At 32.6% G+C, this 123,646-nt stretch overlaps 14 protein-coding genes, 1 non-coding gene and 1 pseudogene across 26 annotated transcripts; 10 read left to right on the forward strand and 6 right to left on the reverse strand.

Moving 5' to 3' along the window:
• Positions 1-4,695: 4,695 nt before the first annotated feature.
• LOC111289815 (arabinogalactan protein 41-like) lies at positions 4,696-5,649 on the reverse strand. Its single transcript, XM_022881146.2, has 2 exons — positions 5,211-5,649; positions 4,696-5,111 (listed from the first exon to the last, which is right to left on the reverse strand). The coding sequence occupies exons 1-2, from the start codon at positions 5,329-5,331 to the stop codon at positions 5,014-5,016; spliced, it is 219 nt and encodes a 72-aa protein (XP_022736881.2). The 5' UTR covers positions 5,332-5,649; the 3' UTR covers positions 4,696-5,013.
• Positions 5,650-9,899: 4,250 nt separating this feature from the next.
• LOC111290952 (uncharacterized) lies at positions 9,900-10,469 on the reverse strand. Its single transcript, XM_089768774.1, has one exon. It carries the CDS (start codon positions 10,455-10,457, stop codon positions 10,140-10,142), a length of 318 nt encoding a protein of 105 aa, XP_089624900.1. The 5' UTR covers positions 10,458-10,469; the 3' UTR covers positions 9,900-10,139.
• A 5,395-nt stretch (positions 10,470-15,864) lies between these two features.
• Positions 15,865-19,129, forward strand: LOC111290715 (uncharacterized). Its single transcript, XM_022882150.2, has 4 exons — positions 15,865-16,149; positions 16,279-16,352; positions 16,456-18,589; positions 18,713-19,129. Exons 3-4 carry the CDS (start codon positions 16,573-16,575, stop codon positions 18,856-18,858), a joined length of 2,163 nt encoding a protein of 720 aa, XP_022737885.2. The 5' UTR covers positions 15,865-16,149; positions 16,279-16,352; positions 16,456-16,572; the 3' UTR covers positions 18,859-19,129.
• Positions 19,130-19,424: 295 nt separating this feature from the next.
• On the reverse strand, positions 19,425-26,628 carry LOC111290714 (protein SPA1-RELATED 2-like). 4 transcript variants are annotated; one of them, XM_089767815.1, is made up of 9 exons: positions 26,428-26,628; positions 24,275-25,780; positions 23,999-24,156; positions 22,564-23,386; positions 21,493-21,639; positions 20,601-20,918; positions 20,432-20,491; positions 20,085-20,283; positions 19,425-19,976 (listed from the first exon to the last, which is right to left on the reverse strand). In XM_089767815.1, the coding sequence occupies exons 2-8, from the start codon at positions 25,736-25,738 to the stop codon at positions 20,092-20,094; spliced, it is 3,162 nt and encodes a 1,053-aa protein (XP_089623941.1). In that variant the 5' UTR covers positions 25,739-25,780; positions 26,428-26,628; the 3' UTR covers positions 19,425-19,976; positions 20,085-20,091. The 4 variants fall into 4 exon arrangements, with proteins under 4 accessions (XP_089623941.1, XP_089623940.1, XP_022737884.1 ...); XM_089767814.1 differs by having other exon boundaries at positions 24,275-25,795; XM_022882149.2 differs by having other exon boundaries at positions 19,425-20,283.
• A 15,646-nt stretch (positions 26,629-42,274) lies between these two features.
• LOC111291337 (uncharacterized) lies at positions 42,275-45,633 on the reverse strand. Its single transcript, XM_022883013.2, has 3 exons — positions 44,830-45,633; positions 42,978-43,654; positions 42,275-42,572 (listed from the first exon to the last, which is right to left on the reverse strand). Exons 1-2 carry the CDS (start codon positions 45,536-45,538, stop codon positions 43,077-43,079), a joined length of 1,287 nt encoding a protein of 428 aa, XP_022738748.2. The 5' UTR covers positions 45,539-45,633; the 3' UTR covers positions 42,275-42,572; positions 42,978-43,076.
• Positions 45,634-47,692: 2,059 nt separating this feature from the next.
• Positions 47,693-52,104, forward strand: LOC111290380 (uncharacterized). Of its 2 annotated transcripts, XM_022881664.2 has the most exons (7): positions 47,693-48,956; positions 49,027-49,092; positions 49,859-50,003; positions 50,091-50,309; positions 50,718-50,937; positions 51,035-51,233; positions 51,732-52,104. In XM_022881664.2, exons 1-7 carry the CDS (start codon positions 47,803-47,805, stop codon positions 51,844-51,846), a joined length of 2,118 nt encoding a protein of 705 aa, XP_022737399.1. In that variant the 5' UTR covers positions 47,693-47,802; the 3' UTR covers positions 51,847-52,104. The 2 variants fall into 2 exon arrangements, with proteins under 2 accessions (XP_022737399.1, XP_022737400.1); XM_022881665.2 differs by lacking the exon at positions 50,091-50,309.
• Positions 52,105-52,445: 341 nt separating this feature from the next.
• Positions 52,446-52,528, forward strand: TRNAL-UAA (transfer RNA leucine (anticodon UAA)). The gene has a single exon. It is a non-coding gene; the product is annotated as a tRNA-Leu (tRNA).
• Positions 52,529-56,803: 4,275 nt separating this feature from the next.
• LOC111290095 (uncharacterized) lies at positions 56,804-59,000 on the forward strand (annotated as a pseudogene).
• Positions 59,001-59,911: 911 nt separating this feature from the next.
• On the forward strand, positions 59,912-66,079 carry LOC111291496 (uncharacterized). Of its 2 annotated transcripts, none has more exons than XM_089767816.1 (4): positions 59,912-60,043; positions 60,658-60,715; positions 62,360-62,531; positions 62,698-66,079. In XM_089767816.1, the coding sequence occupies exons 3-4, from the start codon at positions 62,438-62,440 to the stop codon at positions 65,877-65,879; spliced, it is 3,276 nt and encodes a 1,091-aa protein (XP_089623942.1). In that variant the 5' UTR covers positions 59,912-60,043; positions 60,658-60,715; positions 62,360-62,437; the 3' UTR covers positions 65,880-66,079. The 2 variants fall into 2 exon arrangements, with proteins under 2 accessions (XP_089623942.1, XP_022739062.1); XM_022883327.2 differs by having other exon boundaries at positions 60,020-60,125.
• A 256-nt stretch (positions 66,080-66,335) lies between these two features.
• Positions 66,336-70,504, reverse strand: LOC111291497 (mitochondrial adenine nucleotide transporter ADNT1-like). Of its 3 annotated transcripts, none has more exons than XM_022883329.2 (8): positions 70,015-70,504; positions 68,744-68,792; positions 68,344-68,507; positions 68,132-68,169; positions 67,575-67,687; positions 67,354-67,467; positions 66,834-67,178; positions 66,336-66,711 (listed from the first exon to the last, which is right to left on the reverse strand). In XM_022883329.2, the coding sequence occupies exons 1-8, from the start codon at positions 70,170-70,172 to the stop codon at positions 66,628-66,630; spliced, it is 1,065 nt and encodes a 354-aa protein (XP_022739064.1). In that variant the 5' UTR covers positions 70,173-70,504; the 3' UTR covers positions 66,336-66,627. The 3 variants fall into 3 exon arrangements, with proteins under 3 accessions (XP_022739064.1, XP_089623943.1, XP_089623944.1); XM_089767817.1 differs by lacking the exon at positions 70,015-70,504 and adding an exon at positions 69,036-69,854; XM_089767818.1 differs by lacking the exon at positions 70,015-70,504 and adding an exon at positions 69,418-69,435.
• Positions 70,505-74,512: 4,008 nt separating this feature from the next.
• On the reverse strand, positions 74,513-77,887 carry LOC149516003 (uncharacterized). Its single transcript, XM_089768705.1, has 7 exons — positions 77,801-77,887; positions 77,615-77,686; positions 75,398-75,583; positions 75,278-75,350; positions 75,153-75,191; positions 74,972-75,067; positions 74,513-74,712 (listed from the first exon to the last, which is right to left on the reverse strand). Exons 1-7 carry the CDS (start codon positions 77,885-77,887, stop codon positions 74,513-74,515), a joined length of 753 nt encoding a protein of 250 aa, XP_089624831.1.
• A 6,416-nt stretch (positions 77,888-84,303) lies between these two features.
• LOC111291201 (uncharacterized) lies at positions 84,304-88,950 on the forward strand. 5 transcript variants are annotated; one of them, XM_022882831.2, is made up of 5 exons: positions 84,304-85,168; positions 85,371-87,624; positions 87,967-88,027; positions 88,118-88,341; positions 88,712-88,950. In XM_022882831.2, exons 1-5 carry the CDS (start codon positions 85,054-85,056, stop codon positions 88,758-88,760), a joined length of 2,703 nt encoding a protein of 900 aa, XP_022738566.1. In that variant the 5' UTR covers positions 84,304-85,053; the 3' UTR covers positions 88,761-88,950. The 5 variants fall into 5 exon arrangements, 1 of the variants encoding a protein (XP_022738566.1); XR_016346235.1 differs by having other exon boundaries at positions 84,361-85,168; positions 87,859-88,027; XR_016346237.1 differs by lacking the exon at positions 88,712-88,950 and having other exon boundaries at positions 84,361-85,168; positions 87,937-88,027; positions 88,118-88,205.
• A 3,211-nt stretch (positions 88,951-92,161) lies between these two features.
• Positions 92,162-94,207, forward strand: LOC111290884 (high mobility group B protein 6-like). Its single transcript, XM_089767819.1, has 5 exons — positions 92,162-92,676; positions 92,761-92,892; positions 92,985-93,428; positions 93,510-93,860; positions 93,956-94,207. The coding sequence occupies exons 1-5, from the start codon at positions 92,224-92,226 to the stop codon at positions 94,082-94,084; spliced, it is 1,509 nt and encodes a 502-aa protein (XP_089623945.1). The 5' UTR covers positions 92,162-92,223; the 3' UTR covers positions 94,085-94,207.
• A 371-nt stretch (positions 94,208-94,578) lies between these two features.
• On the forward strand, positions 94,579-98,475 carry LOC111290885 (putative GABA transporter 2). The gene is made up of 7 exons (XM_022882390.2): positions 94,579-94,809; positions 94,912-95,142; positions 95,628-95,725; positions 96,285-96,471; positions 97,168-97,298; positions 97,444-97,680; positions 97,822-98,475. The coding sequence occupies exons 1-7, from the start codon at positions 94,725-94,727 to the stop codon at positions 98,209-98,211; spliced, it is 1,359 nt and encodes a 452-aa protein (XP_022738125.1). The 5' UTR covers positions 94,579-94,724; the 3' UTR covers positions 98,212-98,475.
• Positions 98,476-100,964: 2,489 nt separating this feature from the next.
• On the forward strand, positions 100,965-103,488 carry LOC111290949 (putative GABA transporter 2). The gene is made up of 8 exons (XM_089768707.1): positions 100,965-100,992; positions 101,333-101,430; positions 101,479-101,561; positions 101,674-101,731; positions 101,844-102,030; positions 102,606-102,799; positions 102,986-103,222; positions 103,396-103,488. Exons 1-8 carry the CDS (start codon positions 100,965-100,967, stop codon positions 103,486-103,488), a joined length of 978 nt encoding a protein of 325 aa, XP_089624833.1.
• Positions 103,489-106,794: 3,306 nt separating this feature from the next.
• Positions 106,795-107,802, forward strand: LOC111290096 (uncharacterized). The gene has a single exon (XM_089768775.1). The coding sequence runs from the start codon at positions 107,013-107,015 to the stop codon at positions 107,577-107,579; it is 567 nt and encodes a 188-aa protein (XP_089624901.1). The 5' UTR covers positions 106,795-107,012; the 3' UTR covers positions 107,580-107,802.
• Positions 107,803-123,646: the final 15,844 nt, after the last annotated feature.

Here is a 123,646-nt window from a genome sequence, read left to right on the forward strand (position 1 = left end):
TTAAGTGTTGCAAATTTGGAGTAGAATGGGGTCAAACCACCAACAAATTCCATGCTTCCACTTGCAGATATCTGATACGTCTTTTTTCTAATCTTATCCTTTTTTTTTCCAAAACATCTCAATGAAAGGGAAGAAAAAGAAAACCCAGAATTTCTGTCTTTTCTACTTTTCCCAAAAAAAAAAAAAAAGAGAAAGGGTTATATTTTGACTAGTTTTGCGTTTGGAGGAAGCATTGCTCTTGGAAGGAATAAGACGCCTAGAGCGGGCAGCAACACAAAAGAAAAAGGTGTTTGTTTGTATTTGTGCAGGTGGCACGAAATTCCAAAACTTTGCAGATTCATTAAAAAAAAAAAAAGCTGAAAAGAAAACAAACCAGAAGATCTTCTTGTTAGTCTCCAGCTTCCTACTTTGAAATTCAATCATGGCCGTATATGTAATGTCAGGTTAACGGTCTTCCATCTCCCCGTTTAGTGCAAGTCGTGCAACTGCGCTCCCCTCCCCTGCAACACCACCTGGTCCATGGTCCCCACCCTTTGTTCCAGCTCAGCCATGAGTATTTTAATTGTTTTTTCCTCCCAGGCTGATCCCCCTGTGGTCCCACTTGTTTTTCCCGTCTCATCCGCCCGATTTGGACCCTCCATTTTGGAAAACTGTGGCTCATTGGGACATCCACATAAGCATGCTGGCCCATCATTTAGTGGGCTTCTTCATGTTTCTGTGACCCCCTTCAAAGAAATTTAACCCAGAAACTTAGAAATTAAAATTTGTTTTTATAAAATATTTTTAATTTGTTATAACAATTCAAAAAGTCTGGATTTCTGTAATCCAGATGAATGTGACAATTATTACCGGAGCAGGATTGGACATTGACGAAAATTGCGTAAAAAAGTACAAACATTTGAAAAGAAAAATTAAAAATAAAAAGAGTGAAAAGAGAGCGGTGGAGGGGGACAAAGAGGTTTGAGTTGGGGATGTTTGAAGGGTGAGGTGGTCACATGAAATATGTATGATCTTTGCATCTTAGATTCCGGTGATTCTTTTTTCTCCATCCTCAACTAGGCGACAAAGCAAAAATGCTGAGAGGCCCCATAGAGCAGCAACTTGCAAGTGCAAGTGGAAAAAAAAATAAAAAAAAAAAAAGGAAAATGAGGGTAGGGCCATACAATCACCTCCTACTCATGTGATGCGTGTGGAAAAGCAGGCAGGTAGGGCCGTAGTAGGGTTGCTAAGGGAGGTCTCTTTCACCTACCGACACAACAGTGAATGACACGACATGCACAGAGACTCCAGGGTATACGCAACAGCTCCTAAAGAAAATAATCGTCTGTTAAATTTTATAAGCAACTTCTACGAAATATTAACAAATGATACATTAATATTTATAAATTATTTGAATTTAATTTAAATAAAATTTAAATTTGATTTGATTATTATCGAGTCGAATTTAAATTCGAGTAACTCGATTTATCAATTGAATCGAATTTAAATATTTTTATATTTGATTCGAGTAATTCGTGAGTCTAATTAAATTTTTATATTTTAAATTTTTTTATTATTTTAATTAGTAAAATATTTCAAATTCGAGTTCGAACTCGAGCACAAATAATTAAATTTTTATCAAATATAAAAATCGAATTTATTTTAACATATTAATCAAACTTAATTGAGTAAGTTTGAATAGCTCAATTTCGATCACGAATCGAACTCAAACTAAAAAAATAAAATTTGATCGAGTTTGAATCGAATATCGAACCTCAAATTAAAAATCAAACTCAAATTTTTAATTTTTTATTATATCAATTTGACTGGATTCGATTACACTAACATGCAACACACGCTCCCATTCTCGACGTCCGTTTGGTTTGCATTTCTTCGATATCTAGTATCTTTTCCATAAAATAATGGCGGTCCCCTTTTTCCAACACCCGCATTCGGCACTCCCCTAGCTTCTTAACTCTTTAATTAAATCGAAAGAAACAAATTAAATTTCTCTTTTCTTTTGGGTATTTATAATTGTTCAAAACAAGTGAGTTAATTGATCCATCACTGACTGTTTCGGCTAGAGAATCAGCTTTTCTCTCGGTGGTTTGGTCTTTTGGACATTCAAACGGTGGCCCAGGGCTAAGTGGAGTGTCTGTTTTGTAACCCAATTCAATCCTTGGAGCAGGGGCCCGCTAGGCTTAACTGGACAATTGTTATTCAATTGGGAGATTCTCCTTTTATCAGTCCATTCAATTTCCAGTCTCACTGTCTCACTTCAACAAGTCCACATGGTTATTGAATATTGATATGGAGGCCCATTTTTTACAACTGGAAATATGCAAGGGCCAAAATGCTTAACACAATCACCAATTAGATAACAAAACTTATATGTTTTCAGTCCGGCCCAAAAGCAATTGATATAGGCTAACAGAAAAGGGTGCACATTGATTTGACACTGCCTACCGGAAAACAGCGGGCGCAGAAACTATTAACAAATCCATTCCTTTCCTGTTTCTGTGTTCAACCAAACAGTCCTCGTCAAGCCTTGTCTTGGGTCTATCCTGGAATCTAAAACCCTAATACCAGAACCCAAGAGAAAACCAGAAAGAAACCATGGCGGAGGCACGTGCTCAGCCCGTGTGTGCGCAAGAAGCTCTGTATTTACTAAATTGTGTTACGCAATCTCCCTTTGATAAAGAAAAATGCATCCGTCTCTTGCATTCTCTCAGAGAGTGTGTCCTCAATAAGGTACTATTTCTAATTCTTAGACTTTTTCTTCTATAAATTCCATTTATGATAGTGATTGCCTTTGTTGAATTAAATTTCATTTTACCGATGACTGATGGAACTTTTAATTTTATTAATTATAAATTAATAGTTTGATGAACCCGTATTGGTCAATTTTGTGTTGGTTATAATATCCAAATCCCTAATGCAGTATCCCTAATTGCTTCAATTAAAGTCACTGGCTTTTGACATGTGAAACTGGGTTTCATGGTTGCTATGGCATTCAGCTCTTTTGAACAAAAACCTTTGTATGAATTATGATATTTGGAGGTTGCTTTATTCAGCTATTATTAGAATTGGGTGCTTTAGCAGAATAGCCTCTGGTTATGCAGAAACAATTTTGACTTTGTGATGAAGAATGATGATGATTCTTTCTTTTTGGATAAATCTAAGATCTGAGACATTGTGCCCTGTGAAAGTTAATAGCTATCGTTATAAAATGCCTCTCTCGCTATTAACCTGGTGAATCTCTTCCCCATGAAATTATGAGGAAATGCATTAACTTTTCCCATTTTTCTGGTTTCTTCATTTTGGATCTATTCAAACACATCTTTGCACACATACTTGTCTTTATGGAATCTGTTCTGTGCACATGCGTATATTTAACTGCTGCTTTCCTGCGCAAAGCATTTAATTTGTATGTTCTAACCTTTTTCTTTGCAGAAAGTCAAGAAATTTTCACTAGATAACCAAGACCATCGACCTCAGGATACAAGTTCAGTTAGCAACAAAAAATGATGAAATTTTTTGTTGGGAGAATTTCTCATCAGAAGTCCTTACTGTATTTGAACATGTAATGTTGGGAAACATAGTTCTTTTTTGGATCAGTTCTTATGACAACAGATGTTCAGTCTAAAATGTCTTCCATTGTGAACTAAAATTCATACAGAATGTTGAAGTTGGCATTGTTGTTGCACTTTGTTTGATGCTGGTTGAAAACTTCTTTAGAAAAGTTAAGAGTGGTTTGTCTTTTCTGATGTTTGATTGCTCAGGCACAAAAGCTGTTTCATTTTACCAGATGCAGTTGGGATAGAGGCTGCGACAGTCCAACATTTTCTAGTTTAGAGTCTAAACGTCAAATATATTGTGTTCTTTATGATAATATTGTTAAATCGTGATCTAGTTTGGTGCTGCCATGTGCTGGATCGTTCTACCTCATACTAGAACCCCTGGATCTTTCTACCTGGTATTAGAACCTTGTAAGATTAAGTATAACAGAAGAACAGACTCGTCTTTTGGATATGGAGCAAGGAAGAAGTATATGAGTTTGAACGTGATTTTAGTTGAATTTAATTGCTCTTTGAAATTGTTTTTCTGCTGTCCTTGGGAACCATTTCTCTTAGAAGAGCTCTCCTGTCTCTGGTTATTCTTCTAATTTCCTCGGACTTTGGCTTGATGGTCCGCCTGGAGGATTTAAAATGGTTTTTTTGGCTAATACCGAACCCTTTCTGATGTAATAACCAAAAATTCTTGTAGGGTCAGGGAGCACGTTTTGCAGCTTAGAACTATAGAATTTTCTAGGCCTGGAGGGCTTTAATTTATGAAGATTTTTAATAATAAATTCGTCCTTGTAAGTTATACCTAGCCCTCTAGATCGGTTGAGAAATCTACAAATACCTAATTCTTCAATTCTTCATACAAAACTCATTACTACTACTTTTCTCAGTTGTATAATTGTATAAGTTGGATTGCTTCTTATAATTCATTAGCATCCTTGGTGTATCCTATCTTTGCCGTTCAAGCCATCATGTATTGATATATCCTTAAGAACTACTCAAAATTAAGAAAGCGCAAAGCATTTAACACTTGAAATTGCTAATAGCATGGTAGATGCCTTTTGTATTTCGCATTTTTTTGCGGAGGCAAGAACCCATATCGTCAAAGTAAAAGGATCATCATGTTGGTCATAGAACCTATAACAGCATGCATTATTATAGTTTTCCAGAGAAAGAGGGAAAAATTGAGGCAAAAATGTAAGATTTATAGGCAAAAGGGATAGTAAAGCAAATGACAATGAGAATCCCACCAAACATAAAAATGATATTATCAACATCCAGGGGAAAAAAAAAAACCCATCAATAATTCCTCTAAAGTCACATCATCCCTTCCCCCTGAAATACCAAATCTAACAAATTCCATCTTTTTTTTTTCTCTCACTCTCAAGTCTTAAGTCTTAACTTTAATCCAAAAAGAAAATCCCACCCTCATCATCCCAAGTTCCCAACCCCATTTCTATTTGCAAGCTCAAAAGCTGAAGCAGAAATCAGCAGCGTGAATGAGGTATGTGAGCACCAGCGCCACCAGCATCAATACGTATGCAATCCCTTGGTCAATCGACGTCCCTGTTCCCCCATCAAAAAGTTAAAAGTTTATATATCAAATCAAATGGCATTTGATCAAAGAAGTCAGATCTAAAGAAAAAAAATAGAGAGAGAACTAACCGTCGCTTGTTGGGGCAGGGGCGGGAGCAGAGGACTGGCCCTGAACAGCAGCAGGCAAGGTAATCATAGCAAAAACAAGAGCAGCGAAAACAGCTATAAAAGAAACCCTGGAAACTGCCATTCTATCTTTCCAAAACAGAAAAATGTTCGATCTCTCCCTGCGGCGTCTCTCAAATTTAGCTTTTTTTTTTTCCGAAGAGACTCCTACAATGGCTCAGAAGAGCCTTGCAGAGAGAGAAAGAGATTGAAAAAAATATTTTTTCCTTTGTTGTTGTTGAAGCAGAACTTCTGGAAGTAACAAAAAAACCAGCGATTGTGTTTTTTATGGATGATGTGACGACGAAAGGCGAGGAGGGGTTGGACATGTTTTTATGTGGAGCGGCTGATGCGGGAAGACAAAACCGGTGGAAACGGTAATTTGGAAGGAAAAATAGGAAGAGAATTTGTGGTATGGAAACGAACCGAATGTTTCGGAGGTTCGGCTCTAGGCTGTACTTTGCTATGGGGTACTGAGTCATCCATGTGATATTTTGGATTCCTTTTCCCGCCCCTGCCTCTGCTCAGGGAATAATGATTCCATTGGGATTTGGTTCAATTTTATTTTAAAAACAATGTATAACATTATAAAATTTTTAAATTTAAATTTATTTTTTAAAATTTATTTGATATGAATTAAATTTTAATAATTTGAATTATCAATTTTTAAAATTTAAATTTTTATTGTTAATATTATATTAATATAATTATTTAAATATTTAAATACTTTTGTATATAAAATAATTTTTTATTTTATAAAAATTTAAAATATACATAAAAACTAATAAAATATATAAAGTCAATAAATAAATTTTAAATTATAATAATATGTAAATATAATATTTAAATTTTAAAAAATTTTAATATAATATTTGACTTATGAATTTATTAGTTAATATCTTATTTTATAAGATTATTTATTCGTTATATATTATTTTTTTAAATTAATTACGTTAAAAATAAATATAATAATAATTAATAAATTTATAATTTAAATATTATACTAAAAATTTTATTATAATTTAAAGATTATTCATAATATTAATTAAAATAAATAATTTAATTTTTTATTATTAATTTTTGAACCAAAATCTAATAAAATTTTAATATATATTTAATATTTAAATTTAATTTAAATCAAATAAAAAAAATTATCCTAACCAAATTGAATATTATGATTTGAAATAAATTTTTTATTTTTTTTCCTCTGCCTCTGTCCATTCTGTTTCTGATTGTTTTTTTCTTTGGTTACAGACCGGAACATTAGCTGGCTTTATCTGCTTCGGTTCTGATTTGCCCGTGAGTTGTGTCCCTTTTCTTTCAGTTTTTTTTTTTTTTTTTTTACTATGGTCCTTGTGGGAAGAAAAGATTTTTTTTTTCTCATTTCCCGATTAAAACGGGTGTTCAATTTTATTTACTTAGGCTCTATTTAGATAATTGAATGAAATTAAAAACAGTAATAAAATTATTATAATAATAATTAATAAATTTTTTTATTATAATTATGATTAAAAAAAATTTTAATAAAAAATTTATATTAAATAAATTTTATTTAAATTTAATTAATATTATATTAAATTCAATCACATTACATTGAAAATACAGTTAAATTCGAACGGACACTTACTCTACCTCCCTCTCTCTCTCTCTCTCTCACTTATAAAAAAAAAATAAATTCTGAAACTTGCAATAATTTGATGGTATTCATGTTCCAGACTGTCAATAAGAAGCCTACGACATCCGCCAAAACCCTATTGGTCGATGTAACATCGAGGCCATATTCTCCCAAAATCAATCCCTGCACCCAAAAAACAAGAGAGGCAAAATTTTTTAAAAATCGGATTCCTTTATAATTGAATTATTAAGAAAGAAATTGGCATGAACACGCAACGTCTAATCTAACTCAAACTTATTTTATTATATAAATTTAAATATTTATATCATATAAAATATTAAAATTTATATATTTATATTATATTTTATATAAAAATTATATATTATAATTTATATTAATATAAAAATATAAAATATTTTTTTTGGTTAAATCATATAATAATTATTAAAATTTTAAATTATATTATATTCATATTTATTTTTAATATTATATTATTATATTTTAAATTATCAAATTTTTTGTTAAGTGGATTTAAATTTCTTCTTCATCAAATTAATCATTTTTAATTCAAGTGATGTTCATAATTTTACATCATTTTCTACTTATATATAATATCCTTTTTATTTTAAACTATTAATATATTAATTGGAGATTCACAAATGTATTATTATCGTTATTATAAGTTAACATTCATGCATTATAAATATATATATTTATATTTATCTGTGCTTTAGAATCTGTTGTTAACGCCAGCAAATGCCAACAATGAACAAACATTGTGTACCTTAAAAAATGTAGAATTTCTGGTAGAACAATCGCACAGCATGCAAATGGCAACAATCATTCTCTTCTCCTTTATCATTATGCACTTGAATCTTCCACAGGAAAATATTAAGACAAATGTTATTCCCTTTTCTCTTCTCATTTTTATGAACAATGTTAGGAGTATTTTTCGTTTAAAGGGTAAATTGATCATTTTTCTTATTAGAGACTCTTAGTAAATGATTAAGAATATTTTAAATTTTTAAGTTGATATAACATGTATAGTGTCACGTTAATTTGATTACATCATTATTTTATTATATAAATTACTCATTTTTCGTTTATAAATAAAATCATCTAAATATTATCTATAGATCTTTTTTTTTTTTTTTTTTTTTCACTTTCCTTTGAATTTCTTATAGTTATAGTTGACCTCTAACTTAAGTATTGAAGTGCAAAAAAAAAAAAAAAATTTTTTTGCCTTTATCTTTAATCGTTCTTTTTCACTTTTATGATTTTAGGGTTTTAACCTTAGTTTGGAGTTGACACCCAAAAAACAACTTTCTCATTTAGTAACAAGCAAGGAATACAAGCATCATATGTACATACTTTTTATTGTTAGGAAAGAAAACCAATGCAAATAATAATAATAATAATAAAAAAAGACCGAATTTATTGATTACATGCCGTAAGTTATTTAAAATGGGGTTCGACCACAAGTGATTTCTCATTAGCGATATCCAAAAAGAAAACTGCACATTTTATGTCCTAAACTGCGGGTTGGAGCAGCCTATCTGTCCTAGATCTTTTTCTACCAGTTTGTAATAAACTTTCTTCCCTCGGTCCTCAACTATGCTGTGCCATATCAGTCTTTCACCATACTTGCTAAAAAGTTTAACTCAAACTTAATGAATTTGAAAGATATCCAGATAGCAGAGCTAGATTTTCAATGCAAGTTGTTGTCTTCATCAGGTTTTGAAGGGATATTTTCATTTCTGTCATGATGAACATTTCTTTGTTACCAAAGGGTCAAAGCTAATTAATTTAACTATGTGACTGTAAAATGTGTTTCATTTTGGCAATTCAATTTCTTATGCAAAGAGGATAGAGATTGATGGTTTGCTGATAAAATTGCCTTGGCAGATAAGGATCCCAGCTGGGAAGTATTTGGATCAATCCTTTTTATGAGAATTGAACCATCATTCCATAAGTCTGTCTCAACAATTAATAAAACCTAACTGCAAGAGAAGCTGCAATAATGCATTCATTTCAACCATCGGAGCTTGACATATGGCAGCAATGAAATCAATGGCAACTTGAGCGATTGTTACTTTACAAGCGGATTCAATCTTCCTTATCCATTTGGGAGTAGTTGTTACTTGTTAGCCTAGAGATTTCACACTAGATATAATTTCACGACATCCAAGCACTTTGAATTGATTGGTCAGTAAATACTCGACCAATTGCTGCTGGTTTTCAGCTATCATAATCCCAAACTAGATACTTGATGTTATAACTGGTCGCTTCAAAACCACATGTTTTTCGGACATTGGACCCATCCAACAGGTAGGATGTTAAAAAAAAAAATGCATCATCATGAAGCTTTATCAAACTTGCAAGACATATACAAGTACTAGTTTATATCAGGCTCCAAAAAAAAAGGATTTTTACAGTGTTTGGACTGGACAGTATAAACTTTAGTAGCCCTACTACGAATATGTAATCTACAAACAGAAAGCAATCTACTATGAAAGTTTTTACAGCATCATCAACAATAAGAAGTGAAAATTTCCAAACATTTTCCCTATATATATGTAGCATAATGTCCCTGCCGTGTATAAAAGGTAACATGTAACTGTCATATTTAATGGCAAACCTAACAGCCAGAAAACTGCACATATTACTCCTTAGTCCTTGTATCGATGATGGCTCTGTTATACTTCCTTGTTCGTCTTCAAGACTTCAACTTAATCTTCTTTACAATAACAAGTCTCTACAGTTTTGTGATGAAATCTCAAGTTTTCAACTGCTTCAATCATGTTAGTCGAATAGCAAAGGGTCCCACTTGTCATGTTTCTATTATTTTGCTGGAGATGTTGGTATTAGCTGACCTGCATTAGTTAAGACAATCGTTTGTCCAGTTTCATTATTTTTCTTAATTGCAGTCTAAGTAAACATGTTCAGTAGGTTCTTTTGCATTGATGGGCATTTGTCATAGAGCAAAGCAAGCTACATGATCATTTTGATCAGTGGTCTAGTTATACGTTGTCAAAGCCTTTGGCAATTAAAAGAAAATTCTCATAAACCAGTAAAAACTGAACAATATCTTGCATTACATTAAAGTGGTAAATAATGATAATCAAAATTACATAAGTAATGCATATGCAACAGTGATAGCGACTCAAAGGCACTTAAAGATTACAAAATATGCTAGTTTTTTAGGATAGACGAATAATCTAAGTAGGCATGATAATATTCATACTGAACCAAAAGTGCAGGTAGAGATCTTGGAGCTTCTAGTCATTCTGGGAAGGCCAGAGGAAGGCTCCCATTGCAAACTTTCTCTTTTGGTTCACGTCTCCAACGATGGGCAGCCCATACTCATTAAGCAGGCAGTCCAGCTGCCACTCAGGCATGTTCTCATAGTCACTCTTCTTGTATCTTGGATAGTGAAGTGGCATCCGAAAAATATAACAGCACTTATTATAATTCCTCTTTGCTTGGTGATGGTTCCCATTAGGTCTTAGCCCAGCCATAGCATAAGAGTCGTCGGGGCAGCGTGTTCCACTCATCTTCTTCACCTTTTGTACAACTACTGATATGTTGAAGCACATAGAAATGATGTCAAAGTTAGCCTTTTATAGGCAACCAGAGGATCAAGATGTGGAGGGAGTGCTAGAACACGCAGATGTCTAGTGCATTAATATCCTGACTGTGAAATATTTGAAATTCATGGATGGCATTTTGTCTTTACCAGGTTTATGGTGTGGGGATACTAAAGAGCAAGAGTCACCATTCAAAGTTTTTACGTGTAATGAAAGCAATCTATATCATAGTGCAAAATATAAATGCATAAGATTTTTCATATGGATAGAATTGATTTCAGAGTTTCTTGTTAGATTATGGACCTAAAATCCTAAACTTCTGTATCTTTCCAACTGAACAATTAATGCTCAAATTTGGCTTTACTTAAGAAGAGTGAAAGAAATGAACAAAAGAGAGTCATGTCATTCAATCAGCTGTTTGCAAGAACTGAACAAAACAGATGATTCCAGAGAATTGCCATAATTATTTTAAGTTCTAATTTATAATTAAAATATGTGAATTAATTCTATATTCCTTAGTCCTTACAACCTGAAGAAGGTTTGAGAAATTGTTTGGTGATCTGAAGAATGTTCCTGGTCAGATAATCAGCGCAAAAATGCTTGAACCTCGCAGAAATTACTATGTGTAGAGCCTGAGCTCGCTCTACCTGTTGATTCAGACATAAATAAAATTTCAAATCTTGACATATCATTGTTTTTTAGCCAAAATAAAACAAAATAAACAGTAGACCCCTATTCAAGGAATCTAACTTCCTAGTTGATGTTCATTTGGAAGTTAGGGCTCTAAGTATTTGTGAAAGCCCTTGTACATTTTTAAATTTCCTAGATAAGCTTCTATATTTTTATTATATCTAATTGAATCCTTAAAATATTATTTTTTCTAATTTAAGTCCTTGAATTACTATTTTTATTTGATTAAACCCTTATTTGTCTAACGAATTTTAGTAATTTTCATGTAACATAGGGACTTAATTAAACAAAAAATAATTCTTTAAGGGCCCAATTAAGTACAATAAAAAAAAAGAAATTATTTGAAAATTTTAAATAAAAGTGTAAGAGCCTTTTTAATAATTTAGCAAAAAGAAGAATTGAAGAAAAAAGAAGAGTCAAGAAACATTAGCTCATTAATATGTAGGGTATGATCCAAAGAAAAAACAATTGTAAAGTTGAATCAATTACTTGACAAAATCAAAAGGAATTCAATTTGTTCATAGTTTTATTTGAAACTTCGATAGGTGATCATCATTTGTTGTTTTCTTCTAAAATGAACTTGCGTTGTCAAATCAGGTTTTTTTTGCCAATGAGAAAAACTAACACGTTTTATATTTGGCAGTCAAAACTCCATACATATTTCCTTCCATCATTCTTTCTTACCAAACTGAAAATGTGAGTTCACTGAATTTGGACAATAGAAGTATATGAGATGTGTTTCTATTCAAATGATTTGGGCCGCGTTCGGCCCTTTGTTATACTTTTTTTTTTGGAAGCATATTCAATTTTTCATTTTTTTTGCCCTATTTTGTTCTTTGTTTCATCTGAGAATCTTCAAAGTTTAGAGGGCTAAAGCCCTGCTAGCCTTAGTGTCACGGTCCACGGAAAATACCAGGCCCGGGGTTGTTGTCGAGACAGAAAGAGGTTCTAAGGCAAGCTTTCCCCATGGACAAAAGGATCTCAAATTTGTGGGACTATGCAGAGAAGCATGCAGAACTCAACAAGACAACTTGGATGAATATATTATATGAATTAAATCTCTAATTATTTGCAGGATTTGAATGCAAATCCGTCTCTGTTAGTCTCTGAGAGAAATCAGGAATCTGTTCTTGCTTCAATTTTAAAGGCAACTTCATTTAGTCTCACTGGAGATGCTTTCGTGGTTAAATGAATATTTGGAGGGGCAAAATACATGTGTAGAGACATCATGCAGATGACAATGTATACCCAAGGAAAGTTGCAGTGGAAAGGTAAAATATATGGGATATTCAATTTTATTACTTCTAACTGCATCGAATCTTACCTGCACCGTTGGCTTGAAATTGAATAGGTATACTGAGGGAACCATTTATGGTCAGTAGCATTGCCATTGATGTGGAATAAACCTTAAGAAAAAAGAATAAAAGGCAATGGGAGACTGACAAATTAACCACAGGTGGATGCTTAAAGATCAAACAGAACCTCACAATGATAACAGCACATTATTGATGCATTTTCAAGTCATAAGCAACACAAGACGTTGGCAACCATTAAAGCAAGTCTAAAAGAGAAACACATTACCTTCATAATGTTGTCAGCATATATATAATTTCATCAGCCATAAAACCAGTAAGCCAGTTGATGCAAGATTCAAAACCCCAACCAGCAGCAAGTTGTAAAAGTATATATTATCCATGGAAAAGGCCTTGCCACCAATGGCCCTTCTCATATCCTCTCCAGAAGTCATCCGGGAGTAGTCAAAAACCATTCAACCAGAAAAAAAAAAAAGAAAAAAAGAAAACACCTAATAATAACTGATGTGTTTGACAATTTGCAGCTATTCAGGTACAATGCACCATATAGTACAGCAAAGATATGTATACATCTAATACATAAATATGGTACCAATTTCACAAAGGAAAAAAAAAGAATTTGTCTAACAACATATAAACAATTCTTCATGTCCTCTTCTAGTAGCCTTAATGCGAGTAAAAGCTATCAGTATTCCTCTTCATCAGGTATACACACCTGCGCTAATGCTGATATACAAGCAAAAGAATCCCCAAAATTTACCCTTGGATATAGGCATTAAATGTATAGTTGTATACAATTAGAAAACCTGAACATTATTATAGTTAAGATTACTTTAGGACAAACATCCTATATTTGGTCAAAGTATTAAATCAATATGACCATTTACTCCTTCCTTGGTGTGTTCGGTGGGTTCTTGAACAAGGGACTAGGAAGTAAGCAGGGCAAGTTTCAGGAAGCCTCATTAGGGTTAAACATGGTTGTCTAGAATCTTAGGTTACATCATAGTTAATTACCAAGATTTAAATCAAATCTTTTTTTTTCCAATTTCTCCTTCTCCAGCATTAATGTAATTCCCAGCATGGATACGACCCTTACCTTTCGAAATATATAGAATCCATTTTTAGCTGATGTAAAATTTGAACCAACACTAAACACCAATTTGACACAAATTTTCTCCATATTCCCTCTTCTATTTTGAGCAATATATTCACAATTTCCTTCGCCAAATTTGACATGGGCCGCTGATTTTGCTCTCTTTAAAGATAACAAAAATGGGTTATCGATGCAGGGTTCCTTTCAGAAATTAGATTTGGATAACCCAATTCAGCAATCAATCAACACAAGCATGTAAAAAAAGAGTAAAAAACATGACCCACAATGGTACAAATAAATGGCTTGGAATGGGAGAGGGTAATAATGACGGTTGAAAGAGAATTAACAACGCATTGGGTAATTATCATATTTGCTGTCAGATCAAGCAACCATTTGACAGGCAGATTTTCAAAGAAAAGGAAACGGAAATCGAAAGAAGCAAAGAAAAGAGATCGATGGGTTTTTAATATTCTACAGAGTTTGGGAATCTGAGCTGAGAAGTGGTGCGAAGTGCAGCAACGAAGTAGTATTCCATCTCTTTGGCTCTTTGTTTGGAGTTAATCCCCTGTTGCTTTCACTGCTCTCACGTTGTCTCATTCAACTGCGATTAAATCAAAGTATTATTCAAACATTGAAAGTCAATAAAGTCATTAACACTCAAACATTAATGTTAATAAAAATTGGAATGCTTCAAACTTTAATAAGTATAAATATATATATATATATTCAATTTCCTCAATTTGAATTTTATTTACAATATTAGTTTTTTTTTTTTTATACTTGGAATCCAAGGAGCAAAAAACAAAGAAATTATTTTATAAAATTGTTTTCAATAAATTATTGAGGGTCGTTTTCAATAATTTTTTTTTAAGCAACCGTTGAAAATGATAAACAGAACAATTTTTAAAATCATTTACATGCTTGTTTATATATATAATTATACACCCATTATTAGTGAAATGTTTAAAAGATATTTTAAAAATTAAAATTTAATTTAAAAAAAGTAGTTTTTTAATGGGTAATTATAATTTAAAGTAAAAAAGGATATGTTTATTCTTACTTTTATATTTTTATAATTATTTCATTTGATTTTTGGTAATTACTTTTAATTGACACAAAAAGGCTTTATAATTATATAGATATATGACGAAAAAGGTTTTGCTAACAAATGTCTTAAGATAATTTTAAAGTTAGTTAATTCCTAAGTTTAATACTATGCGTGTAAATTTTTTTTAAATTTATAATTTTTAAATATTAATTTTAATATCATATCAATTGATAAAATGATTAATCGATATAAAGTCATTGTGTTTTTAAAATTTATCTAAACTCAAATTTTTTTAAAAAATCATTATTAGATAATTTTCCTTTATTTATTACCATTAATTCTTAATTTTGATGGTTACTAATAATCTTAATAAATCGTGGCACGGTTGGAATTAGCGCCTTAACACGTGGCGCCAAAATAATAAGACATGCCGAGCGCCGCCTCTATACCTGTAAATTGCCACGTGGCAGTTCTTCTTTTACCACTTGAAGTCTTAAACCGCCAACAACTAAGGTAAGTTGCTTACATATGGTTTGTGCAAATTTTTAATAATAATAATAAAAAAATATTATACAATAAACAATTTGCAAATGGAATTATACAAATTTAGTCAAATATCTTTTCTTTTTGTTATTGGAATTTTCTTGTTTATGTTTTATAGCAAGAAAGGAGATGAAATTACATAATTAAAATAAATATTATATATATAAAAATAATAATAAATCAGGTTAATATATGTTAAAATCAGCAAAATAATAAAAAATTAATTGTATTTCTCTTTCAAGTTGTCTTTCCTCATAGGTTGTCTACCGAGCTTTAAATAACTCCAATTATAAATCAAATTTATTATTTTTTTTATAAAAAAATTATAAGTATTGATATTTCAATTATAATTTATCAAATGTTTTTTTTTAATAATAATTATATAAATTAATTAAAATAAATTTCAAAATCAAAATTGATTATTAATCCAAACCAGACCCATCCTTAATTAGAGGATTAGTTGGTTTGCTTTCTTTTTTTTGCTTTTGATTTGATTCGTTTGAATATGGTCAAAGTGACGTTGGAAAAAAGATAGATAGTGGAAGTCCTTGCCAAACGGCGTCGTACTAATATGTTTTTTGGGGAAACCCAGCAGCCAGGCCGTTGCAAACAATTAACAGTTTTTTTTTTTTTGGAAAAAAAATAGAAAAAAAAAAAGAAAAGAAAGCATAATGAAAGACGAAAATCGCGGGAACACGTTTATATAAAGACTCCAAAGAAATCGGGGACGTGTTCAAAGTTTATAGAGAAAAGAAAAGGAAAAAGAAAAGAAACCTTAAACCTGTTTCAATTAAAGTTGTTGTTTTTTTTTTTTTCCCTGTTCTGTTCTTCAATCTGCAGTTACTATTTTTCGGAGAGATTTCCGTTTCCTGCTTTGATTGTTTCCGTTTTAACCTGAAATTTTCTTTTCTAGAATTCCCAGGGAATCAAAGCTTAAAATAAAAAAGGGAATATAGGTCAATCAGGGTTCTTCCTTTCAGGTGCTGTTTGACGGATGCTTTGATTCTTGAAATGGTAAGCTTTCTTTTCATTTTTCCTTCATTTTTGTTGGCACATCATTTTCATTGTGAATTTGTTTTGTTTTCTTCTTTCTTTCTTTATGTTCTATTCTATGGAATAAAGATGGAATATTTCCTTGATCAGATCAAACTTTTAGGATCGTAACGATTGTCAACCTTTTGGGATTGGCGTTGGAAGGACAGACTTAACACTGAGAGGTCTGTATAAGGCTAAAACATTTCTTTTCGGTTTCCAATATATGATTGATTGACGATCTTACAACCATATCCAACTATTTTCTTTATAAAATGATATGTGCAGGCCTGGAGTTTTGGGGCTGTTGAATCTGGTGTTTTGTCTCCAGGATTTGACAGCACCCTTGTGATTTTTGCGGGGTATCCATTATTGTGTGTTTGAACTTTGAATTCCTGACCTTAAATGGAGCAATTCAGGCAGATTGGCGAGGTTCTGGGAAGTTTGACAGCCCTCATGGTTTTACAAGATGATATTCAAATCAATCGACGCCAGTGCTGTTTGTTGTTTGATATATTCAGCTTGGCTTTCAATACAATAGCCGAGGAGATCAGGATGAACCTGAAATTAGAAGAAAAGAACACAAAGTGGAATGCCCTTGAGTCTCCCTTGAGAGAGCTTCAAAGGATCTTCAAAGAAGGAGAACTATATGTCAAACAATGTATGGACAAGAAAGACTGGTGGGTAAAGGCAATCAACCTCCACCAGAACAAGGATTGCGTTGATAATCACATTCACAATTTGCTTAGCCACTTCCCCGGTATCATTGAGGCCATTGAGACTGCTGGAGAGATAGCAGGGCTTGACCAGGATGAGATGCAAAGAAGGAGAGTGGCACTTGCAAGGAAGTATGACAAGGAATGGAATGACCCAAAACTTTTTCAGTTTAGATTCGGAAAGCAGTATTTGATCCCTCGAGATATTTGTACCCGTTTTCAGAGTGCTTGGAGAGAAGATAGATGGAATCTTGTTGAAGCTCTCAGGGAGAAGAAGAGTTCAGAATCTGCTACCAAGAATCAGCAGCGGCTAGCCGGCTTGCTGATCAAGAAAATTATTGGAGCAGAGGCTTATAATGATAAGCTTTTCCCGAGTTCAATTTTGTATGGAGGGGATTACCTGGTAAGGCGACGATTAGGGGGACAGTATAAGGAAATACAATGGTTGGGAGATAACTTTGTTTTGAGACACTTCTTTGGGGAGGTTGAACCAGCATGTTCTGAAATCTCTACCCTACTTTCACTTTCTCATCCGAATATATTGCAATACCTTTGCGGGTTTCATGATGAGGAAAAGAAAGAGGTCATGCTTGTTCTGGAGTTGATGAACAAGGATCTCAGTTCTTATATGAAGGAGAATTGTGGCTCGAGAAGGAGGATCTTGTTCTCTTTTCCTGTTGTGGTTGATCTTATGTTTCAAATTGCGAGAGGAATGGAATATCTCCACTCACAGAAGATCTATCATGGAGAGTTAAACCCTAGTAATATCTTTATGAAAGCTAGGAACAGCTCAGAAGGTTATTTCCATTTAAAAATATCAGGTTATGGTTTATCCACTGTCAAAACTCGTTCATCTACAAACTCATCACCAAAGCCGATTGATCCCTCCCCATGTATTTGGTATGCTCCGGAAGTTTTGCTAGAGCAAGAGCAGCCAGGCAATTATACCACCACTTTTAAGTACACGGAGAAAGCAGATGTCTACAGCTTTGGGATGCTTTGCTTTGAGCTCCTGACAGGGAAAGTTCCTTTCGAAGATGGACATCTTCAAGGAGAGAAGGTGAGTAGAAATATTAGAGCAGGCGAGAGGCCTCTGTTTCCATACACAGCACCTAAATATCTTGTCAGCTTAACCAAAAGATGCTGGCATACTGATCCAAATCAGCGTCCAAGTTTCTCATCCATTTGTAGGATTTTACGGTACATCAAGAAGTTCCTTGTGATGAATGCTGACCATGATCAGCCTGAACTGCAGTTTCCAGTTGCAGATTATTGTGAAATAGAGGCATGGTTCCTCAAGTTCACAGCAAATGGGGCTTTCAGTCCATTATCAGTGGCACAAATCCCATTTCAAATGTTTGCTTATAGACTGGCTGAGAAAGACAGAACTATTTTGAACACCAAGGATAAGAATGGAGAGTTAGCCATTGAAGCAGCCTCAATTTGCAGGGATGAGAATAATTCTACAGTGGAGGATCCGTTGACAGCAGCAAGTGACACAAAGTCTGTTGCTTCTGATGTAAAATCGGTTTGTTCAGATATCAAGTCAGTTTGTTCAGATATGAGGTCAATCTACTCTGAGATTCCAGAAAAGAGATCAATCAATTTCGATACACCCCAAAGGAGATCAATTTGCACCAAGATTCCAGAGAAGAAAATTTTACTGACCAAGAAAAACACCAATGTGAAGGCCAAAAAATGTTCAGGTCAAATTCATCTCTAACCTCCTAAGACAAGTAGTTTCTACTTTCATTTCCTACAGTATAAATTATTAGCACACTGCTATGAGTAGGGACCCCGAATTTAAAGCATTTATTCAATGATTGCAGGGACATCAAATGGACAATCTGCACCACCACCAACCTTGAATCGTGGTCACAGTGTAAGGATAAACCGAGAAAGTCGCTTACCATTAATTACAAGTTCCTTGAGCAAAGGCCGGCAAAGAGCAGCAGGAGGTCATACCTCTGATTAGCACCCATTAATCACCATAATGAACAGGGTTGCTGGTATTCCATCAAACATTTTGCCCAAGGTGTGAATCTCCATGATACAAATAGAGACTGAATTTTTTTCATCATAATCTTGAAGTTTTGGTACGATAGTAGGAACAGTGTACTATATTATTTTTCTGCTGCACGTTTCTTATTCTTGTGTTTTTAGCCTTCTAGGATGTAAGTTTTCCCGTTTGGATAGCTGTATTTGGTCATCAATCTTGTTCTATAAAAGTATTTCCTTTTTCTAAATTTACTCTTTATCTTTATTGTTCTTCAGTTTTGAGGATGGAAGTCTTCTGTCCAGCTGTCGGGTTTTTTTTCAATCCATGAGGCACAATATACTGATCTCTTGTTCAAAACATTTGGCTGGTTTCTACTTGAGACTTTGCAATTAGCTCGTAAATATTCCATGAAAATTAGTCCATTAAGAGTTTCTGCCTGAAACATTTCTGATCTTCTGAAGAAGAAGCAAAGTTCATGTAATTGTTGTGAACTCAGGAAAACAAATAAAAACCTGGCAACCAAATAAGAGAAGAGAAACGCGTTTGATCTTAAAGCCAAAACTATCATATACGTCAAAATTTGTAGATTTACAGAGGTAAAACCTTGGTTTACATGGAATGATAGAATGCTTAGTTACAACCCAATAAAGAATTCCCTAGAATCGAGTAAATTATCAAAGTATACCTCTAAGCTATATCAATAAAAAAAACCCCTGTAAAACTAGTCCTTTATTGGAAAGGCTTAAAAGGACTGCACATTTGTTTCATGGAGCAATAGCAGAAGACACATCCTAATAACACAGTCTTGCTCCATGAACCGCGGCCGACAGCCTCTTATAGAAAAGTTATCTCTAGCTCAAATTTTCTTTCCCATATTTACAATTTGATTCTCTCTATCTCGGGACACCCCGGAGGCATCAGGATATTCCAGATTCTTAAACCTATACGAGTTTCATTGGAATCTAGTTCTGGCTAATTTGATAATCTGGAACCCTAACTCCACTTTGGCTGACTTTACTCTGCAAAGTATATTCCATGCATCAAAGCCCTTCCTCTGAGCGGAATCAGCGTCCTACCATGAATGACATATTTGCCTGAAACCAAGATGGCTTCACTGCTTAAGAATAAGACTTCACAAGAAACCTTGGCAACCTTAAGGTTCTAAAAATAATGCCAGCTATTGATGGTTCTCGGCAATTAACCTTCTCCTTAAACCATCTGCAACACTTTAATACATCCGCTAGAGTTTGCAGCAACAACCATGTCTGATTTCCCTCTCCAGCAAACACTTGATACAAACAGCCCGTTGTCATCATCAATCTCTTTCCCAGAAATCGGATCAACAGATCCAAATTTATGTGAAGTTATTGGCATGGGCAGAGATCTATAGTAAGCATAAACCTACAGCACAACATCTCAATAAGTTAATGCTTGGCAGCCAAAGAAACAGATAATACATTTGCTAACTGAGTGATTTTAGATCCCCCTCCCCCCACCCCTTTTTCTCCTGCCTCAAGAAAAAGGAAGAAAACCAAGCTTAAGTTAATACCTCATTCGTTTCTGAACCACAAGCTATATAACCATCAGCAATGGATAATCCCACAAAATTCTGGAGAGGCAGGTGAGAAATTAAACCAAACAGCAATGAAAACAAAGGGTTTGTCAGAGTCAAGACATAATAAGAACAAAAATCTGTTTTCCAGCAGAGAAATGCCAACCTTCTCATTAGTATGTCCACGAAAGGTTAAGCTGCAAGCATTAGAGGACAGGCCACCACTACTAGTCTTATTGAGGTCCCAAAGTTTTAATGTGTTGTCAGTGGAAGCAGTAACTAAAGTTTCTGAGTCCAGGAATTTCACATAGCTCACAGCTTTATCATGACCACCAAGAACACACCATGGGGCTCTGGCATTCCGAAGATCATAGCAATATGTTTTGTAATCCGCAGATCCAAATGCCAGTAAATGAGTGGAATGAGTAGAAAACTGAACACAGCAGACATTTGCAATGTTCCTAATGGTGCCTAAGCAGCTTTTCTACACGCAGAAAGGAGGGGAACAAAGGTTAATCCATAAGCTTAGGCAAATCAGAGTAGTGCTAGACACCTTGAATGGTAGAAGATCTTCATTACATTTATCCAAAAACAGTTACTATTCATTCCCACCTGCACAACATGCCAAAATACGCACAAGGACAGTTTCTTGGAATCTTTATAGCTCCTCTCAAAATTAAAGTTTACACTGCTCAACTTTTATGGAATTTGTAAACAAACATGAATGATCCAGAAGAATCCTTTCTATTAAGTTCTTTGTCTGATGCGATGAGGTAAAACAAGGGTTTATCCTTGGTCAATAAGAGCAGTGAATTGCAGACACTATTGTACAAGTTATTTCTTTGATAAGTGGAATATAACAGTCAAAGTATGTACAAAGGGTCTAAGTGTTTTTTGCACCAGTAGGCTTAACTTAGCCTTCGTTTGGGATCCAACTTCTGCATTTATACTCTGTTTCCTCTACCAAATTGATTCATTTATAGAGAAAAAAAGAAATGTTCATAAGGTGCCTACTATCTTGTGCCATGAGATCCATAAGAGATTGAAGGATAACATACCTCATTAATGTTCCATAGTTTCACAGAACAATCATCACTGCCACTAGCTAATTTTGTTGGATATACCTCAGAAAAGTCAACAGACCAAGCTCTCTTTTCATGCTCGATGTAATGAGAGATAGCTTGACCGGTGCTTGCATCCCATAACTGGATCCAATCCAAGCAAATAATATCAATGAGCGATGGAGGAAATTGAACAACTATTTAAAGTAATTTTAACAGCATAAAGCTTATGATATATAAGAAATGACTGATCTGTGTGCAAAGCACATTAAAAAGAATCACAGTTATTCCAGGAACAAAGAGCTTGGCATTTGAAATTATAGCGCTATAAAGGACCAATATACCATAAGTTATCTTCACAACATTACTTCAACAAATAAGACTTGTAGATCAGAATATTAATACACTATCACTATCCAAGTATGGCATTGGGGTGAACAAGGGAACCTCCAAAACCACAGTGGATACAAAACCTTTTGAACATGGTTATAGATTGTAAATCCATTCTCTGTAAAGTCAATGATTCAAAATTATGTCTAATGATGCTTTGGATTTAACTTACTATCAAAAATTAAATAAGTAAAGACGATAGCAGCAGTCAAGCTATTCTGAAGTACTGTAGTTAGAAACAGTACTACGCCACTTCATTAGATTCTAAATCCAGAATAGTTTCATCAGTGAAGTGCTAGATTACTGGGTTTTGTCCAACTATTCAGGAATATACCAAAAACCATCTATAGGCTATGATCAGCATAAGAGGAAGCAACTAGTTTCAGAATTGCTAAGAGGAAAGAGAAAAGAAGACTCAAATTTATTAGAAGTTCAACCAACTTTCAACTGAAAGAGAAGAGATTCGATGGACTTGTCATAAGAACTAATGACCAGGATAAAGTTTTGAGGTGAGAAAAGGTGAGAGACAACCAGCTCCTGTCCAGTTGGAATCTAGTAGAAATGCCCTGCAATACACCAGAGATACAACAAAGTTGCCACATGCATTCACCTCATCAACATTCATAGAAAAGTGTTCTTTAAACAATAAAATCTCCCTAGAGTGCACGAAATACAAACCTTAACCAGACCGTCATAGTCAGTTGATGCCAGATAGTTCTTGATATAGTTATTCCAGCAAACACAGCTAAGCTTTGATTTGTTCGACATCTCAATGACTGGATAATGAATATCAACAGAGTCATTAAAGAGTGCATTAAACTCAAATATCTTTATTTTCTTAGAGACGCCGGCAGAAGCAAAATAATCCTCATCACGATCAAAACTCAAAGAACAGATTACATTTGCAGAGTTGTTGAACTCCCCACTTCTCATTATTCCACGAACTTCAAACTTGCTATATTGAGCATACTTACAAAAATCATCAAAGAAGGCTCCAACGCTATCAGTAGGGTTTGGTATTTCTTCATCATTTTGTGCCAAATGCCAGTTCTTACAATTTTTTAATAAATCCTTATCTGGCCGTGTCATAGAATCAGTTTCGCGAAACTGGACTCTCGATCTCGCAGAGAAATAAGCAAATTCAAGCTGATTGATATTTCTCGTTAATCTCATTTCGTTGGCACTGGAAAATGGGTATAAACCAGAATGCGTCTCTGAAATTGAAGGTTCTTTACCAAGGTACCTACATTCCCTCACATTAATGAAAGGATAAGTTAGAGGTTTTCTCAAAGAGTGTCTTCTCTCAACCTCTTCAATGTCAGTTTCTAAGCATGTAATATCTTCCACTAATTTCGACGCATGCTTCTGCTTTTGCTCTTTCAATAAACTAAGGAAATGAAATAATAGCTCTGATTCAGTATCATCTTGGTTAATGGATGATGATAATTCTTCTTCAAATACTTCCTGGAATCCATTAATTACTTCAGAATGTAGGATATCCCTGGTATCCATCAACAATCATAAACTTAGAATCCTCAATTGAATTATTAATGGACATCAGGGTCAGGACATTTACATATCCATGCACAAAGGTAGCAAGTTTGTACTAACATAAGCATTATTAATGCTCAAAATTTAGCCATCAGTCAAAAAAGCATGGGAAAAAAATGAAGATACCTGGCACTTAGAATTAATAAATTCATCAAAATAAAGCAGAAAATGATTTATCATCAACATATCCTTACCATTACGTAAGAAGGTTCAATTCCCAGCAGATCTCCAAAATGGGCCTTACATGGTGCATTTTAACTGCTTCCAATTTTTGTTTTTATAGTTTGAGTGTTAATTTTCTATTTTTCCTTTCCAACAACAATAGAAGGAACGTAATTCTCCAATTAGATCATCATCTGACCTACTGATGCTTTTTGCTCTATATTCCAAGATATCTTATAGATATTTCTTTACAAGATAAATAATTATCATAGTCCAATTTACACATTTAAAATTCTAGCCCACACATTAGCGTTGGTTACTTTTTCAAATTCTCCATATACAACATCAGTAAAATGATTCTAGAGCTTGACATTTAGCATTTGTGAACAATTTGTACTACCTGGTTGTTGGACGTAAAGAAGGTGCTGGATGAAGTAGCCGAAGACAAAATCCAGCTTCCTTGAGATTTTCTAACAGAAAAGTAGGAGGAAAAATCCTATGACATAGATCTAACATTGCTGCAGCATGTGCTCTTTCAGATTCAAAACGACAAAGCAACTGAAAGAAACAATCAACTGCTTCTCAGAATAAACACCATTTATTCACTCTCTTCCATGCAGACCAAAAATAGATATGAAAACAAATCTAAGATATTCAGCAAAATGGATTTTAGTACCTCAAAAAGCAGCACACCCAAACTGTAAATATTTGATAAAATTGTGCAAACACCTGCATTAAGTTCCTCTGGACTTGCATACCACTTGGCTTCCAACTGCTCATTCACAGAGATTGACTGCTGTTGAGCTAAATTAGATGCATGAAGGCTCCCAGAGTTGCTAAATTCTGTATTTGGACAATCTTCACTGGATTCATTGTAAGAAAATTGGGTATTATTTATGGTTTCAATTTTGAGGCCAGCTCTAGAATGAAACACAGGCCACTGAGTCATGTTTGCGTTCTCATTGAACTTCTGCTTTTTGGCACAATGACCAACTGAGGAAACCATCCCCCGCTCCATTGGCCTTCTCCGAATCAGAAAGTTCTCTGAAGGGGGGAAATCTTTATCCAGGACAGTATCTAGAAGACCTTTATGGACACCAGAACCAATATATTTAACCTGATTAGCTTGCAACAACTTGAAGCGAGATGGGCGCAAATCATGCAAAACAACTCCCTGAGAGTGAAAATAACCAACCAGATCCACAATTTGTCTGAATATATACAAGCGCTCAGCTTTGTTTGCCTTGTGACACTGAGCTTTCAGCCATTCTCTCAAGTTCATCCCACCATGATCACACTCACCGGTCCTTGGCCCTACGATCCCATTGGAAGAATTCATACCAGTTCTATCACCCAAGATTAGTGACGTATTAGAAGCCACTACAGGGCTTCCAGCAGCCTTCAATGGAGGATTAGGAGCCACCATAGTTCCCCCAGTAGATTTTGTGTTATTCAGATGTCTAAGCTCAACTCTAGTGGCATCATGAGATGGACCTCTACATATAATCCCCTTACCTTTCAATGTAGTTTTAACAAAAAATTCAGAAAATCCTGATTTTGATAGAATCTTTGTCTTGATACCTCCATGCAATAGCTGACTGCCGGAAACCTCATTAATGTCACCTCTCATCAATTGTTCTGCAACTTCATTCCGCCCATCACTCAAAGGTTTGTGACCAAGAAATTCAGCATACCCTACATCCTGTGACAGACTTGGCATTGCCTGACTGTTGTCCCTGTTGCCAAAAGAACCCCCACTTCCTGATCCACCAACCAACTGATAAAACTGTTGCCAATGATTCTGCCTCAACTGCATTCTTTCTCTATTATTTGATGTACCAACCATGGGTAAGTTAGAACCATTGTAATTTCTCACAGTTAACTCTTCAACCATGTCATTTGCATCATCAATAGTGCGAGGGCTGGTACACCCCTGTTCAAACACATTCTTACCTTCCAACACCTCTCCAAGGACATGGAATGAGCTCTCAAGAGCATTAACCTCACCCGGTATAACCATTTCTTGGGACTCCAACATGTTGCAGCTGTCAGGTTTCACTAAATACTCAACCTCTTTGCCCTGAAGGTGAGCCCCCTCAGCTGCATCTATTGGAGCTACTTCATCACCTAGTCCTTCCATAATATAGATGCAAACTTCATTCGGTGATATGTTCTTCTTTCGCTGCATATTGAATTCCTAGTCAGAAACCATTATAACCATGTTTTTAACTGTTATCATCAATCTGACAAATTAGAGGGCGATGCCAATTACATATTCTTATGGTTTAAAAATGTCCAAATGAGCTCATAAAAGATAAGAATTTCCTCAATTTTCTTGAAGTGAAGCATTCAACATGGGCCAGTGAGCAATACGAAATACACATATTAGAAATTAACTGGTCATTTCTTAAAATTGTGAACCCAAATGTCTAAGCGCTGATAAACACGCAAGAGCGTAAGTGAATAATCAAATTCGTGAAATTCTGAAACCTAAGGCAACAGAAACCGCCCATAACTTCCAATAAAGCAAAGCTACCACCTCCAAATTTCTTCTAATTTTCAGACTAAATTCCCAATTTCTAATAAACCTAATAACGCTTCGTTTAGTAGCTATAAAAAATGCAGAAAATGAAATTAAAACTTCAAAGCTCCAAAAACCGCCAGCCAAAGCAAATTACCTAAGGAACATTTTATCACTTGTTATCTTTTTCTCCTCCATTTTCTCGGCAATCAAACAGAAAACAAACCGAAATGCAAAAAGTCCATAATAATAATAATAATAATAAGAAGAAGAAGAAGAAGAAGAAGAAGAAGAAGAAGAAAACATACCACACCAATTCTTGGAACCGAAAACTCGGACAACTTGAGCCGTCCAAGTGCAAGTTCACAATCCGTGAAGTAGAAAATAAGAAAGCGTAAAACTGGAAATCTAAAAATAATAATCGTGAAAACCCTAGAACCCTTGAAGAAATGAATGAAGAAAAAATTAATTGAAAAAACGGTGGTGGATGGATAAAGTTTTTTATTCCTGAGAAGGAAAAGAAGAAATATCTTGAGTTAAAGAAGCAAAATTTTTAAGTTACATTTTTTTTATTTTATTAATTGATACAGATAATTCTGCTAAAATAGTGCCGTCTTTTAGGAGTTTTTACAACAATGCCATTTTCAATATGTATCCCCGCCCAGCGGACAGTTCCGCCGTTCCCTGTTCGGTTGCCTCAAGCCGCACCGTCACTGTTTTACTGTCAAGTAAATTTGATCATTCATATAATTGCATCTTATAATAAAAATGATGTATTATAATTTATACTAATATAAAAATATAAAATATAATTTTTTAATATAATTTATACTAATATAAAAATATAAAATATAATTTTTTATCTTATTAAATATATTTATAATTTTTGTAAAATTTTTAAATTATATTATTTTTATATTTTTTATTTATATTATTATATTATAGTTTAAATTATTAAATTTTTTGCTGTTTACTCTGCACTGCTCTGCCGTATATAACTTTATAAAATATAAGAAATTCAGGTCATATCAAACTAATTAATAACACTGATCTGATTATATCCAAATAAATACATAGTTGTAAAGTTAATTATCATTATATTATTATAATACTACTCTTTCCGTCGGTGTTAATCCTCCGTTAACTTTCATGGATTTAAAAAAATATATTTTGACTTTAATTTCATAATATTAAATTCAATATTTTCATAAATTTGAAGTTTCACAATTTTTAATAATAAAAAGTAAAAAATATTAAAATATATTTTAAAAAATATATTTTGTATTAAAAAATATTTTCAAGATATAAAAATGTGGACAAATAAAATGAAACGGAAAAAATACATCTTTGTGATAATATTAACCACGTTTGTCAGTTTCCTGTATGAAATGTTTTGACCATTAAGTTATTCGATTTTAGCAAATAAACATTAAAAAAAAGTATAAATATTTTTAAAAGTTGATTTGTACACAAACTTAACTGTAATAAATAATTGGTTTCCTAGGAAGAAAAGAGACGTTTTAGTGGTGGTGTTGGCACCGAATCAAGAGGGTAGAACTGATTATTTTAGATAAGATATAATAATATAATATAATAATTATATAAAAATTTATATATTTTTTTAAATATATATTTTATATTTATTTGTATTAATATAAATTTTAATATAACATAATTAATATTTTATGTGTAGATATATTTATATATGTATAAGATATGAAAAATATGTTTAGATATAATATATCATATAGATATATGTTTAATACGTGATACGATATGTTAAATATATTTAGTTATGAATATAAATTTATTATATTTAACATATTTAATATTTTTTTTATATTTATTTTAATTTAATATAAATATATAAAAATTATTTTAATTTTTAATTTTTAATTATAATATTTAATTAACTATTCCATACTATATAAATGTTAGTTTAAATATTTAATTATAATAATCATTTAATAAATTTTATAAAAATATTTTTATATTAATAATACAAATATAATATAAATATTAGTATTATTCTTATACATCATTATTTTATTTTTTTAATCTTTAATAATTTATTATTTTAAATTTGATACTAAAAATTAATATCATTATATAATATGTTAAATTTTATATATATTAAATGCGTATCAAATTTTTTTATTTTTTTAATATGTATGTATTTATTTGTAGTATTAATATGCTAAATTTATTAAATTATAAATGATAAATAATTTATAATAATTTATTATTTTAATTATATTTTTATAGGTATCAATATATATTTATATTATTTATATTTATTTATATCATATTTAAATAAATTAAATATACATATATTAATCATATCATATTATACATAATATATATAATAATCATATCATAATCATACTTAAAATTTAATCATATTTTATAATTTATATTATATTTATATTTTAATAATTCGTACCGTTATAGATGCCAAACTTTTTACGAATTATCATGTTTATAAGAGGGCATCGGGTGGAGATGGGCACTCCACGTGGGACCAACTTGGAGTGCCGCAACTTGGAGTGCCGCAAGGAGGGTAAAAGAGCAGGTTACCATTATCGGATCACGTGGCCAGACATGGGACCCGAGTTTCTATCAAATTTGTTCAACCTCAGGCTCCACTCAAGCCGCGTCATGCGCATAATCCATCCCTCCATGAAATTCATCACGGAAGGCTGGAAGCCACATCAAGCTAATTTGAGAATTCATGGTCATTTCGATCTCACTATAATAAATTCATAATGGAACGCTTTTGAACTTCAATGCATCGAGTAAAAGACGATAAAGGATTTTGAAAGAACCTTCCCTTATCAACCTTATTCTGATTGACTAGGTGGGCAATTCTGAGAAGACTTGCATTTAAATCATAACTGCAGTATTTGAAAAGATAACTAACAGATATCAGGTAGACTGACATCAACATTTCAACACCATCCTTACCGTTAAATTTCTCTCCTGCTACAACCACTACTTCCATAATTCATGCCCCTTTCATTTCTTCTCTTTTCAGGGTTTCAACTTTCAACGGATGAGTTACACATCAAAGGTATCTTTCATCCTCGACCCCTCATGAAATATTTATTCCATCCTAAGGTATTAGTAATAACTAATAATTAAAAGCTGAGACAGCATCCTCAACTAGAAAGTGCCACTGCCCCAGCAACCCCCAAACTCAATGCGCACAAATACAATAGATGTTGAAGCAATATCACAACTGTTCCATCGTATATACATGCTAAAGCAAGAAGATTGATGAACAAATAATTTTCAACGTTTGCATGCTGCTGTATTTATTAAGCATCTTAAAGACTTGCAAGATTCAAGCATCATTTCAATACCGTCATCCACCCTATTTCCTTTTCTTGGGTCATAAGATGGGATTAACTGTAGATATTAAATTTTATCTAAATCTATCATTTTCAATTTTTGGTTTAATAATAATAATAATATTGATTTAATTAATATAAAAAAATAAAAATAAAAGCTTTACTAATAAAAAACAAGGAAAAAATCAGGATGGCAGTGGTGCCTTACATGCCACCACTGCCACCCACCCTGTCACCACCTTCCCCAATCCCTTCGGAGCTCTTACACCTCACTTGTCCCAACTGCTCGAAACCATCAACCTTACCCTGTCATCACACCCATACCTCACCAGAGGTATGCTCCATTGGCTACCACCATTTTCAACCCTATAAAGCCCTTAACGTTTCCCCTTTCAGCCTCTCTTGGACTCTTAGAACACGCCAGAAACCCAACTCTTCATCCCTTAAAAGCCAATCCCATTAGACTCACCCACCAGTATCGATCCCTCTTTACCCGCACAAACCCCCAAAACAAAAAAACAAAAGCAAAGACAAACAGTCCTCTCTGTAGGGAAGAACCTCAGCACCGAAGCTCCCTACAAGAATAAAAAATCATATCAGTCTTCGATTTACAAAAAAAAAGAAAAGAAAAAAAGAGAAGAAACAGAAATTTTCAAACCCCGATCTACATTGATCGGGGCAGTTTCTAGCGAAATTAAGATTGGATCGAAGCTTAGGAGAATACAAGAAGTTTTTTTTAGACCTTTTTTTGACTTTTCGATAGCCGATGATCGACGACCAGAGACAATAGCCAAAGCGACGGACGGTCACCGTGCAACAACTTAGAGAGAAGGGCTCTGAAGAAAGGAAAACTAGAGAGAGAGAGAGGAGAGAAAAATGAAGCAAAATTTTTTTTTGTTTGCTTTTATAAAAGACTAAAATTCAAAACGATGTCGTTTAGAGGAACGCCCAAAACGATGCCGTTTTAGCCAAGGAGATCTGCGCGTCAACCCGGACCCGACTCGCCAACTTGGCTTTTCATTTAGCTATGAACCGATTTGACCAGACAGGATCGAACCACTCCCTAGATCAGACCGAATCGCTTCTCAGTTGGCTCAACCAAACTGCGCGCCAAACCAAACCCTTTTGCGGTCAAACTGAACCGCTGTTGATCGAACCGTTGACCGGCCCGGTTTAGGTAAAAAAAATTTTTTTTGAATTTTTTATTTTTTATATATTATTTTTTTTGTTATTTTGAGTAATTTTTTTAATTTTTATGCATGATAAATTTTTAAATTTATTAGAATAATTATTTGATTATTTTTATTAATAATAAAAATGAAAACAAGTAAGATAACTGATAAAAAATATTAAAAATGCTTAAAATAATAATAATAATAATCTAAAAAATTATAATAAAAATAATTTTTCTTATTTTCTTTGCCTAGATATTGGAGGGAATAAAATATATTCCTAAAAATAATTTCTCCTAGATGTTAATAAATTATTGTTAATAAATTTTCATAAATATATATATAAGAAAATTTTAATTAATTTTTAAAAATCACTAAAATCGAATTTGCTCTGAAAATTCACTTAAATGTTGGGAATTTTTAGAGATGTTCGTTTTTTCTTAACAAAATGAAACTTTAAACGCTAATTCTTAAATTTCAAAACCCTAAAATCTCCTAACCTTTAAATCCAAACCCCAAAACCCAAAATCCCTAAAATCCAAACCATTAAATCAAAACCCCGAACCTCAAATTTTAAAACCAAAACCCTAAAATCTTCAAACTCTAAAATCAAAATCCTAAACTTTCCATACCCGAAAATCCAAGCCTTAAAACCCTCTAAACCTTAAAACCAAACCCTAAAACCCTCAAAACTCAACCCAAAATCCTAAAATCCGAATATTCAAAATCTTGAAACCCTAACCTTTAAAACTTTTACTCAAGCCCTTACTTAAAACATTTTGAAAATCCTAAAGACACCTGTGAAAATCTCATGTGAAGTAATTTATTCTTGAATGTCGCCTAGATGATGGGGTATTTAAGAAACTCTATTTCATTAAATTTTTCACACGAGTTCTTAATTCACATTAATAATAAGATTAATAAATAAAAAAGTTAATAATAAATTAGATTCTTAAATATAAACAGTGGCACCTAAGCTCTGCCTAGATGTTGGAGAGTCAAGGCGGTCTCATTATACTTAAAAACTCAACTTTTAAATTACAGTTCTTTTTACGTGACATTCATTAACATACATACGTTAGCATGTTATCATTATTCTTTCTTTTATTTTTATTTACTATTTGATGATAAAATATTTTATAATAAAAAAAGAATAATAGATTTTAAAAAAATTTTGTGATATTATAAAATAAAATAAAAAAATAACATTCCGAAGGAAATAATTCTTGATACTTTGCCTAGATATTGGAAAGTCACTAACAATTATCTTCTACAAATACTGTTATTTCATTTTAAGGATTATCGTGTTAAATCTTAAATGAAAAGAGTTATTTTAAATTCTGCCTAGATGTTGAAAAATTTTAAAATAATTCTTTAACTTTAAGATTTTCTCAATATTCCTAAATAAAAAGCTTTAGCAAAATTTTATGTTTCCAAATGAAGGGAATTAATGTTAAATTTCAAATTGAAACCATTTTTATCTAACACTGAAAATAATGCATAATTAAATGGTACCTATTTATGGGCATTATGGGGGTGCTAATAATTCTCCACATGTAACCGACTCCTGAACCCAACCTGATTTTTTGTAGATCAAAATTTATCTTTTTAATAAACTTTAAACTTGCTTTTATAGTTTTATTAAAAAGATAAACTTTTAGGTGACCAATTACACCCTAACAAAGATTGGTGACGACTCTCTCATTTATTTTGATTTTAAAACTCCTTTACGTCTGATGGTCTCAAAACCGTTATGACAGCTTGACGACTCTACTGGAGACTTTAATTCGAGAGTCAAGCCAAAACTTTTAATTATGCGTTATTAAGAATTGTTGGATTTAATTGATTTTATTTGACATTTCATTTAATCTCCTTTATTTTGATTTTTCAAAAATATATATGTTAACGAATAAGATAAATTGTATGTTAGTCGTGATTTTATTTGTATGTTTATGGTATTTCGATTAATACATTATTTTGCACACACTTTGTATATTCATGCATGAGCTCTAGACCCGAGTTCTATCCTTTTTAGGAGGAAGTGAAGTAGCTACGCTATCGTGAGGTGATAACCTCCGCATTTGCTAGCGAAACACTTTCACTTAGATTGAACCCATTTCGTTAGTAGCCTGTAATGGGTGAGAATCGAGGAGCCTTACTAGTCTATAATGGACGATGAAGTGAGGAATAGTCTGGGAACCTTTAGACACGTAAATCTTAACCCGACATACAGTAAACCGTAAGGTCCAACCTTAAGAAAGAGCATACGGAGGTTAAGTGTATGAGCTTATTTTCATTGTCTTAATAAAGTGATGAATGCAATGCATTTCACTTATACCATGTTCTCTATTTTTCATTTTTTTCTTTCATTACCATTCTCTTTGCCCTTGCCAAGATCAATATATATTTCTTTGTGATTATACCAATTTTTAGGTTTTTTAATATTGAACATTATGGATGACCAAGGCAATAACACCAGTTTTGATTTTGAAATTTTGATTCACATTAGCGAGCTTGATAACAATGTTGATTCAGAAGACTATGATTTACCTCATGATCTGTTAAAATGGATAAAATAAGAGGAGAAAATTATAAAACCCCACCAGGAATCAACTGACCCGTTAAATTTGATAGATGGTGAGAATAAGAAAGAAGTTAGGATCGACACTTCATTATCATCGATCCAGAAGCAAAAGCTGGTGAGTCTGCTGTAAGAGTACGTAGATGTATTTGCATGGTCATACTAGGATATGTTCGGACTTAGCGTAGAGGTGGTTGAGCATAGGTTACCTTTAAAACTATAATGCCGATCAGTATAGCAGAAGTTGAGACGCATGAAGCCAAAAATATTACTGAAGATAAAAGAAGAAGTAAAAAAATAATTCGACGTTGGTTTTTTAGAAGTAGCAAAGTACCTTGAATGGGTAGCCAATATAGTATCAGTTTTCAAGAAAGATGAAAAAGTTAGAATGTGTGGACTATTAAGATTTAAATAGGGCTAACCCAAAAGATAATTTTTTATTACCATATATTGATACCTTTATGGATAACACTGCTAAGCATTCTATTTTTTTATTCATGTATGGGTTCTCCGACTATAATCAGATCAAAATGGCTCATAAAGATATGGAAAAAACTATATTTGTGACAATATAGGGCACGTTTTGTTATAAAGTTATGCACTTTTTGCTAAAAAATGCTGATGTCATATATCAATGGATGATGATCACTCTCTTTCATGACATGATGCACAAGGAGATAGAAGTATATGTTGATGATATGATAGCTAAATTTTAATAAAGTGAAGATCATGTTGTTAATCTCAGAAAGCTTTTTAAAAGATTACAGAGATACCAACTCAAGCTGAATCTAGCCAAATGCACATTTGCTATTAAATCTAAAAAATTGTTAGGGTTTATAGTTAGTGAAAGAGGTCTAGAAGTAGACCTTGATAAAATTTGAGCCATTCGAGAGTTGTCAGTACCACGTATACAAATGAAGGTAAGAGGTTTTTTGGGGTGATTGAATTATATTTCTCGCTTCATATTTTAACTTACCTCAAAATACGATCCAATTTTTAAGTTATTTCATAAAAATAATCCTGGTGAATGGGATGAAGAATGTCAAAATACATTTCAAAAGATTAAAGAGTATTTGATAAACCCACCAGTGTTAGTACCACCAATTGAAGAAAGATCGTTAATTTTATATCTAATGATTCAAGAAAAATCAATGGGATATGTATTGGGGCAAAGAGATGAAACTGGTAAGAAAAAACATGCTATATACTATTTGAGTAAAAAGTTTACGGAATATGAGGCCTAATACCCCCAAATAGAAAAAAATATGTTGTGCCCTGGCTTGAACTACTCGTAGACTCAGGCAATATATGCTCTACCAAATGACGTGGCTAATATCAAAATTGGATCCCTTTAAGTACATTTTTAAAATATCATCTTTATCAGGCAAACTAGCGAAATGACAGGTCATGCTCTCAGAATATGATATTATGTGTGTGACACAAAAATCCATAAAAATGAATGCAATTATTGATTTTTTTGTCGATCGAACTACAAAAGATTATGAACCTATAAAGTTTGGGTTTCCATATGAAGATTTAATGACAATCTTGCAGGATGAAGATGAAGAACTTGTAAGAGAAGTATGGAAAATGTTTTTTGACGGGGCATCCAATATAATGGAGCATGGTATTGGGCCAGTGCTAATATCCCCAGAACAGAATTACTAACCCTGTACCGTAATGTTAGATTTCAACTGCACAAACAATCTTGCTGAATATGAAACATATGTCATGGGGCTACAAATGACTATTGAAAAGAAGATTGAAATGCTAGAAGTATATAGGGATTCAACCTTGATAATTTATCAACTAAAAGGTGAATGAGAGACCAAGAACCTGAAACTAGTGTTATATCAAAAGCACATAACTAGTTTGATGAAACATTTTAAAAAGATCCAATTTTAGCATGTTCTTTGAGAAAAAAATTAGATTGCTAACTTCTTGGCTACTTTGGCAGTAATGTTCAATTTAAATAATAGTACAAAAATTCAATCCATTAGAGTACAAATGAAAATTTTACAGCTTACTATTTAAATGTGAAAAAAGAGGTAGATCGACAACCGTGGTACTATGACATTGTACAATATATCAAGTGTCAAAACTACCCAAAACAGGCTTCAAAAAATGATAAGAGGATCATTTAAAGATTAGCAGTAGGTTTTGTGCTTGATGAAAAAATCTTGTATAAAAAAAGTCGAGATCAGATTTTGCTAAGGTACGTTAATGCTGCAGAAGTAAGAAGGATACTTGAAAAAGTATACGAAAAAATTTATGGAACACATGCTAACAGGCATATGATGGCCAAATAGATTATGAGAGCTGGTTACTACTGGTCTACAATGGAAAATGATTGCATCAATTATGCTAGAAAGTACCACAAATATCAAATTTATGCAGATAAAATTCATTCTCTTCTAGTCTCGCTACATGTCTTGGCACCACCATGGCTTTTTTCCATGTGAAGAATGGATGTGATCGGATTCATAACCCTAAAAGCTTCAAATGGGCATCGATTTATTTTTTTGATAATCGATTACTTTATAAAATGGATAGAAGCAGCTTCGTATGCTAGTAGTATTATGCGATCAGTTGTGTGTAAATTTATAAAAAGAGAGATAATATATCGGTATAGGCTCTTGAAAAGGATCATCTCAGATAATGCTAGCAATTTAAACAATAAAATGATGAAAAAATTATGTGCACAGTTCAAGATTAAGCATCATCATTCAACACCATATCGCCCAAAAATGAATGATACAGTGGAAACTGCGAATAAAAATATCAAGAGAATATTGAGAAAAATGACTGACACATAAGGGTTGGCATGAAAAGTTATATTTTGCTTTGCTTGCCTATAGAAGATCAATTCGAACCTCCACAGGGGCCACCTCGTTTTCACTAATGTATGAGATGAAAGCTGTATTTACCGATTAAAGTGAAAATTTCTTCTTTGAAGGTGTTGATGAAGATAAAATTGGATGAGGCAGAATTGGCTCAGGATTTTTTCAAGCAATTGAATCTTATTGAAGAGAAAAGGCTCTTAGCACTCAATTATAGACAAATGTATCAAAAAAAAATCATGCGAGCACATGACAAAAAGATACGACCCCGATACTTTTGCGAGGGCGAATTGGTTTTGAAAAGGATTTTACCATATCAGCATAACAATAGAGAAAAATGGACGCCCAATTGAGAAAGTCCATATGTGGTAAAAAAGGCTTTTTCTGGTAGAGCTCTGATCTTTGTAGAAATAGACGGAGATGAATCATTGAATCCTGTAAATTCGGACACAGTCAAGAAATATTTTACTTAAAAAAATAAAAAAAATAAAAAAATAACAACAAAAATACAAAAAAAAAAGAAATGATTCAGATTGAAAACTAGAAAATGGCGGTTTGAATCAAAGGGGGTCATTTGAGCTGAAAACCTGAAAAGACGATTTAAATGAAGGTGAAGCTCAGAGAAAGTCTTTCAAAAAATGAAAGAGTGACACCAAATGGATAAATTATCGTCAGAATTAAAAGAGATAACTTTTAAGAGGCAAGTTCTCATTAGTCACAGATGTAGGGGCAATGATTGGTCATATGAAATCACAGGTGAAAAATCGTAAATGTAATGAGTTTTTGAAAAAGACCTGGTCTGAGTAGGTCGAGGTCATCCAAAATTTCATTATTTAGAGAATTTCTATTTGATTATTGAAATATTCTTGAGTAAACTGTTCTTTATGTCTCAAAAGGATTGTCTTTCTAAACCCGATATACCCCATTAATGATCGTGTTTCACACCCAACTTTGAACTTGAAATCATTGCATTTGTCATTTAAAATTAAGAGAATGATTAATAAAGTTCATAATAGACCAATGCATCACTCAAAAAGAAAATGTAATATAAGGATGACAAAAATAGTAATATAAGGGTAGAAAGAATGAAATGAAACTGATTGATCACTGAAAACAAAAGAGAGGAGATAAAAAAAGGAATAAAAAAAAGATTTTAGAGTGACTAAAAGTCAAGTGGGTCTATCATAAGACAGAGATTTTTGATCGAGAATCGAAAGATTTAGAAAGATGAGACTACTGGAAACAGCTTTTAAAGCTTGAAAGAATTGAACAAAAAAGTTAAATTAACTTGGATGAAAATGCATGATATAATACGTTGATTGCATCTTTGTCTTTTCATTCATCATAATCATTGCATATATCACAAACCTATTGATAAGTTGCATAAAAAAATTTTTTATAAGACATAAAAAAAAATCATCATTTTTCTTTTCAAAATAAAAATGATGGCCTAAAAGATGATGTGATATCTGTGGCATGATTCTTAAAATTGAACCTGTCAATCTATAGAGTGCTCAATCCTTTATTTTTCAACTCACAGCTCAGTCTTAGTTATATTTATTCTCTCGATTCATGGTTCAATCTCGGTTATTTCTATTAGTTACCCGACTTACGGTTTAATCTCAGTCACTTTTATTTTTCTAACTTGCGGTTCAGTTCCAGTCGTCATTAATCTTTGACTCGTGGTTTAATCCCGATCATTCCTATGTTCACAACTTGAGGTTTAATCTTAGTCACTTTTATTTTTTTTGACTTGCAGTTCAATCCCAATTATTGTTAATCTCTAACTTATGGTTTAAACCCAATCATTCCTATAGTTTCTTGACTTACAATTAATCCCAGTCACTTTTATTTTTTTAACTTGCGATTCAGTCCTAGTCGTCGTTAATCTTTGACTCGTGGTTCAATCCCGATCATTTCTGTTAGTTACCTGACTTACGGTTTAATCCCAGTCATTTTTATTTTTCTAACTTGCGGTTCAATCCCAGTCATCGTTAATCTTTGACTCGTGATTTAATCTCGATCATTCCTATGTTCCCGACTTTACAATTTAATCCTAGTCACTTTTATTTTTTTCTGACTTGCTGTTCAATCCAATCATTGTTAATCTCTGACTCATGGTTTAAACCTAGTCATTCCTATAACTTTTCGACTTACGGTTTAATCCCAGTCACTTTTATTTTTCTGACTTGCGGTTCATTCCTAGTCATCGTTAATCTTTGACTCGTGGTTTAATCCTGGTCATTTCTGTTAGTTACCTGACTTACGGTTTAATCTCAGTCACTTTTATTTTTATAACTTGCAATTCAGTCCCAGTCGTAGTTAATCTTTGACTCGTGGTTTAATCCCAGTCATTCCTATGTTCTCGACTTGCGGTTTAATCCTAGTCACTTTTATTTTTTTTCCTGACTTGCGGTTCAATCCCAATCATTGTTAATCTTTGACTCGTGGTTTAAACCCGGTCATTCTTATAGCTTCCTGACTTACGGTTTAATCCCAGTCACTTTTATTTTTTTGATTTACGGTTCATTCCCAGTCATCGTTAATATTTGACTCATGATTTAATCTCGATCATTTCTATTAGTTACTTGACTTGTGGTTTAGTCCGGATCATTCTTATTTTTTTCTAACCTACGGTTCAGTCTCAGTCATCGTTAATCTCTCACTTGTGGTTTAGTCCCGATCATTCCTATAGTTTTCTGACTCGTGATTTAATCCCGATCACTTTTATTCTTTCTGATTTATGGTTCAGCTTCGATCATCATTAATCTCTGACTTGTGGTTTAGTCATAGTTATTTCTATAGTTTCCTAGCTTGTGATTTAATCTCAGTCGTTTTTATTTTCCTAACTTGTAGTTTAATCCTAGTCACTTTTATTTTTCTCACTTGTGGTTTAATCCCAGTTGTCTTTATTTTTCGACTCACATTTTTAATCCCAATCATTTTATCTCTATCATTTTTTAATTTGTGATATCATCTCAATTGTCTTTTTCCACTTAATTCATAGTTCAATCCTTTAAATTAATTAAGAAAGTCATTTAGTTAGCTTTGGACAAAATCATTGTCTTTATCTTTATCCTATTACTGATTCTTAATAACGTGCAAAGAGGGATAACTGTAGACACCGAATTTTATCTGGATCTACTATTTCCAATCTTTGGTTTAATAATAACAATAATATTGATTTAATTAATATAAAAAAATAAAAATGATAACTGATAAAAAAAAGGAAAAAATCAGGATGGCAGTGGTACCTTACACGCCACCACTGCCACCCACCCTATCACCACCATCCCCAATCCCATCGGAGCCCCTGCACCTCACTTGCCCCAACTGCTCGAAACCATCAACCTTACCCTACTATCACATCCATACCTCGTCAGACGTATGCTCTATTGGCTACAACCATTTTTAACCCTATAAAGCCCCCAACGTTTCCCATTTCAGCCTCTCTTAGACCTCTAGAACACGCTAGAAACCCAACTGTCCATCCCCTAAAAGTCAATCCCATCCGACTCATCCACCAGTACCGATCCCTCTTTACCCACACAAACCCCCAAAACAGAAAAACAAAAGTAAAGATAAACAGTCCTCCTCGTAGGGAGGAACCTCAGCGCCGAAGCTTCCTACAAGAATAAAAAATCAGATCAGTCTTCGGTTTACAAAAAAAAAAGAAACAAAAAAAAGAAACAAAAATCTTCAAACCTTGATCTATATCAATCGGAACAGTTTTCTAGCAAAATGAAGGCTGGATCGAAGCTCAGAAGAATACAAAAAAAAATTTGGACCTTTTTTTTACTTTTCGATCACCGACGATCGGTGATCGAAAACGGCGGCCAAAGCGGCTGACGGTCACCGTCCAACAGCTTAGAAAGAAATACTCTGAAGAAAGGAAAGCTAGAGAGAGAGGAGAGAAAAATGAAGTAAATTTTTTTTTTTTTTTACTTTTATAAAAGACTGAAATTCAAAACGTCGTTTAGAGGAACGCCCAAAATGACGCCATTTTAGCCAAGGAGATCCGCGCATCAACCCAGACCCAACTCGAGGTCTACGCAACCGACTCGTCAACCTGGTTCCTCATTCAGCTCTGAGCTGATTTGATCAGGCCGGACCGAACTACTCTTCAGTCGGCTCAATCGAATCACGCACTAAATCAAATCCTTTTGCAATCCAACCAAATCACTGTTGACCGGACCGGTTTAGGTAAAAAAATTTTTTTTTTTAATTTTTAATTTTTTATATATTATTATTTTTGTTATTTTGAGTAATTTTTTTATTTTTATGCATGATAAATTTTTAAATTTATTAGAATAATTATTTGATTATTTTTATTAATAATAAAAATGAAAACAAGTAAGATAACTAATAAAAAAATATTAAAAATGCTTAAAATAATAATAATAATAATAATATAAAAAATTATAATAAGAATAATTTTTCTTATTTTTCTTGCCTAGAGGGAATAAAATATATTCATAAAAATAATTCCACCTAGATGTGGAGAATTGTTATTAATAAATTTTCATAAAAAAGTATATATATAAGAAATTTTTAATTAATTTTCAAAAATCACTAAAATCGAACTTGCTCCAAAAATTCGCTTAGATGTTGGGGATTCTTAGAGATGTTCGTTTTTTCTTAACAAAACGAAATTTTAAATGCTAATTCTTAAATTTCAAAACTTTAAAACCTCATAACCTTTAAATCCAAACCCCAAAACCCAAAATCCTTAAAATTCAAACCTTTAAATCAAAACCCCAAACCTCAAATTTTAAAATCAAAACCCTAAAATCTCCAAACTCTAAAATTAAAATCCTAAACCTTCCATTCCCTAAAATCCAAGCCTTAAGCCCTCTAAACCTTAAAACCAAACCCTAAAACCCTCAAAACTCAACCCAATATCCTAAAATTCGAATCTTCAAAATCTTGAAACCCTAACCTCTAAAGCCTCTACTCAAGCCTTTACTCAAAACATTTTGAAAATCCTAAAGACACGGATAAAAATCTCATGTGAAATAATTTGTTTACGAATAGCGTCTAAATGATGAGGTATTTAGGAAACTCCATTTTATTAAGCTTTTCACACGCGTTCTTAATTCACATTAATAATAAGATTAATAAATAAAAAGTATAATAGTAAATTACATTCTTAAATATAAACAGTCGTACTTAAGCTCTACTTAGATATTGGAGAGTCAGGGTGGTCTCATTATACTTAAGAACCCAACTTTTAAATTGCATTTCTTTTTACATGACATTCATTAGCATACATACGTTAGCGTTAACGTGTTATCATTATTCTCTCTTTAATTTTTATTTATTATTTGATGATAAAATATTTTATAATAAAAAATACATTTTAAAAAATTTTATGATATTATAAAATAAAATAAAAAATAATATTTCGAAGAAAATAATTCTTGGTACTCTGCCTAGACGTTGGAGAGTTACTAACAATTATCTTCTATAAAGACTGTTATTTCATTTTAAGGATTATCGTGTTAAATCTTAAGTGAAAAAAAGTTATTTTAAATTATGCCTAGATGTTGAAGAATTTTAAAATAATTATTTAACTTAAGATTTTCTCAATATTCCTAAATAAAAAGCTTTAGCAAAATTTTATTTTTTCAAATGAAGGGAATTAGTGTTAAATTTCAAATTGAAACCATTTTTATCCGACACTGAAAATAATGCATAATTAAATGGTACCAATTTATGGGGTTGTAAGGGTGCTAATCATTTCCTACACGTAACCGACTATCGGACCCAACCTAATTTTTTGTAGATCAAAATTTATCTTTTTGATAAACTTTAAACTTGCCTTTATAGTTTTATTAAAAAGATAAACTTTTGAGTGACCAATCGTACCCTAACAAAGATTAGTGATGACTCTCTCATTTATTTTGATTTTAAAACTCCTTTACATTTGACGGTCTCAAAATCGTTTCGACACTAACTACCCACCGTCTCCTCTCTTCTCTTTTAGTTGAGAGCAAAATATTTAAGAGGGAAAACACAAAATGCGAGCCTATCCCACTCTTATACACAAAATTGCTGAGAAAAGCTTAATTCTACATTGAATATAGGTTAAAATTAAAGCATGTAGACATAAAAAACAATGTCGCTTGTGGCTTCTAATGCATGTGATTATCTATAGTAAGACCTGACAAAAAGGTTTCAGACTTGTTTAAAGAAGAGACAAATATAGAAATTAAAAAAAAAAAAAATACTATCCTCTTTTGACAGTAGGAGATGCCTTTGCTATCACCATATCAGTAACAATTTCTGGTAAGAACAATATTGGTTCTTTCAGTCTACAACTATAACAATAAAGGATCCTTTTTCTTCGGGCATATCTCAAATAATTGCTTACATGCTGAATAGCTAGTTCTTTATAATGAACAAGACCTTTTGGTCATACTCCAGCAACTCCCTGACATATTTCTTCAGCTTCAACTCTGAATCCCCATCTATGACAAACTAGGTCAGAGAAATACAACTGGAGCCAATCTGCATGAAAGGTTATTGCGGCATTATAGTAAGAAAAGAAAAAAACAAACTGATAAAACTTACTGGAAGCCATTTTCTTTTCAATGCTATAAAAGGAAATATACTTGTGTCATGTTATCATAAAGCAGAGTGCACAATCTACAAATCAACTCTTACTTCGTCAATGTTAATGTTAAAAAAACTCAACAACTGTCTCCCCCCTACCCGTTTCTCTTTCTCTCTCATATCTAAACAACCCACTCCACTTCTCACTTTTCCCTTATAATAGTTCTCATTCCCATAACTAGTTTCTATAAGAATCCATGTTTCAAGATATCAAGTGAAACCATCTCATCCTCACCTTTACTATCAATGAACAAAAAGCAGAAAAGGCAGGGGATATTAAAAAAGCTTCTGTAACGATACCTGTGTGCATCAAAGATAAATCATCAATTGGCACAATTTCACAAACACCTCTTTGGTTTTTCCCATCTAAAACAGAAAGTTGCCATCCATTTCCTGTCGCTAATTTATGTTTTCCCTCTGAGCCTCTGGTGCAAGCTGAGAATGGTCTAAGGAAATATCCACACCATCGCTGTCATCACCAGACTCAGAATCGGAGGACACAGGAATTTCCTCAGAGAAACCAAGCCCATCCAAAGGAAACCCAGTCATAAGATTCTGAGACTGCTGCTCAGACTCCATTTGCTGTTCACATTGTCTTGAAAACATAAAACCTTCCCCTGGTGTGGCAAAGCCTCTGTTAACCTCATTACTATAAGAAGAGATAGTTGTTGTTGAGCAATGATTAAGAGGACAATCATCAGGCCTGCAAACAGCCTCTTGCAGTTTCTCCATCTTTAACTTCCCAGCTAATGTATTATCATCATTATCACCAATTTCACTCTCACCTACATCTATAGATGAAGTTCGTTTTCTTTTGAGAGTTGGAGTCTCGTTTTGTACACAAATTTGAACTAAATGTGAGTTCTCTGCAGGATGAGTCATTCTTTTTTCACTCAGAATTTCCACTGGTGCACTATCATCATCACTATCAATGTCAACAATCTCGACAATGTTTTGAGATGGAGGTCTCCCATTCCCTGGCATGCAAATTTTTACGAAGAAATTGTAAATAAAATTTTTCTGGCAGATGTTAAAAGGGAAAAACAAAACTTTACAAATTCCAGAAATAGGTAATTATTGCTCATAGATATACCTTTAGCATAAGCTCTTAGAATTTGTTCTAAAACACTAGGAAATCTAATGAATTTATCATCAACTTAAAGGGATGCTATGGTGCCAGACCCATAATTTTCTTCATATTTGTTTGCTTTCAGGATTCATTGTTTCAAAAGTACAATCATTGCCTAAAAGACAACAAAAAAAACTACAGCCCGAGCAAACCATACTGATCAAGTGAATTATGGCCCTTGGATATGTTTTTTGATTTTTGACACCCATAGTAAACTCCAGCATCTATAAACACATTCTATGATCTATACATGTGGTAATTTCAAAATCGAGAACTATGTTATGAAGCATGGTACATAAATTTCATATTGGTACGTAAATCAGTTTAATGTTTTGATGTTCCTGCAATACAACCTAACTACCAAAGCAAATTCCTTATCCTGTTTTACTTTAGTATTTATTATATCATTTGATACAAGGATCAGCTCAACTATAAGTCTATAACCTGAAATGATACCAAAATCTTCATTCACAGCAATTTTGATTATCAAGTATAGCCTGAATTTCTCAAATCAATAGCACAGCCATACTTGGTCAAGAAAGAAAAATGCATATGCCTTTAATTTACCCCCCTTGATTCTACAACTCCAAACAGAATTCCAGTTTGCTTAGTAGCAACTTAATCATTGGCACCAAAAGCCAACTTTACTACAGGAATCTATATTTGCAGATCAAGGATCATAACAGGTAAGAAAACAAATTTAATAACAGAATAAGGTTCTCCAATAAAATGAAGGTCTTACGCTGGACAGGCAAGCCTTTAATGATATATCAACATACTGACAACAATAATCCAATACAACAAACACAATTTACCTAGCATACACAATACTTATAAAAAACAATGCCACTTCATATGTTAAACAAACAGTAATTTTAGGATTTTATCCCACAGCGTTGACAAAAAAAACAAGGAACAAATCAAAATTCACAACATAACTAAAAACTCAAACAATCCAGACAAATTAACCAATCAAAATGCAATATAAACACAAAGAAAGTTGAAGCAGCTTGTAATTTTTACCAGCATTACGCGAATGCCCATTAGCTCTGACAGGAGAATCACTACTTGGACCAACGGACACTTCTTCCACCTTCACAGTCTCATCAAATTTTACACTCCCATTTTCCAAATTCCCATTTGGTCCCCCACTCCCATTGCTCTTCGAATCCTCTTGATCCCTCAATAATGGTAGATCAGTCTCTAAATTCAGAACTCTCTTATCCAACTCCTCAAATCTCTTCCTCAAAATCTCCATCTCACCTTCAGCCTTGGCTCTTGCACATTCAAGCTCGCAATTCCTGCTTCTTAAATCAATCATTACCTTGTCCTTCTCTCCAATTCTCTTCACTTCCTCCAACAAATTCTTGCATCTTTCCTCTGCGAGCTTTTCTCGCTCCCTTAAAACCATGTTCTCTTCCCGTAACTTGGACATAGTACTCCTCATTTCCTCGCACTCTTTCTTGCATTTTCTGAGCTCGTCTTGAAGACTCATTTTTTCTAGTCTTTCTTCTTCGAATTTTTTGAAAAACAAATCCTTTTCCTGTTTCAGTGTCTCAATCTCCTGCTTTGATTTGTCTTGTCTTGCCACTAAAACCGCTTCTACCTTGGCAAAATCCTTGGGACGAAAAGTGGATTTGAGGAAAGAAATCAGTCTGGAAATGCTCCAATTGCGGATATTGCCATCTTCGTTCTCTACCAAATCTGGCGAATCACTACCCTCATTTGCCATTTTGTCCGAGAGAGAGAGAGAGAACAAAGAAAAAGAAAAGCGTCGCGCAGAAGAAGCTGGGAAGACCTTCTAGAGTAAGACAAATTTTTTAATGGAATATTTAAGCTAAAAATTTGTTTGTACATAAAAAACAAAATTAAACGGGAATTATAAAATGGGGCAATGCATCATAAATATTTTGAGTGATCCACAGTAGCAAAAAGTAAAAGTACGACAAAGTTAAAGCAAAAAGTAAAAGTATGATAAAGTTAATGCGATAAATGATATTTTAATTTTAAAATTTTTATTATAATAATTAAATTATAAATTTATTAATTATTATAATATTTAAAAAATTATTTATTCATAAAAAATAATTTAAAATTAATTATTTTAAAAATAAATATCATTTTAATTAATAAATTTATAATTCACTTCTTATATTAAAAATTTTAAAACTATAATATAATATTAAATATTATATTATAATTTAAAATTATTTATAATATTAGTTGTTAATAAGAATTCAAAATAACGATTTTACCCTTCATTTCATGATTATCTTTTGTTCTCTTTCACTTTTTCTCTCAAAGTTATCAACATCCGTAGAATTTATTCCCAAATCTGGCCAGCCAATTACGTTTTCGAGCTTATCAGTCAGATTAGTGGCAGCAGGCAGATCGATTGGGCTAGCTTCGATCGAAATTCTTCAATCATGATCGAATTAGTGAGGAAAGGGCTGCATTAGTTGCTGAAAAACTGCAGACAGCCGGCAACAAATCCGCATTCCCCTTTCTTTTCTCCTAAAAAATGAAAACTCGAAAGACAAGGACAATAATATTTACAAATTACTAAGTTACAATCTCCTACTTAACAATTATGAAATTTTCATTCCCTTTTCAGTAATTATGTTTGGTTATGGCCTTACGTTATGGTACCCAATCCATCTTTAAAAGCAAGGCTTTTAAGTCCAACAAAATATTGACTCATGTAGAGTGCAGACCGATCTCGACTCATGCCGCCTCTCCACCGTTCCACGGAATCAATGCTGGTAAATTAAAGTTTTCAGTTTTTTTTTTTTTTTTTCTCTTTTATAAGCAATGGCACCTGCTGCTATAGCCAACGGCCCATGCCGTTTCCTCCTTTATAAAAAGGGATTGAGAAAACAAATATAATTTGGGCTCTTGGTTCAAAATTTTGGTCTGATTAATATGTTAGCAAAGTCATTGGCCCATGGCCTTTTCCTCTCCTATCTAATTAAAAAAAATTATCTAATTACGCAAGGGGATGTAAATTTATTAAAAAAACTATTTTTTTCAATTAATATTAAATAATAGTTTTTATGTTTTTGTGATATTTATTTTTTTAAGTGTCTGATAATGTATATTTTTAAAATTTTAATCTATAAATAAAATAAGTAAGATTACCAATGCATTATTATTGGATTATCCAACTATGATTATGGTTAAATTTTTATTTTAAAATTTTATAAATAAATTTATATATCACCATTCATCATTATTTCTTTCATTACTTATATTAATATATATTGAATGATTATTTTTATTAAATACATGAAATACCATGATAATAGTAATATTAAAAATAAAAAATATTTAAACCTAATATTTAATGTATTATGCTTCACTTGTCGGTTTTTGCACTGTAAATGGAGTGCTGTAGACTTTTTATTTTTTCAAAACTGTAAAAACTATTTGATCATAAATTATAAAACATAAATAAAATAAGAAAAAAATAAAATGATAAATTCCTTTTAATTTTTAATATCATCCATTATTATCCTAAAATAATGTTGTGTTTTATTATCTTGAAAACTTTTCAAAATATTCAAGGCAATTCATGAATAGAGCACCAAATTGTAAGCTTAACCCACGAATGATTGTAATACAAAAATTAAGAATACTTGTAAATTCTACAAATTTTGTATAAGGCCACTTAATTTGGATTTTGGATGGCCATTTGTTAAGTGAACGAAGTTTTATTAGTCATAGCTTATTAGTATTTTAAAAAACAATATTAAAAAATAAATAATAAAAAAAAAGTTCTATTATTCATAATATCCAAATCCAAATATGGATACTATTCGTACTCCATAAATACTTAGAACGTCGCCGTTTTTATAAAGCAACAGAAATCCCCAATTAGCGTTGACTTCTGTAGAGCCCTTTTTTTTTTTTTTTTCAACGAAAAGCCCTTTCCACTGCAATTCTATTCCTTCTGGATAGTTCATTCGTTCTCTCTGAATCGAAAATCATCATTTAGACATGGCGTCAAAAGATGCGGATCCTTCGCTCGGGTACTTGACCCGTAAAGACACCGAGGTGAAACTGCCTCGCCCAACCCGTGTCAAAAACAAAACTCCTGCTCCCATCCAGATTACCGCGGAACAAATCCTCCGAGAAGCACGAGAACGACAAGAGGCGGAAATCCGACCCCCTAAACAGAAGATCACCGACACAACAGAACTCGCGGACTATCGCCTCCGCAAACGCAAGGAATTCGAAGACCTAATTCGCCGTGTACGTTGGAACGTCAGCGTCTGGATCAAGTACGCCCAATGGGAAGAGTCTCAAAAAGACTTCAATCGAGCACGGAGCGTGTGGGAGCGCGCTCTGGAAGTAGATTACCGGAACCACACTTTATGGCTCAAATATGCGGAAGTGGAGATGAAGAACAAGTTCATCAACCATGCAAGGAATGTTTGGGACCGTGCCGTCACGCTTCTCCCGCGCGTGGACCAGCTCTGGTACAAGTATATCCACATGGAAGAGATGCTAGGGAACGTCGCCGGAGCTCGCCAGATTTTCGAACGCTGGATGTCGTGGATGCCGGACCAACAAGGCTGGCTTTCCTACATCAAGTTCGAGCTTCGTTACAACGAAGTCGAACGCGCGCGTGCAATTTACGAACGGTTCGTTCAGTGCCACCCCAAAGTCGGAGCTTGGATTAAATTCGCCAAATTCGAGATGAAGAACCGGGAAATTGTACGGGCAAGGAATGTTTACGAACGTGCGGTGGAGAAGCTGGCAGATGAAGAAGACGCGGAGCAGTTATTCGTTGCCTTTGCTGAGTTTGAAGAGCGGTGTAAAGAAACAGAAAGAGCTCGTTGTATTTACAAGTTTGCTCTTGATCATATACCCAAAGGGAGGGCGGAGGACTTGTATAGAAAGTTTGTGGCTTTTGAGAAGCAATATGGAGATAAGGAAGGGATTGAGGATGCCATTGTAGGGAAGAGGAGGTTTCAATATGAGGATGAAGTAAGGAAGAATCCATTGAATTATGACGCATGGTTCGATTATATAAGGTTGGAGGAGAGTGTGGGAAGTAAGGGGAGGATTAGGGAGGTTTATGAGAGGGCTATTGCTAATGTTCCCCCCGCTGAGGAGAAGCGATATTGGCAGAGATATATATACTTGTGGTGAGTTTTTGTGTGCGTATTGGTGGTATTTTTGTATCTTTTTTATTCTGAACCGTCTAACTGAATGTAGGATTAATTATGCTTTATATGAGGAGCTTGATGCAGGAGATATGGAGCGGACGAGAGATGTGTATAGGTATCTTACTTTTTCCTGTTATGAATTTATGGTTCTGTTGGTTGCTACCGTTGCTTATTTGCAAGTGATACCATTACTTTACCATAAGTCATGCCTACTAACTCTGCAAGAAATTTGCCAAACTAGTCAAATGTTTGAATGTATTGTTTCCATGTCTTGCATGTTCACCTAAATTATTGCCCTTTCTGGTGAAATCTTAGCTATGCTCAGGAAGCATGCTGATGAAAAAGGGAAAAAGAAAGAGGCAAATCTTGGATTTAACCTCCTACCAACTACAAAGGAACTTACTTAAGATTGATTGCATCGGCTTTATTCCATCCTTTTTCCAATTGACTGTTTTTTTTCTTTGTTGCATCAGCATTTTCAGTCTTGCATTGGCTGTTTTTCTGTTCCATATTTCCTGTCTTTGCATGGTTTACTCTCTTCTAGTTTATTTATAGACAGCTTTTTATATCCAAAACATTTAGGGAAACAACATTGATTAAAAAAGGAAAGACAATATTTCAGAATGCCCATTGTTTTCTTTGACATGAGTTTATTTATTTTGTTGTGATTTGATGAATTTGCTGGGCTTATAATAGCTAGTAGGTAGTGGATATGATTATTACAACATTTATACAATTTTATTTAGATTGTTGTCTCCTTCCTCATCCTCATCCTAACCCATAGACATAGTGTGAACGCCATGTTTTGGGTGCTTTTCACCGTTGGATGTGTGGTTATAATAGTCTTTGAACGGTTCCTCATTATTTAAAAATTTTTCCAGGGAGTGCCTTAAGCTTATTCCCCATGAGAAGTTTTCTTTTGCAAAGATCTGGCTTCTTGCTGCGCAGTTTGAGATAAGACAACTCAATCTCAAGGGTGCTCGACAAATTTTGGGAAATGCTATTGGAAAGGCACCTAAGGATAAGGTATGTGTCCAGCCTGATGCTGAAAGTTTTATAAATTTGACTAGGTTAAAAGGAAGTTTTCTCATTATGTTGTTTGTTAACATTCAGATCTTTAAGAAGTATATTGAGATCGAGCTGCAACTTGGTAATATTGACCGTTGTAGAAAATTGTATGAGAAGTATCTAGAGTGGGCTCCCGAAAATTGCTATGCATGGAGCAAATATGCCGAGTTAGAAAGATCATTGTCTGAAACAGAGCGGGCAAGGGCTCTTTTTGAGCTTGCCATTACACAACCAGCTTTGGACATGCCAGAGTTGTTGTGGAAGGTATTTGCCTTACGAACAACTGTTTTATGCTGTTCATAGTTACATGTTTTTTTATAGTCAAGATAGACACCACTAAAATAAGTGCTGGGTGGGAGGGGAATTACCTAATTATCTTGTCTGTATGTCATACTTGATAATTTTGTCTTATCACTTCATCCATGATGTTTAATGAGTTTTCTCATCTCATGATTAAGGTTTTCCTAGTGACATTTAAAAAAAACAGTTGCAGGTTTGCTAGGCGATACATACATGGTACAAACATTTCAATCACTTTGGGGTCTTTAAGAGTGATTTCTCCATTTTCCCTTGTTTTTTCTTTATTGACTGATAACTGTTGGTTTTGTAAGAATTTTATTTATTGTTATATTATAGCAATTGGTGGTAATGCTTCTCATTCTCTGATGACAGGCATACATTGATTTTGAAATTTCGGAAGGTGAGAATGAACGAACTAGACAATTGTATGAGAGACTTTTGGATCGTACAAAACACTTAAAGGTCTGGATTAGCTATGCAAAGTTTGAAGCCTCTGCAATGCAGGAGAATAATGGGTGTTCAGACTTGCCACAAGATGGGGTCCAGGAACATCATCCTGAAGAAAAGAAGGGATGTGTTCAGCGTGCAAGAAGTGAGTTTAGACCTGTCCAAATTTTGCTGCTGTACAGTGTACATCTACTTTGATCATTTAATGGTAGAACAAATTCTTACCCCTTATTTTTTACCAGGAGTCTTTGAAAGAGCAATTAACTATTACCGGACATCAGCACCAGAATTAAAAGAGGAACGTGCTATGCTCCTGGAAGAGTGGCTTAACATGGAAAGCAATTTTGCTGAGCTTGGCAACATTAGCCTGGTCCAATCTAAGTTGCCAAAGAAACTCAAAAAGAGGAAGCAAATTAAAAGTGAGGATGGTGCTGTTGCCGGGTATGTAACTCACCCATTTATTTTTCAGCTGCCAGTTGCTTGGATCAATCATGTTACTGTCTTGCAGTCTTGCTGCATCTTTAGTTGTTCTTTTGAATCAAGCCATCAGGGACTGAGGCCTTTGGGGCTTAAGCCACTTGCCATGCTTCATGTAGTCAACATAGTTCTCTATGTTCCACAGTCTCTGAAATTGTGGGGCTATTTTTCCTAGTTGTTCCTTAATCCTTAATTCCTCATATTCAAGTTGTTTTTTACACTTCCATAGAGGGTCTTATTGTTTGTGTGCATTGTGCCCTATTGGCCAGTTTTAGTTTCCACATTTTCATTCATTATTTTCGTTTTCTGATTTCACATATTTGAAGACAATGCATCAAACTCTGACCAAAAAAAAAAAAAAACCATGTGTCAAACCCCATTTAAACAAAATTAGTCTTTAATGAATAGATACATTTACAGTGTTTTCTATGAATACTAAATGTGGATTATTTGGCTTGACAGGTATGAAGAATACATTGATTACGTATTCCCAGAAGAAAACCAGGCCACGAACCTTAAAATTTTAGAAGCAGCATACAAGTGGAAAAAACAGAAGATTTCTTCTGATGAAGAGTAGGAGTATGTCTGTGTTGTAGCCTTTTTTTTGTACTGCCAAATGTAAATACAAGCATGCCGGCTTAGCTGAGTAATTCTTTATGCATTGTTTATGTTTTGAAAAACAAGCCTTTAAGGGAAGCAGTCTCTGGAGCCTGTTACGGGACAAGCACTTTTATCATATGAAATGAGTTAACATAGTTTACGAAATTCCCTTGTATGAATTTGCCGACACTTGTTATTGAAATGGATTTTAACCTTGGAGAGTTTCCTTAGACAATCCCCTATATTGTTATTCGTTTAATCCGCAAATAAAGTCCTATCTCTTTAGTCTGGACAAGGAGTCTCGAAATCTAATTCTAGAAAGAACAATTTTGCATGTAACGCTGCGGATAATTCAAGAGAAAACCAAGTCTCTGTAAGAATCGACAATGATTCTTTGACTGTTAGGATGGTGTAGTAATGTCTAAATTAAAACTCATGGGTGCTGAACAATATTCCATTTTAGGCCAGTTCTAGCTTGAGATGCTTGCTTGCAAATTGTCCCGGAATCTGATTGAAGTATAAATGATACTTAAAATAAGTTAACTTAATGCATAAGTAGGGGAAAATGATACTAAAGCTGGTTTGCCCGAGAGGTTAAGGGGGAAGACTTAAGATCTTCTGTACATAAGTACGCATGGGTTCGAACCCCATAGCCAGCATGATTTTTTAGTTTATTTATTTATTCAATTTTATGGATCAAACTCATCCCAATCCTACCGAGGCTGCCAGCAAGATTTATCAGGTAACGTTTTTATTTATTTGCTGCCAGCAAGACTTATCAGTTAACCTTTTTATTTATTTTTTCAATTTTAATCCAGCACAATCCTAGCGAGGCTTCTATGATCGATCACCTATACCACACAGTCTAAGAGTAGCCATGTTTTCTTCTTTCACCATATTTTCTTTTTTATTTTTCTGCAGTGAAATTGGGATTAGTGAATTAAAAACTTTTGCACTGGGCTGGGCTGACTGGCTTGTAAAGCCTTCACCAAATGCCCTAGTCAAAATCTAACATGTTAAGGACTCCAGTAAGCAGCTAGACTCTCCATTCAGAACTTCCATAGGAGATTAAAAATTCCGATTCAAATTATTTTGCGCAGACGATCCCAAATTTGGTCCTCCCTTCTAGTCAACTTCTTATTTTACGTTTTGATACGGAAAATTAGTTTAGTTGTAAACTTAGTTACAGGCAAGCACATGGTAACAAGGAATGGCCTATGGAAATGGGAACACAGCTACACACGAAAACGTCCTTGAAGTTAGGCTCCACCTTTCCATGTGGTCTCTATACACTCGTTAAAGTAGGTTATTTTTTTGTAATTTTATAATTAAGTTAAATTTTTTATTTTTTATTAATTAATTTTAATTAAATATTTAACGTAATATCAAAATCAAAATTTTTATTATTATTATTTTAAAATTTATCACATGATGAATTTTTTTTTATCTTTATCTACATATAATGAGAACTTATTAAAATAATGTTATCTAATATTTAATAAATATTTAATTTTTTATAATATTTATATAAATTAAATATCTTTACTTATTATTAATTAATTTTAAATTTGATACTTAATATTATTAATTACAATTACACAAAGCTTATTTGCCACAAAGTGAGAGTTCAATCCTTAAATAATAAACATTCTTATCAAGGTTGGAAAAAGCCGTATTTAATCTTTCATGCCAATTCTCCCGTACTTTGGTTTTACATGCAAAATTTACAAATAAAATTACTTTCATATTGGATTAAATTACCAAATCACTTTAATACCGTATTCAATTTATTTGTATCACTTTAATTTTAAAATAACTTATGCCTATTCATGTATATATTTATATTTCAAGATTATATTCACTTTAATCGGTGCTAATTTCATTTTTAAGATTTTTTAATAAATTCTTAATAAAAATTATGAAATAAATACTTATTTAATCAATAATTATGTGATCTATTAATAAAATATTAAAATTTTAATTTTAATTTTAATAATAAATAAATTTAAATAATCTTAAATATTAAAAAACGGCAATTATATTTTGGTTGGATATACTCACGTGGAAAATTTTTTTTTTTTTTTAAAGTTGATGCTTAACTCTTTGAAATGTGGTCTGTAATCTGCAATTTTCTCTTTGCAAATTGATTAGAGAAACAAGTCAAAACTTAAAAGTGCAAAAATAAAACTAAATTGAAACTCCGAATGTTAATCAGGACAAGACAAAAGACAAAGTGTGGGGACATTACCCACGTGGCATCACGTTGAATTTTTAGCCACTTATTTTCAAAACATGAAATTATCGCGTTTTTTTGGCAATCCGAGAAAATGAGATTTGCTACCTTCTTAAATTCAATGATTTTGAACGTATTAGAAACCGAAATCTAAGGGCACTTGCATGGAAAGAAGCGCCAAAATTTCTTTCTCATTGTCATGGACCAAGGCCAAGACAAACAAACAAAAAAGTAAAATTTATAATTTCCCCCCCTTTTTTTCTCTCTTTCTTTTCCCTCAAAATGTCTCCAAATTTGCAATTATTTTATCTCTTCTCATTGCATTTTGATCGGCAGATGGAATATTCGCTTTCAATTTCCCGGTAAGATTTGTTTTTTAAAAAAGGTATTTTTCTTCGTTTGATTGTCAATATAATAATAAATCTCATAAAAACGGATCTCTTGATTCATCTTAAAATATTCTGGTTAGATTGTACCCCGAATTGGATTCTATAAAATTTTACGTAGTTCTCAAAGAATGTCATTCCTTATCTAAACATAATGGACGTTTTAACGATTCGATGCAGTAATAATCCCATAATTTAATTAAAAAATTTTGATTAGAAACCTTCAATCACCTGCTTAAGATTGCTAGGCCATGGAATTGATGTTGGCTGGTAACTTTCTTAAAGGGGGAGGTAGGAAAAGGTGTTTGAATTTTGAGATTCAAAGGTAGGGGCTGTTATTGGCCTTTGAAGATGACATTTCAAACCTCATGCACCACTACCCGTCACCCAATCTTTGGAAATCTGGATTTATTAAGGGACCACCATTTTTTTTTTTTTGTGGGCTTTATTGTCAAAATCATATAAAGCTATGTCGTAGAATAATTGTTATGTGATGTATGTTAGATTAGATCCCTTAGCTGAAGGAAGATTCCTTGATTCATATGTGTGGAGGGCAACAAAGGTATTTGTCTTGTTTTTCCTCTGTTTGTTGCCTGAGGGTATATACAATTGAAGACTCTGTTCTAGGATAGGGGGCTACCGAAATGTGTGGTTGATTTTATAATTTGCATCTTCTATTAGGATTTTTGACAGGGTAGTATTGTCATTAATGAATTCTTAATGTGCCAAAGAGACCTTGTTTCAAAAACAAGTAGGAGGCCTTGGAACCTTTAGATCTCGGGTTCAAGTTCCATCTGGTGTGAGTTTTTTCCAATTATATGTTGCTTTCTTGGTTGGTTTATTGATTTTTTTTTTCTTGATATATGTTAAAGGTTATTTGATTATGATTGTAATTTCATAAAAAAATAAATTCTTAATGTAGATAGGTCAAGCATGTAAGTTGAAGATTTTGACAAGCATGCCTCATTGCATGTTTTTTCAAAACCAAACTATTGCAAGATTTTGAACTTTGAGCAGTTCGTATAAATGTTTGATGCGACAATTCTCGTGTACACCGTATGATGTGTGGATTTTACAAAGGTCTTTGTTTTTTCTTCACTCTGCAGATGAAGTAATTTTCTTCTATTGCTACTCTTTCTTTGATGTACGCATTTTCTATGTTAGTCAAGAGGGGAGAAACAGTAAGGGTAAACCATCTAAAATGCAGTGACCGCCCAAACTGTTTTCAAGGATATGTTTAAGTCTAAGGACTTTACCATGTTTGAATGAAGTGATGTCAAAATAATTCATTAATGTTATGTCACCTTATTTTCAGAGATTTAGTTTGATGGTTTTGAGATGGACAATGCTTGTTTTTGCTTGGGGAGGATCCATTCATTAAATTTGCTGCAAATTTCATAATGGAGATGAAGCAATAAAGAATGACAAAAACCTCTGGGGGTTATCCTGATACTCAAAATGATGGAGGACGTGGAAGTGACTAAAACAGGTTCGTAGAAATTAATGGAATCCAAAAGAATGCACTTTATTTTGCTGTAAAATCAAATTTGCGCCGAGTTGATATCTTCCATGGCTACCCTTCTTTTATCGTCCTCTCATATTAATGGAGAATCAAGGATAGCATGGCTGTCATTACAAAATCTTTTCTCACTAATTTACTAAATATATCTAAACTTCTATCTATTGGATGTAAACTTTTTAATGTATGCTCAATCAGTTTTGTCAGTGGTCGATAGGCTTTTCATTTGAAAAGTACAGTTTCCTCTTATTTTCATGTGGTTTCACTTCTTAATGTAAACCTTAATGGATGCATGTCTACATAGTTATTTGCATTTTATGTGTCGTTTTGGCTAAGGTAATACAATAATTAACAATAAAATTTTTGCCAGAAAAAAAATTCCCCATTGTCATCTTTAAATAGGCGTATAGCCATATACCATATACATGAATGGACAATGGTTCCAATTCACTGCCATTCACCAAGTGTGAAATTCTTTTGGTAGTGACTAGAGAGTTGCCAAGCTTGTCGCCATGTTTATGTTTCTGCAAAAGCAAGGTCCACGATCTGCTTATAATATTTGCCCTATAGAGAGAAACTTAACAGGGTCTTGTAATAATTTCCTATTTTATAGTTACAATTGTCAGCTTTATGAGTAATTAGTTGATTACCTTAGGTAGCTGTCATCGTTTAGCGTTAATTGTTTTGTCAACTCTCCTGATTTGTGTTTGCTGTTGTAAAGTCTCAAGTGCTTTTTACTAAGATCAAACGAGTTTTTCATTTTCTCCGATAGCCACTTCATTTGATTTTGACGTAACAGATTCAGAAGTTCCCTGTTTTTTTTGCAGATGCTGAAAAGAAAGTGGAAAGAATCTTGAAACTCATTAAGAGGAGAAATAGATCAAAAAAGGAGCCAGAACTTGTTGGACTTGTTGAGGACTTTCACAAACAGTACCAGTCGCTCTATGCCCAGTATGATCATCTTAAAAGAGCATCAGGTAAGAAGGCTCTCGATGGAAAAGGAAATGAAAGTTGTTCTTATCATACCTCTCGCTTGGATTCAGAATATTATTCTTCTGATGATACAGAAATTAACACTGCATCTAGTAACAATAGAAGTTCCCAAAAAATGATGGCAGGCAACATGGAGGAGAACTTGAAAAGGCATACGTAGAAGTTGCTGACCTGAAGCATCAATTGGCCTCTAAGACAGAAGAGAAGGAAGCTGTAGCTTCAGACCATCTGGCTGCTTTAAGTAAAATTCAAGAAATAGAAACCATCAATAGAGATTTGAGAAAAGAAGTGGATGAAAAAGAAAAAGAGACTTTCTGCTCTTGGAATGGTGCAAAAGGGACAGGCAACTGAGCCACGGGAACAGTTAACTTGCTTGAAAACTGAGCTGGAATCTCTGCAGCTCCAGAAAATAGATTTGGAAGCTCAGCTTAATGGTAAGACAGATGAAGCTAAAAAGCAAGGAGAGGGATATAAGGCACTGCATGCACAGATCTCGGAGGAAGGAGATGAAGTAACTAAACTCATGAAGCAAATCAAGGACAATGAAAACAATTAACATCTAAAATTGAGGATTCAATGGCACTGGTCAGCAATCCGAAAAAAGAGGTGGACTGTTTGCGTGCCCAAAAATGTGAAGCCGTAGGAAATATAGCATGCAAAAGTAATGAATCATTCAATCAAGAAAATGTAATGAAGCAAGAATTGGATTCCCTACGCAGCCAGAAAACTGAATTAGAAATTCTGCTAGAGAGGAAATCCAAAGCAATCTCCCAGTATCTGATTCAAGTGAAAACCCTGAAAGAGGAATTAGCAAGAAAGAGTGCTGTTGAGCAGATAATGGTAGAAGAAAAAGAAAGCTTACAGGTGCAGGTGATGGACTTGGAATCAGAGGTGGATGCTCTATGCAAACAGAAAAATAAATTAGAAGATGAACTGAGGAGTAATATTCGTGAAATCAATCAATTGAGAGAGGAAAAGGGTCAACTGAATGCAAGAATTTTAGAATTGGAAGCAGTATTTCGAGAGAGACACTTCGAGCTTTCTGCTCCTCAGGAGGACAGCAAAAGTAAAAGGGTTAAAGAAACTGCTCAGATGAATGCGGAGGTTGAACTTCAGCAACAGAAGTTGAATTCCATGAAGATGGAGAAAAGCCAATTGGAGTTATGGATTTCTGATCAGCAGAGAATGACGAAAGAAAGAGAGGAAAGCACTAACAAATCTATGGAGTCTAACTCTAAGCAGGTCAGACGATTGTCGTTAGGAAACAAGTTTAATTACCATGTCCTAGAAAGAAAGATGGAGGATTTAGCACAAGAGTTTCGCAAGAAAGTTGAAGATAACATCCGTCTTTTGTACCAGAGGATCACGGTTGCTGACAAAAGACATTATGAGAACAAAGAGATTTACAAGATAACAAAAGAAAGGCTAGAGCAAGAAAATGAAGCACTTGAACTAAAGCTCGCCACTTGTGAAGCTGAGTTCAAGAAGTTAAGGGATAAAATAGAGGCAGGAAAAGATGCATCGACTGCATTAAATTCAGTGGTGAATAAGTTAGAAGTTGATGGAAATTCCTCGACCTGCATTTCAAAAGTCGCAGATGAGCTTGTTTCTGCAAACGACTGTGACTCAACAGGGAGGGAAAATGGAATAGAAGAGGTGAAGAATAATGTGGATTCATTGGTAGCAGAAATGGATAAGGAAAACGAGGAGGAGTTACTAAGGGAGAAGGTGTTGAATTTGGAAGCTAAGTTGAGTGAGGAAGGAGAAGCAAAGTTGAAGCTGTTGAAAGCCGTGAGTGAGCTTGGGAATAGAGTGGGAGAATTGGAGGAAATCACGACAGAAAAGGATGAGACATTGTTGGGTCGTGAAGAAGAGAAGAGGGAAGCCATAAGGCAGCTCTGCCTCTTGATTGACTACCACCGCTGCCGCTCTGACTATCTCATGGAATTGATCTCAAAGTTCACTGTTAGAATCGAGAAAAAGTCATGAACTTTTCTCAACTGTTACCACTACATTTTTTTCATATAAATCTCAATTTATTAATTAATTTTTTTTTGTAAAAAAAAATTCTTTTGTTCATAACTTTAATAAAAGTGATTATTTCTATTCATTAATTTACCTTTTTCCCTCTAATTTCTATTCATTAATTGGAATGTTTGGCCAAAAAATCATTGAGACTAGTATTGGATTAAGGGGTAGTACCGAAGGGTACAAACCTTGGAAGGAGTTTGGTGAAATTTAAAGATGTAATTAATTAAATTTAAACCGATATAATATTATGTTTGAGTTGAAGTTCGAAAGATTTAAAATTTAACTTAAATTTGATTAAATTTTATTTTTTTAATTTAAATTTGATTTATAATAAAAATTAAATTATTTAACTTCGTTTAATTAAATTTAATTAATATAAAAAATAAATTTGATTTATATAATCATAAAACTTTGATTATTTATATTTTAAGTTTAAACTCGAATTTAAAATAATTTTATTAATTAAAATAATAAAAATATATTAAAATATAAAAATTTTATTAAATTCATTACCTACTTAAATTAAATATAAAAATATTTAAATTTGATATAATCAATAAATTAAATTATTTAAACTTTAACTTAATTCAATAATAATTAAATTAAATTCAAAATTTATTTTAATTAAATTTATGTAACTTGCGAATACTCATTTACGTATCATTTACACTAATAATGAAGTGCCAAAAAAACAGATTTTTCTACGTTAATCGCCAGCGAATTCAAATATCAAAATAAACGGGAATATACCAAAAGATCGGGAAAACAATATACAATCATCTCGCGTTTTCTTCAGACGAGAAATTAAAGGGCATAACTGCAATAAAAGAACAAATGCAAGGGTAGTTAATATTAAAGAAAGTTCCAAGGATTCCATACCATATCCTGAAAATTGAAGAGCTACAAAATGCTAGGGAAAGTGCTCTAATCCAAACAAAATCGCTTTCACCATTTGTTCTTTTATAATTAACTGTTCGTTTCATTTCTCGAAAGGAAAAAAAAAAAAAAACAGGCACGCTCTCTCTCTGAGTTTTTTTTTTGCTCTGTTTTTCAGATTCTTCTTCTTGATCTAGCTTTGGAGCTCTGAGTCGGAGGTTATCTTTGATTATCAACTGATTAATCTTCATTTAGTTTCTTCTTTGATTACTTGAAACTTCAGTTTCAATCAAAACTTTTGGTCTTTAGCCGAATCAACTTGAGTAACTTCAGTTTTGATGGTTGAATTTTTGTTCAGTTATCTTTTTTTTTCTTGTTATTTTTATTGATTTTATAAAAGAATTTAAGGTTTGATTTACTCTTTCTCTTAAACATAAAATATCTTAGATCTTTTTTTCTTCCTTGAATGTTTGATTTTATATGGATTTGCAATAATCCATGTGCTTTTGATTTTACTAATAAAAATCACTGCTAACTTTAGAATTGAAAATGGTTTAAGATTAAAATTATATTAAGATCATGATTTTCAGTTCAAGTCAATGATATTCTTCTTCTTCTTCTTAAAAAAAATTCAATATTTTCTTCGTTTTGAACTGGCTGTTTACATCGGTTTAGATTCGATTTTTTATCTTAAATTCAATGTTTTACTCTTTTAATTTGAATGAAAAAAAAATCCATTTATTTTTGCAGAAACTTAGCAAAGCTTCCTAATCAAGATTGAGAAAGGAAAGTGAAGAGAAAGTCTCAGGTGAATAATGCCAAATTACTACTTCTACTCCTTATTGTTTATTTATTTATTTACTTTAACAAGTTAAAAGTTTTTATTTACATTTTATTTTCATTTTTTTTTAATAATAGTATTTCTTTTTCATATACCATAAAAAAGTTTTTGAGTAATTGCGTGATAATTAGTGGGCCTTGCCTTGTGTTGTATGAACGGAGAAAAAGGAAAGAACAAAAAGAACAGCTCAGCTTTTTCCAAATAATATATCTTTTATCGTTCCAAATCAGCTTCTATATTTCTGAGTGCGTTATTACATTCCCCAGTGAATGTGATGATGAGATGGCGCCAGACTAGAATCATATCTGCCACTTGTTGTGCTCCTTGAACAAATTCTTAGCCCATTTAGGCATTTAGCTGTTTTTTGTTTTTTGGTAGTCTAATCAAATCATTAATCTTGCTTATTATGCTTAACCATGATATGGTAAATAGTAATGCTAGTGCATGCCTTGGTTATGTGGACCCATGTTCTATTATGGGCCCATGCATGTTCTCAGAATCATGTTCATAAATTTTCTATTACTATTTGATAAATCCTATAAATGCTTAGATTAGATCCCGAGTCCCAACTTTTTTTTTTTTTTGATAATACCAAGTTGAAAAAAGATAGTTGCTTTTAGATTTTGTTATTTTGAGCTGGATTGCAAGTAGATGGGTTTGGGTTTGATTTGTTTCTTTGTGATTAGAAAGTAGTACATATTTACCAAAAGTAATATTTTCTCTTTGACTTTGTTTCTTAATTTCATTGTTTGTGTTGTGGTAAGGGCAAATAGTTTTTGAATATAGGGGAGTGGGTTTGGGGCCACCCTATCTATAGTCGGCTATGGCTTTGTTGGACAGGGTCATGAATCATACATTTATTAAAACTTAATGCTCAGTAGGTGGAAAAAGAAAAAGTATTAGGTATTGAACAATTGAGATCATAGGATAAAAAATAAAAATATGGTTAGATTCTTGTTGCTGATCTTTCTCACTTTCTGGACTGTTTGGAATTCGGTTGGAAATTGGAATCCATATGATGGATGGTTGAGTTGGATTGGTGCAATACCTTGCGATTTAGTAATCTATCCCATTTCAAACGGGATTTAGTAATTTATCCCGTTTCAAATGCTTTATAAATTCCTAGTCCGGATATAAATCTTGAGAAGAATTGTTTATTAAAGGAGGACGCCCTGTGTAGAACAACATGATGGATTGATAACCACCACTTTCATTTTCATTTTTCAAAACAAATTGATAATATTTAAAAGCTGTCCACCACACTGCTGGTTAAGTCTGCGACATATTTATCATATCCATTAGGAGTTTGTAGCATTTTTAGTGTTTTCTCTAGCAATAACGAGGGGCCTCCGTCCAAACAATACCATTGTTAATTGAGACAATTTACTTCTGAACAGGGCATTAGTTTGCCAGTTGTTATAATACCAGAAGTCTTTGGTTAAAGTATTTTAAATTAAAGTTTTTTAATGGATATTCGGCAGTTTAGGGTCCTCAATATATTATACGTTTACAACTCTTGGAATCGATCAGTCATGTTAGAAGTAGGTTGTATAGTTTCTGGTTGACAAGGTTTGACACTAATTACAAGGTATCCTTAATTCTGCTTTTCAGATTTTATGCTCGAGATGGAGATTGCCTTGTCTTCGTGCACACGTGCTGAGCAAAATTAGTTGGTAATCTGACTAAAAGATGACCAAGCATCGTTTCAGGGAGTCTATAAAGTCCTTCTTTGGGCATCATGTTGATCCAGAAAAAGATGAACAGCTTAAAGGAAATAAAATAGGTGAACTGTCTACATTTTACTGATTATTTGTGGGTGCAATTCTCCATTTATTGATAAATTTTATTCATGTATGTTCTGAAATGCCACAATCAGCTGAACATGATTTTCCACTTATGATTTACTTCATTTTGTTTTGTATCTCAAGACTAAATTCTTTTCACTACAGAAATTGATGACAAGGTGACAAAAATATTGAAGCTCATCAAGGATGAAGAAATCGAAGAAAATGATGGGATCTCAATAACTAACTCCAGCAAGGATTCACTTGTCCAGTTAATTGAGGATTTTCACAAACACTATCAAAATCTCTATGCACAATATGATCATCTCACTGGGGAGCTGAGGAAAAAAGTTCATGGCAAACGAGAAAAAGATGCCTCCTCTTCGTCAAGTTCAGATTCAGACTCTGATTATTCTTCAAAAGATGGAGGCAGTAAAAATGGAAAATTGGAGAATGAATTCCAGAAAATAGCAGAAGGGATTAAACAAGAACTTGAAACAGCAAATCTGGAAATTGCTGACCTCAGGAGAAAGCTGACAGCTTCAAGTGAAGAAAAAGATGTTTTGAATTCAGATTATCTAGCTTCTTTAAGCAAGATGCAAGAAGCAGAGGAAATCATCAGAAATCTGAAGCTTGAATCTGAAAGATTGGAGAGTGAAAAATCAAAACTTGCGGTTGAGAATGAAGAGCTGGGGCATAAACTGGACACTCATGCTAAGATAGAAGCTGAGGTGAATCAGAAATTGGAAGATCTGAATAGAGAAAACAATAACTTAATTCTAGAGAAAGAGACTGCTGTTAAAAGAATTGAAGATGCTGAGAAGTTTAGTGAAGATCTTAGAAGAGAAGTTGATCAACTGAAAGAGGAAAATATAACTCTAAAGCAAGAGCTAGAAAGTGTTAGGGGCGAAGTTTCCAATATGCAGCAACAGCTGGAATCTGCAGAACAGCAAGTTTCAGAATTAAGCCACCGCCTTAATGCTACTGGGGAAGAGAATAAATCCGTGAATTCCAAACTTTCTGAGGTTTCAAATGAGATTCTGCAGGCACAGGACAAAATACAACGACTCATGGCTGAAATGAGTCAGTCGAAGGAGGAACTTTATGAGAAAGAAAGGGAACTTTTGATGCTTGCAGAGTTGCATGAGCTGCATGGGAGTCAAACATCTGCTCAGATAAAAGAATTAGAGGCACAAGTGACAAGCTTGGAAATCGAGGTGGAATCATTCAGAGCAACAAACAGAGATATGGAGGTGCAGATAGAGAAAAAAGCAAGTGAAGCAAAACATCTGGAAGAGCAAAATATAGGACTGCAATCCCAAATTTCAGAACTTGAGATGATGTCAAAAAAGAGAGAAGAAGAACTTTTGACTCTAACCAAGAAAATTGAGGATAATGAGAAAGAATCATTGTCCAGAGAGGAGAACTTGACAGTGCAGATCAACAGTCTGCTAGTGGACATGGAGTCGCTACACACCCAGAAAGCTCAATTGGAAGAACATATAGTATTTAAAAGTGATGAAGCATCAACTCAAGTCAAGAGCTTAATGGATCAGATATATACATTACAGAAGGAGCTGGAGACCCTGCATAGCCAGAAAGCAGAACTGGAAGTGCAGCTTGGGAGAAAAACTCAAGCTATTTCAGATTATGTTATTGAGATAGAAAAGGCAAAAGAAGAGATAGTAAGCAAGACTGAGGATCAACGGAAAGTTCTGAAGGAGAAAGATGGTTTGCTGGCACAAATTAAGGATCTAGAATTTGAGGTCAATTCTCTAAAGAATCAGAAAGGTGAACTGGAAGAGGAATTAAGAACTAAAATCGAAGAGTATGGTCAGTTGAGGGAGGAAAAGTTGGGGTTACAGGGTCGAACCGTTGAATTAGAGAAAACATTGGCAGAAAGAAGTCTTGAGTTCACTGCTCTCCAGGAAAAACATGCAACCGCAGAGAATAAAACTTCTTCTCAATTAACAGCCCTAGTGGTGCAGGTCAACAATTTGCAGCAGGAGTTGGATTCCGTACTGTCCCAGAGAAATGAACTGGAGTTGCAGCTTAAGAAAGAGAAACAAGAATCATCAGAAAGATTGACAGAAATGGAGAACCAGAAATCTGAGCTAGAAAGCCAAATTAACAATCAGCTGAGAATGCTAGAAGAACAGGGGGAGGCGTATAAGAAGTTGACCGAGGAACACAAACTGGTCGAGGGCTTATACCAAGAGTGCAAGGCAAATCTTGAAGTTGCAGAAAGGAAGATGGAAGAAATGTCAGAAGAATTCCTGGGAAACATTGAATCTAAAAGTCAAATGGCAGTTGATCTGAAGCAAATGGTTGAGGACCTTCAAAGAGATTTGGAAGCAAAGGGAGTTGAGAAAGATGACTTCATAAACCAGATTACAGATCATCAGAGAATGCTAAAGGAACAAGAAGATGCATTTAACAAGCTAAGCGAGAAGTACAATCAACTTGAAACTTCATTTCAGGACTGCAAGGCAATTATTGAAGTCACAGAAAGGAAGATGCAAGAAATGGCAGGAGAGCACAATAAGAACGTTCAATCAAAGGATCAAATGGTAGCTGACCTGGAGCAAATTATTGAAGACTTGAAAAGAGATTTAGAAATGAAAGGAGATGAGCTCAGTACTTTGGTTGAGAACGTCCGCACAATTGAAGTTAAGCTCCGGTTGTCAAACCAGAAACTTCGTGTCACAGAACAGTTACTAACTGAGAACGAAGAGAGCTTCAGACAAGCAGAAGCAAAGTTCCTGGAAGAACAAAGAATACTTGAAGAAAGGGTCACGACGTTGTCCGGAATAATTGCTGCAAACAATGAAGCCCATTGCAGGATGATCACTGATATCTCAGACAATGTTAATAGTAACTTGACTGGATTTGAAGCCGTCATCCAGAAATTTGAAGAAGGCTATAATAACTACGAGCATTGTGTTGAAGAAACATTGAAAGAGCTAAGGATTGCTAAGCACTGGGTTGCAGAGACAAAGAGCGAGAAGAAGCAGCTGATGGATGAAATGACTAATTTGATTGAGCAACTGAAAGGTCAGATAGAACAAGGCTCTATGTTGCGAGAGAGAGTTGAGAAGCTACAGAATAAGGCAAACAAGGAAGAAGGCGAGAAGGAGAGTCTGGTGAAATTCGTGAAGCTTCTGGAGAAGAAAATCGAAATCTTGGAGACGGCGATGAAAGAGAAGGATCAAGGTCTATTGGGTCTAGGAGAGGAGAAGAGGGAAGCCATTAGGCAGCTGTGCGTTTCGATTGATTATCACCGCAGCCGCTGCGATGATCTAAAGGAAATGCTCTCCAAAGCTGTCAGAATCCAGAGGGCAACCTAGAAGAAGAATTCCATTATCTTCATTCTGGTTTTGCATTTATGGATTATTTTTCATTATTTCATTTTTTCTACTCAGACAGATTGGACTGTTGAAAAAAAAAAAAAGAAGCATTCTCAGGTGATGTTCGGTTAGCACAAGCTACATGTCTCATAAAACTTGGTTGCGCGTAAAGATAAAACTACAGTATTAGGATTTTCTCATCGAGTTTGTTTTCTATTTTATTTTCACATCCGAGATTAAAAAGATTATATATGTTTTTATTATATCTTAAAAAATATGTGCAAATGCTTTTTGTAAAGACTAAAAAATTTGGCGGTGGATTAGATAATTTTCCATATTAAAAGCACTTAAACTTAGGCTCTCAAACATGAAATATTCATTACTATTAGTCTTAATTGTCATATTATTAGTCGTAAATGGATTAACAATAGGCAACAGAATGTTTAAAAGTCAGTAGAAAAGAAATCTATCAGAATGTATATCAGCTGCATCATTTCCTGACAAATATATTATTTTCTGAAAACCTCCTGAAAAATACTTATTGCCACAGCGCAGTACATATGAATAAGAAAACGAAAACCTAAGGACTGAAGAAAGATGGCTGTAAGTGAGTTTCAATAAAGCTGAATTCAGGCACTAAATGTCCTCTTACCTTGAGAAGGGAAAGCAATTCCTGATACTATACCCCTTCCCTTCTTCTGCTTACCTAAATGAACCCAAAAGTTTGACCAAAAATCCTGGAGTTCCTTCAGTCAGATATCCTTAACTCAACTCCAAGAACATCCTTCACCAATTCGTATGTAACAAATGCTATTGCTATCGACGGAACCACCTGAAGAAAATGGCAAAGAACATCTATTGTTTAAATGGAAAGTAAAAGGGTAAGGAGTATAAAACTACAAACACTTTTATTCAAACAGAATGCAAGAAAGATGACCAAGATGCTACACTAACCTTCACTGAATTGGGAACCAAACCCTTGTATAATGCCCTGAAACCCTCATACCGAACTGTTTTCCTGAATGCATCAACCATACCAGTATATTCAATGGCGGCCTTGCTCTTTCCATCACCGGTGACAACTGAAGCAGCGTCTTTCCAGCCTACCATCTGCATTCTACGTCGAATGACATCAAGAGGGTATGCAACTGTCTGGCCAACAGTTCCAGCAGCAGCCCCACATGCAAGCCTTGTAGTGACACCCAATTCAGAGTCCTCAACTAGCCCGAATGGTTTGCTTTTGATCAACCAGTCTTTCAGAGATTCATAAACCGCAAAGTTAAGACCCACATAGGGTACCTATAACAATAGACATCATAAAAACCATTTAGGCCTTTGCATACAAACTAATTCAGGCAAACCAGAAATGGAACTCATCATCCTAGCTGAAGTCTACATCCACCTAAATGCAGATTCCTAAAGTGCAATTAGCAGTAAACCATGCATGCATCCATACCACAAAAGTTTTACTTACAACTCCTATTACAGATGGTAACCAGCCTTTGTACAAAGCACGGGGACCTTCTTCTCGTAGTACTGTTGACAGAGCATGGAAGATTCCTCTATACTGGCGAGGTGACTTCTCAGTCTGCAAATATAACATGTGGACATTAGCCATCAAAGTGATAACAAGAGGCAAGCTTGTCCCTGCAGGCAAAAGACAGTTGATCCAACAACATTCAAATAAAACATTACCTGGACAGTTAGACGACCTCGTACCATATCCATTGGATAAGTAGCTGACATGGCAATAATTCCAGCACATGCACCAGCTCCAAGGCGTAGAAATGGAGTGAGTTGAGCATCCTCTGCAAGACAAAATCAAGAAAGTAATAAGTAAATACACTCATAGCAACATCGACAATTACTACGGAATGCAAACTCATCTTCTGTCAATCAGGGCCATAAAACAGATTCCATTTTGCCCATTCAGCACTAGTCCATAGTTGAAGGAAGAGAATAGCACAACAGGCACCAACACAAGATTCATTTACATACTTCAACAGTACTGCATGCAGACAGAAAGGAATGCACAGCCTTTGTCAACACAATCTAGTGCACTTGTTTCTTTCGACACGAACTTAGATATACAGCACGCTAAGTTCACAAGCAGTACACATTTGCCTCAAAAATTGCATAGAGTCAATGAAATTGAATCATACCAATCAGCTTCACATCTAAGAACATTTACAAGTGTAGTTGAGCGATAAATAAAAACAACGATTATAAAGTCAAAAATGATATAGGTATACCATTCCCTGATTGCTGCCGGTAAAGGTATAAAATCCCCCTATATTCACAAAGAAGTAAAAAGGAAGATATTAGTTCATACTTTGTTACGATTATTCAAAGATAAATCTTCACTTTTTGAACATTAATATATGCATCCTTTGACTGGTTAAGGAAAAAAAATTGTGATAACAACAGAAGGTTAATAGTGAAGTAAGGAATAGCCAAGGCTTACTTAGATGCTTCCTCATAGCTAAAAAACTTCACTGCTGAGTTAGGAATGATGCGAGCACAATTAGTGCCATTGCCTTTAAACATTCCCCTGAAACCCTCAGTTTTCCATATATATTTCAAACCCTGGAATGTTCCATTGTATTTTATACTATGAGGATTCTGCACCTGCAGGTACAGAAAGTAAATCCTGTGAGTCTACACTCAAGGAAAACATACAGCATATTTAAAGCTCTAACTATCACCAGAATTAACAAAACAGTGAATAGACATTAAGTTGAATCTTCACACTAGAAGAATGAGGAGACAAATAATGAAAGGGAACTAGAATATAACTTAATAGCATATTAAAAAAATGATAAATTAATGAAAAAGGACCTAATTACAATGATAAAATAAACAACCTGAAGTAAAATTTTTAATCTCTCTAGGGGAGCAACAGCACTACGTGACCTGAAACAGATATGACATACATTTAGGATTGAAAATTGGCAATGGAAATGGTAAGTTAAGCATAATCATAACACAATATAGATACAGCAGCAGTATTCCAGGATCCCAGCACAAGGTACAAGCATGACAAATGAAGAAAAGAAAACCATCCAAATATCAACATTGTAATATAATTCCCACCATTTTTCAGACAATAAAAATTGCAAGCAAACATTTTAGACACGGAATGAAGATATTCTTCACCTATCAACATCATGAGATTCAATCCTTCCTAAGGTCCTCCATTCAATTCTCACAACTACCATCAAAGCCACAAAAGTTACCATAACATTTCAGAAAGCATCAAATGCCACCGTGTTCACCATCCTTGAAGTTTAAAGACCATTTCAAACTCTCGTACCCTTACTAAGAGTAACCATATTGCCCAGAAGCTCTTGTTAAATACATCACAAGCTATTAAAATCCTAAACTACCAAGTTAAAGTCCTAAAAGGGGAAAAAAAGCTTTTTTTCTGAAGAATCAAGCAACGTGATGAAACTACTACTCTACAACAGATTAACTGTTAATTTAAACAAACATTATGTGTTTGGGAGAATTTCCATATCATTAGCAATTAATACCATACCAGACGGCGACCTGTACATGTTTATCATCCTTCAAAAAATGGGGGAAAAAGAGACCCCAATTCAATATTTACATAACCAGAGTTTCTTATAAAAAGAAAAGGTTCAAAATTTTAAATTTAATAGCTGAAATAAAGAACTAAACATATAGGAGAATTTCATCATAAAAAAGAAGAGTAAGAATTAAATTTTAACAAAAAAAAAATGTATACTTTATTGGATTAAACAAAATAGAGAGGAAAAAAAAAAGATACTTTTTTGGAGTGTTCAGGTTTCAATCTTCAAAATTAACAAATTCTATTAAAAAATCGCTGCTTTCTAAAACAAGGAAACGAATTTATAAGAAAATTTAATATTAAAAAATGTTTTCTAAAAGTGGAAAAAAAAAAAAAAAAAACTCAGTTGAACAAAGCAAAAACTAGAAGGAAAAACAAAGCTCATTTTTTTGGGTCAAGATTGAAGTAACTTAAATAACATAAAAAATTTTCAAAAGAAAGTAAAAATATGATCAAATTACTTCAAGGTAAAAAATTAAAAAGGAGGAAAAAGAAAAAGGAAAAATAAGCTAAAAGGGGATCTTAAAAAACAAAGGCGCTTACACTCCACCAGCGACACCACCAGCAACAAGAGACTTGCAAATACTAAGGAGGGCGTGACTCGGCGCTTTAACTCCTTCGCTAGCGAGCTTCGCTTCTTCCGCCAGATTCACGATCGTCGAGACCGCCGACTCGCTCCTTTTCACATCCTCAGACGCCATTTTCCGGAGAGAGAAGAATAAAATGAAAATGAAAATGAAAAAAAAAAAAAAAAAAAAACAAGCCAGAAAATTAAATCGTCGGAACCCTAGCTTTCCGGCCAAAATATAGCGTTGACCGGACTCCGGTGATCAGCAAAGAAGAGAAGATCCTCTTTCCAGTGATTATGGGAAGGAGTGAACATAAGCAAGCATAGGCCAAGGAGTTAAAAAATATATATATACAAAAAGAAGGCGCTTCGGAGGAACAAAAGAACACAACTGTTGAGAGGTTTATAATTTAAGTAGCTTGTTATCTTTGTGATGTATTGATTATTTTTATTTTATTTAAATTTAAATAAAAATATAAATTAATATTTTTGAATTATTTACATACTTAAAATATATATAATATATAAATAATATAATTAAAACATTAAATCATAATAAAAATAATATTTTTCTTTTTAAATTCCATTTAAGGTTATAAGAAATTTTTTGTTTCATAATTGTAAAATTATCATAAAATTCATATCTTTTTTTTAAGGAATTTTGGTGAAAATTTTTTATGATTTTGAGGTTTTTTTTTTAAGTTAATATATAAATGAATTTGAAATTAATACTACTGATGAGACTATCACTTAATTATTTTTTATAATTTTTTTATGAAAAATAATATTTTGATTTAAAATTATGTTACATGTTTCATAATGAGAATATGAGTTGAAAAATTATTTATTTTTTGAATGTACAGCTTGCACATAAACTTATGTTTAAGACATATAACTCTATTGTATTAATTAATCAGAACATCATTTTATTTTATACAAATAAAAAATATTGAATAAATAATAAGTTAAAAAGATAAAATATATTACTTGATTAAGTGAAAAATCTGTAAAAAAAAAAAAAAATTATAGACAATACCTATAAAAATATAAAAATATAAGTTTTATTGCAATTTTTTTAAAAAAATATTACAACTGATTTGAAAAGAAAAATCTTATCTAATGGAGTGAATAATATGTTTAGTGAAATAGTACTTCATAGAATGAATAATATATTTAGTAAAATAAAATTTAGCATCAGAAAAAGCATATTAGTTCTTATAGTAAAAATAGGCTAATAAAAAAAAACGTTTAGCTCAGTATTACAAGAATTGCAAATCCTTAAGGGCACCATAATATTCTTGTCCAATTTAATGCCAAAAAATTAAAGAATCGAGTTTCATTTCTAAAAGCAATGAAAAAGGCTATTAAATTAATTGAGCAATTTGGATACAAAAAGATTTCAAATACAAATTGTAGGACGTATCGACGAAAAAAAAATTACACATGTCAAATGGATCCGAGAAAGTAGGGTTCCTTTACAACTCTAAATTATAAAACGATAATGAAATATACGATCAAACAACATTTATCGAATTTAAAAAAACGTAAGAAGAAATGGTTCGATCCTTTTATTTTGATTTATTGGATTAAGAGATTCACGAATCAATATCCTAATGCATATAGATACAAATGGTCAATGGGAGCACAAATTTTCATGAGCATGTGAAACATTTTGTTTTTGAGCAGAAGAGCCGTTTTCAAGTAATGTGGATATTGAAAAAATTATATAACTAAGGACTACCACTAATAACAGTTTTCTTGAATTTTTTTTGGTATTTATATTTTTTTTACATTTTTTTATAAAATATTTTTAAAAACTAAAAATAATGTAAGAATTATTTATAAAAAAATATTAAAGATATTAAATAATATTTTTAAAAGTTATGATAAATTTAAATACTTATGTTAATTATAGATAAATTGAAAAAGATAAATTACTTTAAAATTAATTTTAAATTGAGATAAAGTGATGTACAAGAGAAACTTATTATATAAGAGAAATTTTCTTAAAATTGTTTTGGTATTTATATTTTTTTTCACATTCATTTGCGAAATATATTTAAAAATAGAAGATAATGTACGAATTATTTATAAAAATATTTAAGATATTAAATAATATTTTTAAAAGTTGTGATGAATTTAAATACTTATGTTAACTGCAAAAAAATTAAAAAAGATAAATTATTTCAAAATTGATTTTAAATTGAGATGAGATGATGTATAGGAAAATTTTTTTTGAAATTATTCTGGTATTTGTATATTTTTTCACATTTTTTTTTATGAAATATATTTAAAAGCTTAAGATAATACAATGATTATTTATAAAAAAATATTAAAGATATTAAATAATATTTTTAAAAGTTATGATAAATTTAAATACTCATGTTATGTCAAGATAATTTAGAAAAGATAAATTACTTTAAAATTAATTTTAAATTGAGATGAAGTGATGCATATGAGAAAGAAATTTTATTAAAATTTAAATTGATTTTTGATTAAATTTTAAATTTTAGATAATTTAATAAATTTTAAAATATATTTTTTATAAATAATTTAAACTTAATAAATATATTATATGTCACCATAATAAGAAATTTTAAAAATGACCTTAGATGTTAAAAAAAAATTCATGTAAGTATCTATATCAGTAATTGTTATATTGTAATAATAAATAAATAAATAAATATATATATATATATGTTTATAAGATATTGGAAAACTTGGGAAATGGATTTTTCATTTATAAATAACCGAAAAAAAAAAAAAGCAAAAAATACAAAACTGTACGGTCGTCCCGTTTTACTTCTATTAGGAATAAACAGGATGATGAATTTAAATTATGTTTGGTTGATCTTTGCTTTAAAAAAACAATCTATCAATTTTTAAAAAAGTTTTTTTTCTTTTTCTTAAGGTCGCTTGGTGAAACAGTAATTTAAAATATATTGATTGATTTTCCTCATTTCTTAGTGAAAGATCCTTCACAACCAACTACAATTTTTTAGCTAATGGTACTAGTAGAAATAGTAATTTCTTTTTTCTAAAAAAAACTTTTATGGGAGTAGTAATAAATATTTATAAAAAAATGATTTTGAGTATTTTATTTTTAAATGAAATGATTTCATTACTCAAACTTGATTACGATCTTTCTCTATAGTGTCAATTATTATATCAGGGTAATCCTCCATCAGTATTCATCCCTATCAGTAAGTAAACTATATTGTGCAAGTAAGTGAGCTGCTTTATTACCTGTTGGTCCCACATGTAGTATTTAGTAGCTATCAAGCCTGGCCATGCTCAATCTGGCTTCATCTGTAATAGTGCCGATAGGGGAAAGATCATCTTGAGCTTCTTGATTACAGCCAATTAGTCACCTTCTAACAGCACTTTCGTAAAACCTGTATCCTGGGCAAATTGTATGGCAAGCACCGCAGTTTTAGTCTCAGCTTGAAACGGGTCACCAACAGGTCTAAGCCTGATCATTGCAATCTCCTCAGGGATCTCTGACGATGATCCCTGCCCCCTTTTCTCTCCTGTAGATTAAAGGATCCATCAAAATTGACTTTGAAAAAACCTTCTCTCGGTTGGGACCATTGATGATATATATTTTGTTTCCCCCCTTTCTCTAACTGTCCTCTTTTATACTCTGTTGTCTATTGTTAAATGAAACTAGCAGTAGCCTGTGATGGCTTCTCCTTTCCTTGTGTTACTCCTTGTGTTATGCATCCCATATTCCCCAGATAGATGTCATGAACACTCCTAGTTGACCTTCGTTCAAGTTGCTGCTAACATTCGTAATCCAATCTTCAATCTTTGTGAAATTGTCCCAAATGTTCTGGTACATATGAAGCTGTCTCCAGATCTCTGAGGCATGAGAGCACTGTAACACTGCATGTATCATCGATTCTTCCCTTTCACCACATCGCATACACGTACTACTCATAGGAAGTCCCTTACGGATTAAATTGTACATTGTTGGGAGGGCTTTGTTGCATGTTCTCCAGTTCATCATCCGGATTTTTTTATGTATGTTTGCCCTTTAAACAATCCTCCAATCCATCTATAATCTTTGCTGCACCATATCACTTTCCATCCTTTTTTGTTGCCTTTCATCCATTAGCATTTTATATGCACTTTTGACAGTATACATGTCTTTTTGTCATGATACCATATTAGTGTATCTAGCCTGCTCATGTTGCTGATTGGAATCGCACAAATCATTTCCGCTTCATTCAACGTGAAGATTTCATGGATGAGTCCCATGTTCCATTTCAGTCTTTGATGGACCATTAGGTCTTCCACCATTGTTATCCCTTGTTCGCCCCCCCCCCCCCCCCCCCCCCCCCCCCCTTGGTGACCGCACTTTGAAAGGCTAACTCCTTGGTAACCAGGTATCATCCCAAATGTTGATACTCATGCATTTCCTACTTTCCACCTTAAGCCCTTGTACAATACTTCTCTAGCCATCCATATAATTCACCATGTGTGAGAAGGCTTGTTTCCCAACCGTGCATCTATGAACGTTGAATTAGGATAGTATCTCGCTTTTAACACCTGATTAACCAGTGAATTCGGTTTGAAAATGAGCCTCCATCCCTGCTTTCCCACCAAAGCCATATTAAATGCATCCATATCCCTGAAGCCCAAACCACCCTTTGATTTGGGTAAGCAAAGATCTTCCCATTTAAACTAGTGTATACCCCTCCCATTGAATCCTTCTCTCCACCTATAACTCCCAATTATGCTTTTGATTTCCTTGCACACTTTCCTTGGCAGAAGAAAACAATTCATCACATAAGACGGGACTGCTTGCAAAGCAGATTTAATGAATATCTCTTTCCCATATTGTGACAGACATCTATTACTTCACCCCTCTATCTTTGCTTTGATCCTCTCTTTAATCTCCTTAAAAGCTCTTGATTTATTCATTCCCACCATGGTTGGTAATCCCGGGTATTTTCTGGATTAGCTGTGTTTTCCACCCCAAAAAGTGCCTTAATACTCTTTCTCTGATCCTGTCCCGTGTTTGTACTAAAAAACAGTGCTAATTTGTCGAAATTAACCTGTTGTCCAGAGCCCTATTCATATTTCTGTAGCATGGGCTTCATCCTCTCACCTTCACTTAATGTTGCCTTGGCAAACAATAAACTGTCGTCTGTGAAAAAAATGTAAGTCACTATGGGCCTAGTTCGACTGGCTTAAACACCTTTAATGGAGCCCTCCCTCTGAGCTTTAGCTAACAAGGATGATCGGCCTTCATTGCATAATAGAAACAAATACGAAGATAGCGGGTCTCCTTGTCGTAGACTCCTTCCTGGTCAAAATTTGTTAGAGATACTATCATTCATAACAACTGAGTACTAAACAGTAGTGATACACTGCATGATGGTGAATCCATCTAGATCTAAATCCCATTTGGTTCATTATTTTCTCCAGAAAATCCCATTCAACTCTGTCGTGAAATTTACTCATATCAAGTTTTAAAGCAAAAAAACCTTTACGACCATCTTTCCTGTTTTTTAGGGAGTGAAGATGTACATAAGTTATCTGAATATTATTAGTAATTAACTGCCCAAGGGCAAAAGCACTTTGAGACTGGCTAATACAATTTGAGTATTTGATACACTTATAGAAGTAATGGAGACCGAATCATTGACACGTTATGTTATTACTTTTTAAATTTGGATATGGTACATTTAAAATGTAAATTTTAGTATTTATAATTTTTTAAACTATAATTTTTATATAAAAAATAGGGGAGAAAAATAACTTCTTAAAATTAAAGAAAGTTTCATAATTGATAAGGAGATAATTATGTGATCTTTTCACATTAAATTTTTTACACCGAGTTGAGTAAGAAACTATTAATTGATAAATAACAATTAGTTTTTTTTAAGTAATAATTAGATTTCTTCAAAGATTAGGCTACTTGTTTAGATTTAAAGATTAATTCCAGTTTTAGAAAGATTTGTAAAAAAAAAAATTAAAATTTATTAAACATATTTGAATAAAATTTTTAAATTCGTTTAAATTTTAGGTTGAACTTTAAACATAATAATTAAAACTAGAGTATGGTCCGATTAGAATAATATAAATATAAATAAATTATTATAAATTTATAAATTTATATATGTAAATTTTTTTTTTAATTTTTTTAATTTTTTTATTACATAAATTGAGTTTAATTGATGGATTTTGTTTGTTTGTTTTTTTTTTTTATCATGGACCAGGTTTTAAAAAAAAAATTAATCTAAAATATCAAATCAAATCAAATTTAAAAAAATATATAAATTGTTAATATCAAGTATATATTTGATTTGATTCATAAATATTTCTAACCACAACTAGCGTTATCCCTAACCTTGTTTTTGCACTTTCTTATTTTTATTATATATATATATTTTCCTTTTTCGGATATGAAGTGTCCTATTAAACTTTGCTAGCCGAATAGGAAGTGTCCAATTCATGACTCTGTCTTATTTGCTCAGGAAGCAAATAGACTTTGCCTTTCAAATCCTCAAAATTTTTTGCTTTGTCCTCGAGTTTTTGATATAATGATTAAAGATATTTGATGAAATATTAAAAATTTAATTTCAAATAATATTTTTTCATATCTCTTATTTGTACTAAGATTTTATTCTTTTAATATAATCAAAAAAAAATTCTTTGCTCTAATTTATTATAACTTTCTTAAACTAATTACTATTAATTTTCATTTAATGTTAGTTTTAATTTTTAATTTTCCAAGTGATATTGTCATAGAAAATAGCAAATTGAAGCTCATATAAATGGCATTCATGCATGGAAACTGACTGAGATTTGGTCCGCAAGATTTACCAGTTGAAGGAGGGTGTGACAAAGCCGCTTCTTTCCTGGTTTACTGCCGTTATGTTTGAAAATTTTACGATGTCGGTTTGATTTCGTATGGAGTAGTCATGCTAGGCTCTTCTGCCAATTTTGCCCTCGTAATTTCAAGATTTAACCATTATTAAGGGGAACTTACGTTAAATGGACCTGCTTTTGATATGTGCTGATGATGGTTGATTGAAGGATTACAAGACAGAGACGACAAAGAGACGTCGAATTTTGCTGCTTTAGCTCACATTTTTACGCTCAAATCAAATCAGTATTTCATCGATAAATCAAACGATAAGTATAAATGAAAAAATAAATTAGAATATCTTAGTCCTACTTTTATACAAAGTACCAAAATTATTAAAATATTTTAAAGATAATTTATGGCCCAAATAATATATATTTTTTCTGTCTCTTTTTTTATCTAGTTTTTTAGATATTCTAAAATTATGTCATTTATTTTAATAAAATCAAATATTTTATTTATAAAATTTAAATTTAATTATCATTATCAATAATTTTTTAAAAATAATTTATAAATTTAACATAAATTATTTTTAAAATTTATGACATGTCTATCAATAAAATGTAATATCTTCTCTCACTTGAATTAAATTTTTTATAAAAAAAAACTTAATAATCTTCGTTTTATGTCTATTCAAGAGAAGAATTTTCTCAAAATGGGTTTTTATCCATGATGTCACTGTCCCTTTCTCTACCAACCAAAGCTGTGGCTAGTTTGTTTTCTGGGGTCAGGTCCACAAATTTCATTGATTGCCAATTTCCAGCACATAGCTAAGCTTGAACGTCATCAATAGATAAAAGAAAAAGGTTTGGGATTTTGAATTAAGATTAGATTAGGACTGGATTCTATGGCAACATCGATCATTTCTATCCACATAGTGGGACAAAGAAATAAGTGGAGCTTTTACGTTGCTTGAATTGCCCCGTTTGCAAATAAAAATGTTTCAAGTTCTGATTCCTAATCATAGTCATGACTATGTCATTTAGTGCACCTATTTACTACATTAACAAAGTTAATCTTTATGATCCCTTAATCAAAATATGTTTGATTGTCAATTCTTCATATATAAGGGATGATATTTAGATTTTTTATCACAGAGTAAACTTTTTTTTACCAAAGAATGATTTGTTCAACACTTTCACTAATATCTCATCAATATATCACTTTAAAATATTATCAATTGGTATCTAATTTATTTGAAATTATTAAATATAATTTATGTTAGGATTATTAAATACAACTCATAATTATCTATATGATTCTTCTTCAAATTTCATATAAATTTATCATAAATTATCATATCAATTACTCTTGTCATATTATTATTTTTTATCTTATATATAAAATAAAAAGAGCAAATTAAATATTTTTATTTTCAAAACTTTTTTGGTGTTTATTATATAATTTTTTTTACTAAGCCTTTAAATATTTTACTAACCTGAGCGTTCGAGTACGTTTTTAAAAACAACTTGGGTATCATTCGATCATACTATTTTACTGCAGGTTCAAATTTTCCTACCCATATTCACCGGACGACTTCCCTCCCATTAATACACAAAAACACCATCACCATCGCTAAAGCTTGTAATTCAATAGTTCGGATATACTTCAGAGAGCTTTCAAACGTGTGAAAGCATTTATATATATATATATATATATATATCATTTTGTTGTTGTTTTGTAATTTTATTCTTGATTTTCTTGTTATATGGGGTGATTTTAACTGGTTTTGTCTTTCTGAAAGCCGGAAAATATTCTCTTTTCTATTACTAGTAGTAGTGGGGAAAGGCATAATGTTGCAGAGTCAAAAACAGGAAGGAATATGAGTAAGTGGATTCACGCGGTCAGTAATTTAAATTTCAAATTTCTCATGTAAATTTTTTTCTTAAATAAAATTTTTTGTAAAGAAAACAAGGGGAAGGAATATAGAACCTAGTATTTTCTTTCACTACAAGTTGGAGCTGTGAATTTTCCGGCCGTTTTTGCGAAGAAAAAAGGGGGGTTGGCCTATTCTTAACTGAAAATAAAGTAACGATTAGCAGTGGAATGCGATGGACACTAAGGCTATGCAAGTGTCCATTATCGTTTTTTTAGATTCTTGTGCTGAGTGATTCTCATTTCTCAACCTTCCCACTTTATCCATGGCTTTGATTAGGACGCTTTCCTTCTCTCTTGTTCTTGGCCTTTTGCAAGAAGTCCACAAATCCAATTCTGATTTGAAACTGCACTTGCTGAAAACAAATGGATTCGGTTTAAACAGCCTTAATTAAATTGATTAAATTAAACAAGCTACCCATGGAATTTAAATCTGACTTACTGCGTGCCAGACTGCCAGGCCCATAGTTTAAGCTATTTTTGTCCTTATTAGCTTTCAATATCATATATTATTTGTTAAAATTAAATCTAATAATTTAGAATGTGATGCTATTATATAACATGATATTTTTTGTATCAATATAAATTATTATATATAATTTTTATAAAAAATATAATATAAATATATAAATTATTAATATTTTATATGATAAAAATATATAAATTATTAACTCAAATTAAAACTTTAACTTTTTTGGGCTGCCTTGATGGAATAAATTATTAAATTGTTCAAAGTTCAATTATCAACAAGGGTGTGTAAGTTTCCCCTTTTCTTTTTTCTCCCCCTTTTACTTTTTTTAATTGTCTATTGATCAATAAAAAACATGGGAAGAGAAAATGAGAAAACAAAGAATGAGACCAACTACACTGTCTTACTCTATATACCAACTACTATAAAACATAAAAGCCGACCATCAATGGTCTATTTGTTGGATCATAGCTTCGGTTTTAAGTTAGGTGGCCGCCGTCCTTTGATTTAAATTATCATTCATTTTGCCAAGCCCTTCCTGTACATGTATTGATGCATGCATAATGCAACAACTGATCCAACCCCAATAACGTTGTTCCAAGCGTTGGAATTTGACTTGTTATACATCATCCATTGACATGTAGCACAATGTTGTATATTGCAAGACAAGCCTAAGTGACATCATGTCATGTTCTAAAAAGAAAACAAAACAAAACGTTTGAGAAGTTTAAGAATTAAGTTGGAGTTAGCTGGGGTGGTTGTCCTGAAACACAGTCTAGAAATTTTCATGGAGAAGAAAAGATCAATATCATCAGAGCAAAAGGAAAGTGATGATAGCATATGGGACTGTGGGAGTCCTCTCTATGATTCATATGAATTGGCTTCATTTGGCCATGTTTTGGAGAGGCACACCATGGCCTTGCCGTATCCTTGCTGCAGTTCGACGCGGTTCAGAATCATATCAAACAAACCCAAAGCAGAAGGGAGATTTGAGGAAAAAATGGCCAATCTTCATGGAGTAGGAATTTTCAGAAAAGTTGTGAGGTGGACATTGATCTGGAAGATGAGGATCAGAAGGGATCGGAATGAGAAGGAAAAAAAGATTTGGAGTGGATTCTATAGACTGTGTAAAAGGGTTAGTTTATGCAAGCAAGAAGCTGTAGAATTGAAGAAAATATAAATGGAAGGCAAGTTTTTAGCTCTATATATTGCTTTTAGCAAGGTTGATTTATCTTATGAAGCAGATATACTCAAGGTTAGGGATTTTTTTTTTCCCTTCCTCTTTACATACTTTATTATATATATATATATATATATATATATATATATATAATAAGCTGTGAAGTTCAATTTGTCTTCAGGTGAAATCCTAGCCATAAATCTTTTGCAAAACATGAGATCACTTAAAAAAAAAAAAAGAAAGAAGTCCTCCAGGATTATCACTCATGCTTAAAAAAAAACTTATAGGAGATTTCCAAAATATTATATTAATATACCATATATATACATTTCTTTGTTGGGTCTGGTGTTTAGAACAGGATTCTAAAGATTAATGGTCTAAATGTTTTAATAACCATAATTGGTTTTAGAATGGTCGTTAATGAAAAAAAAGTAGCATGTTACAAAAATTTATTTTTGACTTTTTTTTTTTTTGGGTACATTAAGTTTATCCTTGATTTTATATCAAATAAATCTCATACATATATATATATATATATATTTGAAAATTTTCAAATACATGGTTTGCAACTTTCACATTTACATTCACGTGAAATTTTTTTTTTTCACTTATAACCATGTAATTTACTTCTCTTACTAAAGGGAATAACGACGTTAAAAATCAAACAGATTTTAGAGATATTATAAAATTACCTTAACTTTTAGTTTTAACTTCGTTATCCCTTCTAATAATAGAAGTGAAATATAAGATTATAAGTAAGAAAAAAATTTTCACAAAGAATGTGAGTGAGAAAGTTACAAATCATAAAAGGTGTATGTGAACTTTATCAATTTTTTTTAATTACAGTCGTAAAGTATTAAATTTATATAATTAATTAAATAATTAATTATTATATTATAATTAATTTACACATTAAATAATCAATTAACAAATTATAAAATAACTAAACAATTAAATTCTAACAAAATGAGAGTTTAACTTAATATCTTAAAATTTTATGACTTCTTGTTATCACTAAATCAAAACCTCATTGACAAATCACATACATATCTTTTACATCCAATTATAGTGAAACAAAAATTCCACATAAGAATTAAGAAATATGCAAAAGAAAAAAAGTCAGGAACAAATTTGGCTGAGAGTTACATGATTTATTGATAAAATATTAAAATTTTAATTTTAATGATAAAAATATAAAGCAACAAATTGGACTTTTAATTGTATAATTTATTAATAAAATATTAAAATTTTTAATTTTAATGATAAAAATACAAAGTAACAAATTGGGCTTTTAATATTGACAGTTGCACGATTTATTGATAAAATATTAAAAATTTAATTTTAATGATAAAAATTGATAATTGTATAAAATATAACTGTTCTATTTCTTGAGGCGGCCATAAAATTCTAAATGCTCATTCCAGGCTAACCTCAAAAAACTCATTTCACAGCCCACCAGAGCCCAACTTAATTGGGCATTTCATAACCTCAATTGGGCAATGGCGACAGCCCACATACAAAAGAAACAACTACGACTCTATTATATTTTTCTTAATAATTTTTTTAATTGTCTAAAGAATGAAGCATGAAAGTGCATCATTTAATTCGCGCAAACTTCATCAGCATGCCGGCGGGCTTCCCACATAATTTATATAATATCAAAATGAATCATGATGATTTTCTTTAACCACCATCTATTTTCAAAATAAAAAATAAAAATTAATTTCACATTAAAAAAGACAATGATAAGACAATTATTTAAATTAGGAGAAGTAAAAGTTCATTATTGTTGGACTTAAGTGACTAATAGATCATTAGCTTAGTTTTTCATATTTGGTTGGTCTTGCATTAATTAAATAATTAGTATATATTATTATTTAATTAATGACATTTGATACTTACAATATAATAAATAAAATATTATTTTATTTAAAGTTTATAAAAATTTTACTTTATTTAAAGCTTATAATTGTTTGATTGATTAAGGTTTGTCCAAAATAAACAAAAAAAATAAGATAATTAAATTTATACAAAATAGATAGATAAATTTGTTCAAAATGAATATTTCAATTGTTTAAAAACAAACAATTTCTTCAAAATAAACAGTTATATCTATAAAAAAAAAATATTTAACTATTTATAAAAAACTCTTCTGATTTTATGAAAAGATACAAAAAAATAATTTTTGAAACTTTCTTTTTTTTTTTCAAACTTTAGATTTTTTTTATAAAAGTTTTGTTGCAGAAAATATTTATAAAAATTTAGTGATCTTGTGATATGACGATAAATATTCAGTTGATTGATTTCGTTAATACAAAATATAATAAATCATTAGACTTTATTATATCCTTAAAGTTTATTATTTGTAACCCTTTTATATACTTACTAAATAAATAATATAGTGAAAACAAATAAAACTTTAAATAAAATAACACCATTACACATTTTAAAGACTTTGCTCAAATTTTTAAATTTATCAAAAGTAATAATTTTAGATTTTTAATATTTGGACTAACAATTTAAACTTAGTATTCAATCTCTCTGAAGGGTAAAAATTTCCCTTAACATATTGAACCTCCAAGCTTGCATTTGATTAGCCTTTTAAATTGGTAAAATGATTCGATAAGTGCATGGGTGAGGCAAAAAAAATTGTTAAATGTATTAGTTGAAAAATGCATATTGACAATCATTTTAAAAAATAAATCTAAATAAAATCTCAAAATATCCTGATTCTTAATCTTTATTATAACGAAGTGGACGAGTAAACAAATATCATTGTTTTATGGTGAAGAATGGTCAAACCTATGACATAGTCAAGATAGTATCGCATCACATTTTACTTCATTTTATTGGATGATGGGAGTTACTTTTTTTGGTGGAAACATTCCATCGTATTGTTGTTATTTAGTATTTTTTTTAGTATATCATCCAATTCCATTTGGCAACTTAGATACACTGAAAACGACAATCAAGCCTTCTCTGCGCCATTAAGAGCTTGCAGAAAAGCTCAAGCTTTATCCCAATGAATTCCAAAATACACCAAATTAGTAAGGTGATCATAATTAGATTTTAACCCAATTAATCGATTAAATTAATTAATTGATCAGTTATCAAATTAATTTTTTAATTTATTAACGAAAATAATTTAATTTTAAATTAATTCAATTTAAAAATCAAATTAATCAAAATTTTAATAAAAATATAATATAATTCAAATATAAAATAAAAATTACATGTAATGGATCACTTAATTTCATAAATTGTTAGAATTTGTAATATAATACTTTGATGTTTGAATATTTTGTTAAATAATTTTATTTAATTTATTTAAAATATGATAAATCAAGAATTTAAAATATAATTTAACTTAAATATAATTTTATTTAATTAATAAAAAAATAATTAAACCAATCAAATTTAATTTAATCATTTAATTTTAAAAATTCATAAATTTAATTCACTTAATAAAAATAAAAAAAATAATTAATTAATATAATTTTAAATAATTTAAATTAAAATTAACCGTAACAACTGCCAAACAAATTTCTTCATCTTGCTTTCAGAATTCAGCTGGAGAGTCACAAGCTTTATCCAGTACCCTTGACTCGGCCCTAATTCCAACGGATTAATCTCCATTCATTCGTCATTAGCGTTGACTTAACTTTTCAGAAACGCAGTCAACACAGCTTAATATCAGATTAAGTAATGGAAAAATGGGTTTCAATGATGTTGATGAGAAGAGGGTTTTTGGCCATTCCTTAGTTTGACATATTCTTCTCTGACTTCCTAGCAATTTCCAGAACCATTGAAGTCTTACCAGCACCTAATTTACGGCATCATCCCTCTATTCTTCCAAGCGCGTTTTTGTAAATGTTTGTTTTAAGTGTTTGATAATGTCTGTCGGCCTGCAATTTAGAGTTGTATAAATTGTGTTTGGCATAAAAACAATATTTGATGTCCAAGCAAATATGTTTCCTACTGAATTTAAAGGTTAAAACATTAGAGAAATTGTCCACCGACTGCATGCTTGTACTGTTTGGTGGCAATCCAAAAATGTGTATAAAATAAGAGAGCAACTTCATTTTATTTTCTAAAGGTTCAGTGCAAAATGCGAACATTGATTTCTTCTTGAAACAAGTCCTGTCAGTCTGGCTCAGACCATTGTATTGCTTTTTTCAAACCAAGCAAACCAGGATATTGGCTTTCCATGGCAGCCTTTTCTGCAAAACTTACATTAAAACTTGAACACGTTATCGGTTTGGGCCCATTTTTCCAAAGACTAACAAGTACAAACAAGCAGTGAAATAACAGAATGCCTTGTTCTTACGACTTTGTCTTGTTATTTTTTTTTCCCTCCAAACTTCTCCTTAACTAGGAAAAACAGACTCTTGGACTTTCAAACAAGTTCTTCTTTCCTTCCTTTCTTTTTCTTTCTTAATTTTCTGTTTTAGTAAACCTCATTTGTCTTCAGTTTGTTTCTCAATTTTGAAGCAAAAATTTCCAGGGAATTGAAGAAACCAGAAAGTTTATTTTCTTTTGGTCATTTTTTGGATAGTTTAATGGTTTGGTTTGTTTTTATCAAGTCTCTGGGTCCTTGCTGTTGGTGACTAATAATGGCCGAAGAATCAAAAGTTCGGTTTGTTCGTTGCCCCAAGTGTGAAAGTCTGATAAAGGAGCTTCCCGACTACTCTGTCTACAAGTGCGGTTCTTGCGCTGCTGTTCTTCAAGGTTAGTTCTCCTTTCACAGTTAAAACTCTTCCTTGTTTTGTTGCTTAGAAATCAAAGGGAAAAAAAAATAGAACATGCTAATATATAGAGGAGAACGTTGTAAAGTTGTTCTTTATTTTTAATTTTTATATGTCTCTTTTCTGCAATTAAACAGACCATTAATATATTTGAGAGATTTTGCTGGTTTTCTTTGACAATACAGCAAAGAAGAAAGAGCCAGCTAGTAATGGGTTTCTAGACAAGCCAATTGAGAAGGGAAGAGGGGATTGTGAGAAAGCGGATAATCAGTTAGACAAAGGAGGTAGTGTACGCAGTGCTTATGAGACTGAAAATTGTAGAGCTGAGGGTATAAGTAGGAGAAAGGATAGAATTTTTGGAGAAAAAAGTATGAATTTCAACAGTCATTCTTCAAGAACAGATAAGGAAGTCTTCCTTGATGATGATAAAAATGTAAGGGAAAATAGGCATGGCCATGATAGAACTGAGAAAGGAGTTGGATATTTTGATAATTATGTGCCATCCTCAAAGAATCCTCAAAGGCATTATTATCAGGATATGAACACTAACAGGTCTAAGTCTGTAAATTCGAGTAGAGAGAGCAAAGTTGGGGACTACTCGCCCAAATTAGCAGACTTCGCTAGGTCCTTGAGGTTGAAGGGTGTGGACAGAGATGGGTTTGGAAGGTTTTACAAGAGGAGCCTGGGAACAATTGATGAACAGGATAGATTTTCAGCTGTCCATTATCCTGATGAGGGACCTTCAAATTATAGGTGTGGTTCTGTTTATGGCTACCACAAACCAGTGAAGAGTTTTGAATACCTAGACGTTCCCAATGGGTTTCAAAATTTTGAAAAGGATCGAGCCCAGCTGCTCAAGAAGCTGGATGAGTTAAAAGATCAACTGAGTAGATCTCATGATATGCCCCAGACGCCCAGGGAAATGGTTCCTAGTGATAAGATGGCTTCTATTAACCATCTTGGTGGTTCTATTGGCAATAAGTCTTCTGCTCATCGTCGATCTGCACAATATCATCATGTTTCGAAGTTGACTTATTTAAATCATAGTTCTATGAATGATGATGACCGTGTCCAGAACTTTTATGGAAATTTCCACCCACTTTCAAAGAATGTTCATCGCAAGATTTCTTATGAAGATTCTCTCTCACCAGGTATGCATAGAAGACATCATAATCAAATATCCTATCACCATCCTCAGCAAAGGACTTATGGTTATGGCTACTCTTCAAGACAATATTTGGATTTTAATGAAGATCTTGCATCATATCCAAATCCAGACGAAACCTTGTATCACTTCCCTGCATGCTCATGCTTACATTGCTATGACAAAAACTGGAAAGGCCCTTCGCAAGTCCCACCTGCTGGTTTTAGCAATAGAAGGTTTTTGAGGGACCCTTGCAGTTCCACTTTCAACCATTATGTGAATTCTGATAGAGTTGGGCAACACTATCGGACTAGAGCTGCCAAAGGTCCTCATTTGAACTTTCAAGATCCAGCAGTGCACATATGGCCAAGTGATATCGATTCAGATATTGAAGGTTTTGGTCGACGAAGTCCTAGAAAGGCAGTACTAACCAGCCGGAATAAACGGCTTTGTCACCCTATAGCCAGTGGTGCTCCATTTATAACATGCTATAATTGCTTGGAACTGTTAAAATTGCCCAGAAAATTCAGAAAAATGAAGAATGACTGGAGATTACGATGTGGTGCTTGTTCAACTGTGATTGTGTTTGAAATGGAGAAGAAGAGACTGATTATTTCTGTTCCTGGAAGTCCCATGCGAAGGCCTCCTGAGGCCGAAGAAAAGTCTTCTGAGTTGCTGAACGACAGCCACCCAGGTTCTCATGGATTTTTTAACGCTGGTGGCGCAGTTCCCACTTCAAGCAATGTTGAAAATTTTGGTTATGACCAAATATCTTCTAAGGAAGAGGAAGGCCCTGATAATGTTATTGATCGTAGAGATTCTCCTGGCTCTTCTGAGCTTCCATTTAGTTGTGATTTTTGCCCTACAGTTTCAAGTTTACCTTTTCAGGAGCAAGTCAACAATCCATCATCCAATCAAACAGTGAGCAGACGTACGAATGCAAATAGGGCTAAACTCGCAAGGGTTATCCCAGTGAAAAATGCCTCTCAAGTTGTTTCCGAGAAAAATGCACTAGTGGCAACTGAGGTGGAAGTTTCTTTAGATGGATATCTAAATACAAGTTCATATCAAAACTCTTCTGAAGCAAGCAAAGAAGACAACCAATTGAAACTCCACAAGGGCAGCAAGTCGTTTTTAGTAGGTCTTATTAAGAAAAGCTTTAGAGATTTCTCAAGATCTAATGATAACATCAAGAATGAAAGACCTAATGTTTTGGTGAATGGACAACCTATATCTGACTCTGTAGTTAGAAAGGCTGAAAAGCAAGCTGGGCCAATTCTTCCGGGAAATTACTGGTAATCAATGCATATCCTTCTAACTTCTAAGCATGCTTATATTAAGTGATGTAACGTAGATGATTTAAACTATCAATGCAGTTGTGCAACTCAAAAACACTGAAAGGGGAAAACATAACAATGATGAAGAAGAATGGATGAATAACTGGTTTACCCATGTAACAATGCAGGAAGTTTAGCAGCATAAGTAGTATTCTTTGATATTGTTTAAGAAAATGACTGTTTTATGAATAGCTTTCAGATAATTTTCCCTTTTGTGCATTGGGTTGCTTCCACAGAATTGGATGTAATGCGCTCTTCTTTGTGTGATAGTAATGAATTTTTTTAATCTGCCTTTAAAAGGTATGATTCTCAAGCTGGATTCTGGGGTGTGATGGGCCAACCTTGCTCTGGCATAATTCCCGTGAGATCAATTGATCCATTGTTCAATTTTATTGCTGATAGTATTTCATTCTCTCTAATTTGTTGATGATGCTCTAATGTTGTCTTGCAGCCGTTCATTGAAGAATTCAATTACCCCATGCCAGAAAACTGTGCTGCTGGAAACACAGCCGTCTTTATAAATGGGAGAGAGCTGCATCAGAAAGATCTAGACCTCCTAACTTGCAAAGGATTACCAACGACAAGAGACAAAAGCTATATTCTCGACGTGTCCGGAAGAGTTTTTGATGAAGGCACTCGCATACAATTATATAATCTTGGCAAACTGGCCCCAACGTAAGTCCTCCTGTACTGTCAATTGCTAGTTGATCCATTATAGGATGCTTATGCATTTACTCTGAAGGTATCACCACTAGATATCATGTTTGAGGTTCCATAGGCAATTTCACTCTCTCTTTTCTTTATTACAATAGACAATTTGTTTTGCTTGGCCTATAGTTCAGGAAATGATAGTAAAAAGCTGTGATACCATTTTTTTGGTATTGAACTTCTGGGAAGTTAATCTGATAGTAATAAATTATGTCAACTTCAGATTTTAGACAATTAAATCTACCTTTACAATTTAAATTGATTTTCCCCCCTTTCCTTTAGTCAAGCTATAAAATTTGTTCTCACTGATTGTAATCTATTGACAATTGGACAACAGAGTCGAGAAAGAGAAGCGTGGATTTGGCATGAGGGTCCCTGGTCAGTGAGGTTCTACAACTTCTTCTGATGAGTAATTTGAAGAGGCAATTGCCTTTGCCCCTGCTATAGCCATATTTGTTTGATATCCTATAAAACCTTCTTCTGTGGTTGGTGTAAAATCAAAATCCTTTGTAATTTGTTGTATTTGTAACAAGAAAAGTTTCATTAAACGTATATACTTGTATGTGCATTTGGATCTCTTCTTGGTTTGCCAGATGATTTTGTCATGTGGAGTGCTTATGTTAATCTAATGAGGAACAATCCTTAATCAAAGACTTGGACAGAATTCTGCGTAATGCTGAATTAGAAGAGTTTGAGAAGGCAACGGCAAAAGCTGCTGATTATGAGGTGAATCTTAAACTTCTTGTCTTCGCAAATCTCTTATTACTGAGACCAGATGGACACACAGGTTCATATCGTCAGTTTCAGCCGATACCAGAGAACAAACCAGCAGTTGTTCAGAACGACTCTCTACATTGGTGTTTACCTGGACCAATAGACTTTTGGAATGATGTAATTATGGAGATGGTGGTTAATGGTTAATCAAAAAAATTTGCCTGATCGATTTTGGAGGTTGTTTTTTCTCAAGAAATTTTGACAGTTGCCATCCTGAAGTGATGCTTCTTCATAGCCACTAGTTGAACAAAGGCATTTTATCATAGTGAATGCCAGTGGTTCATCTGTTTCCCTCCGCTGAGGCGCTCAGCTTTCTGTGGATCATGCTGGGATTACTGGATGGAAATAGAAATAATTTTGTATGGTCTCATACCGGTTGATTAACAAAGTAATTAAATATGGGATTATATTAATTAATATCAATTAATGAGTAATTATTATGGTATGATATTATAATATATTCAAATTAGTAGTGTAATTATTGTTAGGTGTAATCCTGTATATTTAGACTCATAATGAGAAGGTCAATTTTGATTAACAAGTTAGAGAGGTCTCTACTTTTACGTCTCTCAAAGCTGGTCCATTTGATTTTACCGCTTCAGTTTGAAAGCTAGAGAGCAATTCTTTCTTCATTTATTGTGCAAGTTATTGATCGGAGTTCGAAGGGTGACATCCAAGGATATTAATCTTACCTATACCCAATAAGAAACCCAACTTTTTAACTGAACGAGAATTAGCATTACATTGCAGGTACCAGAATGAAGATGTGATGAATATAATTTTAATTTTTTATTAGGTATAGGAATAGAGATGAATAATGCAGCATCTGTTTCATACTTGTTTTCTACATATATATTTAAGTAAATGGCATCTTTTGTTCTTGAATTTTGAGTCCAATTTTATTTTAATTCTTAAACTTTAAAAAATTTTAATCTAATCTTCAATTATCTAAATGTATACCAAGGCAATTCTTCTATTTGTTGAAACATTTAAATTAAAAAATTTTTTTCATATGATATGATACATTATTTTTAAAAATTTAAAAACGTAAAATTTTAAAATTGGCTTAAGCATATATAATTAAAAAATATAAAATTAAAAAAAATCCTAAATCAACACTACGTTATAACTCGATTTTGGTTTTTTTCCTTTTCCTTTATGCCTTCTCTTTTCCTCCAACAGCCTAGAGATGGCAAATCACTTGGAGGGGTAGCATGTGACCCTCCCACTACCTGCACCAAAAGTTGGAGTTCAATAACAACTCTACCTTCTTCGTCAAATGAAATGCAAAGGACTTGATTCGATACTATTTGGGTTAATCCAACCTTTCTCCAGTTGAGATTCTGGCAACCTATCTCTTCCGTCTTTTCTTTTGTCCCCTTTAAAATTAAGAGGAAGAAAGCAATAGGTAATTTAGAGAAAAGAAATTAATGAAATTATTTTTATTTATTTCAAATCTGAGTAATGGGTTAATGGCATTTATTGATATTCAATATGATAAAGGTAACCTTTCGATTCCTATTTTGTGGTGTCTTGTATTGAAATTTTACGGGCTCTTTTTATTATCCATAAAAATAGGGTTTTTAGCTATATATGATTACAAAAAACTTGGTTCTTTTTTTTTTTTGGATTAAAAAATTTGAATCTTGCGAAAATTTTGGGATTATTTTGATTTATAATTCTTTTTATTAGTAAATGTATGCACAAGTAATGAAATGATATGGACTTGTGCTAAAATATTTCATGAATTAATATATTTATTGAGTTAGTTTATATGTATTCAACTTATCAGTAAGAAGTAAATTTTTGTTGAATTAATTTAATATTTTGTCTTTAATTGAGTTATGCCTCGATTTAAGTTTTTTTTTATTTTTAATTTCATATTTTTAAATTATACATGTTTAAGTAAACTTTAAAATTCTACGTATTTAAATTTTTAATTTTTAAAGTTTATGTGTCATGTCACATGAGATTTTTTATTAATTTAGATAATCTATCAAATGAAGTGACTATATTGATATAAATTTAGGCAACTAAGAATTCGATTAGATTTTTTTAAAATTTAAAAACTAAAATAAAATTTAACCTAAAGTTTATGGACTGGATATTTACTTTATATATTTATATATATTTAATAAATAAAATTTTAAATAATATAAATTATTATTTTAGATTAATTATAATTAACATATTTTTATTGAAAAATATATATTAATATATATATATATATTTATAAAAAAATTATCAAAAAGCTAAAAAATAAAAATAAAAATTTATTTTTTAAAAAAGTTATGATTATAGGGATTATTTATACCCATTAAATACTTGTAGAGATAAAAATAGAAATATATTTAAAATATTCATTATGTATGAATAAAAAATAAGTATAATATAAAAATTTAAGGATGAAAATAAAAAGAACTCTATCTATCTTATACTCTTCGTTGACATGATGGTGATATCAAAAAGCACATGACAATGGCACCATTCTTATGAGATTAGAGTTAATGGGATTGAGCTTTTGCTGAGATAAATCTTAGTCAGTATAAATTATATTTGTGACTTGGTGATTTCTGGACTAGTTCCAACAAATCGTACTCGTTTCAAGCCTCAGCAACAGTAACATTGATTATAAAATTCAATGATTGCCAGTTGCTGCATAGATAATCTATAACTTGTATAGAAACGCGGACCATTGGCATGTTCATTGATGACAGAATCAACTACTGATACGGCGCAAACACTTTGCCTAATTTTTGGTCCCAATTTCTACATTTTCAACCTCAAATCTGCTTTTCACAAACCGGGGATTAGGCCTTAGGATACTTCCTTAATAAACCGCTCAAGAAAGTAACGAGTATTCCCTTTTAAAAATCCATACAATCCCCTCAACGGTAAAAAATGTTTTAAACCTGCATCCTTCTTTAATCTCAAGAACTTATTTTTTAATTTGAAAAATCAGACCGTTGCGCTTCCGCTCTCCCTTCCACTTATAAACCCCCCGCTCTTCCTGTCAACTAAGCCATTCTTATCTCAAGAAACCAATCTCTCTAAATTTGTCTGCCCTTCCCAAATATGGCTGATACAGCAGTTGTTGATGTGCCCAAAAAATCAAGAAACAATGGAAGAAAAGCCCTGAAACAGAAAAACCCATCAACAAATGATGCCAATATTTTGGCACAAAAGCTCTCTCAGCCTTCCCCAACTCCAGTTTCTTCTCCAATGGAAGCTGATCCCTACAAAGAGAACCACGAGGTACTCTCTCAAACTTCCAAGAGAGGGAAAGCCGCTGCGAAAGGGAAACAGAGCAAGCAGCAGCAGCAGTCTTTCGAGAAAGAGTTGCAAGAAATGCAAGAGATGCTGCAGAAGTTGAGGATAGAGAAGGAGAAGACAGAGGAGTTATTGAAGGAGAAAGATGAGATGCTGAAGTTGAAAGAGGAAGAGCTTGAGACCAAGGGAAAAGATCGAGAGAAATTGCAGATAGAGTTTAAGAAATTGCAGAAAATAAAGGAGTTTAAGCCCACTATGGTACTTTTTTTTTTCTCTTGATTTCCCTTGCTTTTCTTTCTTGATTTTGATTTCTGATGATTCTTATTCTTGTTCTTTCTTCAGACTTTCCCAATTGCTCAATCTCAGAAAGACAAGAAACAGAACAAAAAAGAGAAGAAGAAGAAGGAGGGAGGCCCTGAAAAGAAAAGGCCATCTCCACCTTACATCTTATGGTGCAAAGATCAATGGAATGAGGTAGATAACCGGATACTTAAAATTTTCAATTAAAGTATAGTTTTGTTAGTCAGTCTCCAACTATCTCATTGTTGTGTTTACTTGGTTTTTAGGTCAAGAAGGAGAACCCAGAGGCAGATTTCAAAGAGGTCTCAAATATTTTGGGGGCGAAATGGAAAACCGTTACTACTGAAGAAAAGAAGCCTTATGAAGAGAAATATCAGGCACAGAAGGAAGCCTATTTGCAGCTGATTGGAAAAGAAAAGCGCGAGAGTGAAGCCATGAAGCTCTTGGAAAATGATCATAAGCAGAAGACTGCTATGGAGTTACTTGAACAGTATTTGCAGTTCAAACAGGAAACAGAGAAAGAGACCAAGAAGACCAAAAAAGAAAGGGATCCGTTGAAGCCAAAGCAACCCATGTCAGCATTTTTCTTGTTCTCCAACGAGAGGAGGGCAGCTCTTCTAGCAGAGAACAAGAATGTTTTGGAGGTAGCGAAAATGACTGGTGAAGAGTGGAAGAACATGACTGAAGAACAAAGAGGACCTTATGAAGAGGTAAATGATTAAATAGATACAAATATCCATAACATTTTTACTTCCTTGGTTAGAGCTCTCATTTGTTTTCGTGAATTGCAGATGGCTAAGAAGAACAAGGAAAAATACATGCAGGAAATGGAGGTTTACAAGCAGAAAAAGAAGGAAGAAGCCTTGAATCTTAGGAAGGAAGAGGAGGAGATGATGAAACTTCAAAAACAAGAAGCTCTTCAATTGCTTAAGAAGAAAGAGAAGACAGAGAATATTATTAAGAAGACCAAGGAGAAGCGCCAGAAGAAGAAGAAGCAGCAGCAGAACTCTGACCCTAACAAGCCCAAGAAGCCTGCTTCTTCATTCCTTCTGTTCAGTAAAGAAACAAGAAAAACTCTGATCCAAGAGCGACAAGGAATCAACAATTCTACAATTAATGCCCTGATTTCAGTGAAATGGAAAGTATGGTATTATCTTAAACACCATTTTTGGTTTTTTAACCTTAACTATGGTTCACTCTTGGGTTTGTTTTTTTGTTTTAATTTTTTGGGTTATAGGAACTTAGTGAGGAAGAGAAGAATAGTTGGAATGCCAAAGCAGCTGAAGCCATGGAAGCATACAAGAAAGAATTGGAAGAATACAAATCTACAGCAGCTGCTGCGGAGGAGAACAAGCTGCAACAGTGAAAGCTCTAATGTTTTGTTGATGTTCAAGTGTTTGTTGAACATCATCGTCATTTTAGTAGGCTTTTAAGAGCTGTTCAATGTTAACTTTTTTGACTGCAATTTAAGATCCAGTGTTCTCTCTCATCTCTGGTCGAATGCTGTCCATTGTTTTCAATTTAAGATCCTTTCACAGAAAACCAGTAAACTTCGTATTTGGCCTAACTGAAGAATACATAAAAAAATATGGAGTCATGATAGAGGAAAACAGAGTAATATAGATAAAAAGTTTCATGCATTCTTTTCGGTCTATGCGCAGACGTAAAGACTTCCGATAGGACCGAGGATAATAAAAGGACCCAAAAAAGGACCTTAAAAGGACCAAAAAACCCCTGCCCATTTTCACCCTTAATCACTGCATTAGGCAGTCAGGTAATTTCAATTGCAATAGAGGAGCTGACAAAAAGAACCCGGGACCCCGGTGTTCTTTTTATATCAAGACGAATATAAAAATACTCGTCCCATACTTTTACGTTCTCGGGCGGCTGAGCTGCCCATCAGTCCTGCTCCCCTGGCTGCTGGCGTACGTTACTTTCGACTCCTCCAAGAACAAAATTAACCCTTCTCCTCCTTCTATCTTTAGCTGACTTTGGCACCTGAAAATATGGCGACACCTCCGCAACGGAACCCGTTCTCAGAGTCCCACCTGGAATCCGACGCTGGAGCAACCTTCGTTCTTGAATCAAAAGGTGAATTACCAGAGCTAAATTATAAACGTCACAACTCGAAACCATGATCACCTGAGCCTTTTAGCCTACAAATTATTTTTTTTCTCTTGGTGTTTTTCATAGGGAAGTGGTGGCATGCGGGGTTTCATCTGACGACGGCGATAGTGGGACCTACAATTCTAACGCTACCCTACGCGTTCAGGGGATTGGGTTGGGTCCTTGGCTTCTTATGTTTAACGGTGTTGGGATGTGTCACCTTCTACTCCTACTATCTCATGTCCAGGGTGCTTGAGCACTGCGAAAAAGCTGGCCGCCGACACATCCGCTTCCGTGAGCTCGCCGCCGACGTTTTAGGTATTGACTAACAATATTTTTCGCTCTTTCGATCACGCAATCACCGTTTCGTGTTGGCCGGTTGCATTTTGGTTTGTGGTTCCGTTAGAGAATTTTTTCCACATCGGATTTTGGAAAGCGTAAAAGTTGGATCATTTAACTAATTACGGAAAATTATTATTACTGTCATCATTCCTAGCGTAAAAAAGTAGGTTGACTTTTGCCATTTCGGCATCACACGACGCAACATGCATACATGGCTTTAGTTGATAGGCTGGAACCTCTTGGAGAAATACTGATAATCAGTAGTAGAATTTCTTATTGTTTGATACCAGAATTTCGTACGTTTTATTGAGTACTAAAAAGTCAATGAAAATATATACCAATATTTATTTAGTATATGGAATAATAGTGTGTAAGTTATTTTTTTATTGCTTATCGATTCAGGAATTAGTCTACAAAAGAAAAATACCGAAATGCTAAACAGACGCAAGTGTTTCGTGCAGGTTCTGGATGGATGTTTTATTTTGTTATATTCATCCAAACAGCTATCAATACAGGGGTTGGCATAGGAGCAATTTTGCTTGCAGGGGAATGCCTTAAGGTATGGCCCTCCATCTATTAATTCCATTTGGAAGTTTTGTGGTCTAACAGATGATGTAGGTATAGTCATTCTTATTACTTCTAAAGCAAGTTTTATCCAATCAAAAACATTTGAACACATGGTGTTGCTCTATTTGGAACCTATCTATTTTAGTTTTTTCCAAGGATAGAGATAAGATACCTTACATTTGTTGCCCCGACCAGTTTTTTGGCCATTTATTTCCATCTTCTAGTATGGTCTACTGTGGCTAACTCTTGTTTGAAGATGGGTCTTGTATGCAATAAATCAGTCTCCATCAAGAGGCACCATCTAAAGCTCACTACTTTGGAGGGGAGAATCAGAAGAATATTTGAAGTAAAAGATTTGGTCAAATTTTATCTAGAACTCTTCTGTATTAGCGTTGGTTTAACATAGGGCTGACCAGAAGGAAGGTGTTTTGCTGATTTACTAATGAATAATTGAATACTATAAAACTGGATTCAAAAGAAAATCTATAGTTTAATTTCAGTACTAATTACTCTTCTTTATCTCTTTCAATTTTGCCTTTGGTTGTGGAAAGATCATGTATGAGAACCTTTCTCCCAATGGATCCTTGAAGCTGTATGAGTTTATAGCAATGGTAACAGTGGTGATGATAGTTCTCTCTCAGCTTCCATCCTTCCATTCCCTCAGACATATCAATTTTGCTTCTCTTCTTCTCAGCTTGGGGTACAGTTTCCTTGTGGTTGGTGCCTGTATTCATGCAGGTATAGAAATCATTGACCTGCTTTGAAATCTTGGTTTATAGGCTGTTAACCTTGTATTAACTAGAAGATTGAATGCATCCATACAATTCTTATGCCTGCCTTAAAGAAAAAAAATCAGACATAAAGAAGGTAATATGGTGGAGAACTTTCTTATTTTGCCTGATGATCCGTTATTTTTTGTATCATTCAATACTTGTTCCAGCCCACCTCCTCTTTTTCTTCTTTAAAGTAGGAAACCAACTTAGGTTGAATGGTTCAGATTTCGTACTGACAAGCATGTGAGTGATTCAATGCTGTGCTGAAGGTGTCTCCATAATTTTGTTTAATACATTTTAATATCAACCCAAGCAATTATTAGACTTTTGATAACAAGTTGCTACTTTCTGAAGGAATCACTTGAGCTTCGACTTATTAAGATTTTAAATGGAAACAGAAGACCAACTAACTTTTAATGTCTAACCAACTCAAATGCCGATCTAACTTCAAAGCAACTAGATATCTAAATGATTTAGTTACTTCTGAAGTTTTCAAATTAAATTTACTCAATTCTGTTATTGTTAAATTGCTGTCCTTTGTGTTAAAGATTTTAATAATTGCCACCATTCTTTGTAGCAGAATTCTTTTCATTTATTATCAATAGAGACACATCACAGTAGCTTCATTCCCAGATTTGAATAATCTTAATTTTTACTGCAGGTCTATCCAAAAATGCCCCTCCTAGGGACTATTCCTTGGAATCTTCAAGTTCAGCAAGGGCGTTTAGTGCCTTCAATTCTATCTCTATAATAGCTGCAATTTTTGGGAACGGGATACTTCCTGAAATACAAGTAATGTTCAGCTCTTATATGAATTCATACAGTATCTTTTGATTTGTAGTTTTGAACCTTTTGTAAGGTGGAAGATTCTGAGATTGTTTACTGAGATGCATCAAACCTTCCTGCCTTTTTCATCTGAATATTCTCATTCCTACAGGCAACTCTGGCTCCACCTGCTACAGGAAAGATTGTAAAAGGACTGCTGATGTGTTACACTGTAGCCTTCTTTACTTTCTATTCTGCTGCAATCTCTGGATACTGGGTGTTCGGCAACAAATCTAATTCAAACATTCTGAAGAGTCTGATGCCAGATGAAGGACCTTCCTTGGCTCCAACCATAGTTCTTGGCCTTGCAGTTGTATTTGTTCTCTTGCAACTCTTAGCTATTGGCTTGGTAAGCCATCCGTACGCTCTCTTTCACTCAAATCGGAGAGAAAATGAATTCTGTCGATTCTGTCTTTTTTTTTTTTTTTTTTAATTTCAAAATCTCATTTCATTTGCATTGAGGTAATATTCTTTCTCCAACATAAAACAGGTTTATTCTCAAGTTGCTTATGAGATCATGGAAAAGCAATCAGCTGACGTTAAACAAGGGATGTTTTCCAAAAGGAACCTTATCCCTAGGCTAATTCTTCGGTCACTGTATGTGATATTCTGTGGGTTTATGGCAGCAATGCTTCCTTTCTTTGGTGACATCAGTGCTGTCGTAGGCGCTATCGGCTTCATCCCTCTAGATTTCATCCTCCCTATGCTTCTCTACAACATGACCTATAAGCCTTCAAGGTCGTCCCTCACCTACTGGATCAATCTGTTCATCATCATTACTTTCACAGGTGTGGGAATCATGGGCTCATTTTCTTCTGTTAGGAAATTGGTTCTTGATGCCAACAAGTTCAAGCTCTTTAGCAGTAATGTGGTTGACTAAGCAGCAAGCATATACACAAGGCTTAGAAATTTCTGCTCCTAAAATGTAAGGAGCATTAAGTCCTTTTGGCGCAGCAATGAAGTGTACCTTTCTTGTATTTACTATAAGTCAACAGCATGTTCCCCTTTCCCCTAAATGATTTGTGTAGTTATAATTGAGAAGAGGCCGTGTAAAGTAGGAGTAGCAGTTTTTATTCACCTGCCACTATTTGTGTAAAATAATCCTGTCATTTTGAGTTAATATACCTAACATTTTCGGTTTGACAAAAAAAAAAAAAAACAATTTTTTAGACAATTAAAGTTACTTAAGTAGTACAATATACTTATGTTGGCCATTCTCACCCCTACCTGTAAGATATACATGGGAGCTGGGGCAGGGGCACGTTCAGTGATTGATGGTGAAAAATTCTTACGGGCAAAGTTCAATTTCACTGTAAGAGGAGGAGGAGCTTGTAAAATTTCAGAAACAAAAACCCATCCACTGGTCAAGACTGAAGAAGAGAAAAAGATACTGTTGTTGAGGTTCCTTGATTTATCACCATTGGCTGTGCAGATTTTATCTTTGTGTCGGGATATTTTTCATGTGGCTTAGATTCATGCAACATAAAAGTTACAGAAACCAAAGAGAAAAGGAGACCAAGCCAGTGGATTATTGATGCGTTGGACATGAAGTCAGCAATTAAGGCTGGTAGTGTTCAACTACACCAGTCTACCGTTAGTTCGTGTGACAGCAATATAAATGATTGCAATCCCGGAGTTTATTTAATGCAAAAATTCTCAGGTTAATGCTCCATCCATGTCATCACAATCTGAATGATTCAAAATTTAGATTTCCAATGACCCTACTGTACTTACGCAAATATATAGTATTAGTTACTAACAGCCAACCAAACAAGGGCAATTATTTCCAGCTTGTTGGACCCAGTAAACTAGAAGTTTACTTATAGTAATACCTGCTCGGGAGATGACATGAGTGAAGTTTAAGAATCTCTCATTGCTCAAAAAAAAAAAAACCATCTTCATCATGAGACTTTCTTTTTTTCTTCTTTTTTTTTTTTTTTGAGAAAATGTTAGTTTAATTCGTTAGAAGTTTAGAATTTTCTATGGTAATATACAACAAGAAGTATTAAGCTCAACACACACACACACATATATATATATATATATATATATGGATATATACCAAGAAGGTAAAGGAATCAACTATTGGCTCATAAAATAGTGAATAGTATTTGGAAACATTTTATTTTGAATACTTTATCACTAATCCTAGGCTACGCAATTACGGTACGTTACTGCACAGTTTCGTCCAAGCAATCAAAACAAGCCAGAAACCTTTTCCGCGTGATCGAGCAAGAGATCGCTTAGTGACTACACAAACCACTAGTTAAAAGGGAAGCAGATGAGCTGAAAGAAACGAGCATTTTTTCACAGGCCTTTAGCATATTCCCTTCTCTGTCATACACAATATATATCTACTAAAAGTAGTTCTTTTTCTAAATATGATACAAATATTGTTGCTTTGGCATTTCTGGTTTGCCTTTATTTCTTCACACGTCCAATACTTTGAAGTATCGAATCACTATTGCCACCAATTATGTCTGTCAAATATAGTACTTGAACAGGTTAGTCAAGTGATTTCGCTTAAAATTTAAACAAATAGAGTAGTAAAAAAAACCTTAGAACTTGAGTTTAGCCCAAATATTTTATCCATTTTTAGGAGGTGAATTCTAGCTGAAATTCGATCTAACACTTTTATTTTATTTTCACCTACAAATTTCCCTTTCTCAGTTCCCTTTAACCTTCTTTGAAGAAAAACCTTAGCCCTCCCTTTTCTTTCCGTTTCGAAACCAATAGACTAACATTCATGATAAGAGCATAGTAATATATTAAATATTCCCTTTCACGTCCCAGGGAGGCTAAATTACACTCTCTTTGCCCCTTCTCAGGTGTTAGTTACGCCTTCCCCTCCTCCGAAGTCAAGACCACCAAAGACAAAAATATGGCTCAACCTCCACAACAGGACCCGTTCTCAGAGTCCCGCCTAGACTCTGACGCCGGAGCAATCTTTGTGCTCGAATCAAAAGGTGACAAATAAAGCACATTGATATATACAGTCATTTATATCATCAATAGTATCGCTCCTACGACTTCTCCAACAAAAAAAAAGCAATTTTTTTAAGCTCCCTGTTATACATTTCTCTCTGTTTCCAATGAAATACAGGGAAGTGGTGCCATGCGGGGTTTCATCTGACGACAGCGATCGTGGGGCCAACAATCCTGATGCTGCCGTATGCATTTAGGGGATTGGGATGGAGCCTAGGCTTCGTTTGTTTAACTGTGATGGGATGCGTCACCTTCTACTCTTACTATCTCGTGTCAAAGGTGCTCGACCACTGTGAAAAAGCTGGTCGCCGCCACATACGCTTTCGCGAGCTCGCCGCCGACGTTACACGTGGCTTTATTGAATAATTTGGGACTTTTATTAAGTTTATTAACGAGACAAATTAATCACTTCAAAGATAAAAAATATAATGTCTCACCGAGGCATGGAGTCATTGTCTTTGATTTAGGGTAAGTCTTATAATTCAAAGATGATTGCGGAGAAGAAATAAGAAAAAAACAAAAATTATATCTGAACATTTGATCCAGGTTATAATTTTTTATTAAGAGAATCGAATCATCGTTTCTTAAATAAAAAAGTGATGACTATTATATTTATGTGTTAAATAAATCATAACTAACTGCAATAAAATGAATGATATTGATGATTGTTCTATATGTTATACAACTAATTAAAATGGAAGAAAGCAAACAACTTGTCTAAAAGAAACATTTAAAATGTGAAATTATTTTGGAAATATTTTGAAAAAGAGAAAGCGCATGATAAGCAAATAGTAGTGCTCCAAAGTCAGAAACAGAATGAGTTTCGGCTTGATTAGAGAGGTTGGGGCACGCATGCGAATTTTTTGGTGCGGAAATAGCTGTCTTTATATGAAGAAAATTTATATATATTCAAATTTAGGGACCTTATTTGAAGAAAAAAAAGTATAACGAACTCAACCATAAACCTTGTAGGGTTTAAAGCTTTAAGTCTTTTTTTTTTTTTTTGTTTACTTCAGGGTCAGGATGGATGTTTTATTTTGTGATATTTATTCAAACAGCCATCAACACTGTGGTTGGAATAGGAGCAATTTTGCTCGCAGGGGAATGCCTTCAGGTATGGCCCTCACCTCAATGCAATTAATTCTAAAATCAAATGGTGTAGGCTCAAGGCGACCTAAGACTTGGCACAAACACCGACAAATTTGTTCTGTTCAAAAACAAAATTCTCCCCAAGGTTCTTTTCCTGTAATGTAAACAGGTTTTGCATTTTTTTTCAAGCTTGACGGAGATGATTCGGACCCATCGATATTTTTTTAAATTAATGATAAAGATACCATTAATTTCTTGTTCAAATCAGTCCTCCTGTCATTTATTTCGGTCTTCTGGGAAGGTCAGTCAGTGTCTGGTTCTGTTTTGTAAGGGGTGACTTTTTGCTATATAGGCCAGAAAATCAGTCTTCATCAATAAGCATACAGCATTGATTGTTTCTCTAATTCTTTATTTTTTTTTTCATTTTTTGGTTGAAAGATCATTTATTCGAACCTTTCTCCCAATGGATCCTTGAAGCTGTATGAGTTCATAGCAATGGTAACTGTGGTGATGATAGTTCTCTCTCAGATCCCAACCTTCCATTCCCTCAGACACCTCAATTTTGCTTCTCTGCTTCTCAGCTTGTGCTATACATTCCTTGTGGTCGGTGCTTGTATCCACGCAGGTGTAGAAATCATTGAGTAGCCTTTCAATCGTTTACATGTAATATGTTAATGTAAATTCAACAGAAGATTGAATGAAATTAAAGCAGAGTGTTCTTAATAGTCATGGCCACCTAGAAGCAAGAATTGATCACTCTACAATCATATGGAATGATACGTCGCTATTAAATACTTGGCCCAGACAGCAGACGAGGTTGTGACATGAAATGTCAGTATGACATGTGACTGATTCAATGCTAGGCCCAAGGAGCTTTTTAGTTTGTTGAATAGACTTTAATATTGAACCCCAGTAATGAAGTAGCAGGAGAAAACTTGCTGCTTGCAAAAGGAATCATTTGAAAATGTTAAGACTTATCGGATTTGTTAGAAACAGAGGATACACATAACCAATGCTGCAACTTCTCCATAAATAAATTTTAGTTACTGCTTAGATCTTTTAATTAAGCTTCTTGAAGATCATAGTTGAATTTCAGTCTTTAGTTTGAATTCAAAGTCTTCCAATTTTTGATCATATACAGAAAACAGATGATACTATGGCACCATTTTTGGATTTAAACAAGTTCTACTTTTCCCGCAGGTTTCTCTGAAAATGCCCCTCATAGGGACTATTCGTTGGAATCTTCAAATTCATCAAGGGTGTTTAGCGCCTTCACTTATATCTTCATATTAGCTGCCATTTTTGGGAACGGGATTCTTCCTGAAATACAAGTAAATTTTTACTCTTACATGAATCTCCAGAAGACGCTTGCTAGAAATCCGTTGCCTATGATTGTTGGAATAAACTAGATTCCAGAGATTACTACTTACTGATGGAGTTGTGCTCACGCGGCTGAAGTTTTGAAATATAATTTGTTTGATTTCTAATTTTTATTAAAATCATTAAACAGCAAATTTGAACTATCGTTTTGTCAACAAAAGCTTCTTGGTTTCCTATCAACAATTTTGTCTTTGACACAGGCAACACTGGCTGCACCTGCTACTGGGAAGATGGTAAAAGGACTCCTAATGTGTTACAGTGTAATTTTTGTTACTTTCTACTCAGCTGCGGTTTCTGGATACTGGGTTTCTGGAAACAAATCCAACTCAAACATTCTGAAGAGTCTAATGCCGGACGATGGACCATCCTTGGCTCCAACAATAGTTATGGGCCTTGCAGTTGTATTCATTCTTCTACAGCTATTTGCCATTGGCCTGGTATGTTCCTTTTCTCAAAAATTGGAGATTGGAGAACCTTAACTAATTATGGTTTCCATTACCACGTTCAACATCAAGAAAATATTTTTGGAATGAGTTATTGTTGATTTTTTTTTAATTTAAAAACCTTATTTCAGTTTGCGTTGAGGTAATATCCGTACAATATAACATAGGTTTATTCTCAAGTTGCATATGAGATTATGGAACAGCAATCAGCCGATATAAAGCAAGGGATGTTTTCCGAAGGAATCTTATTCCCAGGCTAATTCTTCGGACTCTGTACGTGATATTCTGTGGATTTATGGCAGCAATGCTCCCTTTCTTTGGTGATATCAATGGTGTGGTAGGTGCTATTGGCTTTATTCCTCTAGATTTTGTCCTCCCTATGCTTCTCTATAACATGACCTACAAGCCCCCAAGATCATCCATCACCTACTGGATCAATCTGTTTATCATAGTTGCCTTCACTGGTACCGGAATCATGGGCTCGTTCTCTTCTATAAGGAAGTTGATTCTTGATGCCAACAAGTTCAAGCTCTTCAGCAGTGATGTGGTTGATTAAGCATATGCATAAACCAGTAAACAGGTTTATTCTGAAAGTCTGAAGCAAACGCATATGCCCTGCCTGGCTGTTGGGTAAAATGATTGTTAACATGCATCTATGTTGACATATTTCTTTAGGCAGTGGCATAGGTTTGTTACCTCTCATTGAAGGGGTTGAGATCTGAGTTTCGATTCTCCTCTCCTTCTTTAGATATTATGTAAAAAAAAAAAAAAGTAAGGGTAATTTTATAATTTCATTAAATTCTGTTTGATTTTAACACGAATTTTTTTTCTAGTAATGAAAGTGAACTGCAAGATTATAAATGGAAAAAAAATTTTCACAAGGGTGTAAGGAGAGTCGTCAAACGGACCATGTTAATCCATTAAAAAATTATGGGTCGTATCAGTCCAGTATTATTATTTAACATGTTGTTTTGGTACGACTTATTAAGACTAAAAGTATGACTAAACACGATATATGATCATAGTCTTATTCGATCATGTCATGCCTAGAATGACATTATTTTTCATACCTTTTCATAGTTAGCATGACTTATTAATAATTTCTTAATTTTTATCATTTTTTAGGAAATTTTATTTTCTTTATTTTTTCTATTGTATTTAAAAATTAATATAAAAAATTAATACATGATGCAAGTAATTTATATTGTTCGATAAAATATTTATATTTATGAGAAAAAATTAAAAGTATTTGTTAAAATTAACAAACACTAATATTTCTTTTTTAAATTTCAAAAAGAAAAAAAATACACAAATATCACATTATCATGTAATTTCTCATTCTTACCATATGATGATTCGTTTATATCATGTGTTTTGCTTTATGTTAGATTTTTTCATAACTGATCTTTAAATAATATACATTTTATAGTCCTTTTTTTTAATGATAGATCTAAATAAAAAAAATTGTAATTTCATCTATTACTAGCTTAAATATTTTATAAGTATATTTAAGAATATAATTTAATTTCTATAAACTACTAACTTAAATTATCAAAAAAGTAAAATAGTGTTTATTATATGATAAGAGTAACATGAAATATAATTTAAGGACCAATAGAATTAATTCATTTATAAGGTTATGGACCGATACATTAGTGATTGTGTACCATGCCATGTTAACCCATGTGCCGTGTATTGGCTCTGACCCTTGATAGGTCATAGTCATACCATGCCAATCCAATGAGCAATTAGGCCAGCACGACACAAGTAGACATGGCCCATAACAATCACAATAATGGATTGTGCCAAACACAGTCTATAACATGTTAAACCATATCATGCTACGAGCCACCTAAACTATTTAATACCTCTAAAGTTGTAAGTGAAAAAGTTACAAATCATGATGGGTGTGTGTGAAGTTTTTTCTGTATATTCTATATGCTATCAATTAATTAAAGAGTGACATTTCACAAATGAATGAAGACAAAACTCTAAAATAAAAAAAAATATTTTTTATTTAAATAATTAAAATATAAAGAAATTTAATTTTAAAGATTTTCAAAATTTATTTGAAATGACACATTTTTTGGGTATATAGAATGGACATAACCTATAAAGAAAAAAGGAAAGAAGTCTTAATTCGAAATCAATATTTCTATATCTTTTTAAGAGCTCTTTAATTACTAAATCAAGAAGATGAGGACAAAGTGACACCTTCACCTTAAAGCTTAAAATACATAAATCTAATGCTTAAATTAAGGGGTGGGATCACATTTAAAGGGATATATATATATATATATAGAATATAAATTAATGAATTAAAATTTTAATTTAATTCATTTATGTAATTATTTTTAAAACGAATACTCAATAAATTTGATATTTAAATTTTAATATTTATAATTGTTTCTTATATTTTCAATTTTATTTATAAAAAATAAAATAATGGATATTGATATATCTTCCTACTGAATTATAGCATTAACAATTATACTATTCAAATTTCACACCAATCGCTAGGATGACCAAAATTTCAATGGATGTCATTGACAAAAGTAACAAAAAAATGAAAAAAAAATAAAATTGAACAAGTTAAACCCGTGTATACAGGGTCAAAGGAGATCAAAAAGGAGTGTTTTGACCGTTTGTTAACAATTTATATGTGATATTGAGTATAACAGCTCATCAAGTTTCATATATTTTTAGTGCTCAGAAATTACATGTATATTGTTATTAACCATCCTTTTTTAAAACATCGAAAAAGAAAACATCTTAATAGGTGTTATTAGGCAATTTTAAACAGAAGTTAAATTTTCATTTAAGGGAGCACTTCTTAACACATAAATTAATTAATTTGATGAATTCAAAATTTAAGTTTTATGTAATTATTTTTAAAAAATAATATACAATTAATTTATAATTTTTTATTTTAAATTAAAATATCTTTTATATTAAAAATTAATTAATTTGATGGACCTCAAAAGACTGGCTAAAAACCATAAAATTAGAAAGAACATTATTAAGCAACCCACAGCATTTAGGATCACAAACAATGAATCAATTTATTAGTTCTATATATCTACCAACATTAAAAGAGATCCATAGATAAACAATAGGCCACGTGCAGCCCAAACTATGTACAAATTTTTTTTTTTTTTATATATTTTATACCACTATAATTTTTCTGCAAAAGCAAGCGAATAATTAAACCCGTTGAGGAGATCTCCACGTTCAAGAATAGAATCAAAATCAAATTTCTAACTCTATTATCTTCAAAATTTTTCAGACTTCCCTATCATCGTTTTCTTCAAAACCCATATATAAAAACAATCGATACAAGAGCCGCGTGTGAAATCCATCACCATATTGTTTTTTTTTACATACAGATATTAACTGTTTTTTGTCCTATATAATTACCTGAAAAAAATGTGATTAAGGGATTTTAAAAGTTCGAAAATTCTAAATTAATCTGAAAATTACTATAAAAAATGAGATTAGATAGAATTGAAAAGTGTCTAATCACTCTACAGTCTTCACCAATCATTCAATAAATGCAATCATGGAAAGTTCTCTCCCATGTTAATGGTCCTTATGAAGAGAGCATGAACGCAGTAACGCACTCCTTTTTTTTGGGTCATAACTAACGCGTTTGATTAAACCAACCATTGGAAAATCAAACCAAGAAAGTTTTATTTTTTTTCTCTCTCAAATCTTCCAGTTATATAGAAATCTTTCTTTTTCTCTGTCACCTTTTTTGTTTGCTTTTCCCCTTGACCAAAAAGGGATGGAATCCCAAGCACAAAAGCAGAAGCAAAACCAGAAGGAGGAAAATCCTCGAGAACCGAAGCAAAGCCGAACCCAAGAGTCCAGACAAAAAATACAGAAGACCCAAGAAGGCAATCATCTTGTATGGGACTGTGGTAGCACTCTTTATGACTCGTTCGAACTCAACTCTTTCAAGCGTCAACTTGACTCAGCGATCAATTCAAGAACCATGTCCATGCCTCATTTAGTCGACTCTCGAGCTCCTCCTCTTCCCCCACAGTCGTCTATGCTTCCCCCTCCAGTTTCCAAAAAGCAGCCTTCGAAGTTCTCTCGCTCCATTCAGAAACTCTTCAAATCCATGTTCAAGGTCAAACAAAGTTCAAGTTCTTCCGTTTTGTGGCTGAAACAAAGATCGCATGAGGATTACTACGTGGTTTACGACAAGACAGGTGCACTGACAACGATCCCTGAGGTTCCGGAGATTGATTTTGGAGGGCTTTCGCCAGAGATTAGCTCGTTCGTTGTTAAAAGAACTGCATCAGAGAGGTTCACTGCAGCCTCCACTGTCGGTATTTCATGTGCTTAATATACAAAATATGAAGAAGCTTATACAGAATTTTATATATGAATAACGAAGATGTGATCAAATAGTTTGTGTATATTTTGATCATATTTTTAAGTTTTTTAGGATGTTTTTTCTCCTTCAGGTTACGATACTTGAAGTTTTTGAACTTTGACTTTTTCATATCTAAATTGTGATCATCAGCTGAATCTGTTTAATTAAAGATCAATAGTGTCTTTTTTCTTTATTTTTTACTTATCTTTTCATCCTTTGTTGGTTAAGTTTTGATGATTTTCCTCTTGGGTTATTAGTTAATTAATCCGTCGGGGGATCAAATCTTTTATACCAACCCTCCATTGACTGCAATTGCTCAAGCCGTTGTCTCTGTTTATGAGGTGACATTTTAATATATTGGTGGGATAGTTCTCAAATATGGATCCTAAGTTTTTTTCTTTTCTTGCTGTGGCCCAATTGAAAAATGTTTTAGTTGCTGAAAAGCCAGAAAGAAAATAATCACACTAGCTTTTTATGTATATGGAAGGCTGATTATTTGCTTTATGTATGGGGCCGTCTATATGCATGGCAGTACAAGATTTTTCTTAGTTTAGGAACCTATGGCTCCGATGGCTATGACCCAAGAAAAACTTTCTCTAGCCATTGACTTTGCTGTGTGCCTTATTTTTTTTAGGGGGACGTTTTTGGTATTTGAGTTCTAACCTATTCTACTGGCCCATTTGCAGCAGTTATCCTTCAAATTCAAATTCATAAGAGCATTTGTTGTCATGAAATTGAATGGAACCCAATATTTCAAAAGAAAAAACTCAAATATATACTTGATTTAGGATCAGTATTTTGTAATTATTTCTCAAAAACAATTTTATATTTACCTGTTTCCATTAGAAGGAAGGAAAGCCTAACTGTATCTATTTTCCATGTCCTTACTCCCATTAACATGATTGGCACGTATATAGCCGTTTCTTCAGTTATACAAGATCAGTAACAAGACAGCTGAAGGAATAGCTTTGCTTAATGGCAACTAAGGTTGGAAGCTAACCACAATAATGTGTCAATCAAATTCTTCATCTGTTGTTAAATGGCCAATATTACTTCTTTCTTGTTAATTAGTTATCCTGAAAGCAATACTTGATTTACATTAATAATAATTTGTGCTATCGTTTTAATGGTAGTTCATTGTCAGTCAGCTATGATTGATTTGCTGTTCGTGGGTTTTGTCTTTTAAATTACCTTGAGGGAAGGGAACTATTTCATGAAGCCAAGTTAAGGGTTCCATCTGTTGTGTTGGTAGGTAAAAATTAGGAGTGCTTGTGACAACCCACCACCCAAAATTGTTGGCCTTAGCCATTTCCATCTATCTCTCAAAATTGGCAGTTAAAGCCTAACACTAAGAGAATAATTAGTCAAGACATAATTTTTTTCACATTAGCTGATAAGTGCAAATGAAAACAATTTGGGGACTCTACTTACAGCAGTTTTATTTTAGTTTGAAGCCCGTTCAAGTAGTTTAGCCATTGCGGATACATAAAGAAAAAAAAAAATTCCTTTATGAATTACAACGTGTAATGGACAAAATGTCCAAATGTGCACGTCTAGGCCAGATTAATTAAAAATAGATAAGTTTTTGATAAAAAGTCTGAATGATTTCGATGTCTTAGATTCAACTTTCAATGGCCTCTTATACTGGGAGTTGCCGATGGTCGGATAAGAAGACAGAGGAGGGAGGGAGGAAGAAAAAGTAAAGGGCCGTCAAGTTAAGATTTCATGGGATACGGGCCTGGAGAATAATTCGATGTCGAGGTTTAATAATTGGGTTATTGCCTAATATTGAGTGAGCTAGTCATTTATATAATTTGAGAGATCTTCAACTTCACAATTAAACAATAGAAAACTCATTTATTAAGTATCCAAGGAATTCATTCTCGTCTACTTTGGAAAACAATTTGACTATTCTATTTGGTAATCATGCCTTTACAATTAGTTTGTAACATGTATTGCATATTTAGCATTTCTCTCAAGATAAAAATTAACTTGTGTTCTTTTACGTGTAATGTGATCTATATATATATATATATATCATATATGGAAGCTCTTGCCCTCGTAAACACATTTATATGGAAGCTCACAACTCGTTACCGAATTGTGAAAATATTTATTCACCATGTGCAGAAAACAAATTAGTATTAAATGCTATTTAGAGAACTTTTTGTTTTGTTTTTTAGGGTCAAGTTCGAGATGAGCGATTAGTCTTTTTCATGTCATGTACGATCGCCACAATTCAATGTGGTTTGTTGTTGTTGTGCATATTGTTTTGCAGTGAGATTGATTATTTTTTTTCAGACAGAACTCATCAGCAGAATCGGTCGGTTGTTTGTAAAAGTAAATAAGACGATGAATCCCATGACCCCACTGTGTTATTACATTTGGTTTCGTACAAGAAAAAGATTGGGGAATGGGAAAGAGTGTATTTTACGAAAAATAATTCTTAAAGATTCGGTACGATTTTCTACTCCATTACTTATTTGATCATTTATTATTAGAGTTAGACAATAAATCAGAGTTTTTGTTCATTTTGAATATGATATAATTTTATAATTATAAAATTTAAATATAAATTTGATCCAAATTTTTTTTATTTTTTTATATTTAAATTTGATTTCGATATTATATAAATTATATTTAATTTGATTTGATTTAAAATTAATAAAATATTATTTTTTAAAATATAAAATATTATTTTTAAATATAAATTATATAAAAATTAAAAAATAATTTTTTATATAATATTAAGTCGAATTAAATTGAATTTACCTAAAATCTAAATTCGATTTTCCTTTAATAATATTCGATTCAATCCAATCTAAAATTTAATTTAAAAAAAATGATTTTATAAGGTCGAATCTAATCAAAATATACTGACTGCGAATTGGGCTGTTAACCTTACTTACGTACGATATTATATGAGAAATATATAGAGTAAGTGGAGTAATAAATTTATAAATATATGTATTTATTGTGAATATATAAATAAAAATGAATCTAATTACTTTTGGAATAAATAATCGTATAACACAAAAATAAAATTTTAAAAATAATAATATTAAAAATTAATTTTAAAACCTAGAATATAAAGATAAATCAAAATTCATCTTATAAATCATAATTATAGAAAAATTAATTCAAAATTGGCTGCGTATATACTCTCTACATATTTTATGGTCGGATGCGGCCGTGCAGACATTTTGGTTTAGACGTTAATATACCAATTCAATTAAATTCCTGGGTTGGGCTTACCATCAGCAACAATGGGCTTCATTAGACATTAGGTATGAGACATTTTGTGGGCAGAAATCTCGTGCCGTATTAACTTGTGAAAAAAGAAAACAACTTGTACATTATTATTATGGATTATTATTTCATTCACCATAAGTTGAAGTTATAAATTCTATAAACAAAATTAAATGATTGTCATGTGTTCTTTTTTATCATATATCTTTTTTATTCTTTTAAATATATCTTAAGATTTTTTTTTATCATTTTAAGTTTTAACTTCATAAATAGAGTTTAAGAACTTTATGTATGAGAATAAACCCTTTTTTAACATAATTAAATTGACTTTTTTAAAATCTTAAGGCTTACTATCATATCTATGTCTATGATATCCCTAACAATTAATCTTCGTTAGGAATATCTAACAATGTAAATAACAATATCTATAACTATATATAAAAACAGTCCCCAAATCTTGATTTACTGTATATTTATGCAGTGTAATAAAAATAAATGAAAGGATAAATTGGGAAAGAAAAAAAGCTAAAGCTTCTTCATAAGCTTATTCACCTTTAATATCTCTTCATCTTCACTTTAATTTCTTCAAAGTCATTGCTTCTTCCAATACTTTTTCTCAAAAAATGCCCTATCCTCCTGAATTCTATGTTTATTTTTGAAAAAATTGATTGATATTTTGTTTAAATTTTGTTTTTTTGTAAAAATAGCAAAAAGTATACATATTTATTTTTTAAAAAATACACTTTAAAGAGTAACCAAAAAAAAGAAAAAGAAATCAACCTAAAAGGGATCAAAAGATAGAGGTAAAAAAGGAATATAAAGAAGCGAGAGAGAGAATCTGAAAATCAAACCAAAACTTAAAGTGGGGATCGAAACTGGGCTCAATTAGGTGGAGGCTAGATTGAAAAATCAAGTAGAAGTGTTGGAGGCCCTCAGCGAGGAATTAGCAAAGTTAGGTTAAGTGATTTGCCTTTTTTTTTTTTGAGAAAAAAAATAAAGGAAAGATGGAAAGTGAGGCTTTTTTGAGATAAGGAGAGGAGTTTATTGAATCGAAATAAAGGGTTATATTGAAAAAAATGAAAATCATGAGGCGGTAAAGAGAAATTTTACAGCTTTTTTTTTTTACTTTTTTTGTTTTTTTATTTTATTTTATTAGGAAGTTAAAGTAAACAGTGAAAGTTATACTTTTTTGTATGCAATCAAAACTATTAGTACTTTCAGGACATAGCTGAAGATATGGGGCAGCCTACGGAGCCTTTTATGTGATCCACCATTCAACAAGGTTTCAACTTAGGACCTTATGGTTCTTGGATTCATATCATATTGGATGGTGATGTTTTTCTTTTTTTCCTGGGCATTAGGTGGATTCTCATGATGTTTTCTGAGGGTATTTGGGATTTGAATTTTCTGTTTTTATTATAAAGATTTGACATTTTTAAAGTGAATTGTGAACAAGTGGAAACAAAAGAAAATGCTTAGAGTAAAATTAATAATAAAAAAATACTTTTGTTGAAGAAAAGTGAACAAATTTGAAAACGAATCAAAATCTTGATAAGGTTGTGAAGTAAAAAATCATAAAGCAATGGTGTCAATTTAGAAAAAAAATTCCTTTTTTTTGGAAGATTTTGGTGAAAAAAAATCCTAAAACTAGAGTGGAAAGAAGGACTGTGAAAATAATTTCTTTTTTGAGTGCCGAAAAGGGTAATTAGATTTTGTGATTTCCAACTTTTTTTTTTTTAAGAATGTGAATATTTGTTTGAAGGAGTAAAAAAATAAAAGCTGTTAATGAAAATTTTGAAATCTGCTTAGATAAATATGTAGCCATAAACATTTTAGTAGTTTAGTTGGGTTGATGTAAAGACTATTCAGGTATTTAAATTCCATTGCATCCAGAATATCAATTACAAATGTTTTTTGAATTTTCATTGCATGTTAGAACTTGATTAATAGGGACAAATAAAAATTCTATTTAGATTATTGTTTTCTAAAAATTTCTTTTATCATAAACATTATTTATGAAATTTGATTTTATGATCATGCAATTAACTACTCACAAGTATTTTTTGATCAATTTAGTTTATGATGTTGATTTCCTTCCATTTCACTTGTGGCATTGCACAAGTATGGAGCATATGGCTCAAAGAATTCAAGTAAGTGTCCTTTTCTTTATTCAATTTTAAATGGTTTTTTTTTTTGGAATTGTTTTGTGGAAAATTAACTTATGGACTTGTTTTTCATAAAATCTTGACTGCAAATATGACCTATATAGTAAAAGTAAAGTTTTAGTTGATTTTGAAGAGGTCAAGCCATATTATGAATCCTTTATTGTCAAGGTAACCTTTATTTCCCTTTTTCCTTACCAGTTATTAGTATTTACATATTCAAAGTTGATTAATTAATTTTTCTTATTGAAAAAAAAAGTAGTGTTTTTTAGCAAAGCTAAAATGGTAAAACACTGAAACTTCTAAAACCTTAACATAAGATTATTGCAGCTGTAATATTAATAGTCCTAACTCTTAATCTAATGAGTGATCACTAAGACAACTAGAGGAAATAAAATGTTAATTTAAGAAGTATTTTAGTTTTAAGTACTTTGTTTATTAAATTATTATTCTTTACCATTTTTTATATATTTTTTATTATTTAATTAAAATTTTGTTCTTTTTTTTTTACTTGTTAGCCAATAGGCCAATCCTTTCGAGATGCCCCATCTTCATGATGTGACACTTTTTCTATTTCAAATGAGCTAAAGTTTCAATTCAAATACTATTGATTTGTATAATTTGCTTCATATTACCAAGCTTGAATCTGCCATCAGTTTCATTAATGGCTTTTTATTTATTTGTTTATTTATATTTTATAGGCTTATATAAAGACTTTAGTTTACAGAAAAGAGCCATCACAAATTTCAGAGATTGTTAATTCTAGAGGTAGTTGGAAATTACCCAATATGTATCCATGTATGAAATGTGGTTCGTTGTCTTGGTTATTTGTTTGTATTTAGTCTTTCTAATGTGAAATTTTAGCTTTTTGAAGAATTTTTTCATGTGAAACCTAGAAAGGGGGTTGCATTTGTAAGGACCAAAATGTGCAACTATATTGGATTTAACCTTTTTTTTCATTATCAAAATATTTTTTTATAGGAAAAAAGGGAAAAAGTAGAGCTTGCATCAATGGTGATAGCAAAAGTATCAGCCATTGTAGTGAGATGATGTTGGTTTTAGTTTGGTTTTGTCTACCTGCTTGAATTTTTTTCTCTCTTTTAGTATTGGTTTTTACGTGGGTTTGTTATTTTTTTATTATTTTTTGTCGTTGATTTTTACTTTAGTTGCTAATATTGTTTTAGGTGAGTTATAATCTGTTATCAATTTTAACCGTCCACTATTGAAATTAAGTGATTTTATATCTAACATTTGGTATTTATTTAAATGATGGCTTCTGCAGTTAGTGCTAATGGATCTGGCAAAACAAACTTTTTTCATGGTAATTGTACTTTAATTATGTTACTTTTTTTTTTATTTATTGACTGGTGTTTCTTGAAACTAAGTGACATTGAACTTTTTCTTTCGATTTTGTTGTAGCTATTTGTTTTGTTTTAAGTGATCTCTTCTAGAATTCGCATAGTGAAAATAGGTGTGCACTATTACATGTATGTTTCATAATACATTTCTTTTAAACTATTTTGATATGGATCTTTCAGTCTTTAATTTTAATATATGTCACAATCAAGTATGATGGTGCAAGACACCATGTTTTATCTGCATCTGTGAAGATTGTTTTTGATGATTCTAACAATTATATCATAGTAATAATTTGTTATTTCTCATTTTTTTTCTTTTCTTTGGCAGATGAAAATTGTACGGCACCACTTTTATTTTTCTTTTGTAAATAAATGTGTATGACGTTATCATATTTTACTTATTACTGATAGTGTTTATTTTGGTTGTTAGCAAAGTATGTAATCAAGATGATTGTTTCTTTTTACTTTCTCTTGATGATAGAACCGCTTTATTTTATTTTTTGCCATCATTCTTTCTAATAACAATGCTCCATTGTTTGGATGTCAAGACAAGGTGTTCTTTTTTTTTTTTTTTTTTATAGAGAAGGACATTAATATTTTGAAAAATGACTAAATCTTTTAAGTCATGATAGTAACAGATGCTTGTGATTTCCATATTGGATATCTGGTTTTGTTTTTTAAAAAAATAGAGAGCATGAGAAAATAAAAAAGGTTTATGGGGCTTAATGATGGAAATATTTATTATGTTCTATTTTATTTTATTTATCTTTCTGATGCTTTTTTATATTTGAATTGACTGTGATTACTTAGATCTTCTTTTAGATATTCCTTTGATAGCCATAGCCATTTTTTGAAAAATTCTTAAATAAATTATTGGTATATTTAAAAGTGGGAAATAATGTTACCTTTTCTCTTTTATTTTAAGAAGCATAAACCCTTCAAGCAATACGATCCTATTTTCCAAGATTCAATAATGGATAAGTAAAGTTTTCTTTTCTTTTTGTTTCTTTTTTATTGAAAACTTTCAATTTGTTTGGAAAAGATTGCTTTCACACATATTACATTACATGTGGCTTTGGAAAAAAAATTGAGGAGAATTTGTTATTTCATTGTTAACTCTTTGTTTTTTGATACCTTACTTTTCATATATATTTTTCTTTTGACAGCTTTTCTTTATTACTTATTTGACCATCAATGTTCAAACATGTGATAGTTTTATTTGAATATAGTAGTTCTTATTCATGGTTTTTTAAAGTTTTATTTGTTTATGTTATTTATGTGTTATTGTTATTATTTTTTAGACAATTTTATTTGTGAGTTGTCAATTTAGATATGTTTTTATTACATGGCTTTCCTTTGACTAAGATTTTTTTTAAAAAATTTTGGTCACTCTGAGTTTGAATCATTATAGGTTCAATTATTGTTTACATGCACTTATTTACGCTTATTGTTTAAAGCTTTTTGTATTTTGCCTTTCATTTTTTATAGATGATAATAAGCATTTAAGGCAAAATAGATTTAGGAGAGTGGAGAGATTAATGGCAAATAGATTGATGAAATGTATAAATCTAGTGACAGATACCAATCTTTATGTATTGTTGAATTAGACAAACCATTCAAGTGAAACTCAAAGCAGTTTTGCTCAACCTTTGCTTCGCACAAGTCACACAAGCATAAATTTTTTGTATGCAAGAGTTTTCTCATCATGTCATTGGTAATGACATTATACATAATGGTATCAGTATCAATGAGGCAATTATTATGTTTGAAAGCAATTTTGTAGAAAGCTTAGGTTAGTAAGGGATTCCATTGAATATAAATATACTAGCTCATTCTGTTGTAGGAAAAGATAGAAAATTATATACCAAGTCCATTGAATATGTTACTTGTAAAACACATAACTATTGTGTAGAAGGTTAACAAAAAGGAATTAGCTTCCATTTTGTCCATAGTGGTTTAACTAGCAGTTGCAATGGTTGTCATAATTTGTTTGATATACCTATAGTTGCAGACATTGAAATTAGTATTCTTTTTCAAAAAGTTGATGGTTTTAGGATGTCAAATAGAGATCCATATTTGTCTCACCCATTGAATGAGTTTCATTGTATTCTATAATGACAACTTAGTAAACATTCCCTGCATAATAGAACCTAAAATTCATATGATGTGTTTATCTTGCTAGATGTTGCTGTTGAAAAAAATACTGGGACAACTTATATGGTAGAAACAAGTCATAAAGAACATAATGATAAAGATTGGTGACCTATAATAAATTCCTTTTCTTGTTATCTTTCTTATAATGTTTGTCAATTTGCCATAAATTATTTATTTGATTGTCATTCTGCTATGTTATTAACGGTAAATGTGTTGTTGGTGATGCATGTGTTGAGTCTTATCAATAATAACATATAAATGACATAATTTATAAATTAAATGGTGGTAGTCATATCAATAAGTAAATAATGTTTCCAACATAACTTTAATGTCATGCAGCTACATTTAGCCTTGATCATGCCTATAAATTCTATTTTCTTGCTTAATAGGAAGTACTATTTATCATTTAGCTTAGGTGATCCACGATATGTCTTTTTTGTAATGTTTTGATATGGTATCAAAAAAGGGTAGATAATTTAAAATACATGTTCTCCCCCCTTCACACTTTGTTGCCAATAGAAAACTATTAGACTACCAACGTTAAAGCCTACACCTCATTTTTTGGATCAACTTTTATGCTTTGGAAGAGGTTAAAAGCCTGCTCACTTGAGGAAAAGTATTAGGGTATACAATTCTATATTTCAGCTTCTATTTATGGGAGCCAAAGTGGACAATAATGTTATATATTTAAGATTAAGTGTCAAAACCATCATCGAATAGAATCATTGCTCCTTGTTGTAGGTTGTGGTCCGAAATTTTCTCAGCTTTATATCTATGATACTGACAACAAGGTTTCCAACCATATCATTCTCAACACTAGCCAAGAATCTAGAATTGGAGCCATTATTATCACCTACAAACAACCAAGTCCTAACAGATCTATTTTCAAATAACAAAGATCGAGTAAAACTACTCCACCCATAATTTATTTACACATGTTTAACTTTTTTTTATTTACAATCAAATTTTTTCTTAAAACACAATGGTTTTGCACAACAAGGATAAAGGCAAATGTATCATGAAAGCTTAAAACCACCAGATCAGCCATAAAGTACCAAAAGAAAAATAATCTTTACATTTTGTCTACATTGCTATTGTGAAAGAAACTAAACATTTTTTAGAAGTTCACAAAAAAATGTTTGAACTTGCCATCACAATTTGCTTTTGTCATTTTTTGATTCTTTTGTCTTTTTTTTGGCATATATGATGGAAAAATAGCAAAGCATGTGAATTCCAACTATGGCTGCAACTACTGACATTATTATGTGTTAAGCCTATTGAAATCCAATGTTAATGCCATTATTTTTTATGGTGTTTGACACTATTTCTATGCATAATTGATTGTGTTTTTTATTAGCTGTTTTATCATTTACAATTTATAAATATAGCTTCTTATTTTTTTTTATATGAGTTCTCACATATCCAGTGAATATACCAATATAAAAAAACAACATTGATTTCTTTGTGATTTTAAAAAATGATATGTTTATCAAACTCAAGATTCCATCCAATCATGGAATTATGAATGCTTATTTTTGTCATTATAGACATCTTTCATAATTGACAAATGCTACCTTATTCTTATAAACTCTTGACTGAACAATGACTTTTAATTTTCTATAATATTCTAGCTGATAACATTCGTTGCTTTAATTTTTTTAACCTTTATATTACTGTTACCCTTATACAAAGAAGAAGAAAGTAATTCTACAGCGTAGCGTGGGCAATCCTCTAGTTACTAATAAAATGGAAATCCCTAACAAAAACTTTATCCTTATTCCTTACTTTTGGTATTACATTTTCATTACATAATTATCTTTGATTTATACTACGATTTTATATGTATTTATCTTAGTAAGTCAATACATGATAAGATTCATCTCATGTTTGGAAAAGACTTAAATGAAATTTTTTAAGTAAAATTCTTAATTTTTTTTATTAAAATTAATTAAATAAAAACTAATTAATTATCAAAAATAAAAATTGATAAATTAAAAAATTTTATTATATAAATTAAGTATATAAAATTTGAAAAAAATTAATAAATTTTTATATATTTTTAAATAAGCATTTTTAATAAAAATTTAATAAAATTTTTACTATTAAATAAGTACTGATCAAATTTTAATTATACATTGCATTTTTAATAATATTTTTTTTGCATATTATTGATCTTTGTATTGAGCTATATCTATCTATCTATCTATCGATTTAGATATTTTATTAAAATTTTTATTAAATTATTTTAGTAAAATACTTTATAAATTTCACCTAAAAAACTTTATCTAATTTCTTTTCCTCATGCCTAACATCATCTATATGTATTTATATAATTTGGCCAATATGCCTAACATCTTACCATGTATGTCATTTTTTCTTAATGCAACTTCTTTGAAGTTAAGTGCTATACCCCATTTCTTCTAAGTTTACATGGTTTTTTTTTTTTTTTTTTATCTTTAATTTGATTAGAGTTGGATATGTAACTCAATTTTTATTTTTTAATGGATTAATCCTGACTTGTTTGATCATGCAAAATCCTTAAATCATGAACCATACGACACTCATATTCGTCAACAAATGAAATCAATAATCACCAAAGACTTCTTTTTCTTTCTACCTATAAATTATATTCCCTTCGGTCTTCACTACATATCCCATATTGCAAACAAATTAGTTAAAGCTAGTACCATGGTAAACACAAAGGAAACATCACTTCATGTAGCCATGGTGTCCACCCCTAGCATGGGTCATCTAATCCCACGCTTTGAGTTTGCCTAGCGACTGGTTCAGCGATGCCATGACTTTGAAGTAACCATCATTATCCCCAATGATGACTCACTCATGAAAACCCAAAGACAACTACTTCAAGCCTTAACCTAAATCAATTTCCTCTATTTTTCTCCCTCATGTTAGTCTTGATGATTTGCCTCATGATGTCAAGATCGAGACCAGGATCGCATTTAGCGTGGTTCTGTCACTTTCTGCTCTAAATGACTTACTCAAAGTCTTAGTTGAGTCAACTCAACTGGTGCTATTGATATGTTTAAAGAAATTGGCCTTAAGCTCTACATTTTCTTTCCTTCAACTGCTATGCTGTTACAATTGGTATTTCATTTTCCCAAACTTGATCATATGTTTTCTTGTGAGTACAGAGATTTGCCTGAACCGATCAAGTTACTTGGGTGCATGCCTTTTCACAGGAGAGACGTAGTGGACGCTGTTCAAGATAAAAAAAATGTGGCCTACTAAGGGATTATTTGACTGTGCAGATGTTACCCACTAGTTGAAAGGATTATGGTTGATACCTTTATCAAATTGGAAAATGAGTGTGTTTGATATGGGATAATTTGTCTAAAAATTACCATGATATGCATTTAGTAATTACATTATCTTGTATGTGTCATAATATCTAAATCTGGGGATCTATCGCTAAACATTGACTTAAGGAGTCACCTCTAATATTTTTTATTTAAGTGCGATTGGCCATCTAAGGAATCTATCCTTTCAGAAAACTCTTAAGTTTAAGGGTCCCTAAAAGAATAGGTTCGGGTTTACTAATCAGAACATGATTCGAAAGTTTGATTACGTGTGAGGAAAGTTATAGCACCCTCACAACACCCATCAAAAGATGGTACCAACTTAATTTTATGTTATCCAATAAGCCTTAAAAATTTATCAAGTAATTAATTATTAGAAGTTATTCTCAATTGACTCTAATACTTTTAGCAAAAAATTGAGAAAATTCTCTCACCTCAAGAGTATGCAAGAAAATTACTGTTTCACTTGCAGAGGCTCCATCGTCGGATTATTTAACATTAAAGAAAATTCAAAAAAATGAAAAGGAAAAAACGATTGCTTTTGTGTAGAAAAAATTGATACTTTCAACTTTTCCTCAAAAATATTTACGGAACCAAATCCCAACAATGTAGGGACGTCAGCAACATTCTTGGCAAGACAGCAAATGAGCCAACTGTATCTATATGAAGCCTTGTCCTTACCCACGTGTCCACTACAGCACGTGTCACCACCCTTTGCAATGGCTCCAGCGCTCACGACTTTGGCTATAATAACTTCCATGTCCTTAGCCTTGATGCAAAGCACACATCCAGTTTTCTCACTTTTCACAAGAACAGAGTTACCAGCGATGTTAGATACAAGAACGGTAGAGCTAGCTAGCTCAAATTGAATCGAGAGGATATGAAGAAGCTCCTACTCAACCTTGCACTTGGGGTAAAGAGTACATCTATTATCGATAGTGTCAAACACGATCTTGTAGAATTATACTGCATCAACTACTTTTGGTGCTTCCACCATTAGCTGTGGCTTCATCGTCGTGAACTCCACTGCCATTGCTTTTTTGGCTCTTCCGCTCTGGCCTTCTGCAACTAAAAGAGTGGATGAGAGAAGAGAAAACAACATCTGTTTCTCCAAGTAAAAGTGTCATATCAAACTCAAGATTATTCTCAAAGCACCTATTTATCGATTTTGTTAAGATAAGTATCATCTGATCATAAATAAGCTCTAATTGTCCTTTTAATGATTCAAAAGGCTATTCTGTATAGCTAATGCAAACTAAACAAATTGATCCCTTCACAAGAAAGACTACCTGGTGTTTTCCAACCTTCACCAATTTAACACGATCTCTTCCATTCTCCACAAAGAAAATAATGGCTTGAAGTGTTGCTGAAAAACCAGCTAGCTTGTGTTCATCACCATATCTGAAATATATTGGTTTGCTAGAATTACTCAAAATAAAGAAGTGCTTCTTTCACTTCCTCCATGATATCAAAGCATCATCCTCATCGACATGGCATTTATCGAGCACCCAAGAAGAAGCCTGAGAATCGATGATTTTTTTGAGTGACCTATCATTTTTCACTATCTGAATCTCATTATTGTCAATCTCACTCACTTCATCGATCCTGGACGCGCTCGTGATGCTGCTGCTCCCTCTCTCAGTGGCGTATCCGCTACTGTTGGGACTAAAAAACCCTTCATCGCCAAACATTTCCTCATTCTTCACTCACAATCAACCATCATCTTTGTCACCATCATTGATTCTCTCCTGATTCAGCGATTCATTGGTGATTTCATCACCATTTTCACGATGATTATGTTTCAATCCAACCGGTTGAGTCAATGTCAATAAACCAAACTGTTCATCCACTAGTTTGGGATTGAAATTAGGGTTTACATTGGTGGGGTCTTCACCGAAAGTAAAAAATGAGCTGGAATCTGATGATATTCTCTTTTCACTGCTATTACTACTTTCTCAGCTTCGCTGCCTACCAGTCGTCGTGTTGCTATTTTTTATTGGTTGGTTTTCCCTTTTCATTTTCGTTACTTTGTTGCTGTTTATAAAACCAGATTAGAAGAATTTTTGATCAGATCAAAGTCCTCATTCGACTGAGTTATTAAAAACTTAAGACTCATCTTACCTCATATTAAAACTTATAGTAACTCTACAACCTTCAATTTAAGACCAAAGATATAATTTTTTATTTTTTATCACTAAATCTTATTAAACTAATGATAAATCTAATAAAACAGATAAATCAACTAAAAAATCAAAGAAAAATAAAAAAATAAAAAAATAAAAAATAAAGAATAAAGGCCAATTGGGCCTGCTAGTTGGATCTTAAATCGGGTCCAATGGGCTTAGACCTAAACCCTATTGGATCAAACCCAATGGGCTTGGGTCCAGACTAAATAGGGTGTCTACAGCTGCCCCTCTTTGCATATTTTTTGTAAAACAAAAATTGTACAAAGACGTAGACACCCATTCAAAGCACTTTTTTTGTTTTTATTTTTTTGTTTTATTTGTTAAAATTTTGATCAAAGCTCCTCTAAGCAGAGGCTTAACGACTTTGAGAAACATAAACAAAGCTCCTCTAATCAGAGGCTTAACAACTTTTGAAAAATAAACAAGGCTCTTCTAATCAGAGGCTCAACGACTTTAGAAAGATAAACATGGCTTCTCTAATCAGAGGCTCAACAACTTTTGAAAAATAAACAAAGCTCCTCGAATTAGAGGCTCACGACTTTGGAAAAATAAATAAAGGCTTTAAGCAGAAGCACTACGACTTCAAAAATAAATGCTCTTCTAAACAGAGGCACCACAACTTTGAAAAGTAAATTGCTCCTCTAAATAGAGGCAACCACGACTTTGAAAAATAAATGGCTCCTCTAATCAAAGGCTCAATGACTTTGAAAAATAAATGGCTACTCTAATCAGAGGCTCAACAAATTTGAAAAATAAATTTCTCTTTTAAACAGAGGCACCACGACTTTGGAAAAATAAATTACTCTTTGACAATCATGTCCAAAGGAGTTATAGATCATGATTGAAGCAATTTTGTAATGGGAACTCAAAGATTCACAATTTGAGTTCAACATTCAGAGGTTTAGATTCGCAAGAACCTTTCAACTTCGTAAGAAATTACTGAAATTTGATTCTCAAAATTTTGGTTTCATTCAAATTTGTAAGATCTCAAGATTTGCATTCACAACTTGCAAGACTCGCATCAAAGATCCTCATTTGAATTTTGGAGGCTCACATCCAAAAGTTTAAGGCTTTTTAAAGGTTCGCATTTGGCAAGCTTGGGATTCATATCCAAAAATTTAAAGCTTCATATTTGAGTTCAAAGGCTTAGCAATAAAACTTAAAGTTTCACATCTAAGTTCAAAGGTTCTCATTTAAAAATTTAGAGATTCATATCCAAACAGTTGAAGCTTTGTATTTTGGAGATCACATCTAAAAGTTTAAAACTTTTCATTCTAGTTCGAAGATTCACATTCGATGAACTTTAGGGTTTTACTCCTCAAAGATTTTCATTTTGAAACTCAAAGATTCTCATTTGAGTTCTCAAAAATTCTCATCAAAATATTCACAATTTGTTTTTCAAGTGACTCAAAAATTTACATGAATGAATGTTATGACCAAAGATGCAAATACCTTCTTAATGATACAAATACGGTAACCCATATTCTTATAGTACCATGCATGTCCAAACAAAGTTTAATTCATCAAATTATGTGCATGTACTATTCAAGCAATGATGCCACCATGATGCATGTAATACAGACGTCTATGTCATAAAATTTTAAATAATTA

Source organism: Durio zibethinus, chromosome 11 (genome assembly GCF_047325235.1).
Source record: "Durio zibethinus cultivar Kanyao isolate XHJ-2024 chromosome 11, ASM4732523v1, whole genome shotgun sequence".
Taxonomy (NCBI): Eukaryota; Viridiplantae; Streptophyta; class Magnoliopsida; order Malvales; family Malvaceae; genus Durio; species Durio zibethinus.

What these genes read in the sequence shown, in the direction of transcription:
- LOC111291201 (XM_022882831.2), top strand. Translation starts at nt 85,054, where the DNA reads ATGGCCGAAGAATCAAAAGTTCGGTTTGTTCGTTGCCCCAAGTGTGAA. An exon ending in ATTCTTCCGGGAAATTACTG is followed by an intron (nt 87,625 to 87,966) that starts GTAATCAATGCA and finishes TGCCTTTAAAAG; the next exon opens with GTATGATTCTCAAGCTGGAT. An exon ending in CTTGCTCTGGCATAATTCCC is followed by an intron (nt 88,028 to 88,117) that starts GTGAGATCAATT and finishes GTTGTCTTGCAG; the next exon opens with CCGTTCATTGAAGAATTCAA.
- LOC111290949 (XM_089768707.1), top strand. Translation starts at nt 100,965, where the DNA reads ATGAATGATATTGATGATTGTTCTATAT. An exon ending in GAAATCCGTTGCCTATGATT is followed by an intron (nt 102,800 to 102,985) that starts GTTGGAATAAAC and finishes TCTTTGACACAG; the next exon opens with GCAACACTGGCTGCACCTGC. An exon ending in AGCTATTTGCCATTGGCCTG is followed by an intron (nt 103,223 to 103,395) that starts GTATGTTCCTTT and finishes AATATAACATAG; the next exon opens with GTTTATTCTCAAGTTGCATA.
- LOC111291496 (XM_089767816.1), top strand. Translation starts at nt 62,438, where the DNA reads ATGACCAAGCATCGTTTCAGGGAGTCTATAAAGTCCTTCTTTGGGCAT. An exon ending in GCTTAAAGGAAATAAAATAG is followed by an intron (nt 62,532 to 62,697) that starts GTGAACTGTCTA and finishes TTTTCACTACAG; the next exon opens with AAATTGATGACAAGGTGACA.
- LOC111289815 (XM_022881146.2), bottom strand. Translation starts at nt 5,331, where the DNA reads ATGGCAGTTTCCAGGGTTTCTTTTATAGCTGTTTTCGCTGCTCTTGTT. An exon ending in CCCTGCCCCAACAAGCGACG is followed by an intron (nt 5,112 to 5,210) that starts GTTAGTTCTCTC and finishes ATGGGGGAACAG; the next exon opens with GGACGTCGATTGACCAAGGG.
- LOC111290952 (XM_089768774.1), bottom strand. Translation starts at nt 10,457, where the DNA reads ATGTGCTTCAACATATCAGTAGTTGTACAAAAGGTGAAGAAGATGAGT.
- LOC111291337 (XM_022883013.2), bottom strand. Translation starts at nt 45,538, where the DNA reads ATGGCAAATGAGGGTAGTGATTCGCCAGATTTGGTAGAGAACGAAGAT. An exon ending in TGGGCATTCGCGTAATGCTG is followed by an intron (nt 43,655 to 44,829) that starts GTAAAAATTACA and finishes TTTGCATGCCAG; the next exon opens with GGAATGGGAGACCTCCATCT.
- LOC111290884 (XM_089767819.1), top strand. Translation starts at nt 92,224, where the DNA reads ATGGCTGATACAGCAGTTGTTGATGTGCCCAAAAAATCAAGAAACAAT. An exon ending in GCAAAGATCAATGGAATGAG is followed by an intron (nt 92,893 to 92,984) that starts GTAGATAACCGG and finishes CTTGGTTTTTAG; the next exon opens with GTCAAGAAGGAGAACCCAGA. An exon ending in TGATTTCAGTGAAATGGAAA is followed by an intron (nt 93,861 to 93,955) that starts GTATGGTATTAT and finishes TTTGGGTTATAG; the next exon opens with GAACTTAGTGAGGAAGAGAA.
- LOC111290380 (XM_022881664.2), top strand. Translation starts at nt 47,803, where the DNA reads ATGGCGTCAAAAGATGCGGATCCTTCGCTCGGGTACTTGACCCGTAAA. An exon ending in GAAAGGCACCTAAGGATAAG is followed by an intron (nt 50,004 to 50,090) that starts GTATGTGTCCAG and finishes GTTAACATTCAG; the next exon opens with ATCTTTAAGAAGTATATTGA. An exon ending in GAGGATGGTGCTGTTGCCGG is followed by an intron (nt 51,234 to 51,731) that starts GTATGTAACTCA and finishes TTGGCTTGACAG; the next exon opens with GTATGAAGAATACATTGATT.
- LOC111290714 (XM_089767814.1), bottom strand. Translation starts at nt 25,786, where the DNA reads ATGCAGCGAAAGAAGAACATATCACCGAATGAAGTTTGCATCTATATT. An exon ending in ACTATGACGGTCTGGTTAAG is followed by an intron (nt 21,640 to 22,563) that starts GTTTGTATTTCG and finishes GATTGGATCCAG; the next exon opens with TTATGGGATGCAAGCACCGG. An exon ending in GTGGTTCAGAAACGAATGAG is followed by an intron (nt 20,284 to 20,431) that starts GTATTAACTTAA and finishes GTTGTGCTGTAG; the next exon opens with GTTTATGCTTACTATAGATC.
- LOC111290715 (XM_022882150.2), top strand. Translation starts at nt 16,573, where the DNA reads ATGGAGCAATTCAGGCAGATTGGCGAGGTTCTGGGAAGTTTGACAGCC. An exon ending in GAAGGCCAAAAAATGTTCAG is followed by an intron (nt 18,590 to 18,712) that starts GTCAAATTCATC and finishes CAATGATTGCAG; the next exon opens with GGACATCAAATGGACAATCT.
- LOC149516003 (XM_089768705.1), bottom strand. Translation starts at nt 77,887, where the DNA reads ATGACTATGATTAGGAATCAGAACTTGAAACATTTTTATTTGCAAACG. An exon ending in ACAAACTAGCCACAGCTTTG is followed by an intron (nt 75,584 to 77,614) that starts GTTGGTAGAGAA and finishes AATAATATTCAG; the next exon opens with ATAACTTATGTACATCTTCA. An exon ending in CAAGGCAACATTAAGTGAAG is followed by an intron (nt 75,068 to 75,152) that starts GTGAGAGGATGA and finishes ACTGTTTTTTAG; the next exon opens with TACAAACACGGGACAGGATC.
- LOC111290885 (XM_022882390.2), top strand. Translation starts at nt 94,725, where the DNA reads ATGGCGACACCTCCGCAACGGAACCCGTTCTCAGAGTCCCACCTGGAA. An exon ending in CTTCGTTCTTGAATCAAAAG is followed by an intron (nt 94,810 to 94,911) that starts GTGAATTACCAG and finishes TGTTTTTCATAG; the next exon opens with GGAAGTGGTGGCATGCGGGG. An exon ending in GGATACTTCCTGAAATACAA is followed by an intron (nt 97,299 to 97,443) that starts GTAATGTTCAGC and finishes TCATTCCTACAG; the next exon opens with GCAACTCTGGCTCCACCTGC.
- LOC111290096 (XM_089768775.1), top strand. Translation starts at nt 107,013, where the DNA reads ATGGAATCCCAAGCACAAAAGCAGAAGCAAAACCAGAAGGAGGAAAAT.
- LOC111291497 (XM_022883329.2), bottom strand. Translation starts at nt 70,172, where the DNA reads ATGGCGTCTGAGGATGTGAAAAGGAGCGAGTCGGCGGTCTCGACGATC. An exon ending in AGCTATGAGGAAGCATCTAA is followed by an intron (nt 68,170 to 68,343) that starts GTAAGCCTTGGC and finishes TTGTGAATATAG; the next exon opens with GGGGATTTTATACCTTTACC. An exon ending in TGGTTCCCAATTCAGTGAAG is followed by an intron (nt 66,712 to 66,833) that starts GTTAGTGTAGCA and finishes CATTTTCTTCAG; the next exon opens with GTGGTTCCGTCGATAGCAAT.